Source organism: Myodes glareolus, chromosome 23 (genome assembly GCF_982192425.1).
Source record: "Myodes glareolus chromosome 23, mMyoGla1.1, whole genome shotgun sequence".
Taxonomy (NCBI): Eukaryota; Metazoa; Chordata; class Mammalia; order Rodentia; family Cricetidae; genus Myodes; species Myodes glareolus.
The window spans coordinates 26,495,539-26,639,717 of record NC_142048.1 but is presented as its reverse complement, the minus strand read 5'-3'; the positions used below and the strand labels follow the sequence as shown (position 1 = coordinate 26,639,717).

Below are 144,179 nucleotides of genomic sequence, written 5' to 3'. Positions count from 1 at the left end.
GGATTATCAAGAAAACTGAATAGGTTCTGTGAGTATGAAGCTCTGGAATATACTAAATCATATTTCTGAATGTATAGAGCTGGTTTTTGAGTTGGACTCTTGGCTTGGTCCCTCTCTAATTCCAAGCCTGTTGTTAAGAGAAAAAAACCAGAGTTTCTGGAGTTTCTGTCTTATGTCAAGAGCCATGATATGAGACAGAAAGAAATATGAGTTTTGAAAACATCTTTGCTTTTCTTCATATCTATCATACTTTTCATTGAATATGTCTATCATACCTTTCATTGAATATATGTTTGTATATGTCTATATAATTAATGTTTAAGTTTTCCACAATGAACAATGAGTTTTTTCTGCACTGACATTTGAAGTTTCCAGGAAGAAGATGGGACCCCCATAACAACAACTCCACTCGGTTGATATGACGTCATGATACTGATAGTGCTACTACAAGTCCTGTTTCGGGTATCAGCTGCACAGATGATTCCAACTTGGTTAGCTGAAATGGTGCACATTTTGTACAACATTCTGGCCAGACCTCCACAAAATACTCGGAGACTGTTTGCAATTTTAAAAGACATTGATCTTGAAATTTAACCATTATTTTACTTTCACAGGATCCTCCAGAAAGAACCTTACCCCCATGACAGCTGGAAATAATTCTAGAGGACGTTGTCCCCTCTCTCAGCAAAGTTTGTCCTCCGGTTTAGAAACAATATTTAGGGATTGATTATAATCAGTATACAGCTGAAAGTTGGGAAAGGAATTTTATAAGCTCAGGGATCTTTTTGAAAAAAAAAAGAAAAAGAAAAAAAGAGGGAAAATTGGATAGATAATAATGGTATTTGTGAGTTATTGTTTATAGATAATTACATCGGCATAGATTTTTATATATGGATACAAAGTTAAATTATATTGAATATTGTATGTATGCATGCTTCTATCTGTTTAAAACATTTTTTATGTATTGATATATGTATACCATACTGCAGTGTACATTTCTACCTCTGATTAAGATACTCATATATTGTTTATGTATTGATATTTATTGTTTTCATTTGGAGGTCATTGTCCTCATTTATTGCACAGTTGTTTATTCTCTTAGTCTTTAAGTTAGATACACGTTAAGAATTGTAGATCAATAGTCATCTATGTCTGTCATATTTATGGTTAGACTAATCAGGTTTTTTAGATACATAGAGATTATATATAAATAGTCTTCAGCCTCTTAGAAGAGCTGTAGAAAATGGCATTTAATTTAATCTTAGAGTTCTGTGTAGTGAGACACAATTGCTCCTGGCAACACCGACCTATTCCCGAGAGATTGTTGAGCACCAAAGACACTCCACTTGGAGCTTGTCTTCTTGACAAAACTGGCCTCTGGGCAAGGAACTGCCCATACCTCAACTACTGACAAATACATGGTATCCGGAAATGGATAAGCAGAACTGTCAAATCTTACCAAGACAGGGTAAGACGGTTTTGAAAAATCTCTTGCCTGTTAAAATCCGGAAATGGATAAAATCCGGAAATGGATAAACAGAACTGTTAAATCTTGCCAAGACAGGGTAAGATGGTTTTGAAAAATCTCTTGCCTGTTAAAAATAATCTGTCAGTTATTCTAGGCCTTAGTCAAAGTTGGTTGCTTCAACGCTGCAAACAGGTCTTTGGTGATTGCCCAGGTAGCCAGTTGTCTCTGTGATTTGTTGCATGTTTTTGAAGTTCTTTGATTGCACTTCCTAATTACTCAGGTAACATTATTTCCCTTCTCGGATCTTCTATGGGGTTGAAGACTAGATAAATGTAGCTACTTTCCTCTCATGACTTGGCCAAGTTATTTATTATACAAGACTTTAGCTAGTTAGAAAAGGATATTTGTACTTATTGTATATAATTTTGTAGGTTTGTACTTACTGTATATAATTTCATAGTAGGCTTAGAACTCTCTTACTTAAACAAAAGGGGGAGGTGCTGCGGGAGTACCTTCTGCTGCTTCAGCCAATAGTCGCTGAAGCACGAGCCCACAGTGCTGCGGGAGGGCCTTCCACTCCATCAGCCAATAGCCGCTGAAATACCAGCCCACTGGGGCATGGTATATTTCTCTTTAAAAGAAGAGTCACAAGCCTCAACTCGGCTCTCTTGGTTCCAGCGCTTGGTTCCGGCTCCTGCTCCCAGCTCCTGCTCCAGTGACTAGGCTCCCTTCCTGACGGTTTGTGTCAGTTTATGTGTCTGTAAGTTTACCCCCCAAAATAAATACCCCTTTAAAACATAACTGGTGTGGGATTGATTTGCCATTATTTCTTGTCTTCTTGTACTAGCTAAGATTTCTAAACTTGTCAAGAAAAGCAATGTGAACAGGTATCTTGGCCCATGTGTGTAGGAAGGAGCTGCTTGATTGTCCCAACTGCCCAGAACCGAAATAACCACACAGAAACTGTATTATTTAAATCACTGGTTGGCCCATTAGCTCTAGCTTATTGGCTAACTCTTACATCTTAATTTAATCCATCTCCATTAATCTGTGCATCATCACGAGGTTGTGACCTATCAGCAAAGTTTCAGCACATCTGTCTCTGGTGGCTCCATGGCTTCTCCCTGACTCTGCCTACTTTCTCCCAGCATGCCATTCAGTTTTCTTCACCTACCTAAGTTCTGCCCTACCAACAGGCCGAGGCAGTTTCTTTATTCATTAATGGTAATCACAGCACACAGAGGGAAATCCCACATCACATTATTTAATAGACTGTGACAACATTGGGATACTAACTATTTTGAAATACACTGTTTAGCACATTAAGATAATTGTCATAAAAATGTTTCCTTTAAAAAGATTTCACAAACAGACAAAAAAAATTTCAAAAAAAAATTTTGTTCTACACTGAATTTAATCTTAAGTGTAAATTTCTGTGTTGGCCTTTCAAGGTTTTCTGTGGCATTTCCTCTCATTTGTGCGCTGTTGTGGGATATTTGTACACTGTGTAAAGGTATCACTGTGATTGGTTTAATAAGGAACTGAATGACCAATAGGTAGAAAGCAGATAGAGGCAGGACTTCCTGGCAGAGAGAGGAAGTAGGGGGAGATAATGAAGGCATAGAGGAGATGCCAACAAGATATGTAGGGAGTTAGACATACACTGTGATACGTAAAAAGCCACATGGTAAAACATAGATAAATAAGAGCAGATTAATTTAAGACGTAAGAGCTAGATGACCAAGCCCAAGACTGAGCTTTCATAATTAGTAATGTCTCTGTCTCATTATTTTTGGGCCAGCAGCTGATGAGAAACTACTACTACAGTATGGATCATTTGCAGTTGGCTTCATAACTTTTATACAATATAACATCGTTATTTAGAAATTTGGCCATTGTGTTTTGGTTACAAGGAAAATTTAATCTTAAAGTTTTCTTTCTTGATAATAACTTTTTAGACACTTCTCATGGCAATAATGTTCTTTTCCGCTGAAGGTAATGACTTTCAATTTTGTCTGTAAGCCTCTGGGGATTTGCTCTATGATAGTCCAGCATCTAGGAGAAAAAAAATAGAGATTCCGTACTCTGCAGATTCTAATCACTTCCCAATGTGCTTCACGGCAGCGCCCAGGTGGTGAGTTTCTTTTTCAATAATTTACTGCCAATTTGCTGCCTAGTCAACCACAGTTCCTGTTTCTGCTCTTAACTAATGCTTGTTCAGACTGCAGGGAGACGGCGTAGCAAACAGCATCCCATCTCTGGTCCTGGCTGACTCATGTGTAGCCTCCCTTTTTATCATGGCTGCAATTGTGGCAACTGCCACTGTGGTCACCTCGATGTGAGTCCTAGTTTCTGCCCTGGCTGCCAACCAACTCTACAGAGCACTCAGCTGCCTGACTGTCCCTTGGAACCTTTGCCCCTGGCATCTCCACTGTCCACAAGCATGCCTATTTGTCCCATCAAGCTTCATTCAGTAAACGTAAATTCAAATGCAAAATTCTTAAGAATTTCCAGATTATGAGAATAGAATTAAACCAGGCATTATACTACATGAAGGAAGCCAGTCACAAAAAACCTCCTACACAATATGATCCCATTTTCTTTTTTGTTGTTGTTGTTGTTGTTTTGTTGTTTGTTTGTTTGTTTTTTGAGACAGGGTTTCTCTGTAGGTTTGGAGCTTGTCCTGGAACTAGCTCTGTTCAGAGGTCTGTCTACCACTGCCTCCCAAGTGCTGGGATTAAAGGCATGCACCAAAATATTATAAAATAATATTTTATTTACTTTTATTTTATGTTTATTGGTGTTTTGCCTGTGTGTATGTCTGTATGAGGGTGCCGGATCCCCTGGAACTGGAGTTACAGACAGTTGTAGCTGCCATGTGGGTGCTGGGAATTATGCCCGGGATCCTCTGGAAGAACATTCAGTGCTGTTAACCACTGAGCCATCTCCCCAGCCCAAAGATCCCATTTTTAAAAGGCAGCTACATACTCAAGAAACCAGGTCATTTCTCAATGGACTGCTACCTCCTGTCAATAACCCTGAGGGCCAGTGAAGCAGGTACCAGGCATTGTTTACACTGTTACCCACACCCTGTCACCCAGGGTTGTCTCTATGAAGTCCCCCCAGTGGTAGCCACACCTATCTTAACTATAAATTTCTGAGACTATTGTTTCACAATTCTGATGGTCTTCTCATTCAGCAGACCCCTCTGATTAATGTGTTCTCTTCTTTCCTTCAACGTGCTACCTTTCCTGCCTTTATCTTGGCCCTCTGTCCGCTCGTGAGTCCACATCCATCCTTTCTGCTGGTGGTGATGTCCGGAAGATTGGGACTTGGGCAACCTCAAGAGACAACATCCTTTGATGCAGGGATCAGCTACGGGGAACCAGAGAAGACCTGCTCTACTGATGTATTTGTGTATATTTAAGCTGTAACGTTTCAAAGCAAAGTCAAGCTGACAAGAGAAGTCACCGTCCATGCTTTCCTGAAGAGTCTGGGAGCGACTTGTGTAATGGTCTATCCTGTCCTTTTAAGAGACAAGCCCCGCCCACTCCCCCCTTCCACCGGGACAAGCAGATCTTCCTTCTGCTTCCAGCCCGAGCTCCTTCCTTTTCTATCTGTCTCCTGAAGAGGTAGCTTCTCCACTCCTCTCCTCTTCCCCTCCCCATCTCTGTTTCTCCTTCTCTCTTTCTTTTGCCTCTCTCTCCTCAGCCTCCTTTTCCCTCTCTCTCCCCTTTCCCCTTCTCTTCCATAACCCACTAAATAAATATCCACTCTGCATAATATTCCTATCCACCTCTGTCTCTCACCCACCACGGTCCTTCGTGGGACTGGCTGACCCGCTGAGGTCTCTCACCGGCTGCACAGCTCCCTGCCTGGGACTCACTGCCCCTTGTGGCCCGTGGGCCCCCTTGGGGGCCTGGAGCATTTTAGTTTTACCATTACAACTTGAACCTGGGCTATAGCATCCTTGTACTTTGTCTCCTGAAGGTTGGTGTGCTGGAAGCTGCAAGGCACTATGGGAGATGGTGGAACTGCTTACAGCAGTGGTTCTCACTCTGTGGACCACTACCCAACAGCGGTAGCATATCAGATATTCACATTATGATTCATAACAGTATCAAACTACAGTTATGAAGTAGAAATGGAAAAACTTTGGTGCTTGGGAGTCGCCGTATGATAAGGAACTGTATTAAAGGATCACAGCATTAGTAAGGTTCCTTAAACCACTGGCTTAAGGGGTGGACTTAGTGCAAGATAATTAGGCCATTGGGAACATCTATCACCCTAACAGATTAATACTGGTCTCGTGGAGTGAATGAGTTCCCATGGGAATGGGATGTTATTAAAAATGGGGGGGGGGCTCAATCTTTGAATTTTAAAAGTCTTCCATATACACTCCTGCCGTTGTGACGTCACTTGCTGTGAGGACCTCCCCAGAGCCTAGCAGCACTGTGCTTTGGACCACCATAACTGTGGGTAAATAACCTTTTCTTTTTACATTATACTCAGACATTGTGCTAGAGAACAGAAAACAGTCTGAGATAGTCATCATCAATGAGACAGTAACCTGGAGGTTGGTGAACTCGGTGACCAGCCCTGGACTTCACAGGCAGCCGAGGCTGAAACAACACTGTGGGTAATGATGGAATCAGCAATAAATAGATGTCACTTGGCCTAGTTTGCATTCTTGTTGCTGTGATTAAGAACACTGACCAAAGCTAGGGGTGGTGGCGCACCTCTTTCATCCGAGCACTCAGGAGGCAGAGGCAGGTGGGTGTCTGTGTGTTCGAAGCCAGTCTGGTCTACAGAGTGAGTTCTAGGACAGCCAGGGCTACAGAAAGAAAACCCATCTTGAAAAACCAAACCAAAATAACAACAACAACAAAACCAAAACACTGCCCGAAAGCAACATGTCCACAGGCCCATCTGAGCAAGATGCTCCTTTCGCCGAGCCCCCGTCTTCCCAAGTGACTCATCTCAGATGACAGCTGGAGCTAATTATGACAGAAGCTGAGAACTGCAGAGATATAAGAAGGTCTACCAGTTCCCCACACGTCTGGGTTCTTGACAGCCTTGGCCTATCTCTTCTTCATGCAGGGAGGAGTAGGGCCCGTGAGAGCAGAATAGACAGAGGTCTGGACCTCTGTCCAGAATCCTGGACCTGAATGGAAACAGAAGGCACTCGGGCACACAAGACTTTTACATTTTCTGGTTGGACAGTGGGTAGATGCCTTAAGCTCTCTTTCCTAGCCACTATTCTAAATTGCCATCAACAAACCACCGTGTCTCTTAGAAGTCTATCAGTTCCGTGATGCATTTAAAATACTGAGTTGTATTTTCTGCTTTCTCTTCAGATGGTATAAATCTTTTGCCTTTTAAAATATCGAGTTTTGTAGATGAGAGACTTGTGAAAACACTTTCCTTGGAAGTTACATCTAGTGCATGGTAGGGTTACCTCTGACCTCCTACTGCTTACTGGATTTGTCCTATTTTCTTCCTGCCCAATTATGTCATGTGGAAGTGAACTAGCAAGACCTGAGAATCTCACCAGTGATTGCATTGTGCAAAAACTTTCAAAACTGCTGCAGTGGTTGACACAGAAATGGTGCGTGTGAGTATGCACATGTGTGTGTGTGTGCACACTCATCTGCCCATGAGCATGAGGATGTTGGAGAATGAGACACTGGCTATATTCCTCTATCACTCTTTGCATTACTCTCTGAGAGAAAGTCTCTCTCTGAACCGGGACTCCCTGACTGACAGGGCCGTCTGGCCAGCAAGCCCCTGGGACTCTGCAGTGCTGAGTTTCTAGATGTGCACCAAGCCTGGCCTTTTGCATGGCTCCCAGGCATCCAAAACCAGGTCTTCACGTTTGTGTGGCAAGCACTGAACTCACTGTGTTGTCTCCTCAGCCCCAGGAATTGTTTCATAAAAGAAAGATTTCTACACTGGCACTTGACATAGGCCAAACTGGAATCCTTCCAAATTTGGCTTATAGTTACAGCATGCCTGGTGCACTCTAGGCTCTGTGTATACACTGCTTTAACTCACTACTCTAACAGTTGTTACACCATCTGCATTTACGGTTCAGTAAACATATGTCACAGCTTGGTGTCCATTAGCTGAGCCAGCACCGGAACGAAGCACTTGTGTTTCCAGGACATTTGTTGCCTGCCTGAGTTTAAGGGCGACTGCCTTCCTTCCATCTCCACCCCTGTTTGCCCCTACACCATGCTCTGCAATGCTTTATTCAGAACTCTTTCAGATCACTCCAACCTGCCTGGAACTGCTTTGAGGGCGCTGTCTCTTTCACACAGCAACTGATTCTGCTGTGTTGCCGTGGTTATTTAGCCGCCTCAGAACGTGTTGAAGTCCTAATCTTCAGGCAACAACAAACCATCATTGGTGGAAATGATTATTGACAGGTAAACCACACAGCTCTGCAAAAATTGGTTCTGTTATGTTTTCAAAGTGAGACCCAGCTTGTTGTTTTTAGACATTGAGTCATCCCTTTTGAGAGGGTCCCATTTAGGCCTCCCATCCCTCTGCATCCTGAGAATCCATGCAGATACATCCTCACTATAGGAGGAGCTGTGCGGTCACTTGAAGACTTGGATATAGAGAGTGGACGCAGTTTGGGGTAGTCTGGAAGTTTCTAGCTATCTAGGTCCTTGTCCACTGTGGAAACGCCATCAGGTAAACATTGCGTTGACTTAGCTGGTGCCTCGTGCATGGGCTCTTTAATCACGTTTATCCAAATGCAGAGGCAGCACCAGAAGATTGTCAGATGTGACAAGTGCAGATATCGGAGGAAAGTCTCCACTAGTCCAGAGATGCTAGAATCAAATACTGCATTCTCTATAATTCACGTTATGTGTCACAGGTCACACTCAGACTTCTGAGAAATTATATTTCAACTAGGATTCTTAAACTACTGAAGAAGAGCTGGAGAGGTGACGGCTCAGCAGCTGGGAACACTTACTGCTCCTCCAAAAGACCCAGGTTCTGCTCCCAGAACGTGTCAGACAGCCCACAGCAGCCTCTAACTATAGCTCCAGGGGATCTGACTCCCTCTTCTGGCCTCCATGAGCACTGCAGTCATGTGCACGCACACACACACACACACACATATACACACACACACGTAAAAACACAAGTAAAGTAAAAATTACAAACAATTGAATAACATAAGAAACAGAAGCCCATGTAAATTCTGGGATTATAAAGGGTTTTGTGGTTTTAGTTTTGTTTGCATCAGGGTCTTTGTTGCAGTCTAAGCTGTTTTCAAACTGACAATACCTCAGCTTCCCAAGTGTTGGGTGTTCTAACTTGGGCCACCACAACTGGCTTTTCATTTTTTAGAGAAAATTTTTATACTGGCTGGGCGGTGGTGGCGCATGCCTTTAACCCCAGCACTCGGGAGACAGAGGCAGATGAATCTCTATGAATTTGAGGCCAACCTAATCTACAGAGTGAGTTCCAGGATAGTTATGGTTGTTACACAGAGAAACCCTGTCTTGAAAAACAAAGAAGAAGGAGAAGGAGAAGGAGAAGGAGAAGGAGAAGGAGAAGGAGAAGAAGAAGAAGAAGAAGAAGAAGAAGAAGAAGAAGAAGAAGAAGAAGAAGAAGAAGAAGAAGATAGAAAGAAAAGAAGGAAGGGGACTGGAGAGATGGCTCAGTGGTTAAGAGCATTGCCTGCTCTTCCAAAGGTCCTGAGTTCAATTCCCAGCAACCACATGGTGGCTCACAACCATCTGTAATGAGGGTAATGAGGTCTGGTGCCCTCTTCTGGCCTTCAGGCATATACACAGACAGAATATTGTGTAATAAATAAATAATTATTTTTTTAAAAAAAAGAAAAGAAAATTTTTATACACGGTATCTGCCACCTGATAAGAAGATAGTTTGTTGTGGCAGATTTACACACTGAAATGCTATTTGTCAATTAAAAAGGAATGAAATTTTTGACATATGGTGTAGCATGAATGAGTCTTAAAATCTTGCAAAGTGAAGTCAGAGCAGACCACATGTGACACGGCAGCTTTACAAGACACATCCTGAAGACGGGATCCGTCTACTTCACCATCTGGCAAATGTGTGAGAGAGACTTGAATTGTGCCTTTTGAAAAGGTGGATGGTATGATACGCACCTCATATCTCCAAAACGCTCCACACTTTCGCTCTGAGATTTTAAAGTGTTAATGGCTCATTCCTAATTAGAACGTAACGCTAACAATTAGAATGGCGGTTGAGCAACTGGGTCACTTGGGTCATTACTCCAGGTTAAAGCCTTGTGGTAGACACTGAACGGTACAGTTTTAAAAGGGCAGGGTTATAAATAGCCTGGCTGTCGCGCCCCTCCGGCTGTGTAACATGAGATCTCTGCTTCTTTGACATCACGTCAAATCTAATCTAAAGCTGGTAGGACGCAGCTGTGGTGGAGAAATTGAGCCCCGGCCATCGTGGTATGCCCCTGGACGTCCAAGCTCACAAACCCAGCCAAAGAAGTGGTTTTCAACCAGTGGGTCACTACCCCTTTGCAAGTCTACCGACCCTTTCACAGGGGTCGCATATCAGATATTTACGTTGTAATCATTCCTATTAACAAACTTACAGTTACAAAGTAGCAATGACATAATGTTGTGGTAGGGCACCACAGCATGAGGAACTGCATTAAAGTTTCCCAGCCTTAGAAAGGCTGAGAACCACTGAGTTAAAGGCTGACTGATGGGGACCTGAGGCTCAGGAGCAAAGGTTAACCTGTCTGTAAACTGATAAACCCACCAAATTGAGCCCTGCATTCTCACACAACACTGTGGGCAGTGTAAGACACAGTGTTTGGGGAGAATTAACTGAAGTGTGTTAAATGTCAGTGGAATTGCCTGGGATGGCATAGAGCCCTTCTATGACAGCATAGAGTCCTTCTGTGACAGCATAGAGCCCCTCTGTGATGACATAGAGCCCCTCTGTGATGTCATAGAGCCCTTCTGTGACATCATAGGACCCTTCTATGACGCCATAGAGCCATTCTGTGATGCCATCGAGCCCTTCTATGATGTCATAGAGCCCCTCTGTGACGCCATAGAGCCCTTCTGTGACATCATAGAGCCCTTCTGTGACGTCATAGAGTCCTTTTGTGATGTCATAGAGTCCTTCTGTGACATCATAGGGCCCTTCTGTGATGCCATAGAGCCATTCTGTGATGCCATAGAGTCCTTCTGTGACGGCATAGAGCCCCTCTGTGACGCCATAGAGCCCTCTGTGACGTCATAGAGCCCCTCTGTGACAGCATAGAGCCCCTCTGTGACAGCATAGAGCCCCTCTGTGACAACATAGAGCCCCTCTGTGACGTCATAGAGCCCCTCTGTGACACCATAGAGCCCTTCTGTGACATCATAGAGCCCTTCTGTGATGGCATAGAACCCTTCTGTGACGTCATAGAGCCCTTTTGTGATGTCATAGAGCCCTTCTGTGACAGCATAGAGCCCTTCTGTGACAGCATACAGCCCTCCTGTGACAGCATAGAGCCCTTCTGCGACAACATAGAGCCCTTCTGTGACAGCATACAGCCCTTCTGTGACGTCATAGAGCCCTTCTGTGACGACATAGAGCCCTTCTGTGACAGCATAGAGCCCTTCTGTGACATCGTAGGGCCCTTCTGTGATGCCATAGAGCCATTCTGTGATGCCATAGAGCCCCTCTGTGACGCCATAGAGCCCTCTGTGACATCATAGAGCCCTTCTGTGATGGCATAGAACCCTTCTGTGACGTCATAGAGCCCTTCTGTGATGGCATAGGGCCCTTCTGTGACGTCATAGAGCCCCTCTGTGACGTCATAGAGCCCCTCTGTGACAGCATAGAGCCCCTCTGTGACAACATAGAGCCCCTCTGTGACATCATAGAGCCCTTCTATGACATCGTAGGGCCCTTTTGTGATGCCATAGAGCCATTCTGTGATGCCATAGAGCCCTTCTGTGACATCATAGAGCCCTTCTGTGATGGCATAGAACCCTTCTGTGATGTCATAGAGCCATTTTGTGATGTCATGGAGCCCTTCTATGACAGCATACAGCCCTCCTGTGACAGCATAGAGCCCTTCTACGACAACATAGAGCCCTTCTGTGACAGCATACAGCCCTTCTGTGACATCATAGAGCCTTTCTGTGGTGACATAGAGCCCTTTCAATGCAGTTTAATGTGTTCTGGAACCAGTTCACCCACGCATGGGAAAAGGTTTTCCAGGGCACCTTTAGTCAAAACAGTGGAAAAGATTTGAAGGATAATTTGATAAACAAATTCTTAAAACATTATTACTGAATCCATAATAAATCTGTGCAACTTTTTACTTCAACTTAACTTCGCCTAACCATTTAAAGCAAGTACAGCAAAACTACACGACTTGGCTTATGAACGTACAACCTGCCATCCAAATCTTTTGAGAGGAGCCTTAGAGGATGGCAAACTGAGACTATTATTCCATGGGGTGTATGTGATCGTGTCGGTGGATAGACCGGAAGTTGGCATTCTTTATCTCTATGGATCCCTCCTCATTTTTTGAGACAGGATCTCCACTGCACCTAAAAGGCATCAATTCAGCAAGGCTAGCTGGCCCATGAGTTTCAGGAGTCCCCTGTCCCAGCCCCTCTTACCTAGCTCTGGGGTTACAGGCCAGCACTACTATACTTTTTACACAATTCTAGGGATACAGGCTCAGGCTCTCATGCTTGCACGGCTGCGAGCACTTTGCTGACTGAGCCATGGTCCCAGGACCAGCACAGTGTCAAGCAAGGTGAAGGCAGTGATTTCCTCTTTTGTCTTCCTGGCAAAGCTGGGAGCTGAACCGGGGCCCTTATTCATGCTTGGCTAAGTGCTCTGCACTGATCCCGAGCCCCAACTCTCCACGAATGTCTACATGACTCTTTGTGCTGTTCTTTTCTTACAGACCTCTTCCAGAAAATTGCAGTGGCTGCCATACCTGTGAGTCCAGCTGTATTCCAGACGTCTTCACTTCAGGGATAAACCTTCCCTCCTAAGCACAGGTCAGCAGAGTATGAGCTTTATATGTACTAAACCATTCAAGATCTTGTATGGATTTGCCTTAAATTTAGCTGTTACTAACCTTTTAGATATAAGATTAATCTAACTATATTAATCTAATTGAAATAAATTAGATATATTAATTACTAATAAAATTAATCTAGTTAAAAGTAAAAGATTAAGAGCCAACATCTTTCATTCCTTTCTGTTCCTTGCTTCCCCTATGGCATGATCTGTGTTCCCTCATGCTGCTCAGCCTCCTTGATGTTGTCTTTGAATACTCGGCTTTCTGTCGCTATGACAAAATGCCTGGAGACTGAGTACTTCATACAGAAAAGAGGTTTACCTGCCCACAGTTCTGAAGGTTCATAGTTCCGGAAATGCACCATCTCCTAGCACGACTTTATTGGGAACCAATAGTCCAACAACCGAACTTCCAGGTCACACCACACTCATAGCGACCTGCGTAACCAGCTTAGCCTAAACACCAGCAAAGGCCCCACCAGAAGCTTGGGTCTGTTTATTCTTCCCTCTGAGCCTTGTGGTATTTGAAACGGTGTCCCAGGATCTCTTTGTACTTTGAATTCATGGTATAGCATTTCGAATTGTACCTTTCCATAGTTTAAAACACCACTGTCTTGTACTAGATTCGGTTACTAAGACAGGTAGGATGCTCTCTCATAGTCTGTCACTCAGATCGAACAGAGCTAGTCGCAGATTCACGATCTTTCTGTTCTGCTTATTTTATGAGATTGTTTTTCTGTCTAATTTGTGCCAGAAACCCCAAGATTCAAACAAACCTAGCTCCTCTCTGTCTGTCATTTCATATCCAAAGCTCTTGCTCTTTTTTTAAAAAAAAAACTAGCTGTAAAATAAACATATAACTTATTAGTCTACTCTGCCCTGGGAAATCTTAAGCTCCCCGCTCTTAGGAAACAGCTTCATCTGATATGGTTGTTCTAAGTCTGTGTTCATTATGCAGTCTTCTAATCTAATTTGCTTCAGTGGAGTTCTCGATGCCAGTTACACTGGTAGGTTTATCTTTCATAGTTGGTAACATGATAACTTTGTTAATTTAGTTAAAAATCTAAAAACAAAGGAAGAAGGGGTCAGTGAGATGGTTCAGCAAGTAGGGGGGCTTGCTACAAGCCTGATGATACGGGTTTGATTATTGATATGCACATGGTAGAAGGAGAGAACTGATTTGGGCAAGTTGTTGTCTCTGACCTCAACAGGCAAGCTTATGACACATACAAAAATAAATGCAAAAAAGAATTTAATAAAGGCAGAAGATAACAATTAGGAAGGAAATTTTTAGAAAGAACAGATGGCTAAAAATATCAATTCCAGGGTAGGGATGAAGTCAGTGGTACAGCATTTGCCTGATGAGGCCCTGGGATTGGCCAAAAGAAGGAGAAAGAAAAGAAGCTCAATTTTATTTTGAATAACAGCTTTATCAAGACATATTTCACCCAGCAAACAATTTGCCCATTTCAAGTGTTTAACTCAGTGACTTATTACGTGCACACCCATCAATAAAAATGGAATTATTTTAGAACGCCTCATCATTCCAAAGAAATTTCACAGCAGAGCAGTTCATTTATCTCCCTCCTTTCAACGCTGGCCCCTCGGATGCTACAGGGCCCCTCGGATGCTACAGGGCCCCTCAGATGCTACAGGGCCCCTCGGATGCTACAGGGCCCCTCAGATGCTACAGGCCGCCAGTTCCTTTGTGTCTGTATGGAGTTGATCATTCTGGACATTGCATGTAAGAGGAATCATGCAACATGTGATTAAGAGTGGGTTAGTTTCTTTCATTAAACATACTATCCTCAGGTTCCATCCATGGTGTAATATCGTCTACCAATAGTAAATGGACTCGCATTGCTAAATGTCTTAGCTAGTCAATGGCACATGATTGTAATATTTCACCTGTTTTCTTTCCTTTTGTGTGCTGGGGATCGCACCCATAGCTTCACACATGCTAGGTAAACACTTGACCGTGGAGGCATATCACCAACTTATACTATGACCATGCTACGAGTTTTGTGTATAAGTTTTCAGTTCCTTTGGGTGCTGTCTAGACAGGGGCTTGCTGCATCACGCGACAGTTCTAGGCTTGTGTCTGTGGAACTGCCTGGCTACTGTTCAAGTAGACTGTTCTATTTTATGTCCCCCTCAACCACAGATGAGGGTCCAGTGTCTCCACACCAGTCTCTACATTTGTTACTCTTTTTTGTTACAGCCATCTTTGTGGGTGTGAAGTGATGTCTCATGTCACTGTCTACTTTCACTGGGTCATTACCCGGGAAACAGAGGAAGACATATCCAGTTCCGGCTGTCGTCTGATAGATTTGCATTTCTCGCAGGGGTTTCATTGTCTTTCAGATCAGTATTTCTCAATCTGTTCTTTTCATAACTCATACCCTCCTTCAAAAAAAAGTATTAAAAGCTCATGTCACTGTGAGAGTCTCATATGTTCCTAGTTGAGAATCATCTTGGCCTGTTATCTGAGACTTCTTTCCTTTCACAGACCAGGAAAATAAACCTGCCAGTTTTGTACTGGCTGCTGACCAAGAGCAATAAACATGATTTCATCAACAGAAGATGCTGAACCTTTAGAAGAGAGGAATGACTGCAAAAAAAGACTTTTCAGAGATGAGTTTATCTAAACACACACACACATACACACATACATACACAAGCACACACATATACACACGCATACATACACATACACACATACAAACACACACATACATACATACACACACATACATACACACATACATACACATACACACATATACACGCATACATACACACATACACACATACATACATACATACACACATACATACATATACACACATACACACACATATACATACACACATACACAAACATACACACATATACACATACACACATACATACATACACACATGCATACATACAAACATACATACACATACACACATACATGTATACATACACACATACATACACATATGCACACATACATACACATGCGCGCGCGCACACACACGCACACACACCATCCCCAATTGGGCTTAATTTCCAGTATTAAAATTCTAACATCTCATATGGCTCCCCATGACTCCTCTACCGAAAACATACATTAGAATAATGCTGCTGTCTCTCCAACACGCCAATAAATCTCTGCTGTGGGTCAGACATATTGACGGAGAACAGAGATAGAGATGCTGCCTCAGACTGAACCAAGAATATTCTTACAACCACCCTCATAACACTTCAGCCAGTTTCCTCCCTAAAAATACTACTCCCAATAACCAATCTTAATGATACTGACCTTCTTTGAAGGCTGTCTAGACCATTAGATAAAATGCTGATGAGGACACTGATAGATTAATAGAGGGTGTCAGTTTGATATGTCTGGAACGTACTACTCAGTCTGAACCTTTCTAAGAGTGGAACCGTAAGTCATTAGTAACCTAATGCCTGAAGAAGGACCTAGGACCTGATAGCAATCGTGTTTGCCTGGAAAATGACAAGTGGAGAGCAGTGACTCAAAAGATAAAAGCACTTGCTGCTTTTCCAGAGGACCTGGATTCAATTCACAGCACAACCGCCTGGAACTGCAGCTCCAGGGGTTCTGGCGCCCCCTTCTGGCCTTCACAGGACCAGGTGTGGACACGGTACACAGATGTACATGCAGGCAAAACACTGACACGCATAAAATGCAAATTTTCAAAACGGAACCTGAGCTACTCTTTAGACTTCTAGGTCCAGCTGTCAGTTTAGAGGGAGATCTAAGAGTTTGGTCCACATCTGAAATGATAATACAAAGGAAGAAAAAAATGCAGGCTGTAGCCAGGCAGTGGAGGCACACGCCCTTAATCCCAGGGAGGCAGAGGCAGGTGGTTCTCTGTGAGTTTAAGGCCAACCTGGTCTACAGAGCGAGTTCCAGGAAAGACTTCAAAGCTACACAGAGAAACCGTCTCAAAAAAACAAAACAAAACAAAAAAAAACAACAGAACAAAAAAAAACAAGCAGACAAACAAACAACAACAAATGCAGACTGGAAAATAGTTTGTAGATAAGAGAACTGCGCTCCTTAAGGTATTGTAAATGTGGAAAAGATTTAAGAGATGCTGTGATCTAACATAAACCATGATAATTGTGTGGGTGTGATTGTCACGGGTCATCAGCCAAATGGGGCAGGAGAACCTTGGAGACAGAGTTCCTACTTCACAAGGCTAGTCTTGGTTTCAATCCCAAGAGCTCAGGAAGGAAAGAGAGGGAGGAAGAGGAGGAAGAGAAGCCAAGCAATTCACACAGTCTCAACATTACACGGTATTCAAGAACAGCTACCGATCTCCTTAACGGATGAACGGCAGAGTATTACATTTTTTAAGTCTTTGCTAATTATCATTAAGACATGTACACTGAAGTCTTTATAAGACATATGTCTATGAGTGCTTCAAGATGCTTAAGGGAAAAGAATCATATTGGGAAAACACACAGCGTAAAATTGTGGAAATTTTGACAACTGCTGAAATTGCAGATGGCGACATGAACACATCGAACTATCTTCTGTAATGTTGTGGATGTTTGAAAGATTAGATAATAATAATTAGAAAGTTAGAGAATGAACGCTGATCCTAGGATTGCCACTTAGTGACTTGGGAAAAGTTGACATCATGGTTATGCTGGGTTTTGTTGAGATTTTGGTTTTGTATTTCTGTTTTTAAAAATATGTTGCCACACGTGTGTGTGTGTGTGTGTGTGTGTGTGTGTGTGTGTGCGTGCGTGCGCACACGCGTGTGCACGCATGTAAGTCATCGTGTGCCTGTAGAGGTCAGAGGACAACTTAAAGGTGTTAGTTCTCTCCTTTCATCTTCTGGGTCCAGGGAATCAAACTCAGATCACAAGGTTTGGTGGCAAGCCCCTTTACCTGCTGAACCCTCTTTCTTGTTTTTCTTCCCTTCTTGTTCTTCTACAATTTGCTCTTGGTGTCCTTCATGGTAGCTTCCTTCTCATTTCTTGTCACTGGACTGTGTTGAGCTTCTTAGCGTTAGAGACGGACAGCTTCACCTCAGGCTTTGCAGGAACTTACCTAAACATTTTTAGGGCCCTCGATTCTTCTTCAGCAAACCCCTGGTCCACAGTCACACGGTCCTGAGTGACTGAAGTCATCCCACAATTCATACAGAGGGTCTCCTTGGTCAGTCCTCCCTCCCATCCCCTCTGTTAGTTGAGGTAATTCCTTTGCTATATCTCATCTGCTAACCCTTTCTTCTGCGCTTTCTACTCTGGTGTCCAGGCCAGTCCTGAAGCCCTAGACTGAATGACCCTGCTTCAGCCTACTGGCCAGGTGAAATGACAGGTGTGTGCAATCATGCATGACATATGAACATTTTTATTTCCTTATGCCATTTTAAAGTATGGTCATGCTGTTATTTACCTTCTGGAACATGCTGTAGCACGAATAATAAAACCCGGAGACAGAGACTGGGGTTCAACCTGAAGATCAGAAAAGCAAAACAGGAAAGCCGGTAGAGAGCTCTTAGCTCTAAGAAATCCTCAAACTGAAAGAGCGATCCTGCCTTCGGGAATCTCAAAATGAGACTGTGTGAGGGCTGTCTCCTCCTGTCTTATATTCCTCTCTAGGGCTGGGATTAAAGATGTGCACCACTGGGATTAAAGCATGCCCCACTGGGATTAAAGGCATGCACCGCTCAGTTTCTGCAGCAAACTAGTGTGGCTACAGGGATTAAAGATGTGTGTCACCACTGCCTGGTCTGTAAGGCTGACCAGTGGGGCTGTTTTACTCTCTGCTCCTCAGGCAAGCTTTATTTATTGAAATACCACTACAACAAGCTTTATCTTTTTGACTCTTGAACATATAGTAATCACTATATTTTCTAATTGTCCTTGTTTACTATCCTCTCTCTCATTTGTGGGGCTGCTTATGCTGATTGACACTTCTATCATTATAGATTATTATTTCCCCACCCCAACCTAGTGTTTCTTTTTTTATTGAATGTTAGATATCGTCTAAATTTTGTCTGACGCTGCACTTTAATCCCAGCACTCGGGACACAGAGGCAGGCAGATCTCTGTGAGTTCGAGGCCAGCCTGGTCTACTGAGGGTGTTCCAGAATGGGCTCCAAAGCTACACAGAGAACCCTGTCTCAAAAAACTAGAAGAAAAAAAAAAAGAAGCACTGTCAAGGTGAAGACTTCAGACATGGAAAGGTTCAAACCCATCACCACTAGATTCACACCACAGGAAACGGGAAAGGAGGACTAGGCAGCCCATGCCTGGGAAAGTGCCGGCCTGACAGGCACAAAGTTCTGGGTTCTGATCCCGGCACGGTCATACATGCCTAGAATCCCAGCCCTCAGGAGGCAAATTCAGGAGGATCAGAAGTTCAAGGTCATCCTCACCCTCTATAATAAATGTGAGGCTAACCTGGGCTACATGAGCCTTGCCTCAGAAAACAGAACAAGCAAATACGAAAGGAGGAGAAATCCCAGAGGAGGAAGTCTAACATCAAAGTCTGAAACAGAGAATAGCAGAAGTGACAATAATGCAAGGAAGGCAATTTTTAAAATGTTCTGTTTTGCATTTTTCTCACAAAACACCTTATATATCTAAAACTATATTTACAGCTCTGTCTTTGAAGAAGCCAAGCATGGGGCTGGAAAGATGACTCAGCAGGTTAGGAGTACTTTTTGCTCTTGCAGAGGGCTGGCGTTCAGTTCTCAGCCCATGCTGGCTTGCGGAGTTCATAAATAATTTTTATGTGTTTATGAACTCCAATTCCAGGGTATTCCATGCTCTCTCATGACCTCTGAGGGCAGCGGGCACACACATGGTACATGGAGACAAAACATAAAATTAAAAAGCCAGGGGTGGTGGTACATGTCTTTAATCTCAGCTTTCCAGAGGCTGAATGAAACAAGATGTTCACAAGTTCAAGGCCAGCCTAGGATACATAACGAGACTTTGCTTCAAAGAAGGACCTTTCTCTTTAAACAAAACAGTAATTATTTTTTAAGTACTCTTTTGTGAGTTATGTGAATGTGTGGCTATGCAGTTGAGCATCCCAGCTTGGGTCCTGGGAATGCAAAGAACAGACACACCCTTAACCACCAAGCCATCTCTCCAGCCCTATGCTGCTGTCTCTCGGGTGGGCATGGAGGAAGAATCGTAACATGAAGGAGATGGGTTCTAAGTTAAAATGTTTATGTGGAGTGAAGAGACTTCTCCTGTAAAGTATGGAAAAGTGAGTATTCTAATCTTAGCCACTGTGGCTCAGTTCCGGCTTATGGTGCAAAAGCAAGCGAGATGACGTACTAATAAAAGCAGGTAGCAAGCTACGTTTGGCTCTTGGATCAGAGTCTGAGAACCCTTGACACAAACCAATGAGCTAAATAAAACAGAGGCATAACTAAAACAAAAGAGATATAGCACACTCATAAAAAATACTCAACAAATTCTAGAAAAGAGAGTAGGATTTCTGTCCCAGCTCTGGACACATTGAGGTCCGTAACGGCGGTCACCAGACACCACAAGGGTGGACAGACTAAGTGGAAATATCTCTTGGCCACCTAATCCTGCTCCAGCAATAGCTAAGCATCTTCAGCAGCTGGAGGTCCAAGCAGATTTAAGTAGAAAACCCAGGAACAGGAAATCGTGGTGGTCCCATTTTGCGGGGCCCTTATTTCAAAACTGAGGGAGCCTCAAATTCTGGCTGATTGTTCCATGACTTGTTTGCACGGAAGAGCAGGATGAGGCGCCTTTTTTCTTTTCTCTTTTTTAAACAAATGCAGTGTTTGACCTTGAACTCTATCAGTTTTCTGAGACGCACTGCTAATGGGTGCCTAGCCTGTTGTCATGGTTACTTGCAAGCACCTATTGGTTGCGACAGTGAAGAGCCCAGTCTGCGGGACTGAGAGGGAGAGGGAAGTGGGGGTTTTGTTTTGTTTTTCTTTTTCTTTTCCACGTTAAAACTGCTTCTGCACGTTATGTTGCACGGCCTCTTTGCAGGAACCACTTTGGACAGGCAATGCCCGTTTGATGAAGGGCACAGTTTGTGTATGGTAAATGTGCTGCCTGATAAGGAATCGTTGAAGATACATATTCTTTTTTCTCCTTTGAACCTGATTTGTATTCGATTTATATTTGAAATATTTTCACTTCATACTTGTTTACTTTTCTCTTATCTGTAAATTGAGCTTATGTAAAATAGGATTGTATGGTCAATTTTGTTTACTGATGTATACCTTTTACAATAATCAGCTCAGGAGGCTATTTTCAGTCGGTTTAAATCGCCAACCAGGCATCCTTTCCATTAAGTAATTGCTGTCAATTATACATTAAGTTTTAGTGATGTCTCATTCAGAATGTAATTGAAATAAAAAATCAATAAATTTTGTAAAAATGTAAATAGTGTCATCATAAATTTCCATTTATATGAAACTTATTAGGTGATTGCCTCATTGTTATTCAGTGGCTCTTGGTTGGAGCCTTTGAAAATTCAGGCCCACTGGATTTTACTATTTAAACCTGAAGGGAGACAGGGGAGAAATCATCCCTGAGTGGGACCTGCTTTCCCTGAAGATCCTTAGAAATTGCTTAACCTAACACGTAACAGCAGAAGAAGGTTCAAGGCCCGTTAGGGGTTTAAATCAGCAAAATTCTGTCCTGCTGAATTTGGAAGGGGAAGAAAAGCTGTAGTTGGAGACAGCATCCGGGGAACTTCTTGCACACATGCGCGGCAGTTCCCTTCACTAAGAAAAGGAGCCGGGAGAGGCCCAGCTTCGAGCAGAAAGACAACAAATCCAGCCTTAGACGTGTTGAGCGTGAAGCAGTTTTGAGGAACCCAAGCCCTTCACCCACACATCAGCGAATCATCAGCGAAAATTCCCCTTGCAGTAGACGGAAACGAACACAGAGACCCACAGATGGGCAGGGTGCAGAGAGCGAGAGACTTGGAACACTTCGTCCTGAATGGGACCTCTCCATCCAAGCCTTCCCCTCAAGGCTCAGGGATCTAGGCAGAGGAGGAGGTAGGAAGATTGTTAGAGTCAGCGGGGATGGACCGCACCGCAGACGGTGTCCTCCTGACACAACAGGGCTGGTGTACACATGAACTCACAGAGACTGTGGCAGCACACAGAGGACCTGCCCAGGTCCACGTCAGACGGGGTCCCAGTGCGGAGAGAGGAGGACACGAGCCCCCACCCCTGACCCAGAAGCTGTCTTCAAGTGTCAGCTGCTCGCCAACAAAAAATGAGTTTCCTCCCTCAGTATGCAAACCACCCTTTACGGCTGGCTTCACGCCTAGCTGTGAACAGCAACACCAAATGAACTCAGTGGTATTTTTGGAGATTTGTTGTTGTTGTTGTTGTTTCATAACATTTTGGACTTTTTTTTCCAGCCTTATTGGTATTTTGCTTATATATTATGCCTCTGATTTTGTGTTCTTATGGGTCTTGTGTGTGTCTGTCTGTATGCTTCTGCGCCTGTGTGTATCTTTTCTCCTCTCTGTTTTGTTTTCTTCTTTTTAATTTGCTTGTTTGCTTTCTGAAGAGAGAAAAGAATGAAGTTGTGGACTTGGAGAAGAAGGAAGGTGGGGAGGATATGGTAGGAGATGAGAGAGGAGAAATTAATTTGAAAGAATATATTGAATAAAAAGATATTTTATATATATATGCAAGCAGAAAAGAGATGTAAACAAGAGGGACTAGAGAGATGGCTCAGCGGTGAAGAACACTGCCTGCTCTTCCAAAGGTCCTGAGTTCAATTCCCAGCAACCACATGGTGGCTCACAACCATCTGTAATGAGGTCTGGCGCCCTCTTCTGGCCTTTAGGCATACAGACAGAATATTGTATACATAATAAATAAATAAATATTTAAAAAAGAGAGAGAGAGATGTAAACAAGATCTAGAGTTGAGACTAGAAGCCTGGGATAGAGACATCAACTGGAAGTCATTACCACATAGCAATCAACAAAGCTTAGATTAGTAGAGATGGATGGATTCATGGCATGGTCAGAGTTTAGGACTGAGCCTCAGGGGATGCTGGCATACCATAGCCACAGGACAAGGTTCAAGTAAGAAGGCAGATTGTTCTTGTGCTAAGTGTGGTTTAGAGCCAGACGAAATGAACAAATGAACAAGGAGCGATGTGGAGGGCCCTCGGTGCTGCTGGGAACTGCAGAGGTGTGCTGGGAGTAGGAGGAGCAACATGCAAAACACAAAATCCATAAACAAACAAAAATCATAAAACCAAGCATCTTCTACTGCCTGGGTGCTTAGGAGAGGGAGGGATTGGTTATCACAGGGAAAGTAAATCAGAGCGGGTTTTTTTTGTTGTTGTTTTGTTTTTGTTTTTGTTTTTGTTTGCTTGCTTGCTTGCTTTTCCTTGGTTGGAAGAGGAAAAAAACCATGAGCAGAATCCAGTGGAAAGGGACCAATTAAAACTACAGGCAAGTGAGGTCCCTCAAAGGGAGTGATGAGAGTGGAGGGCGGCAAGTTCACGTAGTGGAGATGCAGGTGCCGAGCTATTAGTTTAGAGGACACCGAGATCTGTAGGCTGACGGCTTCAGTTAAAGAAGCAGAGGGTGAGACGACAGGAAAGGTCCGGAGGTTTGAGGAAAACAACCGCCGTTCAATAGAGACGGAAAATGAGGGAACAAGAGGGGCATGCTCGCTCTGACTTCCAGGCAGCGCCGTCTCCTGGAGGTGGGTGATGTTTTGCTAATGAATGCTCCTCTTCTCAGCTCTAATGGAAAGACTCCCAAAGGCTTGCTAAATAATGTATCTTTCCTGAAAATTATCTTCAATACAGACAGCATAGCGCTTTTTCTTCACGTATTTTATCGTCTGTTTTTCAGTCATCGCTTTCAGCACCAAATTCAAAGCCTCAGAAAGAACGAGGGCAAACAAGATGTAGCTTTTTTACCCCCTGAAGTTTAAAGGAATGTGACAGAATTTCTAAAAAGCTGAATAATCTTTGAAATGCCCCCAAAATACTGATCTCCGTATTAGTGCATGGAATGCCAATAAGGGTTGGTGGATGAAAACCACAGCTTGGAGACAGCGGCCTGTGCCAGCCAGGTGGTCTTGGGGAAGCGTTAGCTTAGAGTGTTCACAATTCAGTAATTCACGAGGAATGAGTGACTCACTAAAGTGTAGGGAAGGGGTTGGAATTCAGGATGAAACTCAGGAAGTTAAACAAACTGCTGCATTCCATCTCTCCACAGTACTGAAATTTTAGTCAGTCGACTTGTCCCTGTAGACATGGATTCCTTTCAGGAGTTTTCACTCACAGCCAGATGTAGCTTTTGGGAGGTGGGGGATTTTTATTCACAGTATCCAGTTGGCCAACCATTCCATTTTGTGAACAAAGAAGCCATATATTATAAGCTCATCGTAGGTGGGAGGCTCCTGCTTAGGATCTGGTACAGAAGAGGCTGAACAGTGGACAGGACAGCAGTCTTCAGGAGAGAAGATTAGCAGGTAAAGGGCATTAAGAAAGAAGTTCCTGGATTATATCAAACCTACTACCTGCCAGGCGCTGGTGGCACATGCCTTTAATCCCAGCACTTGGGAGGCAGAGGCAGGCAGATCTCTGTGAGTTCGAGGCCAACCTGATCTACAAGAGCTAGTTCCAGGACAGGCTCCAAAGCTACAGAGAAACCCTGTCTCGAAAAATTTAAAAAAAAATTAAAAGACAAAACTACTACCCATTATGATCTGGATCTGACTTCTTTTAACACTCTGTCTCTCGAATAATATTTACATGAGACGTATAATAGGATTATTGTACCTAAAATTAAACTAATCAAGAACGCAGTTCAGAGTATTCGGATGGAAGTTGTAGATGAGGGAAGCAAAGGCCAAACCTCCTCTGTACACGTCGTCATATTCCTTTACTAAACTGATGTGCCCTGCCTCACCCCCCGTGTCTACCGTCACTTGTGCCTTGTGGGACGTTCCATTTGCTGTTTGGAGCATTTGGGACAGTTCATTATCCCTCAGCTCCAGTCTTTCCTCTGGCCAGTGTGGTTCCAAGACAATCACCTCCTGTGGAGTGGCTAGCTCTAATTCTAAAAAAGATCCATCTTCCGGATGATCTAAACCCTGTGACTCTTATTTGTAGAAAAAATAGCTTGAACTGAATTACTCCTTGGTGTTGCACCAAATCCCAGTTTGGAGAAATAAATGGGCAGTTACATTACAGGGAAAAAAAAATCAGACAACAGCACAGTATGGCCCTGTTAGAGGAAGTGTGTCATTGAGGGTGGGCTGTGAGGGTTCAGCTCAAGCCAGGCCCAGAGGCTCTCTCTCTTCCTGCTGCCTTCAGATCCGGATCCAGAACTCTCTGTTAACATGTCTGCCTGCATGCTTCCATGTTCCCCTACCATGAGGAAATGGACTAAATCTCTGAAACTGTAAGCCAGCTCTAATTAAATGTTTTCATTTATAAGAGTTGCCATGGCCATGGTGTCTCTTCACAGCAATAGAACACTAACCAAGACAAGATTCATTCCCACCCGAGTTTGATAATAGTCCTGTATAGTTTGTCTAGTATTTTTAATCCTTTTCTGTAAAAGACTGTTTCCTTTGGAAGAGTTCCCAGCCCTTTTTCCTCTTCTGTAAAAAGCATCCCCTCTATACATTTTATTTTTGAAAGTAGTCTTTTCTTGGGTTTTTTGTTTTTTTGTTTTTCAAGACAGGATCTCTCTGTAGCTTTGGAGCCTGTCCTGGAACTAGCTTTTGTAGACCAGGCTGGCCTCGAACTCACAGAGGTCCACCTGTCTCTGCCTTCTGAGTGCTGGGAATTAAAGGTGCATGCCACCACCGCCCGGCTTAAAAGTAATCCTTTTCTAAGGAATGTCTTTGCTCATTTGTAGTGAATTCAGCATGTCTGAGAATTCCTTGTCTTTAGGAATTCTAAATTCCTAGAATTTAGTCCTACACTTCTAAAAAGATATCTCTTTTGTCTTTTGCATTTGGCCAGTTTTGGTTAATATACCAAGAATGTTGTTGCCACCAGAGACTGACAAACAGTTTCGGTACAATTTGGATAAAAAGAATCAACCTGAAATTTCTGGATATCCCATACAAAGGTCAATAGTGTGTAGGTTACTCCTGGTAGGTATTAGTCTAAGGTGCCATAGGCCCACTCAGAGTCCTCCAGGCCCGACAGTTTTAAATCACTTGAAATTGAGTCCACAAAGTTACTCCTATGAATTGTCACTGTTGGTGTACTAGTTAGGGGTTCTACTGCTGCGACGAAACCATGGCCAAAATCAACTGGGGAGGAAAGGGTTTATTTGGCTCACACTTCCACATCACTGTTCATCATTGGAGGAAGTCAGGGCAGGAACTCAAACAGAGCAGGAACTTGGAGGCAGGAGCTGATACAGAGGCCATAAATGAGGGATGCTTGCCGACTTGCTCCTCAGGGCTTGCTCAGCCTGCTTTCTCCTTGAACCCAGGACCATCAGCCCAGCGTGGCCCCACTCACAATGGGCTAGGCCCTCTCCCATTAAACACTAATTAAGAAAATGCCCTACAGGTTTGCCATAGCTCGATCTTCAGGAGGCGTTTTCTCAATTGAGGTTTCCTTCTCTCAAATGGATTTAGCGTGTATCACATTGACATAAAACTAGCCAGAATAATGAGTATGGGTATGCCCGGTGCTGAGGGTGTCCAGTCACACTTACAGGCAATGGTCACCAGGACAGGCTATGCTGTGCCAGGGAACACAGGCAGCTGCAACTGACTGGCCATCATACTGGCGACTTGTTGTTACTAATCATATGCAATATCAGTGGCAACACGGTGATCTAATTGGCTGAAACCAGTTAAAATGATTCCTTCTTTCTTCCTGGGAAAAAATTTCTGCTGCTTTGGGTATAGGCGCTGTGGCTCTAAAGTTGAGATTCCCTAAAAAATGGAATTCCCTTGGGTAAGATTTAAATTGGGACTCTGTCAGTCCAAAACCTGGAATTTATCAAAATCGTATTGAATAATAAAATAATTCTTTTCTGGAGCCAGTGAAAATTTTAAATCTTTCCAAGCATAAAGACTTGGCTCAAAGCTGAGTGGTGGTGGCGCAGGTCTCTAATCCCAGTACTTAGGAGGCAGAGATAGGCGGATCCCTGTGAGTTCAAAACCAGCCTGGTCTACAGAGTGAGTACCAGGACAGGCTCCAAAGCCATAGGGAAACTAGACAACAATAGGACACTAAAAGAGACTTACATAAATAAAATCTACATGGGAAGTAGAACGTAGAAAAAGACAAAATCTTCTGAGTAAATTGGGGGCATGGGGACCTTGGGGGAGGATTGAAGTGGGGAAGGGAGAGGCAGGGAGGGGAGCAGAGAAAAATGTAGAGCTCAATAAAATAAAAAAATATTTAAAAAATGGGAGTTGATTGGAGCTTCTTGGGAGCCATGTTTTTTCGGAAATGCTCTGTTTGATGGCTGCAAGCAGAGGCAGAGCTTCTGTAAGAGACGGCTTCCTGGTTCTTGCTGACAGCATGAGCAGCTCTGGCTCTTTGGGGAGGTCCTGCACTTAAATGTGAGCAGCGTGTTATAAATTGCTTTACGGTGACATAGACCTGTGGTGTCCCTAGAGTTGGGAGAGTGTGCATGTTTCACAGAGGCGGTGAACAAATCTCCACCATGCTGAATGAGGGAGCAATAGGAAGAGCAGTGGAATTGGTCCTAGCCATGCCTGCTTAGCACTTTTTTAAAAAGGCACTCCTGGTCAGAAAATGATTACAGATACACAATTAAGACAGATTCAAACAAAAAAAGGAAACTGAATGGGTCACAGGTGTGTTTAAAATATGTACAGGATGGGCAGTGGTGGCACACACCTTTAATCTCAGCACCCTGTGTAGGCAGATGCAGGTGGATCTCTGTGAGTTCAAGGCCAGTGTGGTCTGCAAGAACTAGTTCTAGGACAGGCCCCAAAGCTACAGAGAAACCTGTCTCGAAAAACCAAAAACTGAAAGAAAGAAAGAAAGAAAGAAAGAAAGAAAGAAAGAAAGAGTTAAAAAAAATAAATAAATAAATAAAAATGTACATAAACTTGGGAGAAAGAGGAAAAAGATTACAGACAAGAGTATCTACAGTCATAGACTAAAGGAATAAAGATGATAAAATAAATATTTAAAAGTAATAGAGTTGGGGCTGGAGAGATGGCTCAGAGGTTAAGAGCTTTGCCTGCTCTTCCAAAGGTCCTGAGTTCAATTCCCAGCAACCACATGGTGGCTCATAACCATCTGAAATGAGATCTGATGCCCTTTTCTGGCCTGCAGGCAGACACACAGACAGAATATTGTATACATAATAAATAAATAAATAAATAAATAAATAAATAAATATTTTTTAAAAAAGTAATAGAGTTTAAAATAAGCTATGTAAAGATGGAATATACACAGAGAGTCTGGATTATGATATTATTGTATTTTCTTTGAATTTTTTGATGTTGAATGAGCTAAGTACAGAGAGATACTTTATTGTACAGACTGTTAAGCTAAACCAACATATATACTTTAAGGGCATCTTGACTTCAAAATTTGAGTATGAGGTTATATTGCTTTGGAAAAGAGGTTCTACTTTTGTTTCCACAGAAAATGAGAATCTGTGAATTCCTTCCAGGCTAATATGGTTTGATGGAACAAGACCCTCTAGAAGGTCTCCATGAACCCTAAAAATACTTTGCCCAACAAACAGCAGGAAGCAGTTTGGAGAATTCCCCAAATTCCCCAAAATGATTGTTTATAAATGTTGTTTTCATTCAAAGGGGAATATGATTAGAAATGAATACTTTACATTGATATGAACTTTGGTTTATTGATACAAATTTAAGGTCAGTTTTCTTATATGTATATTTCTACTTTTGTTTAAGGTATTACGTTAATACAGTGCATTTAAAATGTAATGAATATTTAAAAATTATGGATTAATAGTCATCTATAATAGTCAAACTGTAGTCAGTTAGATTTTCTAGATATACAGAAATATATTTCAGATGAATAGGTATTTTTCAAACCTTTCAAAGACCTACAGATACGGCATTTAAAATGTTTTAAGAACTTAGACTATTCTCAATGGTGAGACATGTCTGCTTCTGGCAGTACCAATTACTTCATAGAGGTTGATGGGCATTGAATAAACTAATTATGGAATTTGCCTTCAGTGTGACAAGGATAGCCATTTGGGCAAAAAACTGCTCTTGCCTGGACTGCTTGACAGTATGCTGTATAAACTGGACATGCAAGACCCACAGAAAAATGACTGCTGAACTTGACTAAAGAAGTTGAAAAAGTCCTTCAGGGTTCCAGCTTCATAGAAGAGTCTGTCAGACATTCAGCAGGACTCAAAAGAAAATAACTGACAAACTGTCAATATAGGCAAAACAGTCTTTCAAACTTCTTGTTTCATGGAAAAGTCTGCAGATATTATGGGCCTGTAGGCTGAAGATGGATGCCCAAACGTTACAGAAGGACTTTGGGTGACTGTCCAGGCAGCGAGATGTCACCATCAATTCTAAAGTTTTGGAATTTGCTTACAATGCACTTCCTGTTTACTTAGGTAATATTATATCCTTCTGGGATCTTTGATGGAGTTAAAGACTAGATAGTTATAGTTTTCCTTAGCATGACAAGAGATAAATTAGATATGAAACTTTAGACTCATAAAGGAATATTGTAGCTATAATTCTTGCTTGATACCTGTTTTGTTATATGTAATTTTACTATGTTAAAATTAAGCCTGGTGGACATACATCGGAGGGAACCTTCATCTGGCGATGGATGGAGATAGAGACAGAGGCACATATTGGAACACTGGACTTAACTCCCTAGGTCCAAATGAGAAGCAGAAGGAGGGAGAACGTGAGCAAGAAAGGCTGGACCAGAGGGAACCTTCATCTGACGATAGATAGAGATAGAGACGGAGACCCACATTGGAGCACTGGACTGAGCCCCCAAGGTCCAAATGAGGAGCAGAAGGAGGGAGAACATGAAAAAGAAAATCAGGAACGTGAGGGGTGTGTTCACCCTCTGATACAAGGGGACTGATCTAATGAGAGCTCCCCAAGGCCAGCTGGACTGGGACTGAACGAGCATGTGATCAAACTGGAGTCTCTGAATGTGGCTGACATGGGGGCTGACTGAGAAGCCATTGACAATGGCATTGGGTCTTGTTTTGTCTGCATGTACTGGCTTTTTGGGATCCTAGTCTGTTTAGATGCTCACCTTCCTAGACCTGGAAGGAGAGGGGAGGAACTTGAACTTCCCACAGGGCAGGAAACCCTGACTGCTCTTAGGACTGGAGAGGGAGTGGGGGGAATGGGAGGATATGGGGAGGAGGGGAGGAAGTGGAAATTTTTATAAACAAATAAATAAATTTTTAAAAATTAAAACCTTCTTTTTTATTTAAATAGAGAAGTGGAGATAATGTGGGATGTTTTCTGTATATGTGTTGCTTTTATTTGTTAATGGATAAAGCTGTTTTGGCCAATTGTTTAGCAGAGTAAAGCCAGACAGGAAATCCACACAGAGTTAAAGAGAAAGAGTAGGCAGAGTCAGAGAGATGACATGTAGCTGCCAAAGGAAAGAGACGCCAGAACCTTACCTTACCTGTAGGCCACAACCTCATGGTGATACATAGATTAATAGAAATGGATTAATTTATGATGTAAGAGCTAGCTAGAAATATACCTAAGCTATTGGCCAAACCGTGTTGTAATTAATATAATTTCTGTGTGACTATTTGGGTCTGGGCAGCTCGGAAACCAATGTGCAGTCTCTGTTTACACAAATGAGTTAGGGTTTAAGCTCACTTACTTACAGCTCTTGATAGAGGAGGTAGAAAAGGTGAGCATCACCCAATCCTTCTAAAGCCCATATGAATGCATCCTAAGTTGGAAAAAATGAACCCAACATCTGCCCCCTGAGGTTTTGCAGTGCAGGAGGTCATTAAAAGTACCAGATAAGATTATTTCCAAGGAGGCTGAGGAAAGAGGCTTTGATGGGATGCCTTTTTCAACAGGCAAAATTATCTGGATTTATTGCATTTAGTTCTTCATGTCCTGGGAGTTCACTGTGGAAAGATCCCCAAGCTAAAGGCTTGCCAAGGTCACAGGAGAAACATCAGAAAAATGAAGAAGTATGGATTTGAGGAGGAATGACAGGAGAAAAAGGCCAAACAATTTCAAAGGCCACAAAAATCAAGACAAACCGAACGAAAGCAAAACACCTTCAAAGTTCTAAAAGTCAACAAAATACTGAGAACAAGCTACACAGCTGGAATGTAGAATGTCTTCAGAGACCTGAAAGCAAGCTTCCAAATCTGAATGTCTAGACCAAAATGGTTTCTTTTCTTTTTCTTTTTTTTTTCTTTTTGGTTTTTTGAGGCAGGGTTTCTCTATGTAACAGCCCTAACTGTCTTGGAACTAACTCTGTAGACAGGGCTAGCCTTGAACTCACAGAGATCAACCTGCCTCTGCTTCCCAAGTAAGTGTTGAGATTAAAGGCGTGTGCCACCACCGTCTAGCAACCAAAATGTTTTCTAAGTAAGTGAAAGTGGGTATCTTAAAGCAAAACACTTTGAAAATGAACCAAGAAGTATCTAAGAGGGATCCTAAACTTCATTCAGAACAAACAAACGAGATTCGGGGAAGTCCAGAGAAAGAACTCACCCATTTCCACTTAGGAAGGCAATGTGTTGGTTCCTTTATTTAGATTAGAAAAGCAGGATTGCCTGGAGCCCCACTTTGGGCCGTGAAAGAAATTGTTCCCACCTCAAAGGAATAAAAGGTAGTTTATTCTGCCAAGCAGTGGTGGCGCACGCCTTTAATCCCAGCATTTAGGAGACAGAGGCAGGTGGATCTCAGTAAGTTTGAGGCCAGCCTGGTCTACAAAGCAAGTTCCAGGAAAGCCAGCACAGTTAAACAGAGAAACCCTGTCTCGAAAAAGAAGGTAGTTTATCCTAAAGTGTGTAGTGCCGGGCTACCCCAAAGTTCTGTGTTCTGACACTGAAGCGGTTTCACAAAGTTTTTATAGTTTTACGGAACAGAGAACTTCATGGACCAAGGCAAGTTTAAAATACATTGGTGGGGCCACCAGAGAGGCGGGTACATCGAGATGGGGATTGGTGCGTCCATCAGAGAGGCGGGTACATCAAGATGGGGATTGGTGGGTACATCAAGATGGGGATTGGTGGGTCCATCAGAGAGGCGGGTACATCGAGATGAGGGAGGCTTTTCTGTAGGTTTTGTGTTATCTGATGGCATTCTTAGTTTTTGCACTGATAGAAGCTAATGATTGTTAAGCTAATAGATTCCTCAAAGGCTTTTATCTGTTTCTAACACGGGAAGTGGTGGGGGTGGCTGTTCTGGAGGGTCAGAACTTAGCCCAAAATAAGGTAATTGGCCTTGGCACCTATAACATTCCATCTTTCTCCAGTACTGAAACTCTAATCAGTCAGTTCCTATACACATGGATCTCTTTCGGGAGTTTTTACTCACACCAGATGCAGCTGCCTCCCACCTCCACCCACCACTGTTGACAGAGGTTTCTGTCCCCAGCCGTTTAGTCCCAAAGAAGTACACAGAGGTCTACATTAATCATAAACTGGTTGGCCTATTAGCTCAGGCTTCTTATTAACTCTCTCTTACATCTTATGTTAGCCCATAATTCTTGTCTATGTTGGTACCTTTTTCCGCGAGGCATTCTCACCTTGCTTCCCCGGGCATCTGGGTGACCACCGCAGACCGAATCTCTCCTCTTCCCAGAATTCTCCTGTTCTCATTGCCTGCCTCTACTTCCTGCCTGGCTACTGACCAATCGGCATTTTATTAAACAAGTACAAGAAACACATCTTTATGGGTAAAACCATTGCCCCACAGCACCCCACACACTCTCGAGGAGCTTGCATTCACAATCGGCCCATGCTGTTACGCCCAGCCTTTTCTGTGTTTGCTGGTGATTTGAATACGGAGACGTAAGCTTGCTTTCCCCGTAGACACGTCAGTGACTGCACCATCTCTCTAGCCCCAAGACGCTTCTCTTCACTCATGTTCCTCTCTGTCCTTTTGTGAAGGTTCAACACAAGTCTAAACAAAAGAGCACCCAGGTCACACGGTCCCCACACCGTCCAGACATTTCTCCAATTCTGCAGGCTGGAAATGATATGCCAAAGCCCCCATCTCCCTAAAGCCCACTGCTATTTTATCCCTAAGTCCTTCCAGCTATGGCTCTGAAAGGTTTCTCCAGCCCCCATCCCTCACACCCAATCCCGGTTTGTCCCTTCAGCTGTCCCCGATGTTTTTATGAATGACCATCACCCCTGCCACAGTTCTGGCCACTCCCACCTCTTCATCTTCCCTAGGCAAGTAATTACACCGCCAGGGGTTTTTCTCGCTGTCAATCTGATCACGCTCGTTCACTGCTGAGCAATGCAGGGGCCTTCGACATAAATGTCAAGCTTCTTAACGCTTGCTCACGAGGCCCTTCATCTGCCCAGGGTCTTGCTTCCTGCCAGTGCATTTAAAATATCAACCCAGGGGCGGGGAGGGGAGGGGGGGTTAAAAAAATACCAGCCCACCTGAACTTCTTCGGTGCTCTTTTCTCTGCCTCTCCATATTTGCTCCCCTCCTCCCGCCCGCCCCTGTCTTCTCGCTTCTCCCAGCCATCAATTTGGTGTTTGAATGCTTGCTCCACGGAGTTTTCTCAAACCTACTCCTGCCATTCAGACTCAGAATCCATTTTCCTTCAAAGCTTGATGCTTGTCACATTTTCTTATACTTCTCTGCTGGAATGCTCACTGGGGCTCAGGATCAATCTATTCGGCTCAATACTGTATTCCAGAGCACAATCGGGCCGTAAGAAGCTTCCAGTGAACGGCTGAGTGATCAAGTAAACTCCCAGAGCAGCCTACAGTCTTTTGAAAACAAAGAAACTAGATGTGTTCCAGATTTGAGGCAACTGGAGGAAAATGAAGAGATGGTATTGAGTTATAGTCATCTGAATTCCAATTTGTCATTACGATTGGAAAGAGAACTGGCATGCGGGCCCAGAGCTCCTGTGCATTTGGGAAGCTGCATCGCAGCGTGTTTCTTAATAGAATGGATTCCCAAAAAGGCCGTTGATCATTCTCACGTTTAATAGTATATGTCCTGAGTGCCTGCTTTCTTCGCTTGTATACATGGTGAGCCTCTCCGTCAGGCGACATTCTACAGAGGACCTGCCACCAGCCTCTCAGACTGGCTCTCAACCCTCTCTGTGCACAAACACCCATGTTATGGTGACAGATTATAGAGACAAGCAATGTTGCCCTTTGTAGTATGGAGGGCTGGCTTGTTGGGGTTTCTGTCCCTCCCAGTACCCCAACAGCCAGCAAACAACAAAGAAAATAACACAGAGTCTACATTAGGTTATAAACTGATTGGCCTATTAGGTCAGGCTACTTATTAGTTCTTATAACTTATCTTAACCCATTATTCTGATCTATGTTAGCCATAATGGGCTCAGTACCTTTCTCGGTGTGACAGCTTACATGTTGCCTCTTCGGTGGTCTGTACAGGAGTGCCGAGGGAGTTTCTTCCTCCCTAGCCTTATCCTATTCTCATTGCCCCGCCTCTACTTCCTGTCTGGTTGACCCACCTATACTTCCTGCCTGGCCAATCAGCGTTTTATTAAAATACATGATTGACAGAATACAGATAATTCTCCCGCACCATTTCCCTCTTTTTTTTTTAAACAAAGGAAAATACCCATAATCCATTTGTTGGGAATGTGGGCGTAGTATTTTAGGCTACTTCCTGCTGGTTGGGGGCACTGATAGTCTTAAGGGGACCTAAAGAAAATTTAGAGTTATAATCAAGTCATGACTGGAGTATCCTGTGAGTCTCGATCATCTCAGGCAGCAGTCTTGGATCAGTTTTGGATGTAGACCTCTGTCATCTGGGCCATCTGTTCCTATCGGAGATTTTTTAGGTGGCCTCCCTTGGTCAAAGGTGATTATTCTTAACTCTGAATAAATCCAGAGTCTCTCGTTTTTTGTGGAAACAAAAGCAAAATCTCTTCTCCAAAGTAACATACCTTTTGACTTCAGTTTTGAAGCCAAGGTATTTTTAAAATTCCTATCTTGGGTTAGTTTAGCAGCATTTATAAACAAAAGTCTTTTAGCAGTTGTTGCTCCTTCCTCAGCAATCAAACAATTTAAAGAGAGCATAATAGCATACAGTATGAAGATTCTTTGTGCATTTTTTATCTTTATGTGGCTTTATTTTAACCTCTATTTTTTTATTTTTACTTTAACTTTTTGAGACAGGATCTTTGTATATCTTTGTCCTGGAATAACACTGTAGACCAGGCTGTCTTTGAACTCACAGAGATCCTCCTGTCTCTGCCTCCCCAGTGCTGGGATTAAAGGTGTATGCTACCACACCTTGAACTCACAGAGATCTGTCTCTGCCTCCCAGGCATTGGAATTAAAGGCGTGTACTACCACACCTTGAGGTCACAGAGGTCAATCTACCTCTACCCCTTGAAGTCACAGAGGTCAATATGCCTCTGCCTCCCAGGCATTGGGATTAAAGGTGTGTACCACCACACCCAACTACTCTCTTTTTTTCCTTTTAACTTTAAGAACTTTAACTTTTAGTCTGCATATACACACTGTAAACCATTTAGAGGTTTTCTTTCTCTTTGAATCTCTCTTTACTGTATATTTTTCTTTTTTTGACCATATGAGTCTTTAATTTACTAAGCAATATGGAGAGCTGTGGTTTTGACGGCTAGATCCAGCTCATTCCTTAGCTTTTCAGCCTCAAGGCTGAGGTACCAGCCAGAGCTGTGTTCACTGCCACAACTCTATGGCATTTCAAGGTCCTTGTCAGCAAGCAAGCTGCAGCATTCTGCTCACAGACCACACTCAGTCGGACTGCCTGCCTGAAAGAGTCAGAGTTTGCTCTGGCAGGACAGCCCAGAAAGCCGGCATTTTAAAACAGCACAGCTTTTCTCCTGCTACAGCTGAAAACTGAAAAGAATGCGTTCAGCTTGTCATCAACAACATTTAAGTGTTTTGTGGCAGGACCTCTTTAAAGAGCTGCAAGGTTTTGCAGCTAAAGCTGAGTCAGGAAGTCTCTCTCAGATGAGAGTGCTTGCTTGCCTCTAGCAAGCAAAGTAGACCTGAGAAATTGCTGCCACCAAGAAGCCATGCTTTACTCTATTCTTTTTCAAGCTTTCTCAGGCTTTCTGTGGATTCAGTTATCCACGTCTGGGCGCCATATGTAGTATGAGGGGGCCGGCTTGTTGGGGTATCTGTCCCGCCCAGTACCCCACAGCAGGCAGGCCCCAAAGAAAATCACACACAAGACTCCATAAGGTTATAAACTGATTGGCTCATTAGGTCAGGCTACTTATTAGTTCTTATAACTTATCTTAACCCATTATTCTGATCTATGTTAGCCATAATGGGCTCAGTACCTTTCTCGGTGTGACAGCTTACATGTTGCCTCTTCGGTGGTCTGTACAGGAGTGCCGAGGGAGTTTCTTCCTCTCTAGCCTTATCCTATTCTCATTGCCCCGCCTCTACTTCCTATCTGGTTGACCCACCTATACTTCCTGCCTGGCCAATCAGCGTTTTATTAAAATACATGATTGACAGAATACAGATAATTCTCCCGCACCAGCCCTTTGTGTTTATTAGTGTTTTTATCTATTCCAGAGCCACTGAGAATCATAAATTTCTAGGCTAATGCTATGGTATAACATTTTGAAGAACCTTATTTCCTTCATTTCTAAGTTCGTGGGCTCGTTTTACATACACACACACACACACACACACACACACACACACAATCATCCATGTGGACATGCCAAGATTAAGCCAGATACGTTGGAGCTACCCACTTTCTTTGAGTCAATTACTGGACAACGGATCTGCGTGGAACTGAAGGGGTCAAGACGTGTGTTTGCAAAGAACCACTGCGTCTAGGGTTCTAGGGAAGCGGGACGGTTTCGGAAGGCTGGAGTTCAGCGTGATTGACGGTGCTCACTTTTCCTTTGGCCTGAAGGGAGACCGTCTCATTCCATTCGCTTTGCTTGTGAACTCTAACCCCAGTATCGTCCAGGTAACTTTCTTAGGCGCCTGTGGACATTCGCCACGCCCACTCTTAAAGACATTTAATTGTGTATCTCGGTGGCGCGGTGGCACATAGGGGCCTTGTCCAGGCTGAATGGGAACAGGAAAGCTAAGGTTTGTAAAGGCTGACTCAGTGGAGCCAGAGAACAGTCGTCTGAAAACAAAACCCCAAGGTCAGACAGGACAGCACACACCTCCAAGGCCAGCACTTGGAAGACAGAGGTGGGTGGATCTTTATAAACTCAAGGCCAGCCTGGTCTACGTCATAGATTCCAGCCAAGAACCTTGAAACCCTGTCTCGAAACAACTAAACTGATGTTTTGTAAAACTTTACACGCAAAAGCCAGGTTATTGGTGTCTGCTGTGATTACTCTCTTGTATGTGTGCAAGTTCTTTCTCCTCTCGTTTCTGCCTTCCTTCCCTCTCACCCTCCAGGGCTGGAGTTCCTGGTAGGCGCCACCTACCTGTGGAATGACTTTCTGCCTCAATTACTAGGGCTCTTTCCTCTATGTGTCTCCTGTGACCTCTCTCACTGTAGTGACAGCGCCTCCCTGTGCGACTCTGCTCTTCAGGACCTAGAAAAGGCGCGCATACCACAGAGACACACAATTAGCTGACTTTAGGAGTGGATGCCATGAATGAATGCTCAGGGCATCTTGAGAAAGGTTATTTGGACCATACTGGGTTAGAGTTCACAAGGGAAGCAAAATGGAATGAGGCCTCCCTTCAGGCCAAAGGAAACAGTAAAGGCAAGTTCCAGAAACAGTTCAGCCTGATCCCCTCCCAACTCGCCTGTCCCTTGAAGGCCTGGAAACCCTGTCTATGTGGTTAGTGCCACTGCGGCCAAACGACAGCCTAGACCAAGACAACTTACAAGCGCTTTGCAGCGAAGGCCGCCTGCTGCTTGAAAAAGGTTACTTCATTTTTGATAGTCAAATGTTACTAGCAATAATTTACCTTTTAATCTGCTACAAAGCAAAAGTAAAACAAAGAACAGTGTGGTGGCCCTTGCCTTTAGTTCACTGAGGAGGCAGATCTCTCTGACTGTGAGGCCAGCCTGGTCTACAGGTAGAGTTTCAGGACAACCAGCTGCCTAAAGAACACTGTCATCAAAACAAATAGTTTAAAAGGTTGGCACCACCTTGCTTGTCTGACCTCCGGAGTCTCCGTTTTTAAATAGTCTTTTGTTCTGTTTGCAACTTTGAAATATAAAAACTAGAAAACAAAAGTACCCACTGAAGGGGCTGGAGAGATGGCTCAGTGGTTAAGAGCATTGCCTGCTCTTCCAAAGGTCCTGAGTTCAATTCCCGGCAACCACACGGTGGCTCACAGCCATCTGTAATGAGGTCTGCTGCCCTCTTCTGGCCTGCAGGCATACACACAGACAGGATATTGAATACATAATAAATAAATAAATATAAAAAAAAAGTACCCACTGAAGTATTTAAGTCCTTCTCTATGCCCTCCATCTTTTCCTTCCCTCCTCCCTCCCTCTCTCCCCCTCTTTCTCTCTCTCCCCCCCCCCTCTCTCCCCCTCTCTCTCTCTCTCCCCCTCTCTCTCTCTCTGACAGTATCTCCCTATGTAACCCTTACTATCCTGAGCTCCCTATGTATCTCTGCCTCGTGGACGCTGTGATTGAAGGGACACACCGCCACACCCAGTCTCACGCCTCTTCTTAATCTTGCTTGTGCAGAAGTTTATACAGATTAAATCACTCTGGCTCCCTGTCAAAACAGGTTACAGAAATTTCTAGAGACATTATGCTTTTGAATTTCACAGGAAAATGTTGTGGCATGGGAGTGGGTTCACATGGGATCATGGAAAGAAAACTCAGAGGCATCTTAAGAATAAATTTAGCTGTTCTCGGCTGTAGGGTGGATCCGTCTCTAAGGACTGAACCGCTTTCCTTTCGCCCAGGGCATTTTTATTGTTTTCCATATTTATACTTAAGTCGATTTTTATATCCTTAGAACATCCTGAGGAAGCTTCCAAAGGGACAATGGCAAGTGCAAATTCTCGATTTAAAAAAAAAAAAGCGCAGTTTTCTGGCTTGTTTTCTAACCAAGAGTTTGCGCCTTCAGGAAAGGCTCACAAGATTCACACAGGCCCAAGAGAAACTAAAGGTATCTGCTAAACAAAAGACGGCTTACGGCTAGGTGCTAGCTCTCTGGAGCCAAACCAGGCTTACCCAGCGGAAATGCTCCCACGGGAAAAGCCAAATGTTTTTGTCATTTCCATAGAAAGCTCACCTGTCTCAGCTGTCCAGGGTCCCAGGATCAGTAGCAAACACTGACACTGAAACAGAGTAGCAAAACCACGTGATTCCCCCGCCCCCCTTCATGTGTGCCACAAAGCTGGAGCTGTGGGACCCAACTGCAGACTCTGGACCAGGAGTCTGGAGGAAACACTCAGGCCTTGTCTTAGTGTGTCTGCCCCCTTTGTGATGTACTACCACAGAGACAAGTAAGTGTGATGATTCTATTGGGTCACTGGTTTTGTTCACAGTAGGCTCCAGGACGATCCCCTCCACAACAATGTTGTTTTCTTTCCGTCTCATAGAAGCTCATTGACAATTTCCCATGTGCTCAAGTATGTAGGGCTGTGATCTGTGATACTGAAGTTTACATCTCTCTCTCTCTCTCTCTCTCTCTCTCTCTCTCTCTCTCTCTAATGTATGAGTGTTCTGTCTGCCTGTATACCTACAGGCCAGAAGAGGGCATCAGATACCATTATAGATGGCTGTGAGCCACCATGTGGTTGCTGGAACTTGAACTTGGGACCTCGGGAAGAGCAGCCAGTGCTCTTCACCCCTAAACCATCTCTCCAGTTCCCTGACATTTACGTTTCTATTAACAAACCATTCAGCCTATTTACACTTAGAATTATATATGCATTTTTGAGATATTAATAACAATGATGGGGTTAATTAAATGGTGGTCACTAATTGAAGATGGTGCCCTCATACACAGCTATGGTAGGTTTCAAAAGACAGGGAGGGTCACACTCGGGAATGTAGACTATTAGTTCACCTGGGAATGTAAATGTGCAGGTATTTCCAACCTTCAAGACATGATTCTTATTAAACTATCCACATTTTAATTTTACTCGTTCTTTACATGGCTTAAACTCCTGAGCTCTTTTTAGCTTTGGAACCTGTCCTGGAACTTGTAGTGAGGAGCGGCGGGCAGGCCTGTTTTTCATCCCTCCTGGCTTCCGCATAGCTAGCTTAGCCCCAGAAATAACAACACACAAATTGTATTCATTTAAACACTGCCTGGCCCATTATCTCTAGAAAGTTAGTTACTGGCTAACTCTCACATCTTGATTAACCCATTTCTAATAATCTGTGTAGCACCACGAGGTGTGGCTTACAGGGAAAGATTCAGCATGTCTGACCTGGTGGCTGGCTCCATGGCATCTGCCTCATTGCCCTCTTCCCAGCATTCTGTTCTGTTTACTCCGCCTACCTAATTTTCTGTCCTATCAAAGGGCCAAGGCAGTCTCTTTATTAACCAATGAAAATAACACATAACAGAAGGCCCACCTATATCAGGAACTCACTCTGTAGACCAGGTTGGCCTCAAACTCACAGAGATTCACCTCCCTCTGTCTCACAAGTGCTGAGATTAAAGGCGTGCACCACCATCACCCAGTCCTGAACTCTTTTTTTTTTTAAGACTTACTTATTTTTATTTTATGTGAATGAGTGTGTCTGCCTGCATGTATGTATGCATGTGCACAAGCATGCAGTGCCTGCAGGTGCCAGAAGAGGGCTCCAGATACCCTGGAACTGGAATTGCAGGTGGTTGTGAGCCACCACGTGTGAGCTGGGAACAGAGCCTCAGACCTCTGGAAGAGGAGCAAGTGCTCTTAATTGCTGAACTTCAGCTCTCTGCTAGGTTTTTCTTGAGAAGGCAGGAAGAAAGAAAGAAAGAAAGAAAGAAAGAAAGAAAGAAAGAAAGAAAGAAAGGCAGGAAGAAAGAAAGAAAGAAAGAAAGAAAGAAAGAAAGAAAGAAAGAAAGATCCAACTGGAACCCTAGGTCGGTACATGGCTCAACCCTCATCAGAGAATCTTCTTGCAGGACACAATGATTAACACAGAGGCCCTCAGCTGTACAACAGAAGGTGACAGGCTTTGGATTGCTCAGCCCTAAACAGGATGTCTCTATCAGACCCCTCTAGGCTCAGGACTTATGCAGAAGAATAGCCCAAAGGATTCTAGGAGCCAGAGGTAATTATGACGCCAAGGAAAGAGCATCTTCCAACACAGCAGGACTGATGCAGATATGAACTCACAGAGATGGTGACAGCGTGTATAAGCTCGTCAGGGGAAAAAAAAAAACCCGACATGGAAGAGGAGAATCTAGCCCAAATCCACTTGCATCCAAGCAGCTCGCTGCAATTTATCAATTGATATTATCTACAGATTATCAGTCCCTTCTGGGGGGAATGAAGGAAGTTTGTTTTCTTCAGTGGAAAAGCCCTGGGCATTTCAAACACTGCAGTGTAGGTCCCATGCTCAGGAGTGGCTGGTCAGCTTAAATTGGACTCCATGGATTTTTGTTGTTGTTTGTTTTTAAGAAAGAGAAAGAACAGGAAGTTGAGTGGGTGGAAAGATTCATAGGGGAAAGGATGAGTTGGGGAAGGGGAATGAATATGATGATCAAAATATGAAATTTCTTGTACGAAATTCTTAAAGAATAAATAAAAACATTTTTTAAAAACCTAAATGTACAATTTTTAAAGCAAAATTAATCCTACGTAGAGTCCTTCTCAATTAAACCCTGGTGTTTTCCACAGACTGAGATGAACCCTTTTGGTGTCCAGGGAGGTTTTTGGTGACAGTCATTTCTCTGGCCTACTGATAATTCTAACCATGATTTGCTTCAGCACATAAAATCCGGTCGTTTCCCTTGGGCGGACTTAAGCTTAGAGATAAACAGTACAATAAATTAGGGAGACAGTTTTATAAGTTTGTGATTTGCTTAATCTTGGAAAATCTTATGAGCCAAAGCCCATAATTGTGACTTAAAGGAAGTGAAAGATTTATGTGAAAGGAAGCAAAGGAAGGATTTTTGTCTGGGAGAGGAGGAGCCTAAACAAAACGGATGGGAAGGAAGTCTACCTGAGTTGCAGTGTGTGGGGGCGTGGCCAGAGGTGGACTGCATAGTCCTAGTGGGCGGGGCGGGGCGGGGCCAGAGGTGGGCTGGGTAGAGACCTCAACTAGGTAGACCGGAAGAGAAGTAAACAGCCTTCAAGAACCATCGGTGGGAAGCTTAAGGATGGTCCTGTGGAGCTAACGGTTAATCTTCCACCTGATACATACTCAAGCCTTCATAAGCCCTTGACGGGAGCTCGGAGCTCATGGAAAGAGTGCTTCAGAAGATATCCAGTTGCGAGGATAAGAAGAGGCCTCATGATTACAGGAGGAGGGGGCTAGGAAATAAAGCTTCCTGGGTCTCAGAAAGCCTCTAGTGTCAATGCAAAACTAAGATTTACGAGAACACCAGAAGGGAGACTTCTAATGTCACACAAGCACATAGCCCACTATCAGGGTTTATTAAACATAGTTACAGTTTGATAGAACTAGAAAGTAATAGAATCCTTCTTTGTGTACATGTGTGTTAACTAGGTTAGAAAGACCTATTTTTTCTCCTAATAGCCCTAAAAGGTAAATATGGATATCTTTTTTTTTTCATAGTTCAAAATACAAAACTGAAACGAGCTAAGAAACACACGGTTTGTAAGTAGGAAAGCCTAGATTTGGACCTGGATCTGTCTAGCTACAAACATGCTTTCAATCTAAGTTGCTCTATTTACCAATAAAGCCTCAGGAGTCAAATATTGGGGTGAATATTCTCTGCTAGATCAGAGATGCCAAGAAGCCACCGGCTGCCCTTCCTTTGTGGCCAGAGATGCAGCAGGAGAGCATCTCTCCACATTGTCCCAAACTAAAAAAAGCCCGCAAATCTCTAAGTGTTTCAGAATATTTGTTTACACTGTAAAGATGTGTCTCTGCCTAAGGAGCCTTCTGATTGGTTTAATAAAGAGCTAAATGGCCAATAGCTATGCAGGATAGACAAGCAGAAAGAGAAGAATGAAGGGGGAAGAAGAATTTAGGCCCAGAGGAGACGACAGGGAGACACTAAAGAGGTCAGACGTATGGTACAGAGCAGAGGTAACCAAGCCATGTGGTAGAAAGTAGATTAATAAAGGCAGGTTAATTCAAGTTATTAGAGCTAGTGGGACAAGCCAAAGCTAATGGCCAAGCTCCCATAATTAATAAGTGAAAACACATGGCTTTCTGGTCTTCCTTTCCCGTCTCTCTGGGGGTGTGGAAAGTCATCCGTGAGCACTTGTATCCATTAAACCTGATTTTTCCTAATTCGGTTTGATTTGGTCTGATTTGTATTATTGCGTCGGAGGAGAGGCTTATTGTGATGCAGAAACTTTTCAATAAGAAGTCTCCATGTCATTATTTGTAGTCTGGTGGTCCTGAAGAGAAAGCTTACAACATCTAAGCCCCTCTCTTCTCCTTTCTGTGCATCTCTATCTGTCTTCCCAGGTCCTTCTTACTCTCCGCGGTTAATTCTTGTCAACTAGTCACTAACTCCACCCCCTGATCCAAGGTTAATTTCATTAACATAGTCTTGGAGTTTCACAGTGCCTTCAAATATACCCACAACACAAATGTCCACTTCCTACTGTGGCTTTAAACTGAGAGCTAAAAAGATCTGCCAGGAGCAAAACGAAGAAATAACTATCTGATTGCTAACCGAGTCTTGCTGTACACATGGGGAAGAAGAGCATCAGCGAGAGGTAGGCGACAGAGCACAGGAGCAAAGGTGGCAGTCCCTGAGGGGAATAGGGAGTGAATCTGGCCAGTGCAAAAGAAGGTTGATGCCTTTCATACACACAGTCAAGCAATTTACTGTAATCGCGCCTGGTGTCTCAGCTCAGGGGCTCTGCTGTATTTCCTCAATCTTTCCACATTCACCCAGAGATTTTATCATGATTTTCTGAGATCTTGTTGGAGAATAATATATATATCCTCTCTACCCAATGTTTGATTGAAAGTGAGATCCCAGCCCTCTAACACCCCTATATCCAAGGAGTCTGGGATGAATGATTGGAGGCATCACCCCAGCCCCTGGCCTGGGAGTTGCGTTGGTTCCGACTCCAACTCCCAGCCTGCCAAGCGCCGACCCCTTTCCCGGGGAGGATCAGGACCAGTCCCACAGGCTATTTAGGCTCGCACTAGGAAAAGGAACACGTGCTTTCAGGTTTGCGTGGGATCCTCTCCCCACTACCCTGTCTCGGTCCACCCACAGGCATTTTAATTCGGTCTAATCTGGTTTGATTGGAGTTCTTTGCGTCAGCAGAGCAAATTTTCTTAAGATTAAACTGAACACCCAATAGGAGCTAGAAAGTAAACTGTGACCAATGAGAAGGAGACTGGTATTTTCTCAATTGAAATGATGATCGTATGTATCGCTGTTTCCTTGTGAACGACGTCAGCAAGACCCACTCTCCCCATTTGTCAAATCAATCTTACGGTGTCAATCTTACTGAGAAGATAAAGTTTCTGCATGTGCAGAACCAGACCAGAATGTCATAAAGGAAGTACCGGAGAGACGGCCCATTGGCTAAGAATGCCTGTAATGCTTGCAGATGACCTGGGTTCAATTCCCAGCCTCCACAGGGCAGTTCACAATCAGGGATCTGACTCCCACTTCTGACCTCCTTGGGCACCCAGTATAGATGTAGTATGCGTAAATACATGCAAGGAAACACACAAATTTAAAAAGTCTTTAAAAGGTTGTGTTTTTCAAAGAAAGTGTTTCCCTGAGGCCACTGAACAGCCAGTTCAAAAAAAAAAAAAAAAGCCTCTTTTGATGACACCACTTCTTATAAAAGCCACCAGCGTGGAGTCCATGTTACTTAGCAATTCAAGGTGTCTCCCTCAGGAAAGAGCCTCTTCTGAGTGGCAAACATCAGCTTCACTCACATTTCACCTGTCCCAGCAAGCCACACGCCCCATGTTTGGTGTTAATGGTGAGTGGGGCAAATTGTTTGTCACAGAAACTTTGGTAATAATATAACTCACAGTAGGTGTTTCCCAACACCCGCCAGGTGACTCACAATCATCCATAACTCCAGTTCCATCCCTTCTTCAGACGAACCTCTGAAGACACCAGACACACATGTAGTAGATACACATACGTACATACATACAAAACACTTGAACACATGAGTCAAGATAAATCTGTAAGAAAAGATTCGAAGAGCATTTCTATACATAGAAGCATATTTATACTACGAAGTTCTTATGAGATATTTTTAGGAAAAGAGTCCAATTCTTTCATTTTGGCTTTTTAGGGTAGTTTCACAGTTAATGGATGTGACGGTTTGGGCACCAGATGTATTCGAGAGGGATGCAGTGAAGCAATTGCCTATGTGGCCGCTCCACGGTGTGGTTAAAGGGGAAGGTTGTTCTCCCCCCCCCCCGTTTATTTGTTTGTTTGTTTTGTTTTTTTAGTGTAGATATGAGAGAGAGAACAGCCAGAGGCATCTGGAAGAGTCCAGAACAGACAGAGAAAGTAGACTGAACACGGCCAGCAGACTAGGCCAGGACTACCTGGGGCGAGGGTAGAGGTGGGGGGGGGACGACACGGGATGGGACGGGACGGGACACCTAGGGCAGAGCATAGTGGGAATAGCTGAGTTACAAGTGAATGAGTATCTGGGGGGAGGGAAGTGAGCTGGAGGGAGTTTAGAGTAGGGGAGGAGGTGAGAAGGGTTGAAAAAACTAGGTAACAGGTACTTGTGACACAGAGGGTCGGACCAGCACGCGCTTTGGTATTCTAATAGGCATCACTGCCCCTTCTGCCAGAAGGGAAATGACTCCTTTTGGCAGATGAGAACCGGTTTCACGAGTTCCTGAGGAATGCTGGCTTCTAGGAGGATTCCTGGATGGAATCCTCCTATAGTCCAGGCTGAGCTCATTTCTAGATTTATGACTTTGAGGAATCAGCTTCCTTTGGACCTGACAATAAATACTAAAACATTCAGAAGAAAAACAGGACCACCAAGGCTTCTAAAAAGAATGATTTAATTCGTTTTTGTTTGTTTCGTTATGCTTTGCTTTGTTTTCAGTGATAATTCAGGCAGCAACACAACACGGGATGGGCAAGATAAGAGGGCAGGGCTGTCAGCTGGTCAGTGCAGCTGCCGCGTACCTGGGCCTGATCTCTGTAGTGAGGCCACGACAGAAGGATGAAGGGGAAAATGTGTAACACACCTTCTATCCCAGGTCTCTGTGAATGTCAGGCCAGTCAGGGATCCATAGGGAGACACTGTTTCAAAAACAAAGAAAGAAAGAAAAGGAAGAAATTGACGGAATTAATTGGATATACATGAAAGATGAAGGCAAAATAATGGAAAATATTTTCCCCGGAATACCTTCCTAACAAAATAGAAAGGGCTAGCCTTAAGGATGTATTATACAACAGATCTGATGTTCTTAGTGTGTAGTATCTATCGTCTATGGAAGCAAGGAATCATGGAAAGACCTGCCTCTAACCATCACTGTTTAGCTGATGTTAAACAGTTAGTGGCAGAAATGCCTTAGTGGCCTCCTCCTCAATTTTTAGCCCTGAAGTTCTCTTTGTTGACCTACCTGGCTTGGAATTCAGAGATCTGGCTACCACCGCTCTCGGCTGCTGGGATTAAAGAAAACCACCACCAGGGCCAGTGTTTGACTCACGTTTTAGAGAGAATCCAACCATTCTATGCTTTCTGTAAATTTTAAAAAAATATTTTAATTGTGCACATGTGTGTATGCCTGTGTTCAAGTATTTGCACTTAAGCGTAGGTACCTTTGGAAGCCAGAAGAGGACACGGAATCCTCTGGACCTGGAGTTAGAGGGGGTCATGAGCCACTGAACACGGGTGCTAGGACCCCAACTCAAGTCCTGCAGAAGGTACCAGCTCCCAACCACTGAACCGATTTTCTTCAGGCCCTCTACTGTAACCCTGTTTTGTTTTGTCTTTTAAATGGAATCTTTTCACACTTATACACAATAATTTTCAGATCTGTAGGTCAAACAGGGACCCAACAGGAGGGCACACTTAAGTTAGAGTAAGTTCAGCAGCATTCTGTGAAAAGACTGTTTACAAAAGGGTGGCTCTTCATAACATGTCTCGGGTATTTCCTTAAAGTAATAAAAAAAATTGGCTGGTACAAGGAGTGTGGGTGGTTTGCTCCTTCTTGGCTGAAGGAGGTAGGCGCTGTTTCCTTGTAGACATTTGAATGTTGTAGTATATGTATTCAAACAACACATCTGCATAAGAAGGTATCTGGCTGGGCAATAGTGGCACATGGCTTTAATCCCAGCCCTTGGGTGGCAGAGGCAGGCAGATCTCTGTGAGCTCCAGGACAGCCAGAGTTACACAGAGAAACCTTGTCTCAGAGAACCAAAGAAAGAAAAAAAGAAAAAGGGAAGAAAGAAAGAAAGAAAGAAAGAAAGAAAGAAAGAAAGAAGGAAGGAAGGAAGGAAAGAAGGAAAGAAAGAAAGAAAGAAAGAAAGAAAGAAAGAAAGAAAGAAGGAAGGAAGGAAGAGGTGGAGAATGATTTGTATCTGCTTACTTTAACAAATAAAGCTCCACCCACCCCATTCCCCACTCTCTCCACTCCCCCACTCCCCACAGCCCTAGTCAGGCTGGGAATCAAATCCAGCGCCTCATGCATGCTAGGGAAGTGTCTTATCATTAAGCAAAACCCCTAGCCCCAAAGTTTGAGTGCTGACTCAAACTTGAGTGCAGAGAAGAATCTCTACAAGCTAGAGGCTAAATCCACCCCAAATCCATCTTCACTGGAAGGATCTTTGTTAATTGTCATTTCTCTCACTAGTTTGAAGGAGGAGACATACTGTTCCTTTCATGTCCTTAAAGCAGCAATAGCTCAACTGTAGGAAAAGTGAAGAAAACCAGAGGACGCCATGTAAGTGTATCACACAGGTAATAAAATATGTTCTGAGTCTTGAAGCATGCAGGTGTCTGGTGAGGGCATCATGACATCAGGCACAAGAGAATCGGAGGGCCCTCTCGCTTAAGTTCACATTTTTCCTTCCAAGGTGGCTTCCACACGTGTGAAGTTTGGACCTCCAGGGGAGAAACCTCTCTCCCTTTTCCACAAAGAAGAGACTCCTCCCCAGTATGAAGAGAAAAAGCAAGGCCTAAGTGAACAGACAATCAGAACAAGGCTGCATCGGTCCAGCCTAGAAGGAAACCTTTCCCAAGCCCATGCTGCTGTTTGTCACGTGGTCTCTACTCACTTAAGCTAGAAATAAAAGGCCTTCTGGACTCCGGACTCCGGCCTTCCCTCCACCCACGCCCACTTAAGTCCTTTTGGGACGCTGCTTTCCAACCTGCTCTCGCTAGTCCTTTCTCTACCCCATTCCACTTCTTCATCCCTTCCTTTACAATCCACAACTCAAAGGGCCAAGGCCCCCTTTAAGGCGATCTTTGTGTCTACCATTTCTCTCACTCTGATCCTTTCTATTGCCATCTGTTTAGTTATCACTCTGTGTCCAAATCTACTGACATAAAATCCCAGCTCAGAAATGTCCCCTGGAAACCATTGCCTACAAGATCAGCCCTAAGACCCTTGCAAACTCGGCCCTCGCTTGCTCACTTTAGTTCAATATATCCTTTTGTTTGTTTGTTTTTGTTTTTTTCAGACAGGGTTTTTTTCTGTGTAGCCCTGGCTGTCCTGGAACTCACTCCGTAGACCAGGCTGGCCTTGAACACGGAAAGATCCGCCTGCGTCTGCCTCAGAGTGCTGGGATTAAAGGTGAGAGCCACCACCACTGGCTCATTATCTGTTTTCAATTCTGCCATTCCTTATCTTCTCCCAGCTATAACCTTCTGAAAAGACTAGCGTGATATCTTCAGCACAGCACAAGGCTTTGCCACAACAAGAGTTCAAGAAACCTGTTAATTTCTTTTTTTTTAACTTTATTTAACTTTATTTCATGCACATTGGTATAATGATGTCAGATTCTCTTGAACTGGATTTACAGACGGCTACGAGCTGCCATGTGGGTGCTGGGAATTGAACCTGGGTCCTCTGGAGGAGCAGTCAGTGCTCTTAACCACTGAGCCATCTCACCAGCCCGAAACCTGTTAATTTCTTAATTAAAGATGATGCATGCTTCCAAACTGCGGGCTAGGTATTAGCATACAGCAACAACAAAGAAAGACGGGATCCAGTTCTGCGAGGACGTGAGTAATAAATGAATTCACTAAGTGTCCTGCAACATTCCTTTTGTAAGCTTATTTCAGCTTTGCCCAGCCTTTTCCCCAATTAGCTGGTCCTTGTGTGATCATCTCTATCCCAACACACCCACGCTCGCCAGTGACAATGCTAATTAGGACCAGCAAGTCGCGCTGAGCTGGGAGCTCAAAGAAGTGGAAGTCTCATCTCTGCCTTCCAGAGGTGTGTAGTCTGGTTGGAGACTAAAGACCAAACACTTGGAACAATTAGGCAGCAATATGGAAACATAATTAAGTGCTAATTGTTAGGGACAGGCTGCATGTTTTCAGAGGGGACTAATGAAGCCAGCCATTTAATTAGTACGTAATTTGTAATGCATGCTGGGCACACCATCCCTGAATTCAGCACAGGGGTAAAATAACTTTGGGTCCAGAAGACACGGCTTTGTTTCCTATCCCAGTGTAATAATCACATTTGTGGAAAAACCAACCCATTCATCTGCTGGAAAGCAAACTGGGCTGTCCCGCAGTGACGGTGTGCACCAGAAAGAGAATGCTGTCCTAAAATGAGATTTCTAGAGTTCCTTCCATAGAACACAGAGTTTGCTGGAAATGAACAGATTTGTATTTATTTATCTGCAAAGAAAATAGTTGGAGACCATTCAGGAAAAGGGGGACTGACCATTCATGGTACCAAAGTCCTCATTGTCTTAAGAAAGTTTTGTCAAAGGGAGTCAGACAATAACAACTGGGTCCAACAAGATGGCTCAGCAGGTAACGGTGTTTCCCACCAAGCCTGACAACCCGGGTTCAATCTCTGGAGCCCTCATAGAGCACTGACTCTTGCGAGCTGTCCTCTTGCTTACACGCACAGAGCAAATAAATAAAGAAATGCAAAAATAGTAAAAGAAAACACCAGTTACTGGGGCTGGGAACGCAGTCACCGTAGAATGCTTGGGTAGCATTTGTGTAATGCCTGGGCTGGCTGAAAACATGGAAGACAGAGAGGGAGGATGGAAGGAGAGTGGGAGGGAAGGAGAAGGAGAGAGAGGGAGGAGAAAGATGAGCAAAGACAGCCATAGTTCAAGTAACTTGTCTTTATCAGTGGTTCTCAATCCTATGGGGGTGGGTGTAGAAGGAGCAGCAGGCTGCTTCCTGCCGCCTGCCCGGCTAGCTTTACTGGAAATAATTACACGGAAACTGTATTCTTTTAAACACTGCTTGGCCCATTATCTGTAGCCTCTTATTGGCTAACTCTTACATATTGATCTAACCCATTTCTAATAATCTGTGTAGCACCACAAGGTGGTGGCTTACCAGGAGGATTCTAACCTGCAGCTGTCTCGGAGAGGAGAGTCATGGCGACTGCCTGCCTCTGCTTTCTTTCTCCCACAATTCTGTTCTGTCTACTCCACCCACCTAAGGGCTGGCCTATCAAAAAGGCCAAGGCAGTCTCTTTATTAACCAATGAAAGTAACATGACCTTTCTCCATCAGGTGGGGGGTCTCATATCAGCTATCCTGCATATCAGATATTTACATTTTATATTGGTAGTAAAATTACAGGTATGAGGTAGTAATGAAGTAATGTTATGGTTGGGGGTCACCACAACATGAGGACCTGAATTAAAGCATTGCAGCATTAGAAAGGTTGAAAACCAGTCATCTATGAATATATTTTCCCTTTGAATATTTTTTCCCAATTTTTTTCTCTGCTCCAATCCATCAGAAGTCAACAAGCCTTGACTATGGCTTTGACCGTAGCATGAAGGACACCAAGCTCCCCTCTCCACACCACTACTCAGAGGGTCAGGCCAATTCTTCTGGTAGCACAGGGAAACTGAGGCAATGCAGGAATACCAGATTTTAGCTCTTGGGGCTATTGGTGGCTAATCCACATCCTTGAAAGCCTTCTTGACCGGTGCATCTAGAGACCTGCTCTAGCCACATTTACAGCTGAATGAATCTTCACCTTTCCCCCTTACCTCCCATCTAGAAAGGCCCAATGTGGACGTTAAAAAAAAAGACTCAACTCCATAGTAAAAGAAAACGTGAGCCAGCCATTGCCTTAAGTGGATCGTATTAGTTATTGTGATATTGCTGTGGCCAAATTGACAAAAACAACATCAAGAAGGAAACATTTACTTTAAGCTCACGATTTCAAAGAGATCTCACTCAGTCCATCAAGGCAGGTTGTAGGACCCAGCCATGACAACCTCAATAGAGGCCTGAGTTTACCCTAAGGCAATACCTGGTTCCAAGAGAGACCACAAACTAAGACCACCCAGGAACCACCTAGGAACAGGCCATCCAAAGGAAACTGTTAATGTTCCAACCATTGTAGATGGGATCACCTGCCAGCACACAGCTATTGGGGGAGAACACTTATTTGTTTCCTGGCTGCCCAGACTCCCAAAATAATCACACAGAAACTATATTATTTAAATCACTGCTTGGCCAATCATTCAAGGGTATTGCTAGCTAGTTCTTATATTTTTGGTTAACCTATTTCTATTATTTTATAGTTTACCATGAGGTTTGTGACCTACCATCAAGGTTTCACTAGCAACTCGCATCTTTGTCCTCTGGGGGCTCCAAGGCTTCTGTCTGACTCCACCTACTCTCTCCCTATCTCTTCCAGCCTGGCTATATTCTGTTAAGCCATTGGCTGAAAGCAGCTTATTAACCAATAAAAGCAACACAAATATAGATTCCCATAACACCTACCCATCGTTTTTCACCAGGACACCCCTAGACAAATGTCAGCCAATCAGTGGTCCTGAAACTTAAGAAACTCCTCACCCCACCTCTGCTATTATAAAAACCCCACCCCAACTGAGCTCGGGGCTCTCTGATTGTGCCAATGCATTGGACAAATGAAGAGTCCGTCTTCAAACTTGAATAAGAACAAAGGCCTTTTGCTTTTCCACACAGGACTCAGTCTCCTAGTTGGCTTTGGGGCACTCCGTGATCTGGACACAACAAGGTGATCCAGGGTAGGGGTCGGTGCTCAGTCAGGGCAGTAGCTTCACTAATAGCTGTTTGCACAGTGGCAAGATGAGAACTAGGGAAAACAGGCAGGGAGAGGGGCAGCTATAGGCTCCCCAGCCTCTAGAGTATAGTGACAAGCTAGGGACCAAACACTAAAAGCCTGAGTTAGATTCAAGCCGTGGCACAGATTAATTACATTGTTAGACCTCAGACAGCAACACACAGAAAAACCAGGAGTCACTTGATGGACATAAAGCATCTCTAATAAATACTGCTAAAGACCCTCCCCGCACAAGAACTGATTTCCCTGCCCAGTTCATGTTATTTGTGAGCAACACAGTTGAGAACTTGTGGGAAAGGGCTCGAGAGCCAACTATGATCCCTGAGGAAAGTGCGGAAAGTGGACTCAGAGGTTTCGTATTCGCACTGTTTCATTGAGAGGGTCTCAGCGGGGCTTGCCCTGGTTCAATATTTGACATTAATGTACTAGAAGGTTCTAGAAGGTCAGAGGTGAAGAGCCCAAAATTGCTTCAATCCAGCAGGCTCTGAAGGGACAAATAACCTGATGTACTTGTTTGTGTCTGTGTCTCAAGATGACTGCAACTATCGAAGAAACAAGCCTGCTTTGATGTTTTTCCTCTTCCCCTAAATCAAAACGCTTTTCTTTACTTCTGATAAAACAATGACTCTAATATTTTCCTTCCGTGTTGGCTCCGGAGAGAGGAATTAGTATTCCGAGGCAGATTCAACTCGGGGATTAGCAAGTACAAGCTTGTAGTTTCCCCGTAGGATGAGGATGCAGAAGTGTTAGTCTCTGCAAACCCTCCAGCCTCCTGGATGGAGTTCGCAGGGCTGGGTTCTGAGCCTGAAATGTTATAGGGTGATGCAGCTTGGAACAGCTCATCTCATGGAATCAGACAGCTGTTCACTCTGCTAAGTCCACGGATATGGACATTCACGGGATGTTCAAGCTGAAAGGGGCGACCCAGGTCATGCTCATGTGATTCCCGGGTGACAGACAAGAGAAGTGTGAATCACAGAGAAGCACCAGCACTGGGACCTGCTTGAGCCTAGGTGACTGACTCCGAGGGCACTGAGGAGTCACACATACCAGCTAAGAATGTGCCAAGCTGGTGTACTGATAGGCGGCGATATCTAGGAGCTAGAAAGTGTGGCTTCAGAAAGGGCCAGCGGACCTGAGTTTTCCTACACAACAAGACATAAAAGTTCCTTTTTTAAAGAATGCCCTTCATGTGCCATTTCTGGTAGCTGAGTTTGCAATGAACTGAACAGACAAGCTATTTGCAACGACCCCTATAACTCAGGAGCTTCTACATTCCCTAACTAATGTCCCTAGGCCTTACCCTCCTAGCCCAGAGACCCATCCGCGCTGCCTTTTCCTCCCTGATCTATTGTTCTTTGTCTAAGGATAGAGAAGAACTATACTTTGATTTTTCCTCCTTTTTTAGTTTCCTTTGAGGCAGGCGGGGTCCTTGGGTAATTCTGGTTGGCTGTGAACTTGCCTAAAATGGCCTTGAGTTTCAGACCCCTCTGCCTCTACCCTGAGTGCTGAGATCACAGGCATGTGCTTGTTCTGTGTAGCACTGGGGGTCGAACCTAGTGCATGCTAAGTGCTTCACCAGCTGACTCTCTCTCTCTCTCTCTCTCTCTCTCTCTCACACACACACACACACACACACACACACACACACACCTGCTCGACTGTGGCCATTTCTTTGACCTGCCTTTCATGTGATGATAGGCAGATACTAGACAAATTTGCACAGGAGACGGGAGCATCTGGCGTGTGGGTACTGCTGGAGCCCTGGAACCCATCCCCGTGGATAATAAAGGAAGCTGGCACCTTTTTGCAGAAATCCTCCACCTCGCAGCCCTACCAAGAGTGACTCCAGCTCTCATACCGTGGTGGGGATGGAGTAGTCGGGAACAAAACAAGAGATGCAAGGAAGAAACCTTAGAATGACCCACTCTGTCTTAGCTGTTGCTGTGAAGAGACACCATGACCGAGGCAACTCTTACAGAAGAAAGCGTTTAATTAGAGACTTGCTTGCAGTTTCAGAGGGTTTAGTCCATTGTCGTGATGGTGGTAAGCATGGTGGCACCCACGTAGGCGTGGTGCTGGAGAAGTGGCTTAGAGTTTTACAACTCTATCTTCAGGCAACGGGCGTGGGGGTGGGGGGGTGTCAGGGTCGGGGTGGGACCTGAAAGTTCAGCCCCAGCGACATCGCTTTCAATCATTCTGAACCTTTCCGTTGACTGGGGATTAAGCAGCCAGCTACATGAGCCTATGGGGCCAACCCTATTCAGACCACTACACATAGAGTTTTTTTTAACTGGAATCAGGCTGACTACGCTGAAATATCGCAGCAGTGTAGGGAAAGAAACATGATTAAACCAAGCGCTGGAACAGAGAAATTGGGAGCATAACCCCAACTTCCCTGTGTAAATGGAACTGCTTCTTTGAATTCTCATCCCCCAATCCCTGACTTTTTTCTTTTTTTTTTTTCTTTTGAGGCAAGGTCTCACTATGTAGCCCTGCCTGACCTGAAAAGCCATATAAAGACCAGGCTGTCCTCTGACTCAGAGAGATCCACCTACCCCTGTCTTCCAAGGGTTGAAATTAAAGGCATTAATCACTACACCTGCCTATTGCATTCTTAAAAATAAGCAAACGAAAAGCAAAGGTGTATTAATTGTCTCGTCTAGAAATATTCTTGTTTTGTTTGGATTTTTTGTTTGTTTGTTTTTGGTTGTGTTGTTCGTTTTTGAGGCAGGGTCTTTCTACATAGCCCTTGGCTGTCCTAGAATTCACTATGCGGACCAGGCTGCCTGTCTCTGCCTCCCAAATGCTAGAATTAAAGGTGAGGGCCACCACACCCAGTCAAGAAATACTCTCAAAGGACAGCATGGTTTGAGAGAACTGTACTGTAATCAGGAGGCTCTAGCTCTCTTTCATGGCAAAGGCTTTCCCCGGGTCAGTCAGTCTCCAGGGGTTGCAGCCTCTGGTGATGTAGCCAAGCAAGGGGAACCAATTCTGAGTCTCTGAGCCTCTCTCACCATAACTGCCCTCCTCTGAAATGAATCTGGTCTCTGCTGCCAGAAACAGAATTATCCATCCAGCACCTCCCAGGATTAGGTCAGGTGGGCTTTTCCTGCTGAGCAACCCCTAGGTTTCCTCACAGAGTTGGTTTATTGAGTCCTACAGCAAAGAAGTCCCAATGCCAGAATCTGTGTTGAACCAACATCCATCCTTGCAGGTTCCTACGGAATGAGTTCTCCAGACCCAGCCAAAGAGAATGCCAGATATCCCAAAGCAGATTTGTCACCAGAAATCAAAAAGGTGAGCCCATTTCCTGGTTGTCGGAACTGAGAAGTTTTTGCTGCCCAATAAATCTCTCCATCGAAGCAATAATCCAAATCTGATGAAATCAAACCAAATTTGAAAAAGTTTAATGGATACAGGCCCCCAGGGATGGAGACAGGGAAGGAAGACAGGAAAACCACATGTTTGTGGAGGGGGGGGCAGTTTAAATACACTGTGGGCATAGTCTTGAACCCCTCTGGGGAGGGGTCACCGTTTGGTGGGCTTTCTCAGAGGTGGAGTCTGGAGAGGCAACTCCCAGAGTCTTGGGATGGAACTTTCCACCCAAACATTGCAGACTCTTTGGGTATAGGGGTGCCAGGGAATCTCAGAGTGAAGCCGTGACCCAAACAGGGACCACCTGCCATTTTCAAGGATCCTTCCCCGGCCTCCAAAAATCAAGATGGTTCAAAACCAAAAAATTAAGCTTGCAAATAGTAGGGGTTGTCCTAAAGCACGCATTGTAATCACATCACATTTTGCAAAGATTTGAAACCATGCCTTTCAACATAACATCTCCAAGAACAATGAACTGTTCAGTAATATTTTTATATGACAAAGAATACCACATAAATCACTACCAAGTACCAGTTATTTTGTCTATGGGGGATGGATTTTGCACATGTACAAATATGTTGGGGGAGTGCACTTTTGTGTGTGCCTGCACATGTGTGTGTATATGGAGATCAGAGGTCAGTCAACTTGGGTGAAGTTTCTCAGGAGCTGCCTACCTTGTTGAGAAGGTCTCTAGATGGCTTGGAACTTGCCAAATAGACCAGGCTGGATGGCCAGTGTGGTGGTTTGAATAGGTATGACCCCCAGAGATTCGTGTATTTGAATACCCATAGGGAGTGGCACCATTAGGAAGTGTGGCCTTGTTGGAATAGGTATGGCCTTGTGAAGGAAGTGTGTCCTTGTGGAGATAAACTTTGAGGTCATATATGTTCAAGCTACACCCCATGTGACACACTGTTGCTTCTGTTGCCTGCAGATCAAGATATAAAACTTTCAGCTCCTTCTCAAGCACCATGTCTCCCTGAATGCCACCAAGTTCCACCATGATGATAGTGGACTGATCCTCTGAAACTGTAAGCCAATCCCAATTAAATGTTTTTGTTCATAAGAGTTGCCATGGTCATGGTGTCTCGTAACAGCAATAGAAACCCTAACTAAGCGAGCCAGTAAGTCACAGGGAGCCCCTGCCTCACCAAGATCGAAAGATGACTGTATTTCTTTATATGTATATATTTGATTTACTTTCAATGATTTTTTTTTTTTACTGCTTGAAAGTAAATTATAGCAGATAGCCGGGCGGTAGTGGTGCACGCCTTTAATCCCAGCACTTGGGAGGCAAAGGCAGGCAGATCTCTGTGAATTCAAGGCCAGCCTCATCTACAAGAGCTAGTTCCAGGACAGGCTCCAAAGCTATAGAGAAATCCTCTCTTGAAAAACCATAAGAAAGAAAGAAAGAAAGAAAGAGAGAGAGAGAGAGAGAGAGAGAGAAAGAAAGAAAGAAAGAAAGAAGCAAAGAAAGAAAGTAAATTACAGCTATTATGAAATTTTATTTCTGCATGCATCTTCCAAATTCAGGAACATAATATATAAATCATGATTATATCATCACATCTAAGACTATTAATAATAATTTCATAATCATATCTAATCCCCAGTCATAATTAACCTTTTCTCATTTGTTCTAATGCAAGATAGTCGTTTCAGCACTAGTGATTGAACGGAAGCCCTCATCATGCTAAACAAATCCTCTATCTCTGGATTCCAACCCTAGTGCCCTAATGTGTCTTTTCCAGCTGCTTTTTTGTTCAAGCCGAATCCAAGTACGAGTCACACTCTGTCTTTTACATATTACAGCTGCCCCTCCTCTCTTCTCCCAAGCTTTGCTTTTGTTTATTTATCCGTTTATTTATTTATTTTGATATCCACACCCATTTACTCATGCTCTGGATCTTTCTGGCCCCTCTTTTATGTTGCAGTTTCACTTCCTCCAGTCTTCCTAGATCGGAAGAGTTTTGATTTGACTTAGGCACACTGTCAGAAACATTCACAGCTAATGGCGGGCATCGTGACACAGGATATGTCACGCTAAACTAGCTCACTGTTTTTAACCATCTCTTTGTTTGGGAGGAGAAGGGTCACATGTGTGTAGAGGCTAGAGGACAACTTTCGGGGAGTCAGTTCTTTCCCGCGGCCCTGTAGATTCTAGGGATTGACCTTGGGTTGTTGGGCCAGGAAGCAAATGCCTTTCACCTGTGCAGCAGCCCTGGCTCACCGTTAGTGATGATAGCTTTGCTTGATGTCAGTCACCCCCTGGCCTGGTACAGTTCCTAAAAAGTGAGTCCATAAAGGCTAAGATGATACTCTGAGAAGCCTATCCATGAGGTGGATAAACATTGCATTACCTTAGTGTATTTCATGATCTCTAAGCACTGGATCGCCATATCGAAATTTCAGCAAAGACCACATGGTGGCCTCAAAACTCCACCTTAAATCCCTTGAAAACTGAGACTCCCTAAACCAGTCCTGTCTATGAAAACAGTCACTGGGTTGATAAAGTCAGGAAGTAAACAAAGTCTAGAATGACCGGAATCCCAGGGTTGCCGGGGTAGAGAAGCAGAATCACTAACCTGTCACTGAAGACAGACCTTCATCAGGCCAGTTCCTTAGACTGGAGGCCAGATGTGTGCTGGGACACTTTTGAGATCATGGTGTTGGAGTCCTGCTTACTTTATCAACAACACCCGTGGCTGAGTCTGCAAATTCCAAACTTGTATGGCAATACCAGTTAGACTTCCCGGGTTGTTGTCAATCACTTTCCTCTGCCTTCTCTTAACCTTTGCGAATGGTTTCAGCGTCTTGGAAACCTCGAGATAGGAAATGAAAGAAAAGTACAACCAGAGAATGGAGTAACCTAGAAAACATGGCAGTTTCAGTTCCTGCTTCCCTCGAGCTCCTTCGGAGCTTCCTGGCTTCTTCAAAGACGAGAAAGGACCAAAAATGCTTTACCCGCAGGAAATGAAGCTTTTGAAAGTATTGCATTATAAGTCAGGTGTGGTGGTATACGCTGTTAATCCCCCACTGGGGGTGGCGAGGTTTGCAGGCAAAGGCAGGCGGATCTCCGTGAGTTCGAGGCCAGCCTGATGTACAGAGCGAGTTCCGGGACAGCCAGGGCTGTTACACAGAGAAACTCTGTCTCCAAAACCAAAACCAAACAAACAAAACAGTGTTACATAAACAGGGGAAATTATCCTGGAGTTATTTTGTGCTGGTTGACATAAGTTATAATGACTGGATCGGGACAAGAACGGAGTGCCCCTTGACACAAACTCTGCCCCTATCTCCCTTTGCCGCAGACCCTAACAGCTCTGACAGGCTGTGTGAGGAAGGAGCCTGGAGAGCAGGCCCACTGGCCGCTCCTCCCTCCCAGAGACTGGCTAGGCTGTGCCTTGCTCCCTGGCTTTAAAACAAAAGCAACAAGGAACACTGAAGTGGTTGTGTGCCACATATGTGCATGTAGACGTCAGAAAGCAACTTGTTGGAGCTGGTTCTCTCTTCCCATCCTGTTGATCTCAGGGATCAAACTCTACTACTGCTACTACCTGCTGGGCCATCTTACCACACACTTCTCCCCCAACTTCTGAGACCATTAGACCAATGGGCCCTCACTCAGACAGAGACAAATGAGATAGAGTGAGAATTTATACAATGGAAGTTTTTCAGTTGCTCAGTAGCTGTTTGTTGAAGACTAATTATTAACTAAGTCTGGAAGCTTTAGGAGGGATGAATAAATAACACCTTTGTTTTTCCACCCAATCTTGAACTACCAGAGAAGTAAAAAGCAAGAGCTAAGCCAATGAAGATTGAAACGCCAGCTCTAACGTTATTAAGCAGATGGAAACTATGGCTGTGGTTTTGTAATCTGGAGCCTTGGATTGGACGCATCTCCTACCGGGTCCCAGGCAGTTCGCAGGATAGACCTCTATTGTTTGGAGGTGGGTAGATAGGAATCCACAGTCCTTGCTGGAAAACAAACAAAACAAACAAAACAAAAAAAACCCCAAAAAACAAAAACCTGTCTGTATTACTGGCATGGATGTTGACAGGGAACTGATGTGACTTCTGGAATGGATGGATGTTGGTGTACGCTGTTACTGGAACCAGCTAGTGAAGTTAGGCTGAGACAGCACGGATGTCCCACAACTGATTCTGTAGATTTGCAAGGCGGTGGCTGCCGATCCAAACAGTGTGGCTTCAGAAGAGTGTGGAGAAGGCAGCACAAGAGCGAGGCTGAGTGACATCAGGCGACACTTGCAGATTCGAAGTCAGAGAAAGAAGCTGACTAATATAGATAAGGGCCCAGAGAAGTGAAAAGGACGGGCTTCGACTAAAGCAAAATCGGGTGGTTTAGAGGAATGCTAACTAACACTGTCAGGCGTCACAAAAGTCGAGAAGGACGAGAAAGCATTTTAGAACTTACTAAGAATGCCATACGGCCACCACACGTGGTCCTCAGATTCCAGCTTTTGATGAGAGCAAATTGGGCCTAGGGATGCCTTACTTCTCACCTGATGCAGTGTGTTGATCATGAATCCATGTTGCACATTTATTATGAGATCTAACTCAGGAGTACTGGTTTTGACTTTCCCAACTCAAAATAACCCCCCGAAAGTCAAGGACTTCACTACTCACAGAGAAGGGAAGAAAATACCCAGCAGTCAGTCAGCACAAAGGCGAAAGGTAAATTTCTCCTTGCAGATCCTGTCCAACCCAGCCTGCAGTGAGTGATAATAATTTGTTTTACATTTGGCAGATTTGTTACCAAAGAATCACAGTCAGAAAGCAGAATCACTGCCAGGAAAGACAAAATTTAATCCTATGCATGTTTGTGCTGGGGGTTGTGGGTACGTGTGCGTGAGGCTGTGTGGAGAGGCCAAAGGTCAAACTTACGTGCTGCACCCCAAGAGCAGGCCACCTTGGTTGTTTGGTTGGTTTGGTTTTTTGAGACAGGGTTTCTCTTTGTAGCCGTGGCTGTCCTGTTGGCCAGCTTGGCCTCAAACTCAAGGATCTGCCCTCCTTTACTCCCCAGTGCTGGGATTAAAGACAGGGGCCACTACCGCCCGGCCCCACTTTGGTTTTTTGAGTAAGTCTCTCACTAACCTAGACCTTACCAAGTAGGCTAGGCTGGCTGGCCAGCAAGCTCCAGGATCTGCCTATCTATCTTCCAGTCCTGGAACGGCAAACTTCTGCCACCACATCCAGTTCTCATAGGTACCGGGGATCAAATTCAGGTCCTCACGCTGTGTGGCACTTTACTGACTAGATGACTAAGCCATCTTCCTGCCTCCTGTAAAGAACCTGGAATGTATTTTAAACCTTATCTATTTTTTATTATTTAGTGGTACTAGGGATTAAACTCAGAGCCTCATGCTTGCTAGGCAAACATTTTATCATCGGCCTCAACCCCAAGAACCTTTGGCGACCCATTAGAACAGCGACAAGAAGTGATTTCGATGTTCAGTGTTACTGTTAACCGACCAACGGTGGCTACTTAAAGGTAGGTGCCGAGGAAGACCACTGGTGGCTACGGAAGCCAGCAGAACGCCATGAACAAACTCAGCTCCGTTTGGCATGGGTACCTAGCTGCCAGCACTTGGTTGTTTCCACGTTTCCCTTCCCAGAACCACACAAGACTGTGATCAGTCCCATCATTGGGGGAGGTAGCTTTTTAACCTACCCGAGAACTTGGCTCAGCTGCTTGTGTGTCTTCAGCTTCTTGGGATGGAAAAGAGCGCTCTGGAAGAGAGAGCATCTGTGCAGTGATGGAGACAATGTTGGAGAAGTCCTCTGTGTTAAAGGCATGCAGTTTTCATTTTTGGATAGGAGATGATTGTTATCTACAATTTAACACAGGAAGGAAAGGGTAGCAAGTTGACCCTTCATCTTGTCACATGGGATGTGGCAATCCCAATCCCTGGACATACAACCTGAGTGTTGCAGAGTATGACAAGGTTTTGTTGTTGTTTTGTTTTGGTTTCTTTTGTGGGGGGTTTTTTTGTTTTTTGTTTTTGTTGTTGTTTTTTTGTTTGTTTGTTTGTTTTGGTTTTTTTGTTTGTTTGTTTGTTTTTGGCCAAGGGTTCAAGAAAAACTTCAGGGAGTCCCATCTTCCTTTACTTCAAGCAAGGTGCCCACTAGGCAGTTACTATTTGTGATGGTTTACTATCCTTCTAATACATCCAGGATGGGATAGTTACACATGATTCCTTTGAAAATAAGATTAGGGGATTTGCGGACACCAGGGCTGCGAGATGGTATCGCTCGTGCCACTGAAGGAGAAGAAGCTTATGGAGGTTAAACTTGGAGAGCTGCCAAGCTGGATATCCATGAGGGATTTCACCCGCAGTGGCATTGTGGGAGCCTTTCAGAGAGGTTATGACCGGAATTACAAGTGTTTTAATGTGTGAATGTGCAGAAAGGCAGCATCTCAGGGGTTTTCAGCTACTGCATTTCTTACAAGGAACTCAAACATGAACGGCACCCAAGTACCACTGAAGAAGGGCCACTATGAGGGGCTGCACACCTGAGCATAAGCCCTGTCCTACACCCATCTGTGAAGAATTCCACTGTGGCTGGATCTTCATGTCCTAAGAACTAGTGTTTAATAAAAGGTGACAGGTTAAAAAAAACCATTAAAATTAATTAGCTTCTCAATTCCTCTTCTTAGCAACATAGCTCTTTGCTTTGGAGCCATAAATATTTGGAAAAAATTTTTTTTCATTTGAAATTAATGAGTCACCTTTTTAAAAATTAATTATTTTTCAATTTTACATGCATGAGTGCTTGGCCTGTACGTGTGTAGAGTGTACATGTGTACCGCGCATGCACATCTGGTCCCAGTGGAGGCCAGAAGAGGGCACTGGGCTCCCTGGAATTGGAGATCCAGAGCAGTTGCGAGCTGCCAGATAGCCACCGGGAACAGAGTCCCAGACTTCTACAAAAGCAAGTGCCTCTTAAGCACTGAGCCATCTCTCCTTCTAAAGAAGGGAGAGCATACGGAGCAGCCTAGGCGTACATTGATGACGAATAGATACAGAGACTTTGGAGCACATGCACAGTGGAATTTTATTTAGCCAGAAAAAAAGAGTGCAATCAAATTTTCAGGACTGTAAATTATGTTAGGTGAAATATTTCAGACTCAGAAAGACAAGTGCTTCCTCTCAAATGCAGATCCAGGTTCTAGTTAATAGGTATGGATATGTGTGTAGGAGGGAATAGGTCGGGAATTTTACATAAGACCATGAGGAGAGGGAAAGAGATCTTTAAGGGAGGGTAGGTGGAAGAGCACACTGGAGGTCATGTGACACGGGCACAGATGTGGAGCTGGCGAGGGAGGAGGGGAGAGGGAAGAGCAACATCAAACGTGTGAACAAAAAGGCCATTGGAAAGCCACCAAATGGGGGGGCAACACATGAAAGAATCTCATGAAGAAAGAGCACTTGGGGTTGGTTTTGCCAGTTTGACAGAGTCTAACACCACCTGGGAAGTATTCTCACTGAGGAACCGTCTAGATTAGGTGGGCCTGTGGTTATTTACACCTGTGGGGGATCTCGGTTGGGTTGGGATTGGGAGACCATCCCTGAATGTAAACAGCACCAATTCCCTGGACAGGGGATGCTGAATCACATGCGTGGAGAAAGTGAGCTGGATCCTGTCACGCATGCATTAATTCCTCCCTCAAGGATGAACTGTAACCTGGAATTGGGAGCCAGTAAACCCTTTCTTCTTTTAAGTAGCTTTCACCAGGGTAACAGGAAAAGGAAAGGAAACTAAGCCATGGGCGACACCTAAGATGCCCTGACCCCTAATGAGAGGCATTCTGAGTCATTCAGTTCTACTGAATATTATATACAAGAACTCGTGCCGTTCTGTTCGCTTTTTTATTCTAAGGAACCTCAGATACCAGACTCGATTAATAAATGTACCAAAACACTTATTCAAAACATATTTATTAAGAACCAACTGTGTGTCATTGAAAATACAGCTGTGGGGGGGGCACACAGTTCCTGCTCTCAAGGAGCTTACATTTTAGTGGGGGGAGACATTCAAATAAGAAACTTGCCCCCCAAAAAAATGAGGAGGAGGAGAAGGTAAACAACAGGTCCTTGGAAAATTTTTATTTATTTATTTATGTCTTTATTCACTCTCTCAAACTTATACCAAGTTTAGACTCATCATTTTGGCTGAACTAAAATACTAAATTCTCTGAGGAAGTAATGTCCAGATAGCCATCCTCTGGTTAGAGCACAGGGTTAGGATCTTCCTCCAATCACAGACGAGGCTGGCTGAGGTTTCATGGGTTAAAGGAACGCAGGGCATTGTGAGCATAAGTGTTTGTGGCCTCAGAAGGAGCAAGCAAAATAGAAAACAGAGATGAAGGTGTTGGAGGAGAGGGAAGGTAAGTGCAGCCCTGTGGCTGGAGAGCCCTGGAGCTGCACAGGGTGGACAACGTGGCTGGAACAGAGTGGACAAAAGGATAGTGCTGGAAGTCAAGGCTGGAAGCCTGACTAAAAGGGGGCTATCGAGACCACGCAAGACCTTTGGATTTTACATAAGAAGTCATTGCAGGAAGAAAAGAATGGTTCGGTCTAATCTGGTGCACGTGTGTGGCACTCACCTTTAATCCCAGTACTCGGGAGGCAAAAGCAGGCGGATCTCTGTCTCAAAAAAACAAAATCTGGGGCTGGAGAGATGGCTCAGCGGTTAAGAGCACTGACTGCTCTTCCAAAGGTCCTGAGTTCAATTCCCAGCAACCACATGGTGGCTCACACCCATCTGTAATGAGGTCTGGCGCCCTCTTCTGGCCTTCAGGCATACACACAGACAAAATATTGTATACATAATAAATAAATAAATATTTAAAAAAAAAACAAAATCTGTTTAGCCGATAATCCGACAGAACACCGTGGAAGCAGGGAAACTGACCTATCGTGACAGCCCTGGCAGAAGAGACTGGTGGTGGTCCAGATGAGGGAAGGAGTGAGATGGCAGGCTGCTGAATATATTCTGATGGGCTGACAGAATGTGTTGATGAAATAGTTTGAGACTCTAAGAGAGAAAGGGAGTGAAAGCTGACTTCATAGATTTTAGTCTGAGAAACTAAAGGTGGGATTGCCATTCTCCATAAACAAGACAGAAGTACGATGTCTAAGAGGAAAATGAAAAACCTGTGTGATGTCCAATGGCCACGAGGAAGAAATGCTGGGGGCAGGGGAGTGTGCGAGTGTAGGTGTGGAAGCTGGGATGCTCACAGGCCTGTGGGAGCCGCCAGAGCCTGGGAAGTATTAGAGGCAGCAGAGAACACAAGATTCCCAAGGATCATAGACGGTTCTGAAGGCTTAGCCTAGAACACCGCAGCACTTAGGACAGAAAGAGGACTTGGCAGAGCAGAATGAGATGTAACCCCTGAAAACGGAAGCATTTTCAACTCTGGAGGCTAAGAGAACATGCTCAGAAGAGGGAGAGCCTGGCTGGTGTCAAATTCGATCACGCGAAAGTGGGTTCACGTAGTTTACCAGAGACAGTCACTGCAGAAAGAAAGTGAGGAACAGGAAAGAGAACTGAAAAAGATTTTTATTGTTGTTGTTGTTGTTTATACGTACGTGTGTAAGTCTGTGTGAGTGTAGGCATTAGATGCCACGGAACTGGAATTACAAACTGTGAGCAGCCAGCGGGTGCTGGGAACCAAACCCAGGGCTTCCGGGAGAGCAGCAGGTGCTGTTCTTAACCCTGTAAGCCATCTCTTCAGCTCCTCAGATCAAACAAACAAACAAACAAACCAAAACCCCATAAAGTCAGGCACACATGAATAGCGGTTAGCATAGGATGTGGAGCTATTATCGTCTTTGTTTGTTCTTTCTAGTTCTTAAGATTAGAAACAAAACAGTACAAAGGAAAAATCCAATAGGAAGAGAAACCTAGACAATTTAGAGAGGGAACATTTAAGGAATGAAGCTCCTATACACAAGCAGAGTCGGGACCTAAGAAGAGCTACTACTGGGGAGATAAGAGGTAGGTAGCACCAGCGGCAGCAGCAGGTGGAGGACCTGGGGAGGTGGCAAAGTGTGTCAATGGCTTGTTGTGCAAGCATGAGGACCAGAATGTGTATTCCCAGACCCCACAGAAAAACCAGGTAGGTGTGCAGGCCGGTTGTATAATCCTAGCACTCTTGGGGCAGAGACAAGGGACTCTGAGGCAAGCCGGCTAGTGAGATTAGCCAGATGGCAAGCTCTGGGTTCAGTGAGAGACCTGCCTCCATAACAAAGTGGAGTAAAATAGAAGACACAGCATCTTCAGGGCTTCCACAAGTGTACACATGCGCGTGAGAGCACACACACACACACACACACACAAAGCAGAAGTAGAGAACTCTGATGAACTTTGGTCTTGTTTTGAGTGAAACAATTGAGTTGGTCATCTTCTTGGAAGAACCAAGGTCTGAAGGAGAGCAACAATAAAATCATGGTCACAGACACGGAAATGGCAGCTGCAGTGTCTAAGGAACATGAACAAAGAGAGAGGGCGAGGTGGAATGGCAGCTTAAGGTGACGAAGTCAAGAACACGAGCAATAAGCAGGGCGGTGGTGGCGCACGCCTTTAATCCCAGCACTTGGGAGGCAGAGGCAGGCGGATCTCTGTGAGTTCGAGGCCAGCCTGGTCTACAAGAACTAGTTCCAGGACAGGCTCCAAAGCGACAGAGAAACCCTGTCTCAAAAATCAAAAAAAAAAAAAAAAAAAAAAAAAAGAACACGAGCAATGAATGGACTGTTTATGACAATTGTTTCTAACAAAATTTTGCTTTCACATCCTCTAAGACTGAAAAAAATAAACCAGCAGGGCGGTGGTGGTGCACACCTTTAATCCCAGGCAGAGGCAGGCAAATCTCTGTGAGTTCGAGGCCAGCCTGGTCTAGAGGGTGAGTCCCGGACAGCCAGGGCTACAGAGAAACCCTGTCTTGAAAAACCTATGTATCTTCTTGCACATATAACTACTTCTAGACTGTTTCCTAATAAGCTTACACGCTTTTAAAAATGTAATTTCTGGCCGGGTGGTGGTGGCGCATGCCTTTAATCTTAGCACTTGGGAGGCAGAGGCAGGTGGATCTCTGAGTTCGAGGCCAGCCTGGTCTACTAGAGATAGTTCTAGGACAGGCTCCAAAAGCTACAGAAAACCCTGTCTCGAAAACCAAAAAAAAAAAAAAAAAGTAATTTCTGATACATTCTATAGTGTCATTTCAAAATAAAGCAAACCACTTAAAACTGCATCAGTCAATGAGATACACACTAGACCACAGATCTTTAATGTAGCTGTGAATAGTGTTAGCATTGCTTTCCTGGTACTCTCCCCACTTCTCCCACACATTCCCTAATAATGTAGTTTTTTTGTTGTTGTTGTTGAGCCCTGCTTAGTACCATGTAACCAAACTATAAAGAATCTTTTGAAGTTAATATTAATGTCATTAGTTAACAATTTAAAGACATCATACATCATCAAAAATAATTGGTAACTATTTTTTAACTCACTTTGTCAAATCGTTATAAAAGTAATTCCTGGGTTAATTCTAAAGTTCCTTGAGAAAATATTTTTCACTCTATTTCATCTGTTTCCTAAGATTTTTAAAGCCTGAAGCAGTAGCTGGGGTGCAGCTCAGAGGTAGAACAGTACATGCTTGGCATGAACGAGGTCCTGGGCTCCATCCCCAGAATGCCGATCACTCCATCCCTCAAGAAAAACACCCAGGCAGTAAGGGGGATGCTCTGTAATCAGCCTGGTATTTAAGACTGTAACAAAGGCCAGGTGGTGGTGGCGCACGCCTTTAATCCCAGCACTCGGGAGGCAGAGGTAGGTGGATCTCTGTGAGTTTGAGGTCAGCCTGGTCTACAAGATCTAGTTCCAGGACAGGCTCCAAAGCTACAGAGAAACCCTGTCTCAAAATCCCACCACCACCAAAAAAAGACTCTGACAAAGCAATGACAGCACAAAGCTGATCTTCCCAACTCAGAGCAGTACACAGGTCTTGAGACGATGCAAAGGGAGATGGTGCAGGTAGGAAGCTCCGCCTTCTTTAAGACATTCTGAAAGGGAAATTCTCCCTTTGCATGTCATCTGCATTCTGACACACTTCATCCTCTTCTGAACAAGCACTCACTATTTTCAAAAGCAGCGTTAACAACCTATCTGGGAGATGGACAGGAAGCTAGCTTCTCATACAGACACCACTGGGTTTACTATTGCCCTAAGCTAAATCTTCAGCTCTGGGGGCTAGAGAGACGTAAGCTGCCTAAGGCACAGGCTGCTCTTTAGAGAACTCAGGTTCAGTTCCCAGCACAAACGTGGTGGCTAACAACTGCCTGTAACCCCTGTTTCAGAGGATCTGACCCCCTCTTCTGACCTCGCCGTCCTCTGCTGGCCCCCACAGGCACCAGACATATACATGGTATAAAAACTTACATTCAGGTGAAATACACACCACCCACATACACATACACAGAAAATCTTTAAAAGGTATATGAAGTCTGGTAGTTGTGGTGCACGCCTTTAATCCCAGCACTCTGGAGGCAGAGGCAGGCAGATCTCTGAGTTCAGGTCCAGCCTGGTCTAAAAAGCAAGTTCCAGGACAGCCAGGGCTACACAGAGAAACCAAAACAGACAAACAATATTTAGTATATTTTAAAAAATAACAACACTTTAGTTCCAGGAACAATTTGATTATGTTCCTGAAATACCCACGAAAGGGGTGAAAAAACCCTAAAAGATAAATGTCCTCCTTAGCCTGTACAGAAATGGCAAATCTGGAACCCCAAGAGTCTCCGTGTAGTAACTCCCAGGCAACCAGCTACCTACTGCCCCTTTCCCTGCAGGCTCTGGCCCGGGTACCTTAGGCTTGGGTTCCGGCCACATGTGGTATTTGCAGACTCTTCCATGGACATGTTTGACTGTGACACTGGCTCAGCAATCCGGCCTTTCCTGTAAACGCGTTTTGCAGAAACTGTTCACAGTCATTACTTGGAAATAACAATGAATTCTCCAAGGAAGAGTGTAAAACTTTATAGATACAAAGCCATAGGAGCGCCATGACACTTGACCCTAATAAACTTCAGCCATCACCGGGAACATAGGACTGCTGCCCAGGGGTCACATCTCACGGCATCTCCGTGACCCATTTGGTAACAATAAAGTGTGAGCTAAATTAAGATTCTCGTTATCACTCGCCTCCTGCCGTGCTTTTCCCAGAAATGAGCCCAAGACTAACAGTGGTCTCCTCGCAAGTTTCTCTGATCAGAAATGAAGGCTACAGAATTTATGGCTACAAAACCTAGGCTGCTTTTACTTACCAAGAAGCTGAGGCAATTGCACACCTTACAGAACTGTATTACCATCAGTTGTATCTGATCTGTTCAGGGAGGCTTCAAACGCAAACATTCCTATTCACATCTGCATCTAATTATCATTGTTTAACAATCACGAAGACTAAAGCCTTTAAACAATGGTCCAAATGACATCAAGGCCCCAGTCTGGGGCTATAGACAAGTAAGGGGCTGGTGTGTGGCTGCCAATAGTCTGATCACCCAGCATGCTAGAATCCGATCCAGTTTTTCAAGGTCTAGTTTACCACAGCATTCTCAAACCTGTAGATCCTTCTAGCACATATGAACCTCTGGATCCCCAAGAGGGAAACATGTAAGCAATCCCCTCTCTAAGGCAGATTAACCGTTCAGAGCCTAGAGAATACTTTGGGAAACTGGTTAAAGCACAATCTTACCCCATGCCGGATGACCACCAGTTCTCATGGGAATTCCAGTTCTAGGTGGCATACTTTTACAAATTCCTTCTCCACATTCTACCTAAATTATACCTTTGGATTTCCTCATCAAGGTCCAAAGTCGAAGTGAGGAAGGTCTACCTGAAAAAAACTGGCAGACAACATGATAGTCAACTTTCAGGTGAGGGTTGTATAGGTGACTGTCTCGGAGGATGGTTTCTACCTCCCTTGTCGCTTGGCAGGAGAGTGCTCAGTGGAGAAGAAGCAAAACAGAGACAGGAGTTTCTGGTGAAAGCAAGGGGACACAGTGCTCCGGGCACCTGCACTCTGCACACACAGAGACCACCTGGAGCCACTGTCTGCCCTGCAGCAGCCTCTGCTGGGAGCAGTAGGCAGGGACTGAAGACTCCTCACACACAAAGCACCCCCTCAGTGGGGCTTCTGAAGGTTCTAAGCTCATTGCTAATGTAAAAGGATGACAAGTCTTTTAGGAGTTGAGATCACATGAGAATGATGCAAATTTAAGTCATCAATTCCAGACGATCAAGCATTTAATCTACTACTGGAAAGAAACCTAATTAAAGATAAATGTTAATACAATGACCGCATGGAAAATACTCGCACACTTCGATCTTTAATCTGTGAGAATCCGCCCTTTCCAAATTCAAGTTTTTGTAACAAAAAAAGTGAAATGAAATCAAGATCGTGGAAGGAAGTTTGTGCTACTTGTGGCATTAGTCATCACACACACACACACACACACACACACAAACACACACACACACATACACACACACACACCACCACCACCACCACCACCAACAACAACAACAACAACAACAACAAAACATTAAAACTCATCTTCTGGGCTGGGAAATGCTATATGCTGCCATTTTACACTTTTGATAGGTTTGGAACCCAAATTATTACTTGCCACGGAGGCAGGATTGCACATTTCTGGGCTAACCTGACCCTCTGGAGAGAACACTAGCCAGCTGGATTACACTCTTGCTTCAGGTGGACTGTTTCTAATGTTAGCACACCAGATGAGGAAGTTAAGGCCTATGGTAAAACAATGTAATCAGATTGTGATCTTCAAAGTAAGACTACAGGAAAGTCTTACTATCAGAAAAGTCTTTTTTTTTTTAAAAAAAAAAAAAAGATCTATTTATTTATTAAGCATACAATGTACTGTTGGCAAGGAAGGCACCAGGTCTCACAGATGATTGTGAGCCACCATGTGGTTGCTGGGAATTGAACTTGGGACCTCTGGAAGAGCAGCCAGTGTTCTTACCCTCTGAGCCATCTCTTTAGCCCCAGAAAAGTCTTTACTAGCGGTAAAGCGCTGCTAAGCCCAGCTGAGAATGTGCTGCTTAACCGCACATTGGTAGGAAATGATGGCACACATTTTTAATCATGCACTTTGGAGGCAGAGGAAGGAAGCTGGATCACTGTGGGTTCAAGGCCAGCCTGGTCTACACAGTGAGTTCCAGGCTAGCCAAGAATACAGTGAAGCCTTGTTTCATAAAAGGAAAATAAAAAACAAACAAAACCCTACTTAAAACCCACATATTCAAAATCTAAGTTTTAGACACTCAAGTATCTCAAATTCTATTTATTTTTAAGCTAGATAAAAATCTAATCAAATGCTTTCCCAAGACACAACAAATGGACAGGGGATAAAAGCTAAGCAGTTTTTAAGAAAAGAAGAAAAACATTTTTCAAACCAGCCTGAGGCCAAGTCCAGAAGCAAAGGGCCCTCCTGACTGGAGTGAGGTCTAAGGGCAGTGTGTCATCATGCACCGAGTCACGGTGGCCAGCACATTGCTTACATACCAAGAAATGCCAAGATGACTAAGGACATATTTAAGAAGGACAACTGTTTCCCAATACTCTTAAAGTTTCTAAGAAATGCTTTAGTATTTATGGGGCATACAGCTACCCCAAATTCACTAGCCTACTAAAATCTCCCTCCTTCGGTGCTTATGGTGAGCATGGTCGTGTTGTTACTCAATCTGTAAGGAACTGGAAATTTTACTTTGGGATAAAGAACACCTACACTGAGAACAGATAACTAAGGAAGTTATGTAGATAACTTTCGTAATTTTTTTTTCAACTCTGGACTGCTGGGTCCCAAAGTAATGGTATAAGGCTGGTCCAAGAAATCTCTCTCCAGCCAAGACTACACAGAGAAACTGACTGGAGGGAAAAGGGAAAGAAATGTCTCTCAACTTCTAAATGAAGCACTAGGGTGGGGGTTGGGAGACGTCTCAGATCAGAAAACAGGCTACCCTAGAACCACTATGGGTCAGAATAGTGGTTTGGTCTATAGAGTGCTCACATGGATAATGTTGGTTAGCACCCCACAGACTTTACAGAAACTTCATGGCGTGTAGCTTTAAGAAAAACAAATATTTTTCTTTATTTATTTGAGGTAAACACATCACATATGCCAGGCTGACTTCCAAGTCACTAAGTAATCCTGGCTGAACTAGAACTCCTATCCTCCTGCCTCCACCTCCCAAGTGCTGAGATTACAGGTGTGGACCTCACAGCAGAGGAGAAAACGTTCATTTGAATGTGGGGGAAGGGCAATGGCTAGTTTTTGTTGTTAAAGTTTTTTTCTCAGAGTGGGATGGTAAAAAATAATCAAGAAGATTCTCTAAGCATTTTTATTCCTCTGTATTTCTGTCTTCCTTCTTTACCTAGTACTAACGAATCACATCAGCTAATAAGGTGGACTGTTCTTGTAGGGAATCTCACACAGTAGAATTTAATGCCACTACTTTGGTTTATCTCTCTCTCTCTCTCTCTCTCTCACACACACACACACACACACTCACAAACACACATATGATACTAGTTTTGTATTTATAAAATAAATTTATATAAAGTGAGCCATATCCAAAAATATTGGGCAATATTTTAAAATATGATTCAAAGAGCATATGGAAATGGCTAAATCTGTTGAGATCTCCCTAGTGTCTGATGCTTAGAAAATTCTGCTTTAGCCGGGCAGTGCTGGCACACACCTTTAATCCTACACTTGGGAGGCAAAGACAGGCGGATCTCTGTGAGTTCAAAGCCAGCCTGGTCTAGAGTGAGCTCCAGGACAGAAAGGGATATCTGTCTCAAAAAAAACAAGCAGAAAAGAAAAAAGAAAAAAAGAGGAATTAAATTCTGCTTTAAAGTCTAGTTATCACATACGTGGATTAAAAATCTGTTAATTCAGAAGCTTAGATAGTAAACTCAAGGGAGGAGGAACACTCCTCCCTCAGACCTCTCAGAGACAAGAATATCAGCAGCTTTTCCGGTTAACCATCCTACCTCGCTCTACCTCGCTCATTTTCTTCCTAAACAAACTGCAGGCCAAGGATGGCGGCCCGACCCTGCTCACAGACAAAGTCTGGAATCCTGATTCAGATTCTCCAACAGGAAGGGGTAAAGAAGCCGGTCTCCACAACTAATGTACCGAGGTCAAGCAATCACAGGAAGGATGAGTCCAAACTGCCATCCACTATTGAAAACCTAGCAGGTACTGCATCGAAGCCCAAGGGCTTGACTCCAAGTGCAGCACAGCCCACCGGGTTCCCTCCCAGCAGCTGCCCCTGGAAAGGCTGCGCCTCTCCCTGCAGTAGGGCAATGAGGCCAGACGCTGCTGCAGAGGACATCACCAGTGGGCTTACAAAAACGGCTGGGGAAGTGCAACTTTTCTGGGTTAGGAATTCGGGGGTTATTTGTGTTGTCACCTTATTCATCCTTACAACCCAGCCAATCTGCAACCAGCTCATCTGAAGACAGGGCTCAAACTAGTGGCATATCTGTGGCTCACACTGATTTTCCTGGACCGCTCTTGTTTCCGTTTCTCTATGTGACATTACACACACATAACTTCAGTTCCTACTGATGTCTAACATCCTCTCTCCCCTTGGTTTTTCACCCCCCGCCCCGTAAAGTGCAATCCCATGCTCCCCATACCCATAGCCACCTATCTACTCTACCCTGCATTCAGAACCTAAGCACCTCCAAAGTCAGACTGTCCTTACTCACAGCTTCACCCGCCACACTCCCCAATCCTGCAAACAATAAATATTTGAATCATGTGAACGGCATTGCTCCAACCTTTTGCATCAAAGCTTGAGTTGAGTTCCTGGCACTACTTCAATCCTCTTCTGCTCAAGTTTGGGTCCTTCATCTCCCAAAACGTGCAGCTTCTTAAACCAAGCAGTCTGACCGTTCTCTATGCTCACCTTACTTGAACAGCACCTGAATGAGTTGCTGACACCCTTCTCAGACAATTTTTATTTAGAAATGAGTATTAGACTTTTCGGCTCTGAGAAAGCATCTCTGGTGCTTCCTATTTCAAATGTCTGAATACCTCAGAGCCAACAACTCTTTCCTCTTCTGGAACAACTTGGTTCCTGCTCAGGTTGTGGATCCCTAAACAACAGCGTTGGCATCGGTATGCCTTGCTGGAAATCTGCTGAAGCAGACTGCAGTGTGACAAACGGAGATGATACAGACACTCGAGAAACACTAACTCAATCATACCGACTCTCCAAATGCTTATCCTGCCTCCTTCTGAAATGTATCATACACAGGACTCCATGCTGAGCTGCCCCAAGACCTCTCTCTTCCAGAACCACTTGGTTGCTATTGCAAATGTGAAGGACCCTCTACCCCCTCCCAGCCTTCAGACCGAGAATTGCTTCCTAATCCCTTGGCCAAAATCTCACCAGCTGTGCCTTTTAAAACAGAACTCTGGGGAGATGGCTCAGTGGTTAAGAACACTTGTCTTCCAAGGGACCAGAGTTCAGTTCTCAGCATCCGTGAGGCAGCTCACAGTCTAGAACCCCAGCTCTGGGGACTGGATGCCCTCTTCTAGCCTCTCTGAGCACTGCACACACTTGCTCCATAAACACACAGAAGAGCAAAAAGCATCTATACACATGAAAATCAATAATCTTAAAACATTCTAAGCTAGAGATTCTGACAGTCTGACATTCTGACAGTCTCTACAGCTAAGCATACAAACCTGAACTGCCATCTGGGAGGGAAATACTTCTGAGCTTCTAACCCCACTTCCATAGGGGCCTACAGATGCTATGCACAATAGCCAGACTGGTCTTTAAACACAAATCAGGCTGTGGCTCAAGGTCTTTCAATGCCTTCTCAGCGGCCTGCCAGGATTTCCAAAACCTTCATTTTCTAGCTCTTTCCTCAAGCTTATCCTACTGCCCCCAAAGACGTGTGGCCTCCTTTGTCTGTTTTGAGGTCTGCCGGCTTACATAGAGGCCCTCCCTAACTCACTGCACTGGATACGCACCCCTTCTTTTCTCCATGTTTATTGTGCCTCACTTCCACTTAACCACTGAAGTAGTTACCTGGTGTTTCAGATCAGGTAACTGGTCCTTCCACTAGGATGTATGGTTCCCTGGAGGGAGTTTTTCTTTGCCTGTCCCAACAGGGTAAAGCTGCCCCCAGTACAGACAGACAGCGCTCAACTGGTGGTGGTAGATTTGGAGCTACAAGACCTGAATGCTAACAATCTTCCAGGAGTTCTCAGTAGGCTGAAAATGTCAAAATGGGGCAGTGTTTTAAAATCTTTTCTATTCGTTAGCATGGGGACCTTTAAAAAAAACTGAATACTTAAAAAGTCACATTCCAAAGGAATTCTATATTGCAATTGCTGTGGTTGGGACTCAAGTACCAATGCTTTCAAACTTACTAAGATAATTCCAACGTGAGATAAGTTTGGGAATCTCTTCCACACAGTATGAGCTGGTAACAGTGATATGAAAGCATAAGAGATAAATACTTAACAAAGAAATCCCAACCATACTGCTATGCGAATTTATGACTTCTATTCCCCACATGGCATAGAAAACAAAAGTTAATTCATAAAACATGTTTTAAACAGTCGATCTGAAAGACAAGACATTCCAGGTACATCTACCTGTCAAAGCCCAAAGCAAATTTGGATGCCTCTATTAAAACGTTGTGGGGTTTGTTTTTTCTTCTCCCATAAGCTGAGGCAAATTTATGAATTAAAGAGTGGTGAGTTCTCCACAGTCATACCTCAAGACTTTGGAGAGACTTGCTTACATGATTTTGTGACTATATACTCAAGAGGGAAACAGGTTTCTTTACAACTCAACAAAGTTAAAAGTAAATTCTTTATCATTCTGCTCAATATTTCTTGCTTAAGAAGTAAGACAGTCAACTGGCAATAGTCACCAAGCAACATAGCCTTGGGACAGAAATAAAATAATGTTCCTTTACCACCTCCAATCTTAAACTGTCTTCATGCCTCAGGGTGGAGGGCATTAATGAAGGGAAAAGCAAGCGACTGCATTATTAAAATCTTTCCCCACAGTACAATACTATGATTTCAAATGAGCCTTGGAGACATTCAAGCCAACTCATTTTACAGGTGAATGACCAGACGCTCAGATACGGTGAAATGGCGTGTCTACAAGTCACACGGAGAGCTTGAAGAGAAAAAAAACAAATTTTTTTCCAAACAAGCAGACAGGATTTTTCACATGTGTTAATCAAAAAGAACCAAGACCATCATATTAGGAAGAAATGGTGGGTAAGAAGCACACTACACGTGGGGTTAAAGAACTAGTCCATCTGCTGCCCCCCACAATCAAAAACTGCTCAATGCAAGGACATATATCCATCAAAAGGAAAATATCAAAATCCCGGAAAGTTCAATTTACAAACACATTATGAATTGTATTGTTATAATGAAATTACTTCAATAAACATGAAAACATCAAACAGCACCAATAGCAGAGGTTAAGGTAAATATACTATTATTAAAAATAATGTGTAATTACTCATTGGGATAGAAATAAATTCTAGCCCCCAGCGAAACTATTTAAAATAACTGTTTGACAGAAAAGGCAATGTTTAAAGACTCATATATGCCCTCTTCCCACTGACAGGTCTTGGCTACACATCCCAGCAGTGGGTCACATGGAAAATATCAAGACACATCTTCAAATTGTTCAGCCTTGAACCATGATACCATGCCAGTATGAGCCAATGGCAGAGTTTTGGTATTCTAACTAGTCTTACCTGTCCCAATCAAAACAAAACAAGCCCCTTATTAAGCACTAGCTGAAGTGCATCTGTTCTGAAACAGTAGGGCATTTATGGATGCTACAACTGACAGTTATCAAAGGCTCCCAAGGAAACCAGCAGCAAATACTTCAGGAGTGCATTACTCCACTTGGAACCATGTAACTTCTCCCTAGTTCCCGGGATTTCTGGAGGACTAGAGATTTAACAGGCGTATAGATACACGGGGCCAATAAGAACCTCTAAACAGGATAGTGTTGCTATTTGAAATCACCAAGGTAACTTGACACAGAGAAATCCAACATTACATAAAATTTTGAAGCACACCGAACTGAGATGTTAGCAAACGTTTGTGTTTACCCCAAAACCAGCATGGAAATTTGAGGTGAAAATGAAATGGGCGTGGTTTGGGAAGCCACTTGAAGCTTGCTCCTTCCACTCTCTCCTTTCCTGCTCTCAGGCCTACCTGGCTTAAAGTATTTGGTAATTTAGTGCAGAAAATTAAGGTCACAGACAAAGTACAAGAACTTTTAATACACCATTAATACTAATGATTAAAAATTATTGCATAGTCTTATGCATTTACCCTAAAACATTTTCTGAAAGTAAACCAATTATATAAAAGACAAACAACCCTTTTAAAACATGGCTGCCTTCACTACCTCGCTCTTCTCTCCTTTTTTGTCTTTTCAGTACTTTTGTCCATTGTTTTTTCATTGTCTCCCCTGCACTTTGGGCAGTACCATTTCCCCTTTGGTTTATAGGTGAGTGAAACACATGAGAAGTGGAACCATTCAATGGGACACTGTTCATTGTCACAGCCTATCATTTCCCCGTAAGACACTTGGTTACATAAGCAGTAGGTAGGTTCATTGGGATCTATTGCAAACTCAACAGGCGAGGCTTCCCTTTCCTGCTTGGCCTTGGAACGTTTCTTTTTCTTGGCGGATTTGGATTTCTTTTCTTTCGGTGGCTGATCATCACAGTCTTCAACCCCATTTGTCATGTGACATAAGTCACGGCTCTCACTTGTTCGCTGTCTTCGAGGTCTTCTGGAAGACCGCTCAGGTTGACTAGAATCCATCTTTCCTTTGTCTGAGGCCCGTTCACTTTCAGAAGGATCTTGGAAACACTGTGAGTGCAGCTCCATTTGTCTTGCCCGATTTTCCACCAATTCGAGCATTTGTGTGACAATCTGAATTTTTTCATCCCCCAACTCCTGGCTGTTAATCAGCGCTCTCTGCAGATGCTGCTGTAGGCGCTTTTTCTGGTTTGAATCATCTTCTTTCTTATATTTTTCATAGACATCATCAATTTCCTTTAAAGTTTCTAAAAAAGGGGAAAAGGAGAATATTATGGCATATTAGCACACACATCATTTTCAAGATAGAATTAAAGCAGAAACCACACTTGACAGCATATACACATTAAAAACATTACTCTCAAACAAATTCGCCTCATCTAATATGAAAGTGTACGCAGCAACAAACGGCTCAACAGGCAAAGGAGCTTGCGATCAAGTCTGACAAGCTCAGTTTGGGTTGGTTGGTCATTCATTCATTCATTCATTCACTTATTCATCCGCTCACTTATTTATTTATGCATGTATGTATGTGTGTTGGTGTTTTACCTGCATGCATGTGTGTATGAGGGTGTCATGTGAGCTGCAAGTGGGTAATGGGAATTGAACCCAGGAAGGACAGCCAGTGCTCTTAACCACTGAACCACCTCTGCAAGCCCCAACAACCTCAGTTTGATCCTTGGGTCACGATATTGTAGAAGCACAGAACTGACCCCTGCAAACTGTCCTGACCCCCACATATGCATCCATGTGCTCTCCCACACAAAATAAATATAAGTTGTTTTTTTCCTTTCTGCTGTTTCTCTTCTTTTCAGACAGGGTTTCTCTGTAACTTTGGTGACTGTTCTGGAACTAGTTCTTATACACCAGGCTGGCCTAGAACTCAGAGATCCGCCTGCCTCTGCCTCCCGAGTGCTGGGATTTAAAGGTGTGCACCACCACTCGGCTAAATAAAAGTAATTTTAAAAACTTTTAAAGATTGTTCTGGTTAATTTACTAACTTGACAGAAGCTAGAGTTATTGAGGAAGAGATTTCTCAATTGAGAAATGCCTCAATAAGATCAACCTTTGGGCATTTTCTTGAATTACGATTGATATACAGAGAGCCCAGCTCACTGTGGACACTTTCAACGCTGGGCAGGTATCCTGAGCTGCATAAGAAAGCAGGCTGAGTGAGCCATGAGGAGCAAGGCAGTAGGTCGCGTGGCTTATGCTCTAGTTCCTGCTCCAGGTTCCAGGCTCGAGTTCCTGTCCTGACTTTCCCTAGACAGGGACTGTGACCCAAAAGTTGTCCACTTTTCTCTGCAAGTTGCTTTTCGTGACAGTGCTTTACCACAGCAACAGAAACCCAAGGTAAACTAACGAGAAGAACATAAACATTTAATATTACTTATCTGTATTAAGAAAGGTAAGGGGGAATAGGGAAACAGCCAGTCTGGGAAGTGCTTGCCACATAATCATGAGGACCTAAGTGATCCCTAGCACCACATAAAAGGCCGGTGTGGCTGTGTGCCTGTAACCTCAGTGCCAGGGATGCAGACAGCCTCCCTGGGGTTTGCTGCTCAGAGGCATCTAGCTAAATCAGCAAGCTCAAGTGAGAGACCCTGTCTCAAAAAACAAGGTGAAAAACAATAAAGGAAGATGTGAAACCTTCACAGCACACACACACACACACACACACACACACAGGCATGTAGTAAATTAATAGTCAAAAGTATTATGTAAGTAAGACCTACATGCTAATTTAGAATTTGCTGAGTTCCTTATTGCCTATTCTTTATCTGAGCATCAAATCAACTCTATATACAAAATTTACACGCCGAACTCCAGCCATAAAATTTGAGGTGGTTCTGGGTCTCGGCCACAGATTATTACCCACCTGCATGTCTGTAGGATTTACAGCTCAATCAGTGATTTGTTACATGACTCCAGAGAGACAATTACCGTAATTCTCACATCCTACCCCTGGACACTTTCAAAGGCAGGCATCAGCATCTTTTAGCTTCCTGTCATTTTAGTTTTAATGGCTCTTTGATTTTAGCATCACAGGGGAAATTCTGAAAATCAAAACTATTTCTAGATTAGATCTGTTGTTCTTGGCATCCACAGAGCAAGCCAATCCAAAATTACAGTAAAGTCAGCACTGGATCATTCTACCTTTGTATCTAACTCAGCAGTTGAGTCTATGCTTGTTGAAGCTGCTAATGCAATTGTATAAAAAGTTGGACACTTTTAAAACAAGCAAGAGCTGAGTCACCAGAACACACAATTTCACCAGTCGCCAAAAATTTAATTAGTTTTATTCAAATCTGTTCTATTTCTTACTCATATAAGGCACAATGCTTATACCAAAGAGATCAGTCTTGTTGGGGATAAAAAAAAAAATATTAACTCTACTTTCCAATACTATGTAGCATATCATTGTTTTAGCTCCAATGTCATTACTATTATATCCCATACCACTGATTTATATTCCAATTGTAAAGAGCAGAAATGTTAAATAAGTAAAATACATACAGTGGCTGTCTGAAATCAGGTAACAAATGCAAATAATTAGCACATTTAGGGATTCCCTTCTCCCTAAAATTTGCAGGTATTAATACTCGATGGGCAATTTCACCATTAAAGCTGAAGGTACCAAGAGTACTCCCATCTGCATATCATAGCTGTAAATTATTTTTTACATTGTGTGTGCATGTGTTTATAAGCACTCATGCATGCACTCACCAGAGTTCCTTGTGTCATACTTGCACACTGACACTCTACTGAAACAAAAATTTGTTTTAAAGACACCTTAATTATACAGTGAGATAAAAAAATTACCATTTACTCAGCCCATATTATTGGATAGAGATTTTTTTCCCTTCATCTGGATGGGTCTGGGGCTGGTAATCCCAGCTACTTGAGAAAATGAGGCAGAAAGATCACAAGTTCAAGGCCAGTCTAGATAATTCAGTGACCTCCTGGGTCAAAATAAACAGTAAAAACAGGATTGGGGATAACTCAATGGTCAATGCTTGCCATACATGTGAGACCCTAGGATCAATACACAGCCACTTAAAAAAAATTACACAGCGCAAGCCCTTGAGGAGAAGAACTGCCAAATCTGTACATCTGATCTTACAGCACTTCCCACACACCGTATGACAGGAACTCAGATTACATGTTACATTCTAGCTCAAAGGTCACCATTTCCCTAGAAAATTATGAATGAAAGGCTGAGGAAACCATAAAAGTTTTCTAATAACCATATCCTGCAATGAATGTTTAATTTGATTGTTTTTTTTCTGTATTTCTCTACTTAATGGACTGTTCAGTGACTCCTGACTCAGACAGGTGAAGAGCAATTTCTTTGGCTCCCTCACTAAGCACTGACCCCTGCATCAGAAAATACCTAAGAATCGGTGAAAATAAAATCTGAACCAAGAACACAAGAACACATAAAGCTTTGAACAAAAATAAAACTATGAAGTTAGGCTTAGCAACTAAGTGCACAGAGCAGAAAGAAGCTAGACTACTAGTTTTATATTAATCTTGGAATTAGGCACAATCAGAAAGGAGCTGATGGTTTGTACAGACCTTTCAGTCCTATAAGGTTCACTACTCATGTTACCTGAGCAACTTATGACAATTATAGAGAACTGGAATCACAGACTTTCCTGTCAAAAGATTATGTCACTAACAACCTAAAACAGTCTCAATTTTGTGCCTTTAAAGAAAACTATAAATATTAGTATAAGGCAAACTACAAACTTTGGCACAGACTTCTTAAGCAGGCGTCCCATTGCTAGGCTGCCATTCATGTATGTCCCCCATGTCTATAGAAAAAAACCCACAGGATGATGCTGTAAAGGGTGGGGGTGGAGTGGGCTCTAGGACAGTGGCAAATCCTCTACCTAACCTGTGTGTACCCTGAATTCAATCCCTTGGGAATGAGAAGATTCAAACAATTTGAAAACAGGTGTGTTCTTGAAGACAGCTTTGAAACAAAATATTCTCCACATAATAAACTGAATACGTTACTTTAGCACTGTAAATTTTATCTATAAAAGTCACTTTCTTTTTACTTTGTATGTTGAACCTGGTGAAGATACGGTACAAACAATACTGTCTTTTCCCAACAAATTATTCTTACCAAAGACTCAGAAAACAAAATTGTTGGTTGAGGCACCTAAGAGTTCTAACATACTAAAACAATGTCACCATGAGGTGGAGTACAGTTTTAAGTCACAGAGTTGGTGACATGTCTGGAAAAACAGAATGGCTACAAGTTGTTCTTCCGGTCCACATTAGGTCTAGGCTGTCCCCTGACTAAAGGACGAACTTATCCCCACTTATCTCCTGTCCTAGCAGCAGAAAGGCACTACAGTCCCTAAAGATGACTTCCTGCCCTAGTTTCTTTGACGACAAACAACCCTCCCCCTTAAAAAATAAAAATATAAAAAAAGCTTTTCTCCTCGTTTAAACTTGGTGGAGGAGGAAGCTAAGGGTGCAGGGACGCCAGGTGGTTGCCCAGCCAACGAACCCACTTCCTCCAGAGGTCCGGAAGTGACACACAGCCCGGAACCTACGCTGAGCCGGGGTCAGCGAACAGTCCCAGAGCAGTGCCCGCGCCTTGATTAACTGGGTAGGAGAGATTTGAAACATCACCACCCCAACACTGACTCCGCCCAAGCATCTAATGCCCCGCCCAGCAGGTGCCCCGCGAGCAGTCACGCAGTCCACTCAGGCCCCTCCGTGCAGTCCGCCGTGGCCGAGGCCCGCGGGAGCGCGCGCCCCGCCCATACGACGTCACACCTGCAGGCCCCGCCCCTAGACCGAGGCCCTCCCCCGCCACACACACCGACACACTCACACATACACACTCACACATAGACATACACACACCCTCTCCGCCCGGCCCTGCGGGGGACCCCTCCCCCTTTAACCATTTGGCAGGAGCCGAGGAAGGGCTGAGGCACCGGACGGCCCGGAACTTTCCCCGGGGCGAGAGGGGAGCACAGACTGTCCCAGTCCCGCGCCACGCCAGGAGCCGGAGGGGAGGGGAGGAGGGGGACCGTCACCCAAGTCCACCTTCGCCGTCCTCTTGCCCCCTCCCCCCGCACGTTCCAATGCATCTGCTCGCAGAGGGAGGGGGCCCGGCGGGCAGGGGCCAGCAGGCCCAGCACCCAGCCCAGCCCGCGCCCCACTGCACACTCGCCAGCCCGGGGCAGGACAAGCGTGCGGCAGCCCAGCCGGCGGGCACCGGAACAAATGCTCGCTTAAAATGGCTGATTCCCGTCCGCGGCAGCTGCAGCCAGCCGCTCAGGCTGCAGCAGCGGAGGCTGACGGGCGGCTCTCGGAAGTCCCGGTCAGCCGCAGTCAGGACAGGGAGGGCCGCGAGGCCGGTCTGCAGTCACCCCCCCAACCCCCCGCTTCCCGGTCCCACACCACCAGATCGCTCGCTGCACTTCCCCGACACTGTCACCCGAGAGAAAGTACCTTGGTATTTGTTGTCCAGCTCCCGCAGCACCGACACGTTCCTCTGCATGTCGTGGGGCAGCGACTCCACGCACTCCAGGTAGTCCTGCACGTAGCAGGTGAGCAGCCGGCTCCGCTCTCCGGTCAGGAGCGCGGCCGACGAGTACAGCTGCTGCTGCTGCCCTAACATCCTGGCGCCGCCGCCGCCGCCGCCGCTGCTGCTGCTGCTGCTCCTCGCCGCCGCCGCCGCCGCCGCCTCCGCATCCAGCAGCCACACATGCAACAGCCACGACCGCCGCTCCTCCGCTCGGCAGCCCGGCGCCGCGGGGACACGGCCGCCGCTCGAGAGGGCACCGCCGAGTCCCCAGATCTCCACTCCCCCCCAAGAAGAAACCTTCACTCCCCGCCCCCGCGGGAACAAGCCCAGGGGCGGGGCGAGACCTGGGCTCCCTCCGGCCCCCTCCCTCGCGGGGGAAAGAGAGCAGCGGGGTTCCCCGCGGCCGATGGCGCCGGGTTCCCGAGCGGTGACACGGGCTGTCACCCCGGGAGTCCCCAGACACTACCGGAGCTGCCCGGTCGCCCAGATCCCCGTGACAAGTCCTTCGCTGCCCTCACTCCGCGCTATCAGCCTCGGTGCCTGGTCGGAGTCTCAGTGGACTTGCCCCCGCCCCTAAGCCAGCGGCCGCGTCTGCGCCTGCGCGGCACTCACTCCTAATAAGGCCGGGGCCCCGCCCCTATCGCCCTACCGGAGGGTTCGCATTCTCCCGCCTTCCCTGCGCCACCCGGGCGATTGGTCTGTCAACTCTCGCCCGGGGTGGGGGGGAGGGTGCGGAGGGCGGCCAAACGGCAGGCTGCGCCCCGCCCCCTCTTAAAGGGGCCGCATGGCTGCGCCGACCCCTTCGCCCCAAGTCCGACGGTTGTCCCCGAGAGGCCAGGCGGCCGGCTTCTCGTTTCTGTACCCCACCGGGATGAGGGACCGCCGGCCTGGCTCGCTCGACCCCGTGGTACCGACCTTGCCTCCATCTGGCAGATCCGGGATGCGCCTCCCTCGCGAGCCTCCGAGACAGCGAGCGGGGCCCCTGGGCGCTGCCGGCCGAGTGAGGCCTGCGGGAACGAAGGCGACCCAGGGTGCAGCGGGCGCGGCTCCGGGCATGCGCGGCGACTTCCCGCCGAGCGCCCCGCGGCCGTGGCCGGTCACCTCCCGCCGCTGCCGGCCTCGCCGAGCACCGGGGCTGACCGCGGAGGTAGGCGGTGCGCCCTGAGTCCCCGCCTGGCGTGCGGTCCCCTTTCCCCGCGCCGGGGTGGCTGGCAGGGTCTGCTCCTCTCCTCGAGCGCCTTGCACGTGTGGTTTAGGGAGAAGCTTGCAAGACTGCCCCCCCCCCAAAACCACCTTAAGGATCGGATCGCTTAAACATCAAATGCCAGCGAGGACCTGGCTTGGTCGCGGAATGAGGAACACGCTCGCGCGTACACACACACACTCACACGTTTTATTTTCACTCGGTTTTATCACTAACGAGTAGGTGAGCAGTGCAGATGGTATTGAAAATCCAAAGAGCCAGCGAGTGCGGTGCTTTCTGTGTGAGCGATTTTTCAGGCTCACTCTCCGAGTTACTGTCAGTGAAATGCCAGGCGGAGGAGCTAGTTGTAATCACCGGTCGACTTCCGGGATGTATATAAATAAATGAGTTTTGTTTTTTAAAGAAACCGGTGTAAGTAGGAGTCCTCGCCGAATTTTGATGAAACGCCCCCCTGTAAGCCCTGTTGGGAGCGGCGTATTTGTGTGAAAGAAAATGCAGAGTGCTAAGTTTGGGTCCCCTTGCCTGGTTTGCAGCGCTGCACCTGTTGCACGCCCAGTTCAGAACGCTTCCGATTAGCGGTGTGAGCTAAGCAGCTGTTGGCATACCAATGGAAATCTAGGTCTGGTCTGGAGGAAATTTTGAATTTCGTAACACACAACACGGAATCCGCGTCCCGAGGACAAGGGCGATATTGTAAAGGACTGAGAACGCTTCGTGTGGTCTTTTAACTAGGGGATTTTGACCACTCGGTTATTAAAAGTCAACCCAGGCAGAAAACAATTGAATTTTTGACGACTTTGGGCGAATTTTCTTCCTGCAATTCTTTAAATCTTTCATATTCAAGAGCCAAGTCTTATTGAAAATCAGCATTGCTAAGAATCGAAGGTAACTTGGGTTTGTTTGTTTGGTGGTTTTGTTTTGTTTTTTTACCAGGACTCGACTTTTGTTTGCCCACAAATTTGATTCAGCTAATCCCCCTGCAAGATCGAATTAATGCAAGACGCAGTGTTTCTATTTGATTGGAGTTAGGCACTGGGGACCTATGGATTTTATCCAACCTGCTCACTGCACGCCTCAGGCAGACACGATGTGTGGAAAGTAAGAGAGTCAGTGGTGCAGAATTTCCCGAGAATGACAAAAACAACAAAAGCTGGGTGTCAAGAAAGGATCTGAAAAGCATTCTTGTACTGTAGTTCTACTAGGACGGGTATATGAACTTCAAATACGATAACGTGTGAATGATTGCAGATGTACCTCTCTTGCTATTTTAATTTCCACTGGTAATCTCATCCTGACCTCCTGCTGGCAGCCTGCGTGGGGAAAGTTTTTGCATGCAGATGACAAGTAGGCGAGGTAGCTCCTCAACCCAAGGCTTGGGCCTAGTTATTTACCATTGTCCTTTTCTTCTAAGTAGCCAGTCATGTGGCCTCTTCAACTTGGGTTTCCTAGCCCTTCCACATGCAGAATTTAAAAATTCCCACTCTCTACAATATAGAAATTGACCATATTTAATTGTGGTGGGAGGAGGTATTTTTCTTTGGTCTTCTGTTCTTATGCTGACCTTGAAAATGATAAGCAGCTGATGCCCCCAAATTAGTGTTCAGTTGACTTTAAATTACTGGACTAAATCTAGTATATAGATTCATTAGGTCCCTAATGGGAAATGTCTCCAAGCCTATTTCCTTTATAATAAAACGTTTATATCCTTTGTTAATATTATATGAGATGAGAGGAACAATCTCAACTAATTAAAAGCAAACTAGCAAGAAGTTCTGAGGGAAAAAAAATCAGCTTCTGCTTGAATCAAGCCAATTAAATTAGAAAATCCTTTCTTCTACTGTTTAATTTTTTATTTTTTTCCTTTTTAAAGATTTGTAAGTGTCTTCCCTGCATGAATGTTCATCATGTACATGCCTGGTGCTCAAGGAGGCCTGAAAGGGTGTCAGATCCTGTGGGACTAAAATTTCGAGCAGTTGTAAGCCGCCACCGTGTGAGTTCTGGGAAACCGACCCTCTCTAAGAACAAACAGCAAGGGTTCTGACTCTCTGAGCCTTATCTCCAGCCCTGAATTGTTTTTAGTTTTTTGGATTTGGCTTTTTTAATTATACTTTTTAGGTTAGCATACAAAGTAAAGGGCCCCATCATGCCATCTTCATATAAATATGCCACAGACCAGGCTGGCCTCAGCCTTGAGGGTATCTTTGTGTGTCTATCTCCCAAGTGCCGGGAGTACAGGCTTGTGCTACCGGGCACAGTGTAGCCTGGATTCTAATTGTTCTTAATGATAAAAACCCGGAGTTAGATATTAGACCACTAGAGAGACCTTTCACCTCTATCAAATCCTCAGACTGAAGAGGCGATCCTGTCTCTGCCAAACCTCAGACTGCTTGTTCCTACTGCATCTCCTGATTGCATCTACCTACACCAAACCTCAGACTGCACTGAGCTCCCGTCTCCTCCTGCCTTATAGTCCTTTCTCTGCTCAGCTGTATCACTCCTGTCTCCACCTCCCTAGTGCTGGGATCCCAACTTTTGGGATCACCTTTGTGTGAACTCTGTTTCTCTTTTAGACTGATTCAATCTTGTGTAGCTCAGGACGGCCTTGAACTAACAGAGATCTCTCTGTCTCCTGAGTCCTGGAATTAAAGGTATATGCCACCACTCCCTGGTCTCTCATGGCTTAGTTCTGCACTCAGATCTTCAGGCAGGCTTTATTTGTTAAAACATAAACAAAATATCACTACAGCCCAGCTTAATGTTCTTAAACTTTTTATGATGAAAACTTCCAAACACAAAAGTTTGTATACCGTCCACCCACGGTCAACATTGTCATTGTGTTGTTTAATCTATAACCCTTGTTCTTTTTTAACCCTTAGTGGACTATTAAAATCTTATGTGAGAGGCTAAAGTTGGCTCAGTGGTTAAGAGCACTTATTGCTCTTGGAGGCCCTGGGTTCAATTCCCAGCACCCACAAGGTGATTCACAATCACCCCTAACTCCAGTTCCAGGGCAATCTGGCTCCCTTCTCTCACCTCTGTGGGCAACAGGCATAGATGGGTACACCTACATTCATGCAGCAAACACTTATACACATAAAATAATTTTTAAAAATTTTAAAGGCAGGGCTTCTACAAGACCACTGAACAGTCAGCCGAAGGGTCTATGTTACTTAGCAGTTTAGGGTCCCTTACTGTACCCCTACTTCTACTTTCTGCTCAAATTCCCCTCAGTAAAGTTTTGTCTCAATGATGTGTGGGAAAAGAATTGCTTGTTATGGAAATTTTGGTAATATACCTCGTGGTATGTGTTGGTGGCTCAGTCATCTATAACTCCAATTCCAGGGGGATCCAGTATTCTCTTCTGACCTCTGTGGTACCGGCAACCACATGGTGCACATATGTATGTACGAGCAAAAGGCCCAATATGTGCAATAAGAAAACTAATATGAAAATACTTTATCTATGAACAGATAAGAGATAACAAGATTTTAGACATATATTGCCATTACTCTAACTTATATTTTTTTATAATTTAAATTTTTATGTTTGTCTCCTGTCTCATTTAATCTTTCCACATTTGGTTTAACAGAATACAATCAAGCCTCAAACATTTCATTTGGTTAGTGAGGTCTTTCCCAAACCGGTAAGAGCACTTAATTCCCTCTTGAGTTTAATGAAATGGCAGTGTTTTTCTGATATTTGGATGGTTGAAAAGCAGTCTTAAAAACATGGGAGAAATTACTGTAAATGAAATCTCATATCAAAAGGTCACCAAGCCTGGTGTGGTGGCACACTACTTTAATCTCAGCACTCTGGAGGCACAAACAGGTAAAAATCTGTGAGTTCAAGGTCAGCCCCTATCAATTTAGGGATTTCCAGGCCAGCTACACAATGAGGCCTTGTCTTCTAAACATAATAAAGGCCACCAGTTGACAACTCACCATAGAAATGTATTTGTACCTAATGCAAATGAGTCCATGAAATCTCGAAGTTTATATTAATTTTAGGGGATAATTGTTCTGGATGGTCCTGTGAAGATTTTAAATTCTCTTGAAAAGCCCAAAACTTCATCACTAGAAAAAGCAACCAATAGACCTGCGAATTAATGGTCTATATCTCCACTAAGCTCAGTTTTTTTTTTTCTTTTTGATTTTTCAAGACAGGGTTTCTCTGAACTCTCTCTGTAGACCAGGCTGGCCTCAAACTCACAGAGATCCGCCTGCCTCTGCATCCTGAGTGCTGGGATTAAAGGCGTGCGCCACCACAGCCCGGCTGAGCTCAGTTTTAAGGCATATTAGTTGCTTTCTAAATACAGCTAGCATACACTAGTTAATTATAAAGAATATATATGAAAGTCTTCACCAACTGACGAAACCTCGTACAAGTGGTGTCCCCCGCTGCTCCCCCCAGAAAAAAACAAACAATAAGAATAAACTCTATGGGGGGGGTGCTGGAGAGATGGCTCAGCGGTTAAGAGCATTGCTTGCTCTTCCGAAGGTCGTGAGTTCAATTCCCAGCAACCACATGGTGGCTCACGACCATCCGAAATGAGGTATGGTACCCTCTTCAGGCATACACGCAGAAAGAATACTGTATACATAATAAATAAATAAATATTTTTTCTTAAAAAAAAGAATAAACTCTATGTAACTTGGTGTCATTTTCACCAAATCCACTGTGTCTTGGGAATGGAGACTGGCCTGGACCTGATGTGGATCTTGTGCTGCTCGTCTGCAGATGAAGAAAGTGCTTACGCCAAATCTTGACGTCATGATTTAATCGTATTTGGTAAAGGAAGGAAGTGTATCCTGGAGACATGATTTCATTTTAGCAGGATTTTTTTTTTCATTTAAGAAAACATAGCCGGGGGCTGGAGAGATGGCTCAGTGGTTAAGAGCATTGCCTGCTCTTCCAAAGGTCCTGAGTTCAATTCCCAGCAACCACATGGTGGCTCACAACCATCTGTAATGGGGTCTGGTGCCCTCTTCTGGCCTACAGGCATACACACAGACAGAATATTGTATACATAATAAATAAATAAATATTTAAAAAAAAAACATAGCCGGGCAGTGGTGGCACATGTCTTTAATCCCAGGACTCGGGAGGCAGAGGCAGGTGGATCTCTATGAGTTTGCGGCCAGCCTAGTCTACAAGAGCTAGTTCCGGGACAGGCTCCAAAATTAAAAATAAGAAAAGACATTAGCTAGAACAATAGGACAAAGTTAGGGAAATACCAGCTTCTCTGCCGAAAAATGCTACATGCAGTCTATATATTTCAGGTTTGAGTTTTATAGCAGTACTGTTCAACACTTAGGATAACTAACTACTAATAGCAAAAAGTTACTCTAAAACATGTGAATTAAGGAGCCAGAAATTACTTGAGCTGCGTTATAAGAAATTCAGCATACTATTCCTATAACTAATGAAAAAGGCAAACATTTTGTCCCCTTGGTTGTCACACAGAGAAAAAATAACGCATATGTTATACTTTGCATAATGCTGACCAGGAAAACATTCATTTTCCCTAGATGGTTACCATAGTTACATGAGCCATTTATAACATCAAGAGGGGGAACTAGGTCACAGTATTGAAGGAGTTTGAATTATGCAATTATGTTTCCTAAAAGCAGGGGAAAGGTTTGAAATTTAGAGACGAGAGATTTATGCTGTGTGTTCAAATTGAAATTATGGTCTGATTTTGCCTGTGAGACATTAAAATTTGGTCCAAAATCAAAGTATTTATATAGTAGATGTGTTGCTCAACTTTGTAGTAGGTAGATCCATAAGTGCCATTTTATAAAAGATCCCAGAACATTCTGTCCTTGTAGATAACCCTTTCGTCCTAGTAGGTTGTCTTTCCGGAGCTGTTTTGCCAGTAGTCTGGACACCCCACAGTTGCCGAGGATCTGAGTGGTCAGACAAGTGGGTACTGCAGCTCTCATACCTTCTTCAACAGCCTGAGAAAAAGCGTGGCAGAATGCCTGCGAGACACTGTCCATCGTTTGTGAAATGGTGATACTGCCTTGGACTCGTGAACTTGTGTACTTGTGATTTGCTATAGATATCATCAAGTGGAAATGAAAGCATGTGGGGAGGAAAAAGATTGAGGCTTTTTGTTTGATTGTTTCTTAGATGGTTTGGCCTGGAACTCATAGAGATCTGTTTGTTTCTTTCCAAGGGCTGGGATTAAGCACATATGCCACCATATCCACAGAGGGAATTGTGCTGAGAGCCACGGGAATATAAATTCCATCCTTCTTGTAATACATTTTTATTCATTCTTTGAAAACGTCGTATATCCATACAATATATTTTGATCATATTTATTCCCATTCCTCCCAGATCCATTCCTTACCTCCCATTCCCTCCCAGTTCCACATCTTTCTTGTTTCAATTATTTCTTTTTTTAATTATTGATATTTATTGAGCTCTACATTTTTCTCTGCTCTCCTCCCTGTCTCTCCCTCCCCCTTCAATCCTCCTCCAAGGTCACCATGCTCCCAATTTACTCAGGAGATCTTGTCTTTTTCTACTTTCTACTTCCCATGTAGATTAGATCTATGTAAGTCTCTCTTAGTGGCCTCATTGTTGTCTAAGTTCTCTGGGATTCTGGTTTGTAGGCTGGCTTCCTTTGCTTTATGTTTAAAAACCACCGATGAGTGAGTGCATGTGATAATTGTCTTTCTGGGTCTGGGTTACCTCACTCAAAATAATGTTTTCTAGCTCCATCCATTTTCCTGCAAAATTCAAGCTGTCGTTATTTTTTTCTGCTGTGTAGTACTCCATTGTGTAAATGTACCACATTATTCTTATCCATTCTTCAGTCAAGGGGCATTTAGGTTGTTTCCAGGTTCTGGCTATGACAAACAAAACTCTATGAACATAGTTGAGCACATGTCCTTGTGCCTCGATTGAGCATCCTTTGGATATATACCCAAAAGTGGTATTACTGGGTCTTGAGGAAGTCTGTTTCCTAATTTTCTGAGAAATCGCCACACTGACATCCAAAGGGGTTGTACCAGCTTGCATTCCCACCAGCAATGCAGAAGTGTTCCCTTTTCCCCACAACCTCTCTAGCATAAGTTGTCATCAGTGTTTTTGATCTTGGCCATTCTTTCAGGTGTAAGATGGAATCTCAGATTGTTTTGATTTGCATTTCTCTGATGACTAAGGATGTTGAACATTTCCTTAAGTGTCTTTCAGCCATTTTAGATTCCTCTGTTGAGAGTTCTCTGTTTAGGTCTGTACTCCATTTTTTTTATTGGATTATGTGATCTTTTGCTGTCCAATATCTTGAGTTCTTTGTATATTTTGGAGATCAGACCTCTGTCTGATGTGGGGTTAATGAAGATCTTTTCCCATTCTGTAGGCTGTCGTTTTGTCTTGTGACTGTGTCCTTTGCTTTACAGAAGCTTTTCAGTTTCAGGAGGTCCCACTTATTAATTGTTTCTCTCAGTGTCTGTGCTGTTGGGGTTATATTTAGGAAGTGGTTTCCTGTGCCAATGCATTCAAGTTTACTTCCCACTTTCTCTTCTATGAGGTTCAGTGTGGCTGGCTTTATGTTGAGGTCTTTGATCCATTTGGACTTGAGTTTTGTGCATGGTGATAGATATGGTTTTATTTTCATTCTTCTACATGTTGATATCCAGCTATGCCAGCACCACTTGTTAAATATGCTTTCTTTTTTCCATTTGATATCTTTTGCTTCTTTATCAAAGATCAGGCGTTCGAAGATGTGTGGATTGATATCCGGGTCTTCTATTCGGCTCCATTGGTCCTCCTGTCTGTTCTGATGCCATCAATTATTGCTTTTATTGTTTGTTATAATCACATTTCCCCCTTCCCTTTCCTCCCTCCAAACCCACAGAACCCCCTTGCTCCCTTCCAAATTCATGACCTCTTATCATTCTTTGTTGTTATATACAATACATACAGACACACATATTTGTAAATACATAAATACAAACTGTTCAGTCTGCAAAATGTTGCTGATAAGTGTGTTTTCAGGACTGACCAGATGTTAGATAAGCAATCGTGCCCTCCTGGGGCAGCTTTCCCACCCCAGCGTTGCTTAGCTTAGTTGGTTGTGTAGGTTGAGGCCTCCCGGCTTCCTCTGTCCACTTTGCATGTCTATTGGTGTCGTCCTTGTTTGGCTCATATTTTAGGCAGTCTTACTGATGAGACTTAGTGGGTGCATCTTTTGACATTCCTAGGAGACTTGACCTCACAGCCAAAGCCTGGTCCTCTGGCTCTTGCAGCCTTTCTGCCCCTCTTCTGCAATGATCCCTGGCCTTAGGTGTGCCTGCAGTGCACTTCCATCCTTCCTTTGTTCTGGATCACTGATTCTTCAATGGAGAAGAGTGCGGACAACAGGCAGCCTCACTGAGGAGCTGGCAGAGTTACCGTGCCTGTCACAGAGTCACGTAGGAGGGTTTGAAGATCGCCCCTACAAAACTGCCTACGTAAGCTGATGCCAGGGCTCAGCCAAGTGAGGCATTTGAAGCCCTGAGAGGGACCTGAGTTCCCTCTCCAGATCCCATAAAGTAGAAGGAGAAAGTTGACCCCTGAGAACTGTCCACTGACCCTACAAGCTTGCCTTGGCAGGTGCACACCTCTTGGCAGGTGTACACCTGTGCTCACACACACATAAAAGGAATGGGTAATGTTTTAAAATAGTGACGTCGTCTGCAGACATGTTTTGCAGGTGACAATGGGATGAAGAGCAGTAACTCCCTAGCGTCACAGCAACACGTAAATGAAGTGTACACCAAAAGACCGAAACAAAACTTGATCTGACTTCCTGGCTGAGAGTCATTATTGGACAGAAAAATACCAATAGAAAGAAAATTAAGCACTTGAGATTTTAGGAAATTTTTTTTTTCTGTGAAGTCTTGCAGCAAATTTAACAGAATCACCCAAAAAGGGTGATTTTCTCTTCAAAGTACCACTAAACTGAAAATACCTGTCTAAATACCAGTCTAAATTACTTAGACTTATTTTCAAGAACCTTAAGCCTTCAGCTCTAGCTGGAAATTTGTCTTTTAAAAAAATGAAACTAATACTACTGGCCTGGTGCTCTGAGCGAGAGTCTTTTGTTCTTTTTAAGTTATTCTAATTGGGCCGCAGGTGGAGTGCACTCTCAGTAGCGCTGTTGGCCTAGAAGTCCAAACATCGGGGAGGAGTTGCTCCAGACACCACTCCCATAACCACAATTGATGTAAAAGCAAGAGGATTTTTATTCTGTCATGACAGGGCCCTTCAGGTTCGGGATATGAAGGACCTCCGATAGCTGTTACAGCCCATCTTTTAAAGCAAAAAGCCACAGACACAAGGGGGGAACCTGAAGGTTGTTTTCCAACTTATTGGATTGGCTTATTTAAAAGGTCACTAGCAGTGATTGGTCCATTCCAGGGTAGGAGAACAGCTGCGTGGTCAGGTGAGATAAGGGGAGCATCTGTGGCCTTCCTGACCTTGTTTCAGTGACTAAATCGAACATCAGGAACTGAGTCAACATCTGTGGGTTGTCTTTGTCTCAATTCCCAGAATGGAGTTATGTTTGAAGGTTATTCACAAGGACACAGGAGGATGAGCAGTCCAGCATGTGTGTGTGTGTAGGGTGGGCGACTGTCCCGTTTCCAAGAGAGAGTGAGTGTAAGGTTTTAGAAAAATGTCTTAAGGTTGAAGGGGCTTACAAATGCATTTAGAGTCTTTCAGTGTATGAGGGCCTGTCTCAATCATCTCAATCTCAGGCACCTAAATAAGGAATTTTAATCAATTCTTTTTTGGTTTTTTGAGACAGGGTTTCTCTGTAGCTTTGGGGCCTGTCCTGGAACTAGCTCTTGTAGACCAGGCTGGCCTTGAACTCACAGAGACCGTCTAACACTGTCTCCCGAGTGCTGGGATTAAAGGCGTGCACCACCACCGCCCAGCTCGAATGAATTACTTAATGAGGCTTTGTTGGAACTATTGTCACATTAACTGCTTTTGGCATGATTAATCCAGATTTTGGTGACTAATGGTTATCTTTTATGGGAAAAGAATTTTTTAAACTGCTTATTAAACTTATTTCCATAAACAGACATTTCCCAACAACTTCTGTACCTGAAAGTAGTGTGTGTCACGTATACAACATATGTAGGAAAGGCTTCTGGAAAATCATGTTTAAGCTTTACTTTATCAAATAATTTTGTTTGCTTGTTTGTTTTTGTTTTGCAAGATAGGGTTTCAGTCTGTAGTTTTGGAGTCTGGCCTGGTACTTGCTCTGTAGACCAGTCTGGCCTTGAACTCACAGAGATATCCCCCCCCCCCTTCTGCTTGGGATTAAAGGTGTGTGCCACCACCGCCGGGCTGTCAAATAATGTTTTAAATCCATGTGTGTATGTGTGGGTCTTCTTGATTCTTGTGTTAGTGCATGTTCATGTGTGGGGCTCAAAGGACAACCTAAGATACCAGCATTTTTGCTTTTTGTTTCGTTGTTTGATACAGGCCCTCTTGTTCCTGGCTGCGTGTGCTGGCTAGCTGGCCCCAGGGCTTCTGGAAGCTTCTCATCCACCTATTATCTTGCTGCGCGTGAGTTCTCAGATGATAGACGTGTGGTGCTGCAGCCCACCTTTGATATGAGTTTCCGGGACCCAGACTTGTGTCCTGATGCTTGCACGAGCTCCTACCCACTGCGCCTTAGCCAGTCATTTTAAAGGACCGGTTCTATACAGATTTTATAAGACCACAACTGAGAATCAACTTTGATTTTTGTTTGTTTGTTTGGGTTTGGTTTTTAGTTTTTCAAGGCAGATCGGTTTCTCTGTGTAACAGCCCTAACTTCCCTGGACCTAGCTCTTGTAGACCAGGCTGGCCTCGAACTCACGGAGATCTGCCTGCCTCTGCCTCCTGAGTGCTGAGATTAAAAGTGTGCGCCACTACTGCCCGGTAAGAATCATTTTTTTAAGCCAGGCGGTGGTGGTGCACGCCTTTAATCCCAGCACTTGGGAGGCAGAAGCAGGCAGATCTCTCTGAGTTCGAGGCCAGCCTGGTCTACAAGAGCTAGTTCCAGGACAGCCTTCAAAGCCACAGAGAAACCCTGTCTCGAAAAACCAAAAAAATCATCTTTTTAAATAAAGATTTATTTTCAGTTATGTACATATGTGTGTGTCTATGTATGGGGTATGTGGTTGTGTGGGTGCAATGCCTGCAGGGTCCAGAAGAGAGCACCAGGTTCCCTGCAGCTGGAGTTATACGAACTTGTGAGCCACCCGATACAGTGTTAGGAACTGAACTCAGTCCTCTGCACTATGTCTCTAGCCTGAGAAACATGGGTATCTCTGCAAGGAATCATTTGTAAAATTTCTGTATTTTCCTGAAAACATGTCTCCACTCTTACATTTTACAGAAGTCACATAAAACATGAAGAAGTTACTGCTCTTGCTAGGATGTCACCTATACCATGGTCACTGTCTACAGTCTTGCCACACAGTGTATATAAACAGTTCTTTGATGCGCATTGGATAAAGCCAGGTCATTCATTGCAAGACAAATCTCATTTTAGCCCCCAAACCAAGTTTGAAGCATCCACGCTCTATAGAGGCGTATAGACTTGTATCACATGCAGGCCCAGCACCATTGTCAGTTGTTCCCCTGGATGCTGTGCCCCAGTGCAATGGGTCCTACATTTCAGTAGTATGGTCAATAGGAGATAACACTTCCCATTCCCACAGCTTCTACCAGAACATTTCCCTGATACTAATATATTTTGACTTTCTGCTTTAGTACAAATATCCAGGGCCAAAAAAAAAAAAAAAATCTACAATTGCATATGTGTGAGAGGCAAATTGTTCTTTCAAATCCACTTTTTTTTTAGCAGTTTGAGAGAGGTTTTAGGTAATCTTTGACTCGGTGTAATTCCCAACTTGTGGTTAAGATCTTTTTTAATATTTGTGGACTCTCTTTTCAGTGTTTCAAGTTAAAACATAAAAAGGTTTGTTCCTTTTGTGGCTCACGTGTCTTTAAGTAGCTCTTAGGGTGGAAGCTACACGTTCACACTTTCTGTAGCTGCCTCCCATCTCAGAGGGGACCTAGGAACTAGAACTGCCCACAAGAGAAGTTTCTCCTGAAATTGTACACTGAGCCGTTATGACAGGAATGAAATTTGGCAGGCATATCTAATCAAGAAGACTCAGAAGAAGGCAGATGGGGCAGGAGACAGGGAGAAGACCCTGAATGATGTCATAAAACAACTGGGGAAGGAAGCAGACAGGGAGATGACACTGCATGGTGTCATAAGAAGGCGACTGGGAGAGGAAATAGGGAGATGACACTGCATGACATCATAAGAAGGCGACTGGGAAAGGAAATAGACAGGGAGGTGACACTGCATGACATCATAAGAAGGCAACCGGGAAAGGAAACAAGACACTGCATGACATCATAAGAAGGCGACTGGGAGAGGTAGAAGCCCCAAATATCATAAAGCAAAGAGACACAGGAAGCAGCTTTTACTTGTTACATGACTCAGAACTCCAAGAAACTGAGTTTCCCACAGGACATCTTTTTCAATTTGAAATATAAGTTATTTTTCTAAGAAAATAAATACTGGTAGACACTGATTGGGATGTGGCTCAGGAATGGAGTACTTGTCTAGCATACTTAAGATTCTGGGTCCAGTCCTCAACACTGGACTCCAGGGCTCCACGTGTGCCCACCCACCACCTTCAGTCCCACCCTGCTCTGACGTTACGGATGGAAGCCACCATGCCTGGCTTTTCTATGGATTCCGGGATCCGAACTCAGGTCCTCATGCTTGCTAAACAAGCCCTTGTCCGCCCAAGCCGTCTCTCCAGCCCAGCTCTGTAACTGTCGCTCTAATAAACGCTAGCCATGTGTACTAACTATTGAGTCTTTTGAGTCCTGGAATCACCAAAGGAAACAGCCATATACATAAGACGGAATAAATTAAAAATCCACATGTCCATCTGAGTCTTGATAGAATCACTGAGAAGGGAAAAAAAAAGTCACCATATGTGAGAATGTGTGTGAGTTTCAATTCAAGGTTTTGATCCATGTCCAGGAGACGTTTAAAGTATCTATAGGGATGCAGAGCTCGTTGGGAAAAGAAAGGCTTATGGGCGTAAGTATAAATAAAAGCCCGTTGGCAGTGAGTGCAGAAGTAAGGCAGAGTAAATGGCTCGGAGTGAAGTGAGGTTCGGGAAAGGGGATAGACTTCAGAATAGACAGAATCAAGCTTCCTTTTCTCCCTCGTATGTATTTCAGCACTATGTAAAAGATGTAAATGAAAAATTCATGGATCTTAATATGTCCTGAGTTCAATTCAAGTTTGAATAAATTGTGTGTAACCATAATTCCTACTACATCCAAATGTTAGTATCTCATATGATGATATTTTGAACACTCTAGATAGGAATTTCAGGTGTAGATTAATATTCTCGTTCCAGGGGCTGGAGAGATGGCTCAGTGGTTAAGAGCATTGCCTGCTCTTCCGAAGGTCCTGAGTTCAATTCCCAGCAACCACATGGTGGCTCACAACCATCCGAAATGAGGTCTGGTGCCCTCTTCTGGCCTTCAGGCATACACACAGAAAGAATATTGTATACATAATAAATAAAATAAATATTTAAAAAAAAAAATTCTCGTTCCAAAGGCTCGGCAGTGATGTGTATTATCATCAGTCAATTGATTGTACTGGTGATTTCTTCAGCAGTTTAGTTAAAGTGTTTGTTTATATCTAATTACACACAGTCCTGACACTGGCAGGGAGAATCTCCATAACCCAGATTAAGACCCTGCCTCAAAAATAAATAACTAAATAAACAAACAAACTTTGAAAGTTCTAGTAATTGCCAAGTAGATCCTATGGAATCAACCCTTGGCCAAATAAAAAAAGCTTTATAAAATATTTAAACTACCAAAAGGCCCTGGAGAGGAAGAAAAGAAGGGGGAGGTCTAGAGAAAAGTCTATACTTAGAAGGAGTTGGCAGTTCAAGAGTTTCCTATAAAAACTCATTTAGTCGAGAGGGAAGGTTTCAGTCAGTGTCACATAGGACTACTAAAATTTACATAGACGGGCTGGGGGGCTGGCTCAGTGGATGCAAAGCTAGCGAGGCCCTGAGTTTGGATACCCAGAACCCATGTAAAGCCAGCAAGCCACATCTGCAATTCTGGTACTCCTAGGACAAAATGGGAGGTGAACACAAGGAGGGGCTGGAAAAAGGTGAAAGGCTAGGCCTGATGGCCCAGATTGTTCCAGATTGTTCCAGATTGTTCTCTGACCCCCATACATGCAGACATACACGAATGATACTTAATGTTGTTTTTAAACTTGCATAGAAACGTACAAATTTGGACCAGGAATGGTACATGCCCAGCACTGTAGGTAGAGACAGGTGGATCTTTGAGTTCAAGGGCAGCCTGGTCTATATAGCAACTCCGGGCCAGCCAAGGCTACATAGTGAGACCCCGCACCTTAGGATTTCGTTTGCTCCTCTGAAACACCATGATCGAAGGGAAAGAGTGTGTTTAGCTCACACCTCCACATTGCAGTCCATCATAGCAGGAAGTCAGGACAGGAACTCAAGCAGGGCAGGAACCTGGAGGCAGGAGCTGATGCAGAGGCCATGGAGGAGTGCCACTTACTGGCTTGCTCCTCATGGCTTGTTCCGTCTGCTTTCTTTCCTTTTCTTGTTTTGTTTTGTTTTGCTTTTCGAGACAGAGTTTCTCTGTAGCTTTGGAGTCTGTCCTGGAAACCACCTCTTGTAGACCAGGCTGGCCTCGAACCCACAGAGATCTGCCTGCCTCTGTCTCCCGAGTGCGGGGATTAAAGGCACGTGTCACCACCGCCCGGCTTCCAAGGAATCTGACACCCTCACACAGACACACATGCAGACAAAACACCAGTGCACATAAAAATAGTAAAATAAAAAACAAAACTTCAGTCTCTTTAAAATATCCAATCTCTTTTAAAACACAAAGTCTTACAGCTGTGGACTTCTGTAAAAAAAAAAAAAAAGTTTTGAAATTAAGTTAAATACCTTCCCACTTCAAGAGGAAGAACCAGGGCACAGTCACAACCTGAACCAAGCAACACCAAACTCCAGCATTGTAAATAACTCAACATCCAATGTCTGGGAGCCACTGAAAATCTGGCTTCTCCAAGGGGCTTGGCCTCCTCAGGACACGACTGTCGGCTAGGCTTCGGAAGGCTCCACGCCACCGCTGCTGCTGTCCTTGGTGGTTGTGTCGTGGTGCTGGCATCTCCAAAACTGCTGGGGTCCCTCCTGCAACTGGGCTGCGCTTTCACCAACAGCATCTGCCTCCTAGGCTCAAAAAACAAACGCCTTGCAACTGAGGCGAAGAGGAGCAAAGGTGGATTCTTAAGTGTGCTGGGAAAAGCCAGCAGCTGTAATCACAGTAGATTGTGCTTACAGATCAAACATCAGCTCAATACTCAAGGCAGGTCTTCAGTTCCTAATAAAAGTCTATTTTCCAAGCCGGGTGGTGGTGGCACACGCCTTTAATCCCAGCACTCAGGAGGCAGAGGCAGGAGGATCTCTGTGAGTTTGAGGCCAGCCTGGTCTACAAGAGCTAGTTCCAGGACAGATAGGACTGTAACATAGAGAAACCCAAAATCTATCTCGTAAAACAAAACACAAAAGTCTATTTTTCTGTGCTGGGCAACGGCTCAGCAGTCAAGAGCTCTTACTGCTCTTGCAGAGGGCCTGGGCTTGTTCCCAGTACCCACACAGTGGCTAATAAACACTGTAACTTCAGTTGTAGAGGATCTTATATGTATGTGGGGTATATATATACCTGCAGGCAAAACATTCACACACACACAAAGTAATACAAATAAATCTAGAAAAAAATTAAACTCTTATCCTTGTATAAATGAAATATTATTTTGATTCTAAAAATAACATTGATTAGGGCAGAAGTTGTTTTACAAACACAGAAATTAAAGGGAGTTTGAGGCCAACCTGGGTTACAAGAGAACTTACCTTAAACAAAAAAATAAAGTAAATTAAGTGTTTATACTACTGTGGTCTTTCTGAGCCACCTTTTCCCAACTGTGTACTTCTTTCATTGACAATAATTGGATTGCCAATGTACATATTCACTTGCATGATGGCCAAATAAAACCCCATCATTTGAAAACATTACTAATTACTTTCCATTACTAATTACTAATAACTTGGTTATTCAAGTTGGTTTTAGTTTGTCTTATATAAGGTTTAAATGACCATCTACATGCTTGCCTTATTTTTTATATATTTAGGAATATTTCCCTAGTGGAGGACCCTTAGAGAATGTCTAGTGGGGCTTGAGGCGGCCCACACCTTGGTAAACACTCCTGTCTTCCTCCTGGGCATTCCACCTAGGCTTTCTACAGACCCGCAGATCTGACTGCTTCCCCTCACCCCCACCGTGCTTTTGTTTTCTGCCCAATGGGATCTCCTATTTTTCTCAGTTGCACGGATTGCTGGCACAGAGGCCCCTGTGGTTCTAAGCCACAGCCCTACCTAAAAGAAAAGCCCAGGATTTGCATCTGGACTTCTGCCCTGGTAAATAACTGAAAAATAAATAAAACACATGAAACGTGAGACTCCTAAGGCAGACTTGTCCGCACACCGTCTCTTCCTTTGGTGGTAGAGATTGTTTTGCTTTCCTGGCAAGGAAGAGGGGACACTTTCACAGAGGGAACAAAGGAAAGCCTGAGAGCATGCCCTGTCTTGTCACAAACTGGTGGGGTTTAGTGCGGCGCATTTCACCCCCTTGTTTCCCACTGTTACATCACACGGTTTGTCCAGTACCCACGCCGAGCCCCGTAGAGCCTTTGTTGGTCTCTAGCGCAAGACATTCAACTCCATCCCTGTGAGATTTTAACTCGGAGAAAAGTTTATAATTAGGCTACCTAACACAACTTTCTTTCTTTCTTTCTTTCTTTCTTTCTTTCTTTCTTTCTTTCTTTCTTTCTATTTATTTATTTTTATTTATTTAGTTTTTTGGTTTTTCGAGACAGGGTTTCTCATGTAACAGCTCTGGCTGTCCTGGAACTAGCTTTGTAGATCAGGCTGGCCTTGAACTCCCGGAGATCCGGAGATCCGCCTGCCTCCTGAGTGCTGGGATCAAAAGGCGTGTGTCACCACCGTCCAGCCTAACACAACTTTCTAGGAAGGTTAATTAATTTTAAAGATGCTGTCTGGTGTGTTATTTTTAAGTTAAGATTAAGGCAGCTTGGACTGGGAAGATGGCTCAGCGGACTGAGAACACTTGGGGCACAAGCTTGAGGGCCTCAGTTCGAATCTCCAGAACCCACTTAAAATGTTGATCGTGACCCCGGTATTGGTGAGGCGAAAACGGGCAGGGGGTGGGGATTGCTGATCATGCTGGCCTCAGCCTAGCCTAGCCCCGGGATCAGTGAAGCACCCTCTCTCAAGGAACTATGGTGAAGAATGGTAAACAGGCTACCCAGTGTCCTCCTCTGTCCGTGCGCTGCAGAGACACGTGCACCGGCACATCTGCGCGTGCGCGCGCGTCCTAGTATCTTGGCTGGGCAGCTTACAACCGCCTCTAACACCACCTTCAGGGGATCTGATGCCTCTAGCCTCCAGGGGCACCTGTAGCCACATGCATATACCCACACACACATACAAATAATTTAAAATATTAAAAGTAAATCTCTAAAAAACCAATGATGAGCCGGGTAGTGGTGACGCACGTCTTTAATCCCAGCTCTCGGGAGGCAGAGACAGGCGGATCTCTGTGAGTTCAAGGCCAGCCTGGTCTACAAGAGCTAATTCCAGGACAGGCTCCAAAAGTCACAGAGAAACCCTGTCTCAAAAAACAAAACAACACAAAAACCAAACAACAACAGCAGCAACAAAAAGAACCAATGATGTATTTGGTCTGTTACCAAAGCAGATGACACGCTTACCTTTCGCCCCATGTTCTGCTCCATTGCATGAACCCTTGTACTATAAAGTGCTATGTAGTTTGTGGAACCAATAAAGGAGTCAGAACTTATAGACTATGAAACTAATAAAAGAGAAAAAGGGAGGGTATTGCCAGCTTGTGTGAAATTATTTAGTCTGCACATAAAATAATTTTACTGAAGAGTTTGGAATTTTCACCAAAAGGTTACATGGCGTATGGCCTTGTAGACATTGGTTCTTGAGATGAGAGCTAAGGGCTGAAAACAGATCTCCAAAGGTGTTCCAGAGAAAGAGTGCAGCAGCAGGGAGTCAAGTCCTGGGAGGGGGAAAGACTACATGCTTTCAGAGGAGAGAAGAGGCCAGCACAACCAGGCAATTAGACAAGCCGGGATCATACGCAACCTGGAAGAAATGGTGGGTTAGGTGACTGCGCCACACGCTAGCAAGAACAAGACGGTAATTGGCGCAGGCTTGTGTAGGCTGCCAGGGTAAATACACAAATTCTGACAATGTCACAGGGAGAGAAGGACGGGACAACAGCTACAACAAAGGATGGCCCGGAGTGACAGCTATTTTGTTCACTTAGGAAACGACCAGAGCCTCTGTAAACGATCACACACACACACACACACACACACACACACACACACACCCAAAAGAGAGGCGACCAAGTGTGCTGGGGAGCACCCTTAATCCTAGCACTGGAAGGGAGAGCAAGAGGATCCCCACGAGTTCGAGGCCTGTTCGGTTTTCATGTTCACAACAGCCTAGGACACATAGTTAGATTCTGCGAGAAAGAGAGAAGGGGCGGGGCGGGGGAGAGAAAGGAAGAAAGAAAAAGAAAAGAAAGGGAGGAAGGAAGAAAGAAAGAAATAGAGGAGGAAGGATGAAGGAAAGAAAGAAAAGAACAAGAAACAAAAATATCACTAATAGCAGAAATGAAGGTTAGAAATAAGGGGAAAATGTAGTAAGTGTTCAAAAGGTAAAAGGCTAAATTATTAGTAAATTTGGAAGCAAAAGATTAGGGTTAAGGTAGTCCTAATGTATTTGGCTCACTGATTGTCCAATGTAGTTTTTGTTTCTTGGTTTTTCCCCCCCTCTAAGAAGTGGCTGGCCTTCTTTTTCCTTACTTTTAAAATTTGAGAAATCATGCATGTATGGTGCCCCCTAGTGGCCAAATGGTCCTTCTTCGGCCATACCACTTAAACGTGAATTTTCTGAGACAGGGCAGTGTTAAATGTGAATTTCCTGGGGCAGGGCAGTGTAATCTAGGGAACCAAGGGTCTCTTTGTTTGTGTAGTCTTTTTTTTTCCCCCTACAAAGAACACTAAAAAGTTAGTGAGAGGAGTCAGTATGTAAAGGAATTTAATCCTAAACCCGACAATGTGAGTTTCATTCCTGAGACCTGACAGGTCCAAAGGGTACCCCCATTTCCCTCCAAAGGGCCAGGCCTACTGACTCGCCCCAAAATTGAGTCTAGGCTCCATTCAAGCTCAACTTGAACTGAAACCGAGCAGGATTTCTGATCGTTAGATTAAATTCAACATCCCTCAGAACCTTATGAAACAGGATGCTACCAAAATGAGTTATCTCTCTTGCCTCTGGCTTAGGGACTTGGCTCTTCACTGGTATACACCTGTGGCAGCGATCAGCATATCAAAGTTCCTGCTGGCCTCTGGGCTCCCTCAGTCCCTAGTCCCAAGTGCCCATTATACATTTTAAAGCCCCCACACTAGCTAGCTTCCTGGCTCTTCTCACCTCAGAAGCCCTCTGTCCCCTCTAGCCTCTCTGCTTGCTCCCCTGGCCCTGGCCATGCCCAGGCTGTTACTTTTCTCTGCTCCAGACTCTTCCTGAAGCCTCTGGATGTCTTGTGGTTCTGATCTACGGTAGAAACCTTCCCTCCACCATGGAGCAGCCGTCTCAGCGTTTCCTTTTCGGCTCCCTCGAATACAGGACCCACAGGGCGGAAGAAGAGAAGAACTACATCAGGCTGTCCTCTGACCACCCCAGAATGTTCTCAGTGTCTGTGTGCACGTGTGTGCGCACACACATAATAAAAAAAGGTGATGTGTGAAGTCCTAGTTTCAATCACCAATACTGGAGAGGAAAAAGAATAAAGACCAGAGAGTCTGTGAGTTCGAGTCCAGCCTGGTCTACAGAGGAAGTGCCAGGACAGCCAGGGCTATGCAGAGAAATCCTGTCTCAAAAAAATCAGAAACCGACCAAACAAAACACTTCATTTTAGTTTTCAGTATGGAGGAAAACTGCTTTTACTAATAAACTAATAATACTTGTTATATAGTATATATCATGAGTTATTACCTCTAAATGTGTTAATAGTAAGTCTTTTAGGACAATTGGAGAAGAATAAGAAAATCAAATATAAAAAGAGTTAAAACTCATTTTTCATCTACACTACTTATATCCTTTTAATGCTATTTTTATTACTATTTATTCATTAATATCTTCCCAGAGGATCTAAGTCTGATTCTCAGCATCCGCAAGGCAGCTCACAAGCATTTGCAATTCCAGTTTCAGGGGTTCCACTCCCCTCGTCTGGCCTCCCCAGGTACCATACATATTCATGGTGTGCAAACATGCATGCAAGCCAAACACCCATAACACAGCTGGTTCAGAGGTTCTGAGTTCAAATCCTAGCACCCACATGATGGCTCACAACCATCTATAACTGTAATCTAATGGTATCAATTGACTTCTTCTGATGTGTAGATAGATGTACATGCAGAAAAAACATTCATATATATGTGTGTGTATGTTATATATTTTTATTTATATATTTATATCTTTATAATATATATTATATTCTTATAAAAGTTGGGCAGTGGTGACTCATGCCTTTTATTCCAGGGCTTGTAAGGCAGGGGCAGGTGGCTCTCTATGAGTTCAAGGCCAGCCTGATCTACAAAGTGAGTTCTAGGACACCCGAGGCTGCTACACAGAGAAACCCTGTCTCCAAAAAAACCAAAACTAAAACAAAACAACAAACAAACAAAAAAAACCCACCCATAACACATAAACTAAGTAACAATTGTTAAGGTTTATGTGGCAGAGAACCTTGGCAGATCTGAGCCACAGATATCACACCATACAATAGATCTCACGCAGGGGATTTACTGGGGACAGAAAGTGAAAGCCCATCTTGGAGCAGGAGAGAGAGAGAGAGAGAGAGAGAGAGAGAGAGAGAGAGAGAGAGAGAGAGAGAGAGAGAGACTGACCGACCAACCGACAGACAGACAGACAGACAGCTCGGATGGTCTGTGATGGTGGGGACCACTTAAAGTGTCGTGTTTGGTGGCTCATGGTGATATGGCTGTGGCTGCTGGTCCTGAGTGGTTGAGGGCAGACTGGGAGAACACCTTGTCTCTAACCTTCCTCCCTGCTGTTTATTTAAAAGGTGTGAAAACAGGAAGGAGTGACAGGTGGGGCAGCAATGGGAGTGCCATGCTCTTTAGACTGCTCCCTGTTCTCCAGGGGTGTTGACACCTTAGAAGACCCGAGAAAGCTGAGGTTTTGGTCGAGTCCTGAAAGAGCAGGCGCTTTCACTTTCTGTCCAGGCTCTGCAGGTCCATCTTCGGCTAGGGAAGTACAGGGTCCGAGCGGCTGGACCACCTGGGGCTAGCTGCTTAGAAGCTGTCTGGATAGATTTTGAGGAGACTCCTGGAGTTGGCAGGTTGCTAGAACAAATAGATGTTAAGGACAGAGGGTAGAGTTAGGAGTTTAGGGCAAAATTTTTATCCAGGGTATACATTTGAAACTTTTAGGCCTGTGGACCTGGTAGCTGGGGGAAGGGAGTCTCAAGACCAGGCAAAGGGGGAGCAGGGACCTCAGGAATAAGCAGAATAGGCAGGTGGGGAAGCAGGCTGTGGATTGCAGGACTTATCTGGAGTCCTTTTGATCCATGAGAGGTGGATTCAAGTCGATTTCCTGAAGCTTACAAGATTTTAAGTTTACAAAAAAGAGAGGTTTTAGATATGTCAGCATTACCACTGCTTGTAATCTATACTGAAATCTCCACTGTAGAAAAGGCAATAGGAGGTTGGAGAGATGCTCAGCAGTTAATTAAGAGCACTGGCTGCTCTTCCGGAGGACAGGCTTTCAGTTCCCAGCACCCACATGGCAGCTCACAACTGTCTGCAACTCCAGTTCCAGGGGACCTGACACCATCATATCAATGTACAAAAAGTAAAGTTAAATAAATTATAAGAAAAAGAAAGAAAGAAAGAAAGGAAGGAAGGAAGGAAGGAAGGAAGAAAGAAAGAAAGAAAGAAAGAAAGAAAGAAAGAAAGAAAGGGCAATAGACTCAAGCCTTTGAGTCCTAGAAGAAGCTTGAGGACCCAAAATTATATTGGTTTAAAAACATGAATATTTTTTCCTCTACCCAGAAGACTGAGTGTATATAGATTAGACAGTATGTGTTTAGCACAATGAGAAGAAATTTTAAGTCTATACTTAGAAGTTAACCAAAGGAAACTTGAAATTTTGAACTTGTGACTCTAACAGTAGTCAATAATTACCGGAGCTAGAGTAATACCTTATCAGAACGCCACTGACGCTTAAAATTCTGAACTTTTGAAATCTTAATAGAACAATAACATAGAGAGTAAAGGAAATCTAAAATATCTTCATATACTTTACATCACTTTCTTACCACAACTTAAGCTTTCGCATCCTTAGACCTGTATAACTTGTATTTATATACCTTAAAATGTCTTAGACCCTAAAACATTTTCTTAGATTCTCACAACTTAAGTTTTTGTATCTTTGGACCTTACATAAACTTTACACTTTTCTTTCTGTCTAATTCACCATGAGACACATGAGTGGCTGGTTACTGAGAGCAGCCATTGGAAAGCAAGTTCCTTTAAAGCACGGAATAGTGAGACATTGAAGTCTGTTTTGTGAGATTATCTCTCTCTCTCGGTAGCAAGGCAAACTGTGTCTAGGCCGGGTAGTAGCTCTAGGGAAGTGAGTCCCGAGGCCTGACTTTTACGCATGAAGAGGACAGAGAAGGCAGCGGAAGCCTCGGTTGCTGCTGTTAAACTGGCAAAGCTATCAATCACCAGCCTAGTTGTTGCCACCATCAGAGATCTGAGAAGGACAAATTTCCCCTGAGTAAGCAGGAAGTACAGACTAAGCAGTTCCTCGGTCTATTAAAAGTGATAGAGACTTACCTAGACAACCACCCTCCATTCCACTGTGGTCTTTGGGGGCAGAGGTCCCAGGCCAGCATCAGTCTTCAGCCATCAGGCACAGAAGATCCAGCTGACTTCTGTGGAGTAGGAATTTGGGAGGACCAGCCTACCTTGTATAGGCAAAGTGCGCAGTAAACTTCCTAGGGTCCTGCTTGTCCACAGTTTGGACATGGCCCTGGGGGCAGATGAGGTGAAGGGCAGTTTTTCACCCTGTGTCTGGCTTTGCGACATTTAAAGCAAGCTCCAGGTGGAGTTCTTCTTTTCCCCTTCTTTGGAGGAGATCTTGGGGGTGCTGCCAGGAGCTGGCATGTCTCCAATAATAATAAAAGTAATAATAATAATAATAATAAAAGCTTTTTTTGTCTTGTTTTTCACTGTCCTAGAACTCACTCTGTAGACCAGGCTGATCTGGAACTCACAGAGATCCTCCTGCCTCTGCCTCCTGAGTGCTGGAATGGAAGATGCACACCACTACTGCCAAGCTATGAGAAGCATTTTTATTAAACATTTTAAATACCATATTCAGCAGATCTCTGAAGAGTTTGAGGACTATAATCTATTAAGTCTATCTAAACTAGACAAACTTTGCTTGTTTCTAGTTACTTGTTTTAGGTTTAACTCTGAAAACATACAGGAGGCTAAGTAAGATTTATTCCTGTAATTAACTACATTAGAACTTAGCATAACTGTAATTATCTGTCCTGTTCCTTTAAGAGACAAGCCACGCCCACACCCCCCACATACAGAGGCAAGCTGATCTTCAGTTTCCAGCCTGAGTTCTTTCTCCTTTCCCTTCTTTTCCATCTCTCTCTCAAAGAGGCAGCTTCTGTCTCTCCCTTCTCACCACTTTTCCCCTTCCCTGCTTCTGTTTCTCTCTCTCTCCTCTTCTCCCCTTCTCCCCTTTCCCTTTCATAACCCACTAAATAAATATCCAGCCTCACTCTGCAAGGCATGCCTATCCATGTTTCTATCTCTCGCCTGCCTGGGACCAGCCCCTCTTGCATGGTCTCATGGCATGCCCACGTGTCTGTCTCTCTTTGTGGGACTGGCTATCTTGTTGAGGTCTCTCACCCACCATGTGGCTCCCTGCCTGGGACTTGCTGCCCCTCATCCCACTGCAGCCACTTGGGGAACTGCGCCATCCCTGCCTGGGATTGGCTGCTCTCGGAACTGACTGCCTGCCGCCACTTCAGGGACCTGCAGCATGGTCTCTGCTGCCTGGGGACCCGCAGCATTTTATTTTCACCATTGCAATAATTATGAGCAGGGTGGTGGGAAGAGGGGCGGAAATGGAAATTTTATAATTTAATAAAATTACTTTTAAAAAATTATGAGCATAATTCTGGACACATTAAAGATTTTGATTGCATATAAAAAGACTGACCATTAGCTTGCATGCTGTAATTATCCTTAACAGTTTACAAGACAGTAGTTTTTATAAGTCTGGGGCTTTACATTATACCTGCATTGAATTGAAGCTCTTCTAGTATCAAAATAAAAATTTTAATCGTACATTCCATAGAGAGACTGGCAACTTTACTGATCCTTTTTATAGTGCACCATTAGAGAATATTGCAGTTTTTTGTATGGCTTAGTTTATCCAAATGGCTAAAGCCTTAAGTGAGAAAAGACCAAGAAGCTAGACTAATATTATTCCAATCCAAGTAGACCTTTGGAATTTATAAATCTTAATTATCAAATAGACTTATTTATAAAACATGTTACTTATATAATCTAGCAACTTGTGGTTAAACAGTTAACAAAGCCTTAAGTAGTTAGGTGTAAATCTCTAAATCAGTTTTTGTTCATCTGATTAGACTGTTATAACGTTAAAATTGTATCATCATTACAGTATATTGTAAACCAGAGGTGGATCACTTATATAATATGTTGTAGCAAATATAACCTTATATTTTCATCATCATACAAAAGTCCATACAAATCCAGTTGCTTTCTTGGTCTAAAACTAGATACAGATAAACAGAGAGCGCATGAGAACTAAGAAGTTTCTCAACTGCTGCTTTATGTCCTGTAGTCATCTTTTTTTTTTAAAAGATTTTTATTTATTATGTATACAGGGTTCTTCCTGCATGTATCCTACAGTACAGAAGAGGGCACCAGATCTTATTACAGATGGTTGTGAGCCACCATGTGGTTGCTGGGAATTGAACTCAGGACCTCTGGAAGAGTAGCCAGTGATCTTTTCCTCTGAGCCATCTCTCCAGCCACCTTTTCTTTTCTTTTCTTTTCTTTTTCTTTTTTTTTTTTTGGTTTTTCAAGACAGGGTTTCTCTGTAGCTTTAGATCCTGTCCTCTTGTAGACCAGGCTGGCCTCGAACTCACAGAGATCCCCTGCCTCTGCTTCTGCCTCCCAAGGATTAAAGGCATGCGCCTCTACCACCCAGCTATGTATAGATTTTTTATTATAAGGCTTTTGTTACAAGTTTCAGGCCTAATTTTATTTCAGATTTTATAGATTTTAAACCATACCCAAAGAATTTACAAATCCTAAAATAGAGTCTGCTAAGAGTAGAAAGTAGAGAAAGCGCGCAGCGCAGCAAGTTAACGTTAGATTTGGGGACCATTTGTCTGTGCGGTGGCAGTTGCTGCGATCTGCGAGAATTTGGAAGTCAAGGTCGCCTATCTTTTGGTCACTGATCCGGACTGAGGCCAGGCTGCCGTAATAAAATCTGAGTCCGAGGAGAAAGAGAGAGCGAATCACAAAGCAGAACCCTGTCTGCGTAGACACGTTCCTATAAAACTCCAGGAGGGAACCGAGAGTTGAAGCTGCAGGACTGCAGGCTGAGCCAGAGGCAGCCCGGGAAGTGCAGAGGGAAATGGAGTCTGTGAGTGTGAGTGTCTTTAGTAGAGAGCCCAGAGAGAAAGCTGCCCAGCTGGTGGGAGCCACCCCGAAGGGCAAAGAACCTGGCTCCGGAAGCCAGAGAGACTTTTAGGGCATAGGACAAGGAGAGGAACAGCTAAGGGACAAAGAGGAACTGAGAAGCTCTTAGGTGCCCACATTGTGGGCACAGCAGGTCAGAGGGAAGCAGCACACCCTGGAATTTGGAATCAAATTCACAAACAAATAATCCCTGCATTCCGGAGGAGCCTGGGTTCAGAGCAGAAGCTGCAGGGGGGAGCACTGTGTGTTGTGAGGGTGTGCTGCAGCTGGTCTGCTCCTTTGCTGTCAGAAATTCTCCAAGAGTCATCCCAAAGGGGAGTCAGGAGGTATGAGTAACACAGTTCCCATAGGTGAGGAAGAGGTGGGGGTCCAAGGTCTGAAGTCCAAGGCATTCCAAGGACTGAGAGGGACCAAATGAGGAAGGCACAAGCCCTTCAGTAAGTTGTCACCTCACCAGATGGGGGCCAGAGCTAAAAAACTAGAGGACACGGTGCCTGGTACCAGGACTTTAGGATTAAGCCGAAAGGTGAGAACAGAGGTCAAAATTGAAGCCTCTCCTAAGGGAAATGATCAGAAAAAAAAAGGTCAATCATAGCCCTAACGACCACCTCCAGGAACATCAGAGGGGTGCGGGACACTCATTCCCTCGGATTCAGGGAAGCATTTACGCTGACCAAAGGGAACACTTACCAATTGGCACTGTTGGAAGGGGTGTCCAGCAATTGGTGAGCCAGAAGGTGAATCTGTCGCAGGTATACTGGAGATAACGGATAGGGCCCCAGTTTGGCTTAGACCCCCAAGTGGGGAGCACACAGGCACCAGGATATCCGGGATATCCTCCCTCCGAAGTCACAAGGCGCCAATGTTAGAGTTTATGCAGCAGAATACTTTGGTGGATCAGAGCCAAGGAACGCCATAAGGATTACACCATGCAACTGATCTCACACAAGAGCTTTATGGGGGGGGGGCAAAAAGGTCAACTCTCAGCGGGAGACAAGACAGAGAGACAGAGTGAGAGAGTGGTCTGCCATGGGGGAACCTTTCAAAGGGTATCAGTGTCGCATTTGGCAGCAGATGAAGATATGCCTTCTGAACCTGAGTGGCTGAAGGCAGGCTGGAAGAACACCTGGTCTCTAACAATATCTTTACAATTCAAGTTCTCAGCAAAGCGGAAGAAACAAAGAATCTTCCTAGACATGCAGAAGTGTTGAAAAGTGATTTAACAGAAGCTGGTGTGGCTGTGGGAGAGGCGGACTGCTTCCCTGCTCTTGGGTGTGTAAATTGGTGCAGACACTAGAGTGTGGACATTTCTCACAAAGCCATGCACCCCAAGGGGTCTGTATCCTACTACAAAGACACTTGCACATCCGTAATCACTGCTGCTCTATTTACAATAGCTAGGAAACAGGACGGGCATGGGTGGGCTGATGGAATTATCCACAGGAAAGTGGGTGCAGCTATGAAACTATGCCAAGGTATCTCAGGCCCGGAAAGCCAGACTCCGAATGTCCTCTTTCGTATGCCGAGCCCAGATCTTCATGATTAGATTTGTTTGCTTGATTCGGAATGTCTAGGGAGACCAGGAAGCTAGAAAGAGCTACTGGGAGAGAGGGAGAAAGAAGCCATAGGAGAGGATGGGAATAGCAGTACACATGGGAAAGAAGAAGAGGTGGGTGCCGGAAACGGAAAGACCTAAGCCAGGATGGGGGTGAAGAGATGGGAGGAAGGAGGTGAACAGAAAGATTTAAGGCACTATGGCTCACCAGATAAAAGCACCTGATAGCATCAGTTTGATGAGCAGATGGCGAGCACTGAGCCCACAAAGTTGTGCATTGGGACCTGCATGGCCACACACACACACACACACACACACACACACACACACACACTAATACTATTTTTTAAAACTAAGAATGTATGGGAAGACTTATAAATACTCACTACTTAATATTAAAATCTTTCTTCTTTCTCTCTTTTTTTTTTCTTTTTGATTTTTTTCAAGATAGGGTTTCTCTGTGCAGCCTTGGCTGTCCTGGAGCTCACTCTGTAGACCAGGGTGTTGATATTTAAAAACAACCATCTGTTCTAGTTATTTATTGATTTTTTTTTTGGTCAGCTTGGCATAAACTGAACTCATCTGGGAAGAACTTCACTTGAGAAAATACCTCTGTCAGATTGCCCTGTGGGAAAGTCTACAGTGAATTTTCTGGATTGGTGATTGACGTGGGAGGGCTGAGAACCCAGTTCACTGTGGGTAGTGATATTCCTGAGTTGGTGGTCTCGGGTTCAATAAGAAAGCAAAAGGAGTGACCCATGAAGAGCCAGCCAGTGAGCAGCACTCCTCTGGGGCCTCGGCATCAGTTTCTGCCTCCAGGGTCCTGCTTGAGTTCCGGCAGTGATGGACGGTGGTACGGAAGTACAAGCCAAATAAACTCTTCTTCAAGTTGTTTTTATCATACGCTCCCAACTTGACAATAAGGATTTCTCACATCAAGAGAAAGCAAACTAAGACACTATCACTGCACCAAAATATATAGTATGACGGTAATTCTTTCAGCCACCCGGAAGGCTGCACTTCCGGGTTCTAAAGCAGGCGCATGTAGCCCCTGTGTGTGCATGCGTGGGTCGCCCGCCATCTGCGTCATCAGAGTATGACGCAAAAGCCCCTGTACGCAAGTGCAAGGCATAGCGTAGTCCGTCATCAGCGTCTGACTGATGTAGGCACATCTTTTTCCCTTGTGTGCATGTGCTAGGAAGCCTTTAAAAGCTGGATGTGCCATTTTTACTCTCTTTCCTTCCACACCTCTTCCTCGAGTTCGTTGAGCACAACCCCTCTTAATAAACTCCTAAGTGGGTTCGTTTGCGTCTCGTGTCTTCTTCCGCCGGATATCTTCAATGACATAACTAGAGATAAATTTGGGAAGAATTATTACATGGTCCTTGTTATAGGTAGCAGAGTATGTAACTGAGACTGGAGTGTCTGCAAGAGATATTCTTTTTTTTCTTTAAGATTTGTTTATTATGTATACAGTGTTCTGTCTGCATGTATTCCTACAGACCAGAAGAGGGCACCAGATCTCATTACAGATGGCTGTGAGCCACCACGTGGGTGCTTTGAATTGAACTCAGGACCTCTGGAAGAACAGCCAGTGCTCTCAACCACTGAGTCATCTATCCAGTCCTGTGAGAGATATTCTAATAAGACCACCCTTCCCATGTAGACTATATTGGCATGCTTTCTTGCTATGGTAGTAGTGACAAGAGCCTGCTATTGATAGCAGACATTTAACTGAAAAGGGCTAAGCCATACTGAAGTGGAGTATCATGGAGAAGGTCCTGAAAAGTTTCAGCAGCCCGATGTATCTTTCCGCCGATATAATAATCCAAATCAGACCAAATCAAAGCGAATTTAAAAAAGCCCAGGTTTAAAGGATACCAGTGCTCCCAGATGGCCTTCCAGCTCCCAAGAGAGAAACTGGGAAGGAAGATGGTGGGGAGGGGTGGCAGTTTAAATACCCTGTGGGAGTGGTCTTGAGCATCTCTGGGGAGGGGTCATCATTTGGCAGGCTTTCTCAGAGGTGGAGTCTGGACTCAGGGCAACTCCCCGAGTAGGGGGCTTGGGATGGAAATTCTAAACATTCCAGGCTCTTTGGATATATGGATACCAGGGGCTGTGGTGAAGCTTCCGCCCAAACAGATCCCACAGTGAGTGGAGTCCACCAAGTCTTTGAGGATGCCCTGAAAGTGATTGGATGACAAGAGAATACATCGCAGTCCCTGAAAGTACCAAATATGGGATTGCTGATGAGCCTTCGTGGCTGTTGGCGTGACAGCTACAGGGAATAAAAGGACTTGTTACTGAGGACAAGATGGCTATCGGGAGATGTGCTCATGTATGGGGAGTACCAAAGGGGACATGGGTAGTGTCACGTGCAACTGGGCACTAATGAGTGGGTTCGCACGGGTCCATGAAATGGGACTCAGACACATTGAGAATAAACTTAGCCTCTGTGGCCTCAGGGGGCTCAGTCTCAGTTCGCCTCTTGGCATCTTTATTTTTTCCTGTATTTACACTTTAGCTGATAGATTTCCATAACTCAAAACAAACTGATAGAAGCTTCTGACAATACAAGGCCAGGTGCAAATACCTGCTGATTCATGAGGTACCACGGGTTTCCGGGTTTCCTCTAAACCGAGTTTTGCATAGGCTTTGTATCCATGGGAAACTCCCAGTCAAGGTTCACATAGGACAAGAAAAGGTATTTGTAACACAAAGGAAGGCCTATGGGTCGTGTGAAAAGCCAGGCCAGGTATAACCCAGCAGGGTTTCATGGGTAGTGGGAGTTGCTTGCTATCCTCTGGCTTGGTGCCAGAACATTATACCACAGGGTAACATTCCCGTATTATCATATGATTTATCAAATACAACGGATGGAAAAGAGAGGATGAGATGAGCTGCCTGCTTGCTGTTCCGTACAGCTGGGTGAGGGTGGGGAAGCAAAGGTGGAGGAGAATACAGAGTTCCTCCTGGGACCCAAAAACATAGAGCCCGAGGGAAGAACTGGATAGTGAAGAAGGAAGAGGTGGGACAGAAGTGACAGAAGATAGCCCTCAGATCTTCTTCTACTACTTTTTTTTTTTTAAGCAAACTTTAACACTATTATGGTTTTCGTCTCTTTAAGAGGCAAGCCACGCCCACTCCTGGTGGTCCCTCCCTCCCCTCACCATCTTGGATCTCTCTTACTGTCCCCTTTATGCCCGCGTGTCTCTCTCGGGCCCTTCTCTGTCTCTTACCTCCTCTTCTTCTCTTCTCCTTCTTCCCCCACTCTCTCTCTCCTTTAAGTAATAAATATCCAATTCTATTCTGTACGATGTGTCTGCCCATGTGCCTTCCTTCTACCCGTGCCTGCTCACACCCGCCTGCATTATGGGACCAGCCTGCCCAGCCACTCACCCCGCTGGGATCAGCAACCACTCTGGGGATCTTGCAGGGATCGGCAGCCGTATCTGTCGGGGACTGGCTGCTCCCAGAGCCCGCTGTCTGTCTACTGCCGCCGGGGACCGCCGGCATTTCTTAAAAATCATAAAAAATACTCCATTCTTTTTTTTTTTTTTCATTCAAAAAATTTACACTTCCTCCCCTCCTCCCATTCCCTTCCCGCCCCTCAGGTGTGCTTTATATGGAAGAAGAGACTGTATCGTGATGCAGTACACAGATGAGGGCTTTGCTAAAGGACTGGGGCAGGAAACTACGGTGGCCAGGGACTACTCTACCACTGAACTGCTTGATCTGGGTGATCTGGGAAAGGCTTTTGAGGTAGAGAACACTCACAATCTGGCCTGTGAGCCTGTAGACATTCAGGCAGATGGAAGCAGTGTGAGCATCACAGAACAGAGGAGTTAAGGAGCAAAACTACACATCCCTCCCTCTTGAAACAAAGTGCATCATCTGAGCCAATGTGAGGAACTCAGTCTCTGCTGAATCGGCTTATATGAATCGTTGGGTTATTGCTAGCTAAAGTCCCCGTGAGTACTGGGGACTGGAAGATGAAAAGGAAGTACAGGCATAATGAGGTAATAGATATGAGACAAGCAATCTTTGCTGCCCAGTTCAATGGGCCTGATAGGATTCTGTTCACAGGAGAGCTAAGAAAATAGTTCATCCGAGACTGTTGGGACTTTCCTTAGTTACTTTTTCATGGCTGTGATAAAACACCACAACTAAAGGCAACTTATAAAAGAAAGAGCTTAATTGGGCTTAGAGTTCCAGAAGGTTGGAGTCTATGCTGGCAGAGCAAAGGCGTGGCAGTGGGAGCTGAGAGCTCACCTATCAACCCATAAACAGAAGACAGAGGGAGACAGAGGGAGTCCTTCTCCAGTGGCTCACCTCCTCCAATGAGGCCACACCTCTAAGTCCTTCCCTAGCGATTCTACCCCTAAAGAACAGGTATTCAGGGCTGGAGGGATGGCTCAGGGGTTGAGAGCCCTGAGTGCTCTTTCAGAGGCCCTGAGTTCAATTCCCAACAACCACATAGTGACTCATAATCATCTGTAATAAGAACTGCCCTCTTCTGGCCTGTAGGCATACAGTCAGGCAGAACATTGTAGATGTAAGAAATAAAGAAATTAAAAAAAAAAAAACTCTCGAAGAAGAAGAAAAGAAGAAGAAGAAGAAGAAGAAGAAGAAGAAGAAGAAGAAGAAGAAGAAGAAGAAGAAGAAGAAGAAGAAGAAGAAGAAGAAGAATTCATAGTTTTGGAATGAGTGGTTTTGTTGCATCCCTGGTGATAAGAGAAGAGAGAAGCAGACAGCAAATGTGACAAGATTTGCATAGGAGTTCCTAGGAGGAAGTTTGACAGAAAGCCTAATGATCTCTGTGCTCATAAGCTTCAGGAAGACTTTAGAATTCGGGCAACAGTTCATGGAAGGCATAAAGAGTAAAACAACACAGGGGGAAAAGACTAAGTTTGCCAGCCGGGCGATGGTGACGCACGCCTTTAATCCCAGCACTCGGAAGGCAGAGGCAGACGGATCTCTGTGAGTTTGAGCCTGATCGACAAGAGCCAGTTCTAGGGCAGGCTCCAAAGCTACAGAGAAACCCCGTCTCAAAAAATCAAAAAACACACAAACAAACAAACAAACAAAAAGACTAAGCTTGCTCCAGAGTGTGCAGGCACTGCCTCAGAGTAGGCTGTGTACATTTCTTTCTGCAAAGATGTGTGCTTGGAATGGCGAATTCTCACCTAGCTTAGGCCCACTCAGCAGTCAAGTGTGACTGAGAAAAAGGGAAAGGCAAGAGCTGTACCTCAGGGCTGGTGCAAAGTCTGCCAGCTTCAGAGCCAGCTCCAGCGGCAGGTGCGCCCCTAAGCTCCCTTGGTCCTGGGCTATACTGAGCAGTTTGAGACAACCCCATGAAGCCTTTCAGTATGGGAGATGCACATGGCTCCACACTGCAGCAACCCAGGATGAGAGAGTAAGGACATTTCTTGAAAAATGATTACGGATTACAGGCAGCTAGATCAAATGGTAATGTTTTGTTGGTAGCGTCAATCTAGCCCCTGGCATCCCTATGCCCAAAGAGTCTGGAATGTTTGGGTTCAGGTTTCACTTCTGTCACTGGCATCCATATATGCAAAGAGTCTGGAATGTTTGGGTGGAAGTTCCATCCCAAGCTCCCTCCCCTTGGAGTTGCCTCAGTTCAGACTCCACCTCCGAGAAAGCCGGCCAAACGATGACCCCTCCCCAGAGATGCTCAAGATCATTTCCACAGGGTATTTAAATTGTAACCTAGAGAACAAACACGTGATTTTCTGGTCTTCCTTCTCCATCTCATCTCTGGGAGGCTGGAAGGCCACCCGAGACCATTGGTATCCATTAAACCTGGACTTTTTCAAATTCGGTTTGAGGCTTATTGGGAGGTTTATTGGGGTACAGAAAAATTTCAGGTATATTCTACCCACTCCACTGTACCTAATATTATTTTCATGAGGCCATTAATGGAAACAATGGAATCATTATGTAAAGTGGTATATTCAGCATTGGCAGTTCTAAAATCAAAGTACTGATAAGCCCCAAGAACTATTGAGAATGTCTGTGTCCTTCAACAGCAAACATTTTATTTCTGTAAAAATAAGCAAGCATCTCCATTATACAAATCCATAGTAAATTTCATAGACTGTATTGGTTGTCTTTCTGTTGCTGTGATAAAACACCATGGCCAGGGAACTGAAGGGAGATTATTGCGGTTCATGGGTCTGGAGAGATGAGAGTCCATCACGGCAGGGAGGTAGAGTGGTAAGCGGAAGTTACAGCAGCAGTGACAGGAAGCTGAGAGCTCAAGTACAGGTAGGAAGCAGAGAGAACAAACTGGAAGTGGGGCGAGGCTTAAAACTTCAAAGTTCTGCCCACCCTCTGCAAATGACATATCTGCTCCAGCAATGCTGCACCTCCCCCAAACCTCTCCAAAGAGCACCGCCAACTGGAGACCCAGTGTTCAAATGCCTAAGGGGGACATTTCTCAGTGAAACTATCACACACACACACACACACACACACACACACACACACACACAGTGCGGGAGAATTGTCTGTATTCTGTCAATCATGTATTTAATAAAACGCTGATTGGCCAGGCAGGAAGTAGAGGCGGGTCAACCAGAGAGGAAGTAGAAGCGGGGCAATGAGAATAGGAGCCGGCTAGGGAAGAGGAAACTCCCTCTACAGTTCTGCCCAGACCACCGGAGAGGAAAGATGTAACCTGCCCAGCTGAGAAAGGTACTGAGCCATGCGGCTAACGTAGATAAGGATAATGGGGTAACATAAGTTATAAGAGCTAATAAGTAGCCTGACTTAATGGGCCAATCAGCTTTATAACCTAATGTAGACTCTGTGTGATTTTCTTTGGAACTTGCCGGTTGTGGGGTACTGGGCGTGACAGAAACCCCAACAAGCTGGCCCTTCATGTTACACACACAAATTGTTTTTTTTAAATAAAATTGTAATTATCAGTAAATGTTTAATTTGTATAAGTATTGTATACCTATATACCCAGGGTTTACAGTAGGGCTTGGGATATAGAGTATTAGAATGCCTTCCTAGCATGTGCAAATCCTTGGTTTTGATCCCCAGTGTAATTATTTGTTCTGTCCCTTTAAGAGACAAGCCACGCCCACTCCCTCCCTGCTTGCAGCCTTGGTCTTCTTCTGCCTCCCCCCACTTCTTCCCTTACCCTCTTCTCTGTCTCTGTCTCTTCTCTCTCTCTTCCCCTCTCTCTCCCTCTCTCCTCTTCTCCCCTTTTCTCTTCCCCTCCATAACCCACCTAATAAATGTCCGACTTCACTCTGCATGGTGTGCCTATCTGTCTGCCCCTTTGCCTGCCCGCCGCCCACATGGCTAGCCACCAGGTTTGCCACCAGCAAACAGCCACCTTCGGAGATATGCCATGTAGTCTCATGCGCAGTCCCTACCTAGGACTGGCTGCTCCCGGAACCCACTGTCTGCCTGCTGGGATCCCACAGCAAGCTGCCGGGGACTCCCCTCCCAGAACCAGTCACAGCTCAGGGACCTGCAGCTGCCCCTGCCTGGGGCTGGCTGCTCTCAGGGCCCACTGCCTGCCGCCACATGGCCCGCTACCACCACTTGGGAATCTGCAGAATTTTTAATAATCCATTGCACCCAGCACCACATAACAGATGTGGTGGTGCACACCTGTAGTTTCAGCATTAAGGGGTAGAGTCAGGAATATCTTTAGCTCAAGGTAATCCTCAGCTATTTAGTAAGCTGGAAGCTACCTGTTTTTAAAAGTTTTATATTATATAATAACTATTATTATAAATTTCTAGACAAGTCTTGTAAATGGAAGACATTTAAGAAGTCCTAACTTAGACACATTTTCTTGAAGGTCTCAGAGACACCTGTTCAACGAGATTCAGGTGGTGAGGTCTTTGATGAGCAGGTGAGTTTCTGTTGCTGGTATCTTCAGTGCACTCAGAAACATCTGCAAAGTCCTCCAGGTCACCGCTCAGTGCACACACTGTGGTCGAGACACCATCTTCTGCCGAGCACGTGACCGCTCTTATACATGGAAACAAGGGGAACAAAAGGACGAGGAACTAAAGGTGGGATGGAGCAAGGGAAGGGAAGGGGGAAGAGCAATGGAGTCTCCCAGGGGGCAAATATGATCAAAGTACACTGTGAGTACATGGGAAAATGGAGCAAAAGCCCTCACTTTGTACAATTAATATAAGCTAATTAAAATTTAAAAATAACCCTAAAGAAATGTAACCTCTTTTTGTTACAAGTAGTCTCTTAAACTAAACAGGCAAGGTTCATTAAATTTTATTACTTTACTTTTTTAAATATTTATTTATTTATTTATTTATTTATTTTTAAATTTTTATTATGAATACAGTGGTCTGTCTGCATATATGCCTACTCACCAGAAGAGGGCACCAGATCTCATTAGAAATGGTTGTGAGCCACTATGTGGTTGCTGGGAATTGAACTCAGGACCTCAGGAAGAGCGGTCAGTGTTCTTAACCTCTGAGCCATCTCTCCAGCCCTTAATATTTATTTATTATGTATACAATATTCTTTCTGCATGTATGCCTGCAGGCCAGAAGAGGGCACCAGACCCCATTACAGATGGTTGTGAGCCACCATGTGGTTGCCGGGAATTGAACTCAGGACTTTTGGAAGAGCAGGCAATGCTCTTAACCACTGAGCCATCTCTCCAGCCCCCTACTTTACTTTAAAAAAAAAATTAATTGGAGGGGTTGGAGAGATGGCTCAGCAGTTAAGAGCACTAGCTTCTCTTCCAAAGGACCAGGGTTCAATCCCCAGCACCCACATGGCAGCTCACAACTGTCTGTAACTCCAAGATCTGACATCTTCACACAGACATACATGCAGCACATAAAATAAAAACAAATAAAAAAATTGGAATAGCATGCTATCAAATCTCATAAATAATATTTTAATCTCCTTTCTAATATTTAATCATGTTCATCTTAAACAAATTTTGTCTCTGTGACTGAGATAAACCCATTTTTATCATGTTAATGTATATGTATAGATGAATACATATGAACACACACACATATATGTATATTATTACTAAGAGTTTATGTCAAGGCTGGAGAATGCTTGTTGCTCTTACAGAGGACCCTGGCTTGGTTCCCAGCACCCCATGGCCATTCATAACCATCCTGAATTCTGATTCCAGGAGATTCTGATACCCTCTGCTGGCCTCTGATACACGTGGTGCACATACATGCAGGCAAAAACACTCATACATAAAAAAAGAGAAATAATTCCTTTAAAAAGCAGATCTTTGGGAGTGGTTGTCGGTGGAGCAGGGTGTGGTAGGTGGTATATGCCTTTACTACTAGTGTCCAGGAAAAGGGCATGTCTGTGAGTTGGAGGTGATTTCAAAGTTACCCTGGTTTACACAGCAAGTTCCAGGACAGCCAGAGTTGCATAGTGAGACCTGGTCTCAAAGAAAGAAAAAAAGAGGAAAAATAAAAACAATGAATGAACATGGTGGGGGCAGAGGGACTGGAGAGATGGCTCAGCAGTTAGGAGCACCAGCTGCTCTTCCAGAGGTCCTGAGTTCAATTCCCAGCAACCACATGGTGGTTCACAGCCATTTATAGTAGGATCTGAAGCCCTCTTCCGGCCTGCAGGCATACCTGCAGACAGAGCACTCATATATCGAAAATAAACAATTAATCCTTAAAAAGAAAAAAGAACATGATATTGTTAAAGTGCATTTAATAGCCATTTTAGTATACAGCTTTTCTTATGATGAACAATATTTCTGTAGAAACAGATTTACTAATAGTTGACATAACTTAGAATCTAAGAATAAGCTCCATTTGATCATGATATACTTTTCAAAAGGTTTTATTTTTATTCATGTGTGTGTGTGTGTTTGTATAACTCATCCATACAGATACCTGCCAAGACGAGAGGCTATTGGATCCTCTGGAACTGGTGTAACAGGCAATTGTGAGCTGTCATGTGAGAGCTGTGAACTGAACCCAGGTCCTCTGTAAGAGCTATTAAGTTCTCTTAACTGCTGAGCCATCTTTCTAGGACCTTATTCAGTTTTCTGTTGGTTTCTCTGAACATTTATTGTGTGTGTGCACGCCCCAGTGTAGGTGCAAAGGTCAGAGGACAGCTTGTGGAAGTGTCGGTTCTCTCCTTTCCCTGTGTCAGTCAGTCCTGGGGGCTCACACTCAGGTCCTCTCGGTGGCGAGCTCCTTACCTACTGAGACACTTCAGAAGCTCATATTCTTTCAGTGTGCTGTGAGAGTTTATTAACATTGCCCTTTGTAGTATACTGCTGCTCTTAACTGAAACTAAGCTAAAGTTCCTTTTCGTGTGCCATCTTGGCTGAGGTTTTATATAATGGTATACTTGGCTTACTAACAAAGCATTAGAGGTATAAACATCACTTGAACTATGCCCTATACATCCAAATGTATTTGTTTTGTTAGCTAATTTGTAGTCTCTGCCTTTCATTCCAGAGCTCCTAAAGATTTCAGGTTAAATCAGATGCCAAGCTGAGCTTAGTGCCCCATGTCTACCGTTTCAGCTACTCAGGAAGCTCAGGTAGTACTGGGAATTAGAATGGAGGTCATTCTGACAATGTAATAAGACTCTATCTTGAAAAACATCTTATTTCTAATTTAGCTGCATTGCATTAAACCTGTGGTCTATACAATTACTGCTTATGTAGTAAATGTTCTGTAAGTGCTTGTAAAAGTAGATGTTTGGCTTTTTCAGGAGTCCGTGTGATGTTTGGATATGTCTGGTGTATTCTGCTGTCTACATCCTCAGCAGCCTTTTTCATTCAGCTAATGTCACTGACCTAGAGAGATGAGTGACAACCATAATATTCATGTCTAATCATCTGGTACCTCCTGCTCGTATGTTGAATGTCAGCATTCTAATATTTCAACTGTTGGTAACTAGTATATCTACACTGTGAATTTGTGTTTGTTTTGTTCTGTTCTTGGTTTTGTTTTGATTTTTTGAGATAGTATTTGTATAACTGTTCTATCTTAGAACTTGCTTTTGTAGAGTAGGCTGTCCTTGAACTCAGATTGGCCTGCCTCTGCCTCCTGAGTGCTGGGATTAAAGGCACGTGTCACCATGCCTGGCATGAATTTGTTTTTTATTGATTTTTTTTTTTTTAAATCTCAATTGGGCCATTTCTAATAGTAGGAGTTTAACTTCTTTCTTCTTGGTACATTTTCACTTTTGGTCAACATTTTAACAGTAATTATTACATACAAGCACTTGACCTCTGCTTTAATGGTTTTGAGTTTTTGCTTGTCCATTTGCATTATGAACACTCAATAAATACCAGCTGGCTGCCTGTTTATTCCAGGTAGCTCTTGAAAACAGGATATTGCCTAGAATACTAAGACTTTCTCATGGAAGAAAATTGAAGTCACACTGCTACAAGACTCCTGACCTTGTCGAAATGAGTTTATTCCTGTGTCTCTTACTGGTCAACCTTTCTATCACAAGTAATTTTTCAGTAAGGGCATAATAGGGAAGATTCTATGACTTGTCTTGTTCTTTTCACAAGTAGTCAGATTTAAGGGAGTGTGCTCTGTAAGTGATTGCCATATAACTACTGGATTCTAAACACATAATTTTAGCGGGAACAGCGTCTCCAGAAAGCGATGACAGAGCATATGGAACTAAGGGAGCCCATGTAACATTGCTGACCTCCTTCAACAGCCACTTAACCAGTGTTTTAACCAGCAGGGATCTGCCATACAGGCAGCTTAGGCAGCGAAGTTCAGATGTGAGAGCACCTCAAAAATCCAGCAGACAAGAAACACAGGAAGCAGGGGAAGCTCTGTTGTAGGCCAAGCTTTAGTTTTCTTTTGGGAGCATAACTGGGGTGCTTGGGAAAGAACGTGAGATGGGAGAGAAACTCAAAATGTGGAGTATGCGGATGGCTTTCTTTGGTGGTCCTCTTCATAAGTGTGGGGGAAGGCAAAAACTGGTTGAAGTCTGAGCGGCCACATTTTGACACTGAGCACTACTTTGGCCTGCACAGCACACATCCTTCTGTAGTTAAGGCTTCACTCAGGAGAGCTACCCTTCCAGCACTGAGAACTTTGAACTGTCCCACTCTAATCTGATGCAGTAGGTTCAGACTGTGGTGAGTACAAAGTCAAAGGCGGCAGAGCTGCTGGGCGTGGTGGCTTAGGCCTCAAGACCATGCAGCACACACTTAAAGGAGTAAGGGGGAAGACAGGTACGCCTCTGTGCACATTCACCTGGCATTTTAACTAAAAGAACACATCGAGGGAACATGAACATAGAAGTTAGAACCAGGCATAAGGAACACACCTATAAATCAAACACTCGGGAGGCTGAGCCAGGAGGGACACTGAGTTTGAGGCCAGCATTGGTTACATAGTACCAGACTAGCCAGAGCTACATAGCAAGATCTTGCCTTAAAATAAAAACAAGACAGTAGTTAGCCCCTAAAGGCGCTTGCCTCTCTGAGCAGCTAACACTACTACAACCCAGCCATACCCAGTCATATGGTTCTGTGGTCCAATGATGTACTGTCGACTTCAAGAGGTAAGTGATGTCTGTTCCAACAACATGACTTAGAATTCAAGCTGTCACCTTTGCTAAAGCTAATAGCAATGTCTGAAGTTGGTCTGCCGTTTCGCTGTTACCCGGGACTGACAAGTTCAGTGGCTAATGTGTATGATGACAAGTCTGATGGAGCTAAGTTCTATCCTGCGACCAACATAGTAGAAGACAGAGTCACACAACCTGCACACACTACGGCACACACACGAAATAAAGTGCAAAGCTGGTGGCTCACAGCCATCTGTATTAAAATCCGGTGCCGTCTTCTGGCCTGCAGAGACACTGGCAGGCAGAACACCACATAATATAAATCTTTAAAGACATGCACCAAGCAGTTATTGTGGCTTGCAACAGAGCACAACTTGAATGGGGACTCAAGGTGGCACTACTCGGCGGGTGTGTTACACAAGTTTCCCAATGACGACATCTTCAGTGACTTGCTGAAACCCAAACTAATGGTATGGAAGACACCCTCTTAACTTCAACAACAAAGTCATTTAGAAATTTTCAGACAGAAGGAAACTGCAAAAGTTTATTGTAAAAGTACATAATCTGGAGTGAAATGTGCCACCATCTTACTTTTTTAGGATCTTTGCAATGTAATTCTAAATTTGTGTAATATCGGCTACCTTTCTCATTGCCATGACCAAATACTGTCGTCCTTTTTTTTTGGCTTACAGCTCAATGGGACATACCCTTCAAGGCAGGGAAGGCATAGTGGCAAGGGCACGGGACAGTAGATCACACTGTTAATCTAACCAGAAAAAAACAGGACATGAGAAGCCAGCCTGATATATATAAAACTTCTAGTCACCTCGTGTTACAGTTAAGATTCCATCTCAAAGAAAATGTGGTCAAGACACTGCAGTCCCACTTCCAATGGCACATGTCCTCCAGTCAGATCCCATCTTTCAGAGGTTCCACTACCACCCCACCCCCATGCAAAATGCCCAAGGTCATTCCACATTTAAGCCCAAGCAGGTGTATTTCATTGTTAAAGACCACACGAAGTGCAACTTTAGCATTTTAACAATCCTTGGCAATTTGTTCAGCTCTACTGGGAAGCTACAAATTTTAATCAGAGACACCGAATTTTCTTTTTTGCACGTGTGTGTTTACACATTGAGGTGTAAATGTTAAGGCGGAAGTCAGGTTGACCTCAAGCATCCTTCTCAATAGCTCTCCATCTTACAAACAGGCTGGGCCTCTGGCAGAATCTGCAGCTCCCTGGGATCCCATCTCTGCTTTTCCATTGCTGCAGTCACATATGGGCCAGCATTGCCACCCAGTGTTTACATGGAAGCAGCAAGTATCCTACTCACTGAGCCAGATCCACAGCTCATACATTTTTATTACGAGCATACATGTGTTGTAAATACTTTGTAAGTTCAAAACCAGCCAGGGCTACATAACATACCTTCTCAAACACCAGGAAAATATCACGTTTTCATTCATTTTTGCGGTACTGGAAATTCAATTTGGGGCCCCTTTGCATGCTAAGCATTCTGTCACCTACCTTTTGGGGGTGGGGGCTTTTAGGCAGGTTTCTGTGTAGCCCTGTCCTAGAACTCTCTGTAGACCAGGCTGGCCTCAGTCACCTGCGGCTGCCTCCTGAGTGCTTGGATTAAAGGTGTGTGCTACATTAATTCGATCACCGGACTTATATCCCAGGATCTTTTTACTTTTTCAGACAGGGTCACAAACTCCTCTGTAAAGCTCCAAGGCCTTTAACTCCAGCTCTTCCTGACTCAGCCTCAGTAGTTGGAATCACAGGCCTATGAGAGCACAGACTCTTCCACATCAAAGTTTACTGAAATTTAAGACTTTCAATACAACAGCCTTTATAACCTTGCTTGAAACATGCCATTTTAGAAAATCACCAAATCATCTAATCAGATGTATTTCAGAAACGTATTTATTCTAATGTCTGGCTCACTTTTCTGGTAAGCATTGGTTCACAAAATACAGCACAGAAGAAACTTCAAGGTGGTTTTACAATTTACTTATGTTATTGCTCTCCACAATATATAAAGATAGTCAACTTACAGAATATAGATTTTGCCCTGGTATCCAATGAGCCATCCCCAAAAAACAATTTTAAAAGGTTATCTGGCAAAATACAAACATCCCTGATTATTTCAGTTCAAGCACAGGAAACTAAGCATCTTTATTATTCCTAAACTACAAAATAATTTTTACAAACTTAAATTGTGCTTATTTTCAACCCTCCAAGTTCAAAACAACTAGTGGATATGAGATGCCTCTTCTTTTCTGTATATTATCACCATTACTGATCAGTGTGCAACATCTCAAAAGCCAAAGGCTACCTAAGAATCAATCACCTAAGACACAAACAAGATTCTATCTACTTCATTACTAACAGATGCAATTCACATGAGATCAATCATTAAAAGAACTGACCATGGCTCTCTAGTCTTCTCCACATTCTTCTGAAATCTGCAAATACAAAAACCACCTGGTTCTAGATACAAACTTTAACTTCCCTACCAATAAAATTATGTGTATCACTAGGGAAACTACTTGGTTGTAGTTTACTATGAATAGTAGTGAGAAACCAAGTTGCAAGACTGGGTTATGACTTCAGGGCAGGAGGGGAAAAAAAACACAACTTCTTGAAAAGGTAAAATAGCTTAAAGCATTTAATATCTAAACAAATCAATCTGTTAATAATTAGTAGTCACAAAATATGCTTAATATAGAAACCCACATTTGTTTTAAGAAAGTGTAAATTGCATTTTACCTCAAAACATAAATTAACCTGCTTAAGAATCAGCAGCAGTCAAAACCATGGAGAATTTTAAACGTCAGAATAAAATAACAATAAGTACTTTATACTGTTTTGTATCTAAAAAAAAAAAGTTTACAACTTCTCATGAAAATAGTTTGAGGCAACCATTCTTTTATTCTTTAACAGATGTTCAATATTGTGAGCAACATTCTTAAAACCTTGTCTTACAGATTTTCACACATTCAAATACTGTGGTCCCCTTTTCTTTGATGGGATTTAATCAAGTTAGAGGAAAAAAAAGCATGGTAGACAACTTAATACATTTCCACCAAATTGGAAATAGTACAAAAATTTTAAGGTTCTACAGGACTACACATCGTACCTAATATATCATTAAAAATAGAAGACAGTATTTTCTTCAGCAAATAAAAGCACATTGGTGTGCTGTCAATGTATACCCTTTAATATGTACTGTCATTCATAAATTATTTACAACTTCTACTTTACTGAAGAGAACTAGAATTTAAATTTTCTGCAAAACTGGAAAAAAGCAATACAAAATCTGTGAAAGCCAGTGTTTTATATCATATAAAAGCCAGTTCTCTCCGAACACCAGCTACTGGGCGCAGTGGTGACTTGGAGACACTACAGTAACTCTTGAGGATGCTTCAACGCGGGAGGCAAGTTTACAGGTCTCGACTCCTCATCAAGGAGTACTAGATCTTCCACCTCACTGCCTCTGTACTTCCTTTTACATATCTTTACCACCACTTTCTTCTTGAGAAATAACTTCAGTGCTTCTCTCGATGCAACTGCCTTTGCATTTTCTTTGCTTTTTCCACAGCCAGTGCCCAAATACACTGACTTACACCTCAACTCACAAACAATACTTTCTTGAGAGCTCTTATTTTGAGGCAGATCTGCCAGTTCTTTCAAGGGGACAAAAACCACATCCAGTGTTGCTTTCAGAGCTTCAATAGCTGCATTTAGCAGCTCCCCATGATTCACACTGGGGCTAAAGCCCCCAACAGCTACCAGCTTCCACGCCACTGTTTTATACAGTCTATTGAAGAAAGGCTGCTTCTGCTTTACATCCTCACTGGTTAACTTCCGGCAGGAGAATCTGACCGAGCTCTCACTGGACTGGGAGGTACTCTTAGAAGGCAACTGTGAAGTGCCACTCTGAGAGCTACTCTTAGAAGCTAGCTGAGACACGCTTGCTAAGGAAGTGCTTTTGGAAGCCATAGCACTGCTCTGGGAGCTGCTTTTGGAAGCTAACAGTGAAGCAGCTACCTGAGAAGAGCCTTTGGAAGTCAGCAGTGAAGAACTGGTTGAACTGCTCTTGGGAGTTAGTAGAGAGGTGCCTGATGAGGAACTGTTTTTAGAAACTGCAGGTGAAACACTTGCCTCTGAACTAGTTTTGGATGTTAACCCACTTGAGGCTGTCTCTGAACTAGACTTAGAAGACAGCAATGGCAGCTCTACCTCTGAACTTCCAGAGGAACCCAACAAGGGCACCTCAATCTCTGAGCTGCTCTGAGAAGCCGAGACGGAAGAACCTTCCAAAGCACTCTTTTTAGGTGATCCGCTCTGCTGCCTGGAATCAGTGGATTGGCTCACATGACTATTCATACTGGATTTCAACAACGAAGAAACAAATGATGCTGAGCTGTGTTTATCTGCAGCTTCTGGGTCAGAAGCTTTTCCAGCCCCTGCTGTTGTTACCTGAGAGGAATTGCTGCTGCTCTGGCTGCAAACAGATCTATCTCCTTCACCTGTGGAGCTATTCTGATTAGAGACACCAGAGCTGCTCCGAGCTGAAGCCCCACTACTCTCTGATTTGGTGGACGACCCTGTGGATGCCGAACTGTTTTCCTGAGGAGCTGACGAACGATCTGTTTTAGCAGATTTCTTTCCATGATCTCGCTCAACGGAAGAATTGTTTTTTCCTTCTATGACTCGTTTTTTGGAGGGCTCTTCTATCCCTTCTAGAAAGAAGAAAAACACAGGTATTTCACTAGGAGTCCCACACAGATGTCAACTCATTAAGAAACATTCATTAAGAAAGCACAAAGGCTAGATGGTGGTGGCGCACGCCTTTAATCCCAGCACCCGGGAGGCAGAAGCAGGTAGATCTCTGTGCATTTGAGGCCAGCCTGCTCTACAAGAGTTAGTTCCAGGATAACCAGGGCTGTTACGCAGAGAAACCCTGCCTCCAAAAAGTACAAAGAGCGGCTCTTCCAGAGAACCTGGGTTCAATTCCCAGCACCCACATGACAGCTCACAAGTGTCTGTAATCCCAGTTCCAGGCGATCTGACACCTTCACACCAATGCACATAAAATAAAGTTAAGTAAGTTATTTATAAAAGAAAGAAAGCAAGCACAAAGAGGAGCTGAGCAGTGGTGGCACACTGCATTGAGGCAGAGGCAGGAGAGTATCTGTGAGTTCAAGGGCAGTCTGGTCTACAGAGTCAAGTTCCAACACAGTCAGGGCTGTTACACAGTGAAACCCTGCCTCGAAAAATCAAAATAAATAAATATAAATTTTAAAAAAGCACAAATAAAAATATCTCAGGACTAGCTTCTTTTAAAGTATAGAAAAACTTCATTAATATCTTATGATATTAACAGGATTAATTTCTAATATTAAATTAACAGCGTCGGACATTGGACTTTAAAATCTAAAGCAGTCAAAGCAAACTAACAAATTCAGCACCGAAAACAGACAGACACAGTTTAGCTTTAACATGTCAACTAGATTAATACATCATACACACTCTGGCTTGTTAAAAATTAGTAAGGACAGCAATTCCTAATTATATCACACTTATTTTCTAAACTCCTATGTATGTTCACATCTATGATCTGCTAACCATTGCTACTCGATATCCCTCTTTTCTTCACCTTGGCAACCAGTTCGTCTCGTGTGGTATGGATTGGAGCATCTGTCACTTTGATGCCTTCAGCCATACTAAGAATTTTATCCATAACTTTTTGAGGGTACCTGAAAAAGAAGCAAAAAGTCGCTTTCAAGGAGTGTTATGCGGAACGACTGGCAGTGTGCGAGGCGCGGGCCCTCGGAAAACTGCAGTTCCTGCCTGCAATCAAAGCATACCAACCACGCGACAACCCCTCGCCCCGAGATGCCACAAACAAATGCCTCGGGCGCTCGGGAAGCGAACCCCTAAACCGGGAGTCTCCCGAGTACCGTCGGCTGCACCCACCCCGGGTACCCCGCCGACACTGAGGTCGGCGCTGCCGCAGACGCCCTCCGAGTGCCGCCAGGGCCACAGCTTCCCGCGCTTCCCGCCCCGCCCTCCGCAGCGACACCGGTCCCCGGCAGCGCCCCTCGCTCACCGGCACCCCAGGAAGACATGGTTGGCCCAGGCCATGGAGAAGGAGACAAGCTGCTGGAGCTGCCGACGGCGGCTTCCGCTCTCCGCGTCGGCCGCGGCTTCCCCGGGCGTCGAGGGGACCAGGTCTCCGGCATTGCGGAGCAGGAACTCCCGGCGGTGGCGCCAGTGTTTGTCCGTCTCGCCCTCGCAGCGCAGCGTCTCCGCCCAGGCGGCTACTCGCGGGTTCTGGCTCAGGTACTCGGCCACGTCCTGCGCCATGTTGGGCCTGCGGGACGAGGAGAGTGCGAGCGCACCGAGCCGAGGGAGGCCGAGCGGCGGGGCGCGGCCCTGTCAGCGCGGCCTGCACCGGCGAGCCTCCCGAGACCGCCCCTCCAGCAGCCCGAACCCCAAAACAACAGAGCACGGCGCCGACGAACCGCCCACTTCCGCCGGCCGCCGGCCCGCTCCCTTTTATCACCTCGCCGCCGCCGCGCGCTCGCGCGTCCTTCCGGCGCCAGCCCGTTCTCCCGGGGTACTTTGCGGCGACGCCGAGCCGCCCGCCACTCGGAGGCAGGGCGAGCCCGGCCGAGGCGGGGCTGAGGCGACCGAGGGGTGGCGTCCTCCCGCCAACCTGCGAGGCCGCGCGGCGCCGGGTGCGGCTGGGGCTCGGCGTTCCGGCGGCGCTTTGTGACGCCGCGCTCTGCGTCCGTCCCGGGCCGGGGACAGTGGGCGGGGCGTTCGCCTGCGCGTCTCCGCCCCCCGGAGCGCGCGCGGCCAAAATAAACAAAAGCTGGTGTCTCTGCCCGCGCCGCGTGCTGCGGAAACTGGACCAAGGGTGCCGAGCCCCGGGCGAGCTTCGGGGCGTCTGGGGACGCGGGGACGCCTGTGGGGTCGGGATTAAGGAATAACAAGCCTGCGACCAGGCTCTAGGCTTGATTTCCGCGGTCTCTTAGGTTCCGGGGTCCACCCCGACCATACACGCTTCCTCTAACGTTTTTGATCCGAAAACCATAAATAGCCCTGTGCCGACAGGCTCTGTAGCCGGATGGATTCTTTGTGGAAATGAACTGTTACCGCCAGTTGGGCCGAAGCGGAAATGTGCCGGTTTATCTCGTCCGCCCGGCCTCAGGGCAACGATTTTTTTTTTTCTTTCTGATTTATGTGTGTGGATGTTTTCTTGCACGTGTGACTGTGCTTCTTGTGCGTGCTTGATGCCCTTGGAGACAAGAAGGTGATGGCTCTCCCGGAGCTGGAGTGACACGGGATTTCGAGCGCCATGTGGGTGTTGGGAATTGAACCCAGGTCTTATGGAAGAGCAACCCATAGTTTTTTTGTTTTGTTTTTTGTTTATTTCTACTTTTAGGTTGTCACAGTTGAAAATACCCGGCAGTTCTGACTTGCTAGCGTTTCCAAGTCCAGATGTACGCCTAATATTAGTGAACTCAAAGCATCATTATTATATGTAATAGTCATGAATTATAAAATCGATTTTCCTTCACTAGATACTTGCGTTTTGTTGTGAAAATGCGTATCAGAATAATCAAGCAAAATGAAGTCATTTTGTGTCTAGACTTGGGTAGCCTTGAGCCTGGGTTCCAACGCGGTTCAGCCTTAATCAAGTAAAAAGGCCAAATCAGCCAGGCGGAAGTTTAGTCCCAGCGGGGAGGCAGAGGCGGGTGGGTCTCTGTGAGTCTGAGGCCAGAGTGAGTTCCAGGAAAGGCTCTAAATCTACAGAGAAATCCTGTTAAAAGAACCAAAAAACAAACAAAAAAAAAACCCCACCAAATTTGTTTTGTGATGGGGAGCAGAAAATGTCTTTCAGTTTGGCCACAAGGATCCCCAGTGACACCCACCCCACCCGAAGTAGGTCTTTGGAGCCCTGAAGAGAGATTTAAATTAAAATAGAAAGTCAAGGATATGCATATTTAAGATCTGCGCATCTAAACAGCGACCAAGGTGTGGCCCTGCCCGCTATTGAGTCTCATCCTGTAAGGTGATTGAGACAGTGGTTAGAACTATGAAATCTTTTTTAGGATTTCCTTCTCCATAAGATTCTTGGGGAAAATCTCATTTCTTAGGGTCTATTGTTTCAACATTCTAATAGAATGAGAATCAAGAGCCTCTTTAAAATACTTTGATTTTGGTTGACCGTTTAATTTTGTGTGTGTGTGTGTGTGTTGTGTCACACACGGACACAACAGCAGCAGGCCAGTCTTTCTGAGTTCAAGATCAGCCAGGTCTATGGAGCTAGTTCCAGGACAGCCAAGGCTACACAGAGAAGCCCTGTCTTGAAAAATAAAAGAGAAAGAAAAACCAAACAAAAACTTCATTTCTATCAAGCCAGTTACAATTTTAGATATGCAACAAAAACTATGTAGCAGGCGATGCACACCTTTAACCCCAGCACTTTTGAGGCAGAGGCAGGTGAATCTCTGGGTTCAAGGCCAGCCTGGTCTATACAGTGAATTCCAGGACAGCCAGCGCTACCTGTAGAAACCCTGAAAGCAAACAAAACACCATGTAATTTATATACATGCTGCAGCAATAAAAAACAGCTATTTCACGAAAACTACATTGCCTTCCCAGTCATACCCGGAAGAAACTACAGCAAGGTCAAAAGAGAAATTGAAGCTTCGCTGCTGTTATCCCATAGCTTTACCGTTAGTCTGAGCACTGAAGACTGTCGGAACGCTTACAGTTCAGGAACTTCATCAATTTCTTGACAAGGGGTTCAAAAGAAAATACTCGATGACTTCATAACTAAATGACATTGTTAAATTTTTAAAACGGGACATTTTTCACTGGTCACCCTGTGTCCTCCAACTGACTGACTTCAAGGCCCTCACAGGAAAGCAAATATATGTAACATTTTAACAGCGAAGTTTTTCTCTTTGGAGACAGAGTCTTTGCTTTCTCTTAAATGGCCAGGAACTGGTGACCTTTCTGGCTCAGCCTCTAGGGTTTACCCGTCTCAAATTCTCACAGTTATAATAAAAGCAAAAATAGTCTGAAAACCATAGAGTATTTAATTGCAAAAGTCGGGTACTTTACAGGAAAGATATATGTACTTCTGCTTCGGATTTTTTTGTTTGTGTTTTTTAAGACAGGTTTTTCTCTGTGTAGCTCTGGCTGTCCTGGAACTTCTGTAGACAGGCTGGCCTCGAACTCAGAGATCCGCCTGCTTCTGTCTTCCTAGTACTGGCATTGAAGGCATGCACCACCACTGCCAGCACTTGTTTTGGATTCTTAAATTGTTCGGTTTAAGACTAGTGAGTGGCTAAGAGCCCTCTCCTCCAAGTTCCACCTCTGAGTCCTATACAATGAGCAGAGAACCAGCATTTGCTAATTGTCCTCTGTGGTGGTTTAAAACAAAACTATCCCCAAAGAGAGTGGCACTATTAGGAGGTGTTGCCTTGTTGGAGTAGGTGAAGTCTTGGAGGAAGTGTGCCACTGTGGGGTCTCATATCTGCTCAAGACAAGACCAGAGTTCAATTCACCTCCCGTTACCTTCAGATCAAGATGTAGTCTCTCAGCTCCAGCACCACGTTTACCTGAATGCTGCCCTGCATCCCTCCATGACTGTAATGGACAACATCTCTAAACTGCCAGCAAGCCACTCGATTGATATTTTGTTTGTAAGCTAACAAACAAAGGTTTCCTGAAGACCAGAGTGCAGAGCCAAGGCACTAGTTAGCCATAGAGGCCAGGCAGTGGTGGTACACACATTTAATCCCAGCACTCAGGAGGCAAAGGCAGACAGATCTCTATGAGTTCAAGGTCATCCTAGACTACTGCGATTGAGGCAGTCTAAAAGAGAAACAGCTGGACAGTGGTGGCTGACACCTTTAATCCCAGCACTGGGGAAGGAAACAGGAAGGGATATGGGTAAATGGAGAGAGGAAAATAAGGTGGGAGTAGACAGTAGCTCAGAGGCAGTCTGAGGATTCAGTCTGAGCATGCAGTCCGAGGTTTTGTAGAGACAGCAACAGTCTGAGGACCCCTAGAGACAAGTTCTCCCTTCCAGTCTGAGGACTCGGCAGAGGTAAAAGGTCTCTCTAGTGACTGGCCTCACTGCTTCTCTGATTCTTCAGCTTTCGCCCCCTAACATCTGACTCTGGGTTCTTATTACTGAGAACAATTAGAATTCATGCTACAAGCCACCACAACTAAATGTTTTTCTTTATAAGAGTTGTCGTGGTCATGGTGTCTCAGTGACAACAATAATGATTCAAACTGGGTGTGGTCGCATATGTATGGCAATCCCAGTGCACAGGAACTGAAGGCAAGAAAGCCAGAAATTCGAGACCTTCCTGACTGTGAGACTCATTCCACCTCAAGAAACCAAGGGCTAGGGATTTTACTCAGCACTTTCCTGGAATTCAGCAGGCTCTGGGTTCAATCCCCAGGATTACAAAAAGGAATGTGTGTGTGTGTGTGTGTGTGTGTGTGTGTGTGTGTGTGTATGTGTGTGTGATTTAAAATGGAAACAAAAAAGAATATTGATTGGCCATCATAGTCAAGAAGGCAGACTGTGGAAGGCAGGGATTCAATATAATCAGGAAGCCTGTTTCTCTGGCTCTGTTGACCTTGCTTTCTCTGAATTAGCAGGAATCTCAATCAAGCTTTTGAAGGGAATGGCAAATGGTTCCTAACTCAATGCGTACACTCTTCAGGGCTCAGCGAGCTCTGGAGGGAGTGAGCCTGTAATTCGTGACAATTTCCGCCTATCTGCTGAGGCTCCGCTGGGAATTTGTTGAGTTTGCTGGCTCATGTCTCTATGCCTTAAATAAACACTCTGACAAGGGGTATGGGATAGTCTAATTAGAAAGGTCTGAGTCATATTTCTACCCCAAGAATAAAAAAACATGAGAAAGGTTAGAATCATGGAAGAAAAATAAGACACTCAATACATTAAAGAATTTACACCGGAGAAAACAGAGACAGTTGTGCTGTGACTCTTAGGAAAGTTTTCTCTACTGAGCTGAGGGTCTCACCCTGTAGTCTAGTAGATCAGAGCTAGTTAGTAGTCCTGCTTCACCCTCCCAAACACTGGGGTTCCAGCACGCCCAGTATGTTCAGATACCTGCAAAGGTCTTAAGGAGTGGCGGTAGGGAGGGACACAGGACAGTGTTCTGGGAGGTACTGGGGCCCAGAGGACTTCCTTTTCTCCACATTTTAACCAAAGTGACAAACGTTTTTGAAATAGAAATTTACATTTCTTTATATGGTATTATACCATTTCATCTTATCGAGTTCCACATTCCTTCTATTGGCAAAAAGATGAGGCCTTGCTACACGTTCCCTCCCCATCCCTTGAGAAAGTCTCTACTTTATCCTAGAATGGGCCTGGTTTGAACCTAGGAAGAACACACAGAGACCAGAGAAGAGTTCATGTCTGGAGGGGTGCAGTTCAGAATGGAGACGATAATAAACCTGACTCTGATTCTCCAGAAAGTGAGATCTCAATGGGACCTGAAGGACATTTGGAAACCAGTCTTTCGAAGTGGTTAATGATTGGTTAATGCTCGAACAATCATGGACAGCCAGCAAATGCAATGGGCTTCTCATCTTCTTGTTCAGGTCTCTGCCTTGGTGATCTGACTACAGCAAAGGGTGGTGATTATGAAACACCTAGGAACTCAACCAAGACTTAGCCCAGTGCCTCAGATCACAGTAGGAATACTCTGGGCATTTGGGAGTTAGCACTGTGAACGAGTTTCTAGAAGGCAACTGTGCCCGCAGAGAATCATTGGCTGGTTAGAACTGCCCAACTCAAGCTGGGCAGTGGTGGCGTGTGCCTTCAATCCCAGAACTCGGGAAGTAGAGGCAAGTGGATCGCTGTGAGTTCGAGGCCAGCCTGGTCTACAAGATCTAGTTCCAGGACAGCTAGGACTGTTACACAGAGAAACCCTGTCTTGAAAAACCAAAACAAACAGCCAACCAACCAACCAAACAAACAAACAAACAAACAAAAAAAACTGCCAAACTTAAGAGATTGGAGAGTTGAAGGTCCAGAGGCTAATTGCCTTATCTCGGGCTAATTTTAGCCCTCTAGAACAGCCATTTCTTGCCCATCTCTGGGCCTTAGCTAACATCTTGTAATTAAGTGATAAAAGCCTTTTGGAATCTATTAACTCAGCCGACCACCAGCTTCCACCCACTCCAAAAGCTAAATCTGTGTTCCCAGGCTATGGTCATTCAACGTGGCTTCAGAATGAACCATAGCTTACTCCCTTTAAGATAAGAGCTGTGGTTTTGGTGTCAACGGCTTCAGGAAGAAATGAGGGGTTCTCTGCTTCCAGGGCTCCAGCGTATGAGTGCGTGGTTGCCGTGCTGTAAGCAGCATGCTAGCAGGAAGAAATCGTCCTGAAGGAACCCTGGGCCCAGAGAGCATACATCAGGTCACTTAACTTGGTTTAAGGAATGTCTTTGTGAGTCAGACATTCCTCAGTTCGAATCTCGGTTCCACTGTTTAGCAAAACTGAGGTCTTAGGTAAATTATTAACTTTTCTAAATTTGTCCCTCTACATTTGTAAGATGTGGATACAGTCGCTTAAGACTCACGCGGAAAAGAAATACTGTATGTAAAACATACAGTGCACATATTAAACAGATGAACATTTGTCCTTTTTTGAGATAGAGTCTCATGTAGCCCAGGCTGGCCTTGAGCTCTCTATACAGTCAAGTACAGCCTCAAATTCCTGACCCTCCCTCCTTTACCTTCCAAGTGCCGCGGTTCCAGATGTGCAAACCCAAGCCCGCATTCAGTGAGTGGATTTTAGACACTGGATGAGTTGTTGCTTGGCAATAGCAATGTCGTCGTAGTCTTGTGTTTATAAGATTGAATTTGTTTTCTGCCTTGAGGTCCATTCTACCAACTGATGACAAGGGATTCCGGCCTCTCAAGATTTTGCTTTCTTGGGCTGGAGAGATGGCTCAGAGGTTAAGAGCACTGACTGCTCTTCCAGAGGTCCTGAGTTCAATTCCCAGCAACCACATGGTGGCTCACAACCATCTGTAACGAGGTCTGGTGCCCTCTTCTGGCCTGCAGGCATACACGCAGACAGAATATTGTATACATAATAAATAAAAAATTATAAAAAAAAAGATTTTGCTTTCTTCACTGATTCTTGCTGTTGTCCTCTCTACTTCATCTCTGTTGCGGAAATCTGGCTGTGCCCGACTCTGAGTTACACAGATTGTGTAAGACAGTGGTTTCTAAGGCAGTGCCTCGCTCTGTACCATTTAACAAGCAGCTTTTGACTCCATTTCGAGGGCGGATCTACAGACAACACCATCTGTCTGGCACCACCCGCACAGTACAGGCTGATAAAAGACTTATTCCTGAGACTAGAAACGTTATTCAAGCAAGTTGAGACCATAGGGACATATGGGCACACTAAAGTGATATCAGAGACACCGAACCAGGGAACTTGTTACACTTGCGTCCCCTTCACCTGGGCCTCATCACACATTGGGGACTAACACTGAGTTGGTTTGTCCCCACTAAACTGTCATCTAATACCTGACATTGTGACATTGTGACCTGCTGTGGAATATTCCTTTACACTCTGATTGCTGTAATAAAAAGCTGAACAGCCAGTAGCTAGGCAGGATTTCCAAGCACAGAGGTCGCTGGGAAGAAGAAAGGCAGAATCCACAGCCAGATGCAGAAGAAGCAGCAGAAGCAGTACATAGATGAGTTAAAGGGGACGGCTTAATTTAAGTTGTAAGAGCTAGCCAGTAACAAGCCTAAGCTATTGGCTGAGCTTTTATAATTAATAAAAAGTCTCCCTGTCATTATTTGTGAGCTGATGTCCAAAGAAAAATCCACGAGCAGTGAGCTCCAAGTTGTTCGTGGGGTTTTAGCTCAGGTTGGTCCCCACCATTGATACAACCTACCCAGCTGTTATTTGCCCCTCTTCCCACTCATTCTCTGGACGCTGACCTGCCCAGTTCTGCCCTTTCACCTATGCAGCCGATTACATCTCCGCCCCTCATTACTCTTCGGTGGCCTGGCTCTACAGCAGTGGTTCTCAACCTGTGGGTCGAGGCCCCTTTGGGGGTTGAATGACCCTTTCACAGGGCTGCCGAAGGTCATCAGAAAACACAGATATTTACAATACAGTTCAAATAGTAGCAAAATTACAGCTATGAAATAGCAACAAAAATAATTTTATGGCTGGAGGGGTCACCACCATATGAGGAACTGTGGTGGAGCATCGCAGCAGTAGGAAGGCTGAGAACCCCTGCTCTGCACCAGCAACTGGTTTGGGTTCATTATCCTATCAATGCAGACTCTATTTACATTTCTATCAACCTGCTGTTGAGACCTTTGGAACCCCACAGTAGCCTCTTTAACTTCTATCTATCCTCTAGCCCACATATAGGCGATATCTTAGTAATCTCTCTATTGCCCAAGAAAATGTTTACTGGGGCTGACAGTGTCAGAGAGTGAGTCCATGACCATCGTGACAGGGAGCATGGCAACAGGCAGGTAGGCAATGGCGGTGGAGCTAAGAGCTTGTATCTGATTCATAAGCAGAAGGCAGGGAAGAAAATGGTTAACTGGGAACTGAGTGAACTTCTGAAATATCAGAGCCCACCCCCAAGTGACACATCTCCTCTACCAAGGCCACACCTCTTAATCCTTCCCAAACAGTTCCACCAACCAGGAACCAAGTATTCAAACATATAAGGGTCGATCTCATCCAAACTGCCACATACATATATAGAGATAGATATATTGACTGCATCTGTGTGATATGAGAGTTTATATTACTAATTCAGATCACAATAAAAGAACCTGCATTCACCTCAACGAGATTACCAAGGTAGGTAGGATTATCTGGCAGGTTGCTGCCTTTGAAACTTTATCTTGTGAATGTATTGTTGTTTTTTTTTTTAAGATAAAATTTAACACTATAAAAAGACAGAAACATTTTCATTTATGTTTCTGACTAGTTCGCTAATGACATTGTAGAAGGACCCTCTCAGATCAATGCTTTCTCCCTCCCTGTCTCAGGCACAAGCAGTTTATATTGCTCCTTGGACCTCTTGGGGGTGCTGGAGGAGGCTGTTTCTGTCCCATTTGTCCAGATGCGCCACGTGGTTGTTTCTGTTATGTTCCTTGTATTCGTCACTTTTGGTCCTTGTGATAAAACACTTGAACTAAACAAAACAAGTCGATGGGTGATCCATCTGGGTCATAGTCTCAGCAGCCTCAGCCTCTGGGCCCCTTGGCTCTGGGACTTCTAGGCTGTGAAATGACAGAGCATCCTGGTAGAAGAGCGCAATGGAGAAAACAGATAACCTCACGGCAGCTGGAAATAAGAACACTGCAGGGAAGGCATTTTTCTTTTCTTCTTCTTTTTTTTTTTTTTTTTTTTTTTTTGGTTTTTCGAGACAGGGTTTCTCTGGGGCTTTGGTGCCTGTCCTGGAACTCGCTCTTGTAGACCAGGCTGTCCTCGAATTCACAGAGATCCGCCTGCCTCTGCCTCCCAAGTGCTGGGATTAAAGGCGTGTGCCACCACCGCAGGGCAAGGGAAGGCACTTTTCAAAGGCACGCCCTCAATGGCTCATTTCCTCCAGTCAGACCCCTCCTTTCAGCTTCTGCTGTCTTCCAGTATGGGTCCATCAATGCAGTAACCCACTAATGAAGTCAGAGAACACGTGATCCAATCACTTGCCCAAAGCCACACCTCTGAGCATTGCGTGGGAGACCACACCTTTAATACCATGAGCCTTTCGGAGGGACATTTCATATCCGAATCGCGGTCCATGTTGTGTAAGGAGAAGACTATGTTCCCTGGTATCCCTGGGTTCTATTGGCAGATCTTCCTTCCCTCCCTCATGCAATTCAGCATTGGAGGTGGAGGCAGAACACAGGCCCTTCTGTAGGGAAACATAGCAGCCGCTGAGTTCTCTTGGTTTTTTTTCCCCAGATCTCTCTCTTTGGAGAATTTCTGGATATGAGCAGCCTGCTCTTTGTTTTTCAAAACCTACGATTAGTATGTCTTTTTGGACTTTGGCCTATAGAAGTCAGGACTTCACCTCTTTTGCCTACTACATATCTGCTGCAAAGACCCTGCAGACAGATACAAAAACTGGAACCGCCTCTGGAATACCCCAGGAAGAGAGAAGGGAAGGATCTTCAGCTATTAACTACCACCCCCCCCCCCCTCAGACATTAGTACTGGAGTTTAATTTGCTTTGTTTCTGTAGACTGGGTCTTTGTACCCCAGCTGTCCTGGAACTCACTATATAAACCAAGCTGGCATCAAACTCATAGAAATCCACCTGCCTCTGCCTCCTGAGTGCTGGGATTAAAGGTGTATACCACCGCACCTGGCTCAGTTTTAATTTTTAATGAGCAATTACTTTACCTCTTGGAACAAGTATAATATGCTGGTGGCAAACGCACAAGTCAGTAATGAATATCTAGGTCGGCTGAGTCTTTGCTTCACTCAAGCAAGTATCTATTAATTAACTCCCTTCCAAGGCCAGAGCCACAAAACATAACAGGAGGGAAAGAAGACAAAGGGGCCGGAGAAGTGTTCAGAGAGTAGGCTAAATGTGAAGAACGAGCTGGAAGCCGGTGATGGGCGACCAAAGACCACATTATAAAATCTCATCTACTTTTCCTTTTGCCTTCTATGGGACTGTTGGTTGAGTAAGGATGAGTTTTGAAAAACCTCAATTAATTTTAAGGACGGAAACAAAGTAAGTGTTTTTCTTCTCACCAGGGAAGGCAATTTTGATGCTAAACACCTCATTGATGGCGGTAATACCATGCAGTTAATTTTAAAGATAGGAACAAAAGCCGTGTTTTCGTTCTCACCAGGGAAGACAGTTTTAAACACCTCATTGAGGGTAGCACTGCCAGGCTCGTTGGGGACTTGAAAATAGCTCCTATTGACAAGACAATATGGAAAACACAGGGTGAAGCCCGCCAGCACTTAGGCGGTTGTCACCCCCACCTCCTAGATAGCAGAGGCACACTTTCCCTGTTTGCGGAAAGGCATGTTAAGAGCACAGTGCATTCCAATTAGTTTTACAAGGCCAAGTCCCAGAGCGTCTTGCACTGAGTTTAGGAAGACGTGGCGTGGTGGAATCAACTCCATGAGGCTTTGATGAGAGTGGGGCATTTTCATTCACGTTTGTTTGTTTATCCAGGCTTTGGCATAAGAGGGGAATCTTCTGTTTGTCACTGCCATCTGGAGCTAGAATCACTGAACAGGGAAAGAATAAATAGTTCTGTTACCCTCATGGTCATGGATTTGCCCCTCGTGGGGCTGGGGGTGGGAGTCAGGCAGCATTTTGAGGGAACTTTTCACCAAGGGAATGAGTGAGTCAGACACTGTAGTTGGCAGGTTCAGCTTAGACTCGCAATATAGTAAGAGGAGGGAGCAGAGTGGGCCGTGTCCCACTGCTCGGCTAGCTTAACCCCCGAAATAACTACACGGAAATTGTATTAATTTAATTTTTTGCCTGGCCCATTAGTTTTAACCTCTTATTGGCTAACAATTACATATTTGTTTACCCCATCTCCATTAATGTGTATCGCCACTTGACTGTGGCTTACCGGCAAGAGTCTAACCAACATCCGTCTCAGACAAGAGAATCATGGCGTCTGCCATAGTTCCCTTCTTCCCAACATCCTTTTCTGTCTACTCCACCCACCTAAGGGCTGCCCTATCCAAAGGCCAAGGCAATCTCTTTATTTAACCAGTGAAAGCGACACACAAACAAAAGAACCTCCAACACCACCCAAGGGACGCATACTGTCCAGGGTAAGAAGTGTTGTCATGGTCTCAGTGACTCAAGGTCAAAGGATTCCCCACCTCATGTCACCCCGAATTGTCCTAAGAGCCAGAGATCATAAATGCTCAATTTATTGAGTCAGTAAGAAGATGCAATATATCCACCAAAAACTAAAGCAACCCAGTTCTAATTATCTGCGTGAGAAACATTTGAAGCCCAAATGCAGTCTGTGTGCAGTCTTCTTGGGTGTGACTGAGACGAGGTCCTCACTTTTAGGAAAGTGAGCAAGGTTAGGAAACAGGTGCGGGACAGGCATTGAGTGATGACTAACACTTGAGTTCTGGGCCACCATTCTGTTCTTTCACTTTCATTTCTAGAAGAGAAGGGGTCAAGTTCCTAGTAGAGACAGAAAGATCCTTGATTCCTAGTGTTGATTACTTCCCATTACTATAGCAAAATATCTGAGATAATAAGTTTAGAAAGAGAAAGGGTTTGTTTCAGTACACAGGGTTTTTGTTTTCTCTCTCTCTCTCTCTCTCTCTCTCTCTCTCTCTCTCTTTTAAAAGATTTATTTATTGTGTATACAGTGTTCTGTCTGCATGTGCACCAGCAGGCCAGAAGAAGGTGCCAGACCTTACTACAGAGGGTTATAAGTCACCACGTGGGTACTGGGAATTGAACTCAGGACCTCTGAAAGAGCAGCCAGTGCTCTTAACCACTGAGCCATCTCTCTAGCCCCTTCTTTCTTTTTCTTTTTTAAGATTTATTTTTGTGTGTGTGTGTTCATGTATGTATGTGTACTACATGTGTGCCTGGCACCCTTGGAGCCTTGAAAAGGGTGTCAGATCCTTGAAACTGAAGTTACTGTCAGGTTCAAAAGAAACTCCACTTCGGCATATTCCAAAAGGCAGAAGGGACAAGGGGCCGTCTGCGGTGTCTGTTAGCATCTCCAAGTGCATCATGGCCGCCAGGCTCCCTCAGTGTCACACGTACTTGTCACACACTTCTGAGTCTCTATTAGCACCCTAGCCCTTCTCACATCCTCCCTACCCTAAACTCCCCAGTTGCTCATTCTCCTTACAACCCTGCTAATTTGGCTATGTTGTCTCTCTTTGTCTTTCTCTTAATGCCCACTCTCCTGTTTTCTATCTCCTTCTTTCTCCTCCTCTCTGTCTCCATCTCTCTGTCTCTGTTCTGCCCCAGCTTTTCTTGCGGCCATGACCAGTCTGCTGGCTGTGTTCAGTCTCCTTCTTTCTCTCTCTGCTCTGGACTCTTCCAGCTGCCTCTGACTGCCTCTCGTATCAACAACAAAAGTCTCCCCTTAACCGTACTACAGAGTGGTCATGCTGTCAACTTGCACAGTCACAACCGTTGTGAGCCGCCATATGCGTGCTGGGAACCGAACCCCTGTCCTCTGGAAGAGCAGCCAGCACTCTTAGCTGTTGGCCATCTCTCCAGCCCCATGGGTTTTGAAGGTTCCTGTTTATGGCCTTTTGCCTTGGGCCTGTAATGAGGCATATCACAGGAAGAGCCTGTAGTGTAGTAAAAACATTTACTTTGTGGCCAAGAAGCCAAAGAGAAAAGGAGACCCCATGAAGGGCACTGCCTTCTAAGTGCCACCTCCTGAGAGTTTTATTACCTCCCTCCCAACAATCCCATCCTAAGGGCGGTGCCTCCAAACCACACGCCTGTAGGAGATGCTCAAGATCCCAGATATAATGTCCAGGGTACAAGGTGGTTTAGAGATAAATTCACTGTGGAGATTGCTGCTGCCTGAAAAGACAAGAAGACAACAGAAAAGAAGCCTTCCCATACCCCAAAGGAAAGACCTTATTTGAGGAACTGAGCCCAGGGGAGTGGAAGGCAGAACCCAGGACCCTGGTTCTGTCTCTTCTCTTGCCTGGGAGGGGAACCTTGCATTAGAAGTCTCTGGTCCCATCAGGCACTCTTGAAAGAGAAGTAGGTTTGAATACATCACAAGAAAATATGATAAAACAGTAAGACGGTGTCAGACAGATGCCCTGTTTTTGAGATCCTCGAAACTAAATTCTCTCT

General features: G+C 44.4%; 3 protein-coding genes, 1 long non-coding RNA gene and 1 pseudogene across 5 annotated transcripts; 1 reads left to right on the top strand and 4 right to left on the bottom strand.

Moving 5' to 3' along the window:
• Window positions 1–45,780: 45,780 nt before the first annotated feature.
• LOC146890610 (uncharacterized) lies at window positions 45,781–51,213 on the bottom strand. Its single transcript, XR_014998512.2, has 2 exons — window positions 47,595–51,213; window positions 45,781–46,041 (listed from the first exon to the last, which is right to left on the bottom strand). It is a non-coding gene; the product is annotated as an uncharacterized LOC146890610 (long non-coding RNA).
• A 10,440-nt stretch (window positions 51,214–61,653) lies between these two features.
• Window positions 61,654–61,913, top strand: LOC146890611 (ATP synthase F(0) complex subunit f, mitochondrial pseudogene; annotated as a pseudogene).
• A 14,854-nt stretch (window positions 61,914–76,767) lies between these two features.
• On the bottom strand, window positions 76,768–83,164 carry Ing2 (inhibitor of growth family member 2). The gene is made up of 2 exons (XM_048455797.3): window positions 82,816–83,164; window positions 76,768–77,582 (listed from the first exon to the last, which is right to left on the bottom strand). The coding sequence occupies exons 1-2, from the start codon at window positions 82,982–82,984 to the stop codon at window positions 76,912–76,914; spliced, it is 840 nt and encodes a 279-aa protein (XP_048311754.3). The 5' UTR covers window positions 82,985–83,164; the 3' UTR covers window positions 76,768–76,911.
• Window positions 83,165–83,520: 356 nt separating this feature from the next.
• Window positions 83,521–115,219, bottom strand: LOC146890612 (uncharacterized). Its single transcript, XM_087900954.1, has 3 exons — window positions 115,103–115,219; window positions 107,358–107,422; window positions 83,521–84,129 (listed from the first exon to the last, which is right to left on the bottom strand). Exons 1-3 carry the CDS (start codon window positions 115,217–115,219, stop codon window positions 83,529–83,531), a joined length of 783 nt encoding a protein of 260 aa, XP_087757080.1. The 3' UTR covers window positions 83,521–83,528.
• A 10,954-nt stretch (window positions 115,220–126,173) lies between these two features.
• Window positions 126,174–130,786, bottom strand: Cdkn2aip (CDKN2A interacting protein). 2 transcript variants are annotated; one of them, XM_048455795.3, is made up of 3 exons: window positions 130,384–130,786; window positions 129,900–130,030; window positions 126,174–129,013 (listed from the first exon to the last, which is right to left on the bottom strand). In XM_048455795.3, exons 1-3 carry the CDS (start codon window positions 130,638–130,640, stop codon window positions 127,671–127,673), a joined length of 1,731 nt encoding a protein of 576 aa, XP_048311752.3. In that variant the 5' UTR covers window positions 130,641–130,786; the 3' UTR covers window positions 126,174–127,670. The 2 variants fall into 2 exon arrangements, with proteins under 2 accessions (XP_048311752.3, XP_087756886.1); XM_087900760.1 differs by having other exon boundaries at window positions 128,873–129,013; window positions 129,931–130,030.
• Window positions 130,787–144,179: the final 13,393 nt, after the last annotated feature.

Bases quoted from the DNA above. Each gene is read 5' to 3' on its own strand.
- Ing2 (XM_048455797.3), bottom strand. From the start codon at position 82,984: ATGTTAGGGCAGCAGCAGCAGCTGTACTCGTCGGCCGCGCTCCTGACC. The intron at 77,583-82,815 runs GTACTTTCTCTC...CCCCTTTTTTAG, and splicing joins GCTGGACAACAAATACCAAG to AAACTTTAAAGGAAATTGAT.
- LOC146890612 (XM_087900954.1), bottom strand. From the start codon at position 115,219: ATGCCGGCGGTCCCCGGCGGCAGTAGACAGACAGCGGGCTCTGGGAGC. The intron at 107,423-115,102 runs GTGAGTGGCTGG...ATCTGCCCCCAG, and splicing joins TGGTTGCTGATCCCAGCGGG to GGCCATGTCCAAACTGTGGA. The intron at 84,130-107,357 runs GTAGGCTGGTCC...CACACGTGCAAG, and splicing joins GCGCACTTTGCCTATACAAG to GCGCTCGAGGAGAGGAGCAG.
- Cdkn2aip (XM_048455795.3), bottom strand. From the start codon at position 130,640: ATGGCGCAGGACGTGGCCGAGTACCTGAGCCAGAACCCGCGAGTAGCC. The intron at 130,031-130,383 runs GTGAGCGAGGGG...CTTCTTTTTCAG, and splicing joins CATGTCTTCCTGGGGTGCCG to GTACCCTCAAAAAGTTATGG. The intron at 129,014-129,899 runs GTTAGCAGATCA...TCTTCTTTCTAG, and splicing joins AGGGATATCGAGTAGCAATG to AAGGGATAGAAGAGCCCTCC.